The sequence below is a fragment of the Zootoca vivipara genome, chromosome Z, assembly GCF_963506605.1.
Source record: "Zootoca vivipara chromosome Z, rZooViv1.1, whole genome shotgun sequence".
In the NCBI taxonomy this organism is placed as follows: domain Eukaryota; kingdom Metazoa; phylum Chordata; class Lepidosauria; order Squamata; family Lacertidae; genus Zootoca; species Zootoca vivipara.
In genome coordinates, this window is record NC_083294.1 from 1,168,445 (window position 1) to 1,290,340 (window position 121,896).

General features: G+C 46.5%; 3 protein-coding genes and 1 non-coding gene across 8 annotated transcripts; 1 reads left to right on the forward strand and 3 right to left on the reverse strand.

Moving 5' to 3' along the window:
- Window positions 1-11,594: 11,594 nt before the first annotated feature.
- On the forward strand, window positions 11,595-51,311 carry PTGS1 (prostaglandin-endoperoxide synthase 1). 2 transcript variants are annotated; one of them, XM_060270638.1, is made up of 11 exons: window positions 11,595-12,081; window positions 12,217-12,279; window positions 35,572-35,688; window positions 37,595-37,735; window positions 38,860-39,003; window positions 41,071-41,252; window positions 43,494-43,577; window positions 43,953-44,199; window positions 45,301-45,587; window positions 47,466-47,613; window positions 49,542-51,310. In XM_060270638.1, the coding sequence occupies exons 1-11, from the start codon at window positions 12,075-12,077 to the stop codon at window positions 49,901-49,903; spliced, it is 1,782 nt and encodes a 593-aa protein (XP_060126621.1). In that variant the 5' UTR covers window positions 11,595-12,074; the 3' UTR covers window positions 49,904-51,310. The 2 variants fall into 2 exon arrangements, with proteins under 2 accessions (XP_060126621.1, XP_060126622.1); XM_060270639.1 differs by lacking the exons at window positions 11,595-12,081; window positions 12,217-12,279 and adding an exon at window positions 12,305-12,416 and having other exon boundaries at window positions 49,542-51,311.
- A 1,919-nt stretch (window positions 51,312-53,230) lies between these two features.
- Window positions 53,231-62,194, reverse strand: PDCL (phosducin like). The gene is made up of 4 exons (XM_035102480.2): window positions 62,121-62,194; window positions 58,046-58,229; window positions 55,421-55,602; window positions 53,231-54,513 (listed from the first exon to the last, which is right to left on the reverse strand). The coding sequence occupies exons 2-4, from the start codon at window positions 58,218-58,220 to the stop codon at window positions 53,959-53,961; spliced, it is 912 nt and encodes a 303-aa protein (XP_034958371.1). The 5' UTR covers window positions 58,221-58,229; window positions 62,121-62,194; the 3' UTR covers window positions 53,231-53,958.
- A 5,256-nt stretch (window positions 62,195-67,450) lies between these two features.
- RC3H2 (ring finger and CCCH-type domains 2) lies at window positions 67,451-121,117 on the reverse strand. Of its 4 annotated transcripts, none has more exons than XM_035102466.2 (21): window positions 121,000-121,117; window positions 105,314-105,611; window positions 103,213-103,330; window positions 101,880-102,113; window positions 100,758-100,933; window positions 99,849-100,049; window positions 97,051-97,183; window positions 95,847-95,965; window positions 93,178-93,290; window positions 89,918-90,229; window positions 89,144-89,382; window positions 84,994-85,415; window positions 83,576-83,752; window positions 80,878-81,033; window positions 80,192-80,405; window positions 79,983-80,067; window positions 78,837-78,918; window positions 78,549-78,683; window positions 75,886-75,993; window positions 75,097-75,245; window positions 67,451-73,455 (listed from the first exon to the last, which is right to left on the reverse strand). In XM_035102466.2, exons 2-21 carry the CDS (start codon window positions 105,542-105,544, stop codon window positions 73,248-73,250), a joined length of 3,612 nt encoding a protein of 1,203 aa, XP_034958357.2. In that variant the 5' UTR covers window positions 105,545-105,611; window positions 121,000-121,117; the 3' UTR covers window positions 67,451-73,247. The 4 variants fall into 4 exon arrangements, with proteins under 4 accessions (XP_034958357.2, XP_034958354.2, XP_060126449.1 ...); XM_035102463.2 differs by lacking the exon at window positions 121,000-121,117 and adding an exon at window positions 113,268-120,948; XM_060270466.1 differs by lacking the exon at window positions 121,000-121,117 and having other exon boundaries at window positions 73,296-73,455; window positions 75,116-75,245; window positions 105,314-105,549.
- Window positions 99,694-99,809, reverse strand: LOC118078566 (small nucleolar RNA SNORD90). Its single transcript, XR_004691739.2, has one exon. It is a non-coding gene; the product is annotated as a small nucleolar RNA SNORD90 (small nucleolar RNA).
- Window positions 121,118-121,896: the final 779 nt, after the last annotated feature.

A 121,896-nucleotide genomic window follows, 5' to 3' on the forward strand; every position in this document is an offset into this window, starting at 1 on the left:
GACCATCATTCCAAATCTAATATGCAAAATTCTTTCCAGAGGTAAATATCTCAGCACTCCCACTTTGAGTTCATCGCTTGAGTACTTTCATCGCTTGAGTACTTTTTGTTGTTGTTTGTTTCCCCTTTCAACAGGATACTGATTGTGATTTTAGTCAAGGGCTTAGAAAAAACTCCAGACTATGCAAACCAAGGGTCTGCTCCCCCTTTCCAATGGGTATTCAGGAAGCACCTTCAGATACTTATCTCGCATTTGCATTTCACCCCAAGCATTAACTCCTGCATAACCTCCCCCCTTGCAAAGTTCCAACCTAACATGCAAAAATTATTCTCACAGCTTTCCCAGGAAGAACATTTCTAAAGGATATGTGAACCTTTAAGAAGACTAAACCCCAGTAACAAGTGTTTATTTTTTCCTTTCTCCCACAGCAAAAAAAAAAGGGGGGGGGGTAGTGAAGAGATACAAACAGTAATTTCTTTCCTTACAGTCTGCAAAACGAGCTTAAATCCCTGCTGTATTAGTTTACTTCCCGCTATAGTTTTATATATTTCCTTTACTTTGATGCTTCTCTTTAGGTTGCAAATAATCTGCTTTCATTTATTAAATCAGTTTTTCCATTATGTCTATGAAATTAATCTAACCATACTTGTACAACTTTAGATTGCTACTCTTTATTTTCATTTGAGATGCTCATTATTAGACTGATGTTTATTCAGGTACCATCTGTGTTTTTCCCCATAGAGTTCTCTTTTCTCAGATAGCACATGATGACTTTTAAGGTTTTTTTCCCATTATTTTACCATTCACCTTCAAATCTTTAGGTTACAGTCCAATATTAACCTGTATGGTCTTTATAATGTCTTCATATTATTTGATAATAATTCTTTTTTTTAATCTGAGATTTTTGTGTCAAGTCCATCTGAAAAAAATGTTGTTTGAGTGGTAATCTAAATATTATTTTGTTCTTATTTTTGCATTATTTTGCATTTCTACTTTTTATTTCTGTACATGTGAATGTAACATCTAAGTCATTCTAACAATAATAATAATAATAATAATAATAATAATAATAATAATAATAATAATAATAAACCCCTAGGTAAAGGAAAACAGACTTAGCAGCTAATAACAGTAGTAATTATATAGAAATGTGATGAATAAAATACTTAATGCATCAAGATTTTATTGTTTGCAGCTTCCCAAAAAAACTCCAGGAGATATTTCCACCCCCTTTTTCCCTCTTCTTCCCTTTGGCTTTTGCCCTTTCCTTCTTCTAACTGTGCCCTTAAGTACCCCAAACCCTGCCCCTTACAGCATACTCCTTCTACAGATGTTACTACAGACGCAATGATGGAAAAAACCTTGAACCCAAATCCTCCGGACCACAAGACTTTTACCTGCAACAACAGACACCAGAGTTTTCAAACTGGCCACAACTATCTCATTCCAAAAGGATATGGGCTGACAAAGGGGGGGAAGTGAATTGCAAGGACATATGCTCTCTTTTGACTTCAGGACTCTGTGCCCTGTTAAGAGTTGGCCTCAAGATATGCAACTGATATATAATTATGTTTTATGTTACGTGATATTATGCAGAAACGTTGACCTATGCCTGACAAGTATATGTTATTTCCACAAGGGGGGGCATTTTTGTGTGTAATTGTTTTCATGTTTAATGTATAGTAAGTTATTGTATGGTGGTATTATTCCTTATACGCCCAATGGAGGACTCATGTTTTCTAAAAGATCAGGCTATTGCATAGTCCATTATTGAGATTTAGATCAATTTATGACCACATTTCCTTATCTCACCTGGCACTTTGTAGTGTGCCAGCCTTCTTTTTACCAAGAAGCAGTTTCAGGATTCATGAAACCAGCAGATACAAGAAGGTGTATATGCCTTGATTTACCTGGAATGATTCCTTATAGAATTAAATTGACCAATTTGGACATGTGCCCTTTTCAGAATGGTTTTTATGGGGCTGTATAAATTATAATTGGGTCAGTTCTAATTGGGCAAGTGTATCCAAGGTGCAAGTAGCTTTCTCCCTTTAAGAGTAACTGAGCAACTCCCTACTACAGTGCAAGACCAGAGCCTATAATAAAAAAATCCCATAGAAAGCCCAAGGCAAAGGCATCTCTCTCATGACATGCCCAAACCTGTGGCAGCTATGGTGAGTGCCAGGTGACATGGTCGATATGAAAGCCCTAAGGGGATTCACCAGGGATTGTTGCTGCTGTGCCATGATGGAGGTGTGGGACCAGAAAGCTAACTTTTACACCTGAGAACACACAAAAGGCAAACTCCAAGGAAACTGCATTTTTCAGTCATTGGTGGACCTTCCGGTAAATGTAAGGCATATACCATTTCTTATAAAATGCTTCTCCCAAGCCCCCCTTTGAGCCGCCACCACATACCCCTAGGTTGTGCCAATGTACCACCTGGGAAATGGAGAATACGTCACTGTCGATTATGTGAGGCAATGATTGGTTGTTAAACAACAATATTGCCTCAGAGAGGGGGCTGTTATAAAATTGTTATAAAATCATATTGGGGAGGGGGGTTTGCAGGACACCATTATTAATGAACAGAGAGGGGTGACAGAATTTGACAGCTGCAATACCCAGAATCCTGTTCAATGCCATCTTCCCTGTCTCCCCACCCCTCCAGCTAGGACGCGACCCTGCCTGAAGGAAGGCTTAAGGATCTGCATATGCACAACAGTTAGCATAAACTCACACATTTCCCCTCTCCACCTCCCCTCCGCCCAGAACAAAACAATGTTTCCAGAAGAAGGGGGGGGGGGGAAACCGCCCAAATCCAAAGTTAAACTTTTCTACTCAAGTTAATAATACAGCCTATTATATGTTCTCTTACCATGAAATCTCTATCCGCTGCCTCTGTATTAGAATTGCTGTTTTATATCTTAGAACTGTATATGTCAGGACTGCTACCTTTTAATTAGAAATCCCTGCATTAGGTATGTTTTCCAGGTATATTTTCTGTATGAACCCTGTATGATCCCAACCCACCTGAACCTTGCCCTACTACCACCCTATACCCATTCAAGGACACACGGACAATAGAGGGATTAGCTGGAACAACTTTATTCAAATAAATTGCCATCCTCAACGTAGCCCACCCTTCCATGGCCTGGAGGAAAACACTGCCGGGCGGACTTCCACCCCATGGAAATCGCCAGGAACTGCCCCACCTCTGCACCCATCTCGACTGATTGCCCTTCCTGCCAAACAACAGGGAGCACCATCAACGACAGGAGAAGAGAGATTGACATCTCTCCATCTGAAAGGAGAAGTCATCTCCGCACCCAGCTAATCCGATCTCCCACCCGTCGCCCTTGTCTCCCCCTCCCTCCTAGTCCAGAGATTTCCATGCATGAACAGGAGGGTATATAGGGGGACTTCACCATTTCCCGGGGTTCCTTCCTTCTTTCCAGAGGCAGGGACCCTACAGCTGTAGCTTTGCATTCTGCAATAAAGGGATCAGTTTGTTTTTCCTGACAGCATCGTGTGGTCTCTGTCATTTTCCCGGCGGAGCTGAACTTAGTGCAAATTTTGGAGCTTCCGACCCGCGTCTGTCCTTCTTAAAAGGCAACGCATTTTGGGGTACATTTTTCATAACACAAGGTAAGGCCATCACTTCTATTCCCCTGCTTTTAGGATCTCCTGGGTCACCCAGCTGGTTGATATTTTACAATGTGAATGCTGGATTAGAGACAGACCCTTAGTCCCCAATAGGGGACCTGGGAATTCACAAGGGTTGCTAAATGATTAAAACCTTTGGAACAAAATTAAAAAAATCCTTCCAGTAGCACCTTAGAGACCAACTAAGTTTGTCATAGGTATGAGCTTTCATGTGCATGCACACGAAAAGTGTGTATCTGTATCTGAAGAAGTGTGCATGCACACGAAAGCTCATACCTATGACAAACTTAGTTGGTCTTTAAGGTGCTACTGGAAGGATTTTTTTATTTTGTTTTGACTGCGTCAGACCAACACGGCTACCTACCTGTAACTAAAACCTTTGGAGTTATGCTAATCTCTTCCTCAGGCGAGATACTCCATGAACTGAAAAAAAATGCAAACCCTAAAATAAAGACATTAAAGTCTAGCAAACCAACTCCCCTCCTTTGCTTTTAATGGGGGGGGGGTCGGCGTGTTTCCTCACTCCCAAACACATTTAAAAAATGCAGACTGTACACATTGCTCTTTGCTCCACCTCCAGCACATTTCCACCTCTGGTTGGGTTTGAAGCTGAGTACACATGACATTAGCCACAATCCATAAGCATCCTGTAGCTTCTTGGCTCATAAAGGTAAAGGTAAAGGGGCCCCTGACCATCAGGTCCAGTCATGTCCGACTCTGGGGTTGCGGCGCTCATCTCGCTCTATAGGCCGAGGGAGCCGGCATTGGTCCGCAGACAGTTTCCGGGTCATGTGGCCAGCAGGACAAAGCTGCTTCTGGCGAACCAGAGCAGTACACGGAAATGCCGTTTACCTTCATGCTGGAGCGATACCTATTTATCTATTACTTGCACTTTGACGTGCTTTCGAACTGCTAGGTTGGCAGGAACTGGGACCAAGCAACGGGAGCTCACCCTGTCGCAGGGATTCGAACCGCCGACCTTCTGATCAGCAAGCTCTAGACTGTGCTTTAACCCACAGCGCCACCTGTCTTGGCTCATAATCATCATTAATAATATTTATACAGTACACTGCTTTATATGCAAAATCCCTAAGCACTTTAACACAGTAAGATAATTTTTTTAAAGGGAAAAGGGAAATGTATATAATGTATATACAGCATTTTAAACAAAAAATTAAAAACGCCTCACATCGTGAAAAGCAAAGAAGCTGTCAATAATGATGGCTTTTTATTAGGTAGGTGAGGGAATATAATTAACTGTATCCCCCCCCCCCCGACCTACATGTGCGGATCAACAGTCAAAAGGATCAGCTTTTCAGCTTGTTTTTAAAAGTGTGGGGCTGAGCAGAGTTTAAAACCCCATCTTAAGCAGTTTAATTGAAAGCATAGGATTCAGCTCCTAGTCTGATCTCCCCACTCTTTGTAACCCCATTTATCAAGGAAACAAGCTGCAGACTCAAAAGTAAGTTTAAAACATATACAGTAGTTTACACACAGGCAAGCCTTTGTCTTTAGCAGCAACAGCATTAAAATAAATGCAGTAAAATACTTGCGCTTATAGTAGAAACAGCTTCAGGCATGTACCTGATGCTGGAGCACGTTTAAAAGATAAACCCAGCAACAATCTGGTTCCCATCCATTTGGAAAATGGAAGCCAGGCCCTCCAAGTGTCCCTATTTCCCAGGGAAGTCCCTGATTTAGAGAAGCCGTCCTGGTTTCTGATTTGATCCAGGAATGTCCCACTTTTCCTTAGGATGTCCCTATTTTCATTGGAGAAATGTTGGAGGGTATGGGAAGTTGCAGTCAGGCACAGGCGTGTCCATTTCAGGCAGCCATCACACAGGTTCAGATGACTGCAGGCACTGGGAATGGCTTCAGTGAATGGGAGTTCTGCGCGGGGAAATAAACTGGGAAGTGGGCACTGGGTGAAGAAGGTAACCCCCCCCAAAAAAAAAATCTGGAATGCACAGCATTATGCCAATGTGATTTGAAAATCAGAGTTGTTCAAATTTAACAGCAAATAACAGCAAATGCAGATGTGCACATCTGAGACACAAGTTCCTGCCAAAACGACTGTACCGGTATTTGCTTTGCTGCGAATTGCTGGCCTGATATGTAAGAAGTCAGGGGGGCAAAATAGCTTGGATTCCTAAGAAGCAAGAAGCAGGAATGAATAAACAGTTCAGTTCACCAAACAACATTGTCTCATTTCTGAGTGAGCAGAAGCTTAAGAGGAAGCCATATGCTTCAGACTACAGTATTTTGTCCAACTTGTGGAGGCCTCTCAGTGGCTCCTAGAATAATGGCTATGCTTCACCTCCTTGGTTGGAGGCTGTACACTTCTGAATACCAGAAACCACAGGAGGAGAGAGGGCTCTTGTGTTTGTATCCTGCTTGCAAATTTCCCCACAATGGGCATCTGGTTGGCCACTGTGAGAACAGGATGCTGGTCTAGATGGGCCATTGGTCGGAGTAATGGGGCTTGCAGTCTAAAAACAGCTAGAGGGCACTAGCTGTTCAGAATGACTGCTCTACTCTAACTGACAGGAGCTCGCCAGGGTCTCTAGCAGAGAAGGGTGTGGGTTACCTGATGTCTTCTAACAGGAGATGTTTGGGGTTTAACCTAAAACCTTCTGCATACAGAGCAGATGCTTTGCCCCTGGGATGTGGGCAGAAAGAGGGGGTGGGGTGACCAAAACAGAGAAAGAGAGAGAAATGAAAGAGAGGGCAGAAGGTCTCAGAGATGGAGGAAGGGGTGGCAAGGGAAGGTGGTAGAGGGAGAAAGGCGTGGCAGAATGGCAAAAGAGAAAGAGACCGAAGGCTTGCAGAAAAAGAGAGAGCATGAGGGTAGCATAGACAGCCAGGAAAGTAGTGGTAGAATGAGAACATTTATCCCTACAGGTGCCATGTATGTGGGCTGAACCCTTGGCAGCAAAAATTAAAAGCATAGGAATTAGGCCGCAAAGCAAGTCAAGCTTCACCCTTCCTAGCCCACTTAACAAAGAATCATGCAAGCAAGTTTAAAAGTAAGATTGACAAAGTTTATAATCATGCATTGGTTTGCAGCAACATTGGCAGCAAAAACTATGCAGGCAAAATACTTAAGTTCACAAGGTACTGTAACCTGCTTCACGCATGTGCCTAAAGCTGGAGTGAGCAGAGGCACGTCCGCCTCCAACACTGGTCAGACGAAGAGAGAAGAACAGGAAGTACAGTACTCAGTGTGTCTTCCTCTCCAGGAGAGGAGGGGAAATGACATCACACGGCGCCCTCTCTGCTAATTACCGTATATCTGCCTATCAGCAATACAGCTCTTCGGTATTAGCCCTTCATGCTAACTAGCAAGAATACACATTTGTTCAGTTGGGCTGCTAGGTAAAGGGTAAAGGTACCCCTGACCGTTAGGTCCAGTTGCGAACGACTCTAGGGTTGCACGCTCATCTTGCTTTTCTGGCCGAGGGAGCCGGCGTTTGTCCACAGACTGTTTTTCTGGGTCATGTGGCCAGCATGACTAAGCTGCTTCTGGCGAACCAGAGCAGCGCACGGAAACACCGTTTACCTCATGGGCTGCCCCCCCCCCCCAGAAGCAAAAAATTAATGTACTTTACAGACCATAACCAGCACTTTCCCCCTCCCAAAACTGAAGTGGAAAGGGCTTTGCTTTAGCAAGAGCAGCTCTGTCTCCGCTTGCTTGGGGGGGGGGGACACACAGCTGTAACAAAAACACATCAAATAAATAAAGCTAAGTGGCTACCGGTAGTTAAGCAGTTAAGACAATGGAGCAGATATCCCCAGGCAAGATGTGATAGCTCACCACTTCACCCTATTGTTCTTCAGTGGTTGTTAATGAGCATTCAGGGATCACATTAAGAGTTTTATTGGCGATTTAATGAGGGTGCAGAGGATTCAATTTGACTAAGGTGGTTCTGCAAGGCTAAAAGGGAGTGAGCCACGACACAACAAATAAGAAAAAGGGGTGGGTGGGCTGGACCTTTGATAGACACAGTGATGTTTATAAAAAGCAGTGGTGTTCCAGTCTGCCCCTCCTCCGGCATCTGTATACTGTAAATCAGGGGTGGCCACCTCCCAAGAGACTCTGATCTACTCACAGAGTTAAAAACTGGGAGTGATCTACCCCCTTTTGGGGGGTTCAGGTCAAAGCTCTTGAGTCTTTTTAAGGAAGGGGAGCCCTGTTTTTTAGGGTTTAGGTCAAACTTGTTGAGCTTCTTTTAGGAGGGAGGGAGGCCCATTTTTGTTTAGGGCTTCAGGTCATAGTACAGGTTTTATTAGGGAGGAGGAAAATTTTGGGTGAGCTTTTTTTAGGGGTGCCAGTGATCTAGCAGTGATCTACCACAGATATCCAGTGATCTACTGGTAGATCACAATCTACCTGTTGGACGTGCCTGCTGTAAATCAAGCAGAGAGAAAGCTGCTTACAAGGCTCCTGTACAGGCGTACGGGTATCTTTCTCTTGCTGCAGAGTTCCAGCATCACAGCGTCACCCAGAGGCACCCACAAATATTAGTTATCCCTCTCTCTATTTCTTCCTTCCTTCCCTCCCTCTTCCATCCTTAATAAAATATGGGGGGGGCAGATAAGCCCCACATAGAAAGCCCATCAACATGGGGGGATGACTCTTTCAAATACGGTATTTACCAGTAATGGGGGGAGGGGAGAGAGAGAGGCACCTAGGCCTCTAGGAGTTGGCTGGTATGCCTAGGAGTTGGACAATTCAAGAAAGCAGAATGGCCGCTGCCACGATGTCGTTGGGCCCGCTGGCCCTGTAGCCCCGCCCATGTTCCCATTTTGTGGCCCCTCCCCTCCCGTGCCTTGCCCCCGCCCCTGAATGACCATGGCTTGCCCCCCCCCCCAGTTTTGATCCTGGCTACGCCCCTGGTTTACCTTCCCGCCGGAGCGGTACCTATTGATCTACTTGCACTTTGACGTGCTTTCGAACTGCTAGGTGAGCAGGAGCTGGGACCGAGCAATGAGAGCTCACCCCGTCTCGGGGATTCGAACCTTCTGATCAGCAAGCCCTAGGCTCTGTGGTTTAAACCACAGTGCCTCCCGCGTCCCCCTAGGTTGGGCTGCTAACCTCCCACAAAAGGATGGTGGGAAAAGAGAGAGTCACAGAAATCAAGGGGGGAATCTGTGGCCATACTTACTTTGGGCAGTTGCCCCGGGCACTTATAGTTTAAGCCAGGCATCCCCAAACTGCGGCCCTCCAGATGTTTTGGCCTACAACTCCCATAATCCCTAGCTAACAGGACCAGTGGTCAGGGATGATGGGAATTGTAGTCCAAAACATCTGGAGGGCTGAAGTTTGGGGATGCCTGGTTTAAGCTCTGCCCAGTCCTGGCATGTTATCCTGCTTTTGCTTTCAGGGGACTCTCTCATTTTGGTGCAGCAAAGCAACCCTTCAGAAACCAGCTTGGCTAGGGCAGGGGGCAGAGGTGGAATCTACTGGTCAGGGGTGGGAACACAAGCTTATTGATAATCCCAGTAATTAGCAAAAGTAAGACAAGATGACCGGTAGGTAAAATAAGAAGAAAAGGGGCTTGATGTCAATGCATGCCAGCAACTGGTTTTGGCATGCAATTTTAAAAACTTAACTGCAGAACAAACAGTGGGAAGTAGTAAATTTATGCTGGGGCGGTTGAAAAACTGAAAACATTCCATTCTGTGCACATTTTATGCCTGGCTCTTGAAAATTGATGATGGCTCCCAGGGATTTTAAGTACATTTTGCCTAACCTTAGAATTCACTTTGAAGGGTTTTAAAAAATGTTTCCATTGTTCCATTGTTCTCCTCTGGGTAAGTGAGGAGAAGGAAGGAAGTGGAATGGCAGGAGGCTGTGTGTTTGTTGGGGTTGGATGAGAGAGGGGACCAGCCTTTGGCAAAGGAGATCTGCAGCTGAGTAGCTGTCAGGCTAGCAGAAACAGAGAAAGGTTTTTCGAAACACAAGAACTCAGGGACGTCCAATGAAGCTGATTGTTGGAAGAGAAAATGAATCCCTTCCCACGCAGCCATCGTCAGAGAATGGAACTCCATCTCGCATGAGGCAGGTGGCTTCAAAAGAGGATTGGACTAATTCATGGAGAAGTATAAGGCTGTCAATGGCTACTAGGCAGTGTGGTGTAGCGGTTAGAGTGTAGGATGCGGATCCAGGAGACTAGGGTTCAAATTCCTATTCAGCCATGAGGCTCACTGGCCAGCCCCTCACTCTCAGACTAACCTGCCTCACAGGGTTGTTGTGAGGATAATGTGGGCAGGGACCTTCCTACGTATGTTCTCTCTTGGGGGATAAGGATGACCAATATATGTTGGACTCCTAATTCCCATCAGATTCAGGCAGTGGCTCTGGGCTGGTGGGAGGTTAGTAGTATCTTCAAGGCCCCCACAGGACTCCCGTCCCTGGAATAAGCCTCACCATAAGGGAAAACAGGGGGGGGGGGCTTGGGAAATTTTGGACCTTGCCCAGGCGAGTTGCAAGACTGAGTCTGTCAAGGGAGGCTTTGTGAAGACCTGTTGCAAAACAGCTGCTGATTTGATGAAAGATGGGGGAGGGTGAGTGCTGCCTGCTTTTGCCCCAAGCTGTCTGTGGGGCCTAGGAAGCTGCATGTGATTTTCCTAGATAACACACCTCAGAACCCCCCAGGTTCAATCCCCTGCATCTCTAGGTAGGGCTGGGGAAGGCCCCGCTTGAAACTCTTGAGAGCTGCATTTGTAGCCCTGCACAGCAGCTGCCCCCACACACCCAGGCTTAATTTAGAACCCCTTTCAAAAAATAGCACTGGCTGTGCTGCGGAAACTTTCAGTTTCCTCTGTGCCCCTGGCTTGTGTGGCGTTGGTGTTCTGGCATACAGGAAAGAGCCTTGTGGGTGTCTAAAAAGGTTACCCACCCTACCCTAAGACTGCGGCCTCCGTGGCCAAGATGCCCATGTACACCTCGCTTCCTTGGATGGCCACGAATTATAGTGTTTCGAGAGAGGGAGGACAACTTTTCACTATCCGCTTTCTTCATGCTCTTAGGGCTATGTACACTTTTGTTTTGTCCCACTGCTTTCCCTTCGGAGGAGGGGACCACTCTTTAGGGCTCCATTGGAGCAAATGGCAATTGGGTTTTCCACAGATTCTCATTTGTTCCAATTAGACGCTAAAGAACGGGCGTTCCATGAGAAAGGAGTGGGGCAAGGGAAACACTGCTCAGACTCATGGTTTCTAGGGGAAGTGTGGAGAGCCCTTGTTTGCCTTTTACATCCCAGGTGTCCGAGGGTCAGGCCTTCCCAATAAAGGACAATCAGTACATTATATTTTGGGAATGATTCATGTATTTATGCAGCTGTTTTGCTTTATACTTTCTGGATGTCCCGTGATTGTGTTATAAAGTGGTCGTTTTCTGTGTTATAAATCAATTATGGCTGGCAGTAGTTTCTTTTTGTTTTCCATTGTATTTCTTATCAATAAAAAAAAAATGGTGTGGCGTGAGTAAGTTTTTATTCTGAAAGTGTGGCTCAGAGAAAAAAAGTTTGAGAACCACTGGTCTAACTGTTGCACCACTGTAACTGCTTTGAAATGTGACAGTTTATATATACAGTACTGTAATCCTAAGCAAGGGATGCAAGGGAAGGGGGCAGAAGTAACTGCTCACCCTCTACTCACTTTCATAGAGATGACAGCAAAGTTGTGAAAGTTGGCTTGCTTGCGGTATGTGTGTGTGTGTAAAAACTAGGTCACCAGCAGGAGTGCCCGCTTGGCCCCGCGACCGTGGATGCCCAGGGATGTGGGTGCCATGCAGTGTGCATGGCCCTGACACCAAAATTTGTGGGTGCCTGGCCCCTTCATGGGGAATTTTTTTGGGTATTTGAACACCCAGGGCCCCAGGGAGTTGGCACCTATGGCCACCACACAATATGAGAACACTCATCAGCTTGTCCCTTCCAGCTTCTGGGGAGTTCATTTGTCACACTCAAAGACTTGCACAAAGACCCCCATCATAGGAACACCAGAAGAGCCTGCAGGATGGGGCCGGTGACCCCTGTAGTCCAGCATCCGATGAGCAAAGATGCCTGTGCGGTAGGATCCAGGCACAAGAGCCACCCTGGCTAGTAGCCATTGATTGCCTTATCACCCATGAATTTGTCCAGTCCTCTTTTAAAGGTGGTGGCCATCACTGCCTCCTATGCGAGGAAGTTCCCCAGTTTAACTATGTGCTACGTCAAGAATTCTTTCCTTCTCCAAAGGACTCAAGAGCCCACCGACACAGCCTGTGCAAATGCAGGCAGAGGCAAGAAAGAGAAGGAGGAGCGTCCCAAGGGGCGGGGACTCTGCCGGGCTGCCTTTGGAGGAAAAGGCATAGCTAGGCTCCTTGCTGGATTTACCGTGCCTGGAGGCTCTCTGCTCTTGCAATGTACTGTAAGTCCTGGCCAAGTGCCTGGCCGCTCCCTGCTGCTGCTGCTGCTCCCTCTTTCCCCCTCAAACCCCCAAGGATTCTTCATCCTCACTCCCCCCCACACACTAACCAGCTTCCTTCTTTTTCTGACTTTGCAGGGCTATGCTACACGCTTCCTTTGGTGATGCTGCTGGGTGCCAGCCCGGGAAGACTCAGCACAGGTAGGGAATCTCTTCCACTGCCACCACCAAGAACACCTGCAAGCTTTTGCAGCAAGCCGCTTGTGCCAGTGAGGCGTGGGCAGTGTGTGTGGGTGAGAGACAGACTATGCACGGATGTGCGCCCTGAGGTCTCTGAGGTCAGTGGTGCTGATCATTTCTGGGTGGCGGTGAGAGAGCTGCAGTTGTTGGTCTGCAAAAAAGTGAAGCCTTTGGATCTGACTCCCAAGGACGACATCCACCCTCCCTCTGCTAGCCAGATTCCTAGGGTGAGCAGGAGGGAATGGACTTCGTATCCATAGGCTTCTCAGAGGTGTCTGGCTGACCATTGTCAGAAACAGGATACCGGGCTGGGGTGGGTGGGGAAGGGTTGGTCTGATCCAGCATTGCTTCTCCCTTGCATTTTTCGGGATGGGAATTTGATTGGAACCAGGCCTTTGCTACAGAAGAGCTCAGCTGCGGAATACGTGAAGGAGAGGTTGCAGCTTCACACATCCTGAATTAGGAAGCAAGTGTCTCCAGGGCATCTTGTAGCATGAATATCTGGCAAAGAGGCAGCCAGTAATATCTGGCAAAGAGGCTGGGGTTGCTTGTGAGAGGTGCTTGGGTTAGTTATGTGGACTCGAGACCGGGCTCAGAGGCGGTAGCACATCAATTTAGGTGAGCCCTCTTCCATCTGGTGCCCTCCAGAAGTTTCAGACTACAATTCCCATCAGATCCAGACCGCTGGCTGAGACAACTGGGAGTTGTAGTCCAAAACATCTGGAGGGCACGAGGTTCCAGAGCACAGACATGTGGGCGTGTTGTGGAAGTTACGGCATGTGCTTAAGTAATTTACAAAGCTTTTATAATTCACATTTTCCATTGTTGCTCTTTCTTATGAAAATCAAAACCAGTGGACGTGTGTGTGTGTGTGTGTGTGTGTGTGTGTGTGTGTGTGTGTGTTAAAGCTTTACCCGCAAGTTAAAAGAAAAGAAATGATATGAACATTAAAAAGATTAAATCAGATTTGACATTGATATATTAAGAATTTTTAAAATTTGCAACTCAATATATACTACAGGGTACCTACATATAATTATTTTCTGCCCTTAAATATTGCTCCTGTTTCTTTCTGTTATTTCCTTCTATAAGATACTAAGCATATTTAATTAAAAAAAAATTACAATAATTTACAAATAACTGTATGGCATTTACTAGCAATCCATAGATTGAATCCTGAAACCTTGCATTCCAACGGAAGAGAAACAAACCCCATTTTTCTACAGCCCTACCTGCCTTCCCTCACTTTAATAAGACTTTTTAATTTAATGCTATTGATCGTCACCTGAACTTCAGATAACTGCAAGTCAGTTGAGTGTGCCGTATGGTTTTTCCAGCCCAGACAAATTATCATTCTGGCAGCTTGATACAGATGGCTATGATATTTCTTAGCTATTTCTGAGAGCGAAATACTTTTAAGATGTCAGATGAACAAGCTGCGGTGGGAAACGGTACGTGAAACCCTTAGGAGGCAGAAGACTCTGCTTGTTTCTTTGGGTGCTCAGGGCCAGCTCTGGATCTAACCAGGCAAAGTGCCCCCGAGCAGGCTCTCTGCTGGTGGTGGTAGCATCTGCACTGGGTGTGTCCCGCACCCTGCACCCCCCCCATCATGACTCCTCAGGGTTCCCTGGAGTGGTACTGTATTGGGGCATTGTGGGTAATTAAAAGGTCTGAGCCTTGGGCGCCAAGCAGGTGCTTGAGGTGAGCGACCTGAGGCTTCCAGCTGTGGAATTCTATCCTGCAATTGGAAAGATTTTAAGGGCTCCGGCTGAGCCTGGTGTGAGGCCTCCAGGCCCTTGAGCCACACTGGGTGTGTGGATGGTCTTAGCCTGAATATCTAAGGTCCTCTGTCTTTCACTCCTCACCCCCCACCCCTCAAATACTTACTTTCTTTGCAACCCCTGGTGGGTTGAGAAACTGACCCCTGGGTAACCTCAGTAGGAAATGAAAACAACCAGAGGTAGAGCTCAAAATCCCCATCCTTTTCAGAGTCAGGGTGTCTCCAGGCTGCTACTGCTTTAAAAGAGGGGTTCAAGTCTGTGCTTTCAGTTTGCAAAGTGTGGTAAAAGTGCTCTGCCACCTTTAAAAAAAAGAAACAGGCTTTTTGCAGTTTAGAAAGCGATGGAGAGAGGCATTGGAAAGTGTAGGGTGAACAAAAGATGAGCAGGAATACAGTGGTGCCTCGCTAGACGAATTTAATTCGTTCCACGGGTCAATTCGTATAATGAAAAATTCGTCTAGCGAATCCCATAGGAATGCATTGAATTTTTATTTATTTATTTATTTGCCCATAGGAACGCATTAATTGAATTTCAATGCATTCCTATGGGAAACCGCGATTCGCTAGACGAATTTTTCGTAAAACGAATTCGTCTTGCAAGGCAACCTCCGCTCGAAAAATCTCTTCGTTAAGCGAATAATTCGTCTTACAGGGCATTCGTCTAGCGAGGCACCACTGTATGTGTAAGGACCACTTGAGCAAATCAAGATGTGTAGTAGAATTGTAAGTTGGAAGTTACCCCCAAGGGTCATCTAGCCCAACCCCAGGCAATGCAGGAATAGCAGCTACAGAATTCCTGACAGACGACACCCGACCTCTGCTTAAAAACCTCCAGTTTTTAACCCTCCATCTTCCAAGGGAGTCCACTGCACTGCCATGCAGCTCTTATTGTCAGAAAGCTATTCCCAATATATGTGATGAGTGTGGGATCAGTGCTCAGAAAAGAGCTAACTCTGCATATGCTATACACAAGCTATTGTGGATGAACGGATGGATTGCATTTGTACTGGGCTCTTCAGCTAAGAGAGGCTTCCAGAGCGATGTTTGATAACAACCAGTTAAAACAGGACAGTCCCTGCCTTTACCTGGAATAACATGACACAAGGGGGAAAGGGACATGGAGGGAAGAGGAAAAATCAAAACACAGCTTTCTAAACACTTTTTCCTATATTGACCCAATGCTGGCACAAGACGTGCCTGATGGAGCTGGCCTTTCACAACAGAGCCAGGATAGTTGCTCAGTAATTATGGGCCTTTTCAGTGGTGGCTCCCTGTTTGTGGAAAAGTCTTGCCAGGGTGGATCCAATGGCACTACCTTTATCTACTTTTAGGCGCCAGGCCAAAACTTGCATTTTTAACTCTGGCTTTTGGACCTTCATTAGAATCTTTTCTACGGTAGTACTTGTGGCATCTTTTAGTGATGAGGGGTCCATAAGGCCTGGCTGTGATCTGTACAGGTGTGGTTTCTAAGTTTTTTATTGGCCGCGTTCATTAACGTTGGTTTTTATCTGTTCACATTGTGTTTGTTACATCCCTTTGGGTCACTGGTAAGAAAGTGAGTAATATAAAAGCAAATATTATTTATTTATTGCATTTATATCCCACCTTTTCTCAAGGAGCTCAAGGTGGGGTACATAGTTCATCCCCCTCCCCATTTTATCCTCCCAACTAGCTTGGGAAGCAAGTTAGGCTGAGAGGCAGTGACTGGACCCCAAAGTCATCCAGTGAGCTTCATGGCTGAGTGGGAATTCGAACCCTGGTCTCTCCCACGTCCTAGTCCAACATTCTAACCACTACACAACATTGCCTAGAGGGGTCCTACAAAACTGGCCTTTCAGCTCTTCCAATCCAGGTCCCTCCTCCTCCTCCTCCTGCAAACCTCTCCCCACTGGAGCTGAATATAGGCCAGTGCTGGTCACCTTAACCGCTTTTTGGCACCAGTGATCACCTCTGTTCCATCACCATTGACACTCATTGAGCACCCACAACTTCAGTTGCTTGAGAGGAATTTGCCTCTGAGCATGTGAAGAATTCTTTCCCCTAACCCCTGGTTGCCAGCCACCCCTCAAGTATCCAAGGCTCAGTAGGTGATGGGGCAGAGAAAGAGTTTAGTTGCATCCCCTGCTCATTCTGCATACCAAACACCTTCCCTTCTCCTACTTTCAAGTTGTTTCCCTGTGGCTAAATTCTAAAACCTACAGACTGGAGACAAAGGAGAGTTATAGAGGTGGGAAGAAGAGGGGGGGGTCAAAGCTAACTAAACAGCTCACACAATGAATATTTTATTTTAAGTATTTATTACAATCTGTTCTGGCTTATGTTAGACCAGTGGTTCTCAATTCTTTTCTCTGGGCCACACTTTCAGAATAAAAATTTGCTTGTGCTACACTAAACTTTTTACCGTATTGATAAGTAATACATTGGAAAACAAAAAGAAACAACTCCTAGTAGTGTTTAATTTATAACGCTGAACACAACTACTTTATAATACGATAATGGGACATCCAGGAAGTATAAAACAATGCAGCTATATAATATATAATATTATGTATATAATATAATATGTATATAACTAAATATAATATAATATCTTTATAACATAATATAATAAAGTTTATAATATAAACAGCCTTGGCTCAGTATACCTGAAGGAGCGTCTCCACCCCCATCGTTCTGCCTGGACATTGAGATCCAGCGCCGATGGTCTTCTGGCGGTTCCCTCACTGCGAGAAGCCAAGTTACAGGGAACCAGGAAAAGGGCCTTCTTGGTAGTGGCTCCCACCCTGTGGAATGCCCTCCCGTCAGATGTCAAAGAAATAAACAACTATCTGACATTTAGAAGACATCTGAAGGCAGCCCTGTTTAGGGAAGTTTTTAATAACTGATGTTTCAATGTATTTTTAACCTTCTGTTGGAAGCCGTCCAGAGTGGCTGGGGAAACCCAGCCAAATGGGTGGAGTAGAAATAATAATAATAATAATAATAATAATAATAATAATAATAATATCATTATTATTATTATTATTATTATTATTATTATTATTATTATTATTATTTATAAATGAGTCTCTTACATATGTTAGGGCTGTCATACATCTGGATTTCCCTGGACATTACTGGGATTTCAAATGTAGACTATGTGTTTGGGGGGAATTTCTGAAAGGCAGCACTTTCTCCTGGTAAGTCAGTCGAAATATCGCGTACCTTAGGTATGTACCATATACAAACTCAAGGAGAGGTGTGTTTGCATTTGTACCACTTGATGCTTTTGCTCTCATTTTGAGAAGACATCTCTCAACATTCTGCAAATTAAAATAATATTTTGATGCTTTACTTACTATATTGCACTGAAATGTTTAAATGTTTCTTCGATTGTCCTTGAATCTTCCTGCCACAATTGCTGTCCGCTCCTGTTACATGAGTGTGGTGCAGCACATGCTTTGAGAACCACTGTGTTAGACCAACATGGTGCCTGCCTGGAGCCTTTGAAATCTAAAAGACATAACATAAAAGGACAAAGGGATGGGCAGGGCAGAGGAAAACAAGCCTGCTCAGGCACCCATTGGTTCTTAATTCATCAAGTTCTTGCAATTTCAGGATGGGGTCGAAACAGAGCAGAGGCAGAGCCAAGCAAAGCTGATCGCTGAGCATAGACAATGGAGGGACATTATACCCCATTCCCCCCTTCGCTGTATTTAGTTTCTTGACTGTCCAACTTAGGCATCTAGCAACCTTATCAGGGATACCTTAAATAGAAACTGAGCAGCTGGCATGTTGCAAAAAGGGGAAACTGCAAACCTAGCAACTTCTTTTTTAAAACAAAATAAGAAGTTCCCCAGAACTTCAGAGTTGCTTCATGTATCCTTGTATTTTCGTTTATCAATCTAGGTCAGCAGAAAAGGGGAAATGGGACTTCATGTCAACAGCTTCTTGATGACACCACCCTATAAATTCCTGGACAGCCTTACAGAATGTGCAGAATGAAATGGAGAGCTCGTCCACACTTCCCGTTGTCTTGTGGTTTCTTCATTTGTTCTGTGATTTCAGGCCATGGGTCCGGGAGGTTTTGCTTTTTCTCACCACCTTCCCTGGGAAAACTCACTGCTTATTGCTGAATCAGAACAAATGCCAATCTGCAGAAAAAGTGATTTACATCATTGACCATAAAGTGTGGGTTTTCCAGGGGAAAGCAGTGGGACAAAAGAAAAGCTCCTTGGACTTGTGCCTAGAAATGATGGGGCAATTGGAAACGTGGGTGAGCCCATTGTTCTGTGGGGCCCTGAGGCATTGTTGCCACAGAGTCAAGTAGGGATCCCCCAGCCCACTCTCTGATTGGCTGCCATAAGGCTGCAAGATAAATTCCTGAAGAATGGAGCTCCATTCATCAGACAGCAGTAAGAACATCATGCAGAAGGTGTGTTGCCGCATTGTAATATGTGGATTCCGCAAGTGGCAGGGCATCCTGGCGATAGCTAAGAGAGCAGAAGAGGTATTATTCCAGGATCTGACTTATCTATTCCATCTGTCAGTGTGCTATCCACAGGCACACTCATATTTTCAGAAGCTCCAGGAATGCCTTCTAAGAATGAGAAATGAACTGTGAACCTCCATCTGAGAGTACCGTACATTATCTGGAAGCCCACGAAGGTAGAGCTATTGATTGGTAAACATCTGGTTGATCCTGGTAGCATGTTGTTGTTGTTGTTTAGTTGTTGTTTAGTTGTTTAGTCGTGTCCGACTCTTCGTGACCCCATGGACCAGAGCACGCCAGGCACTCCTGTCTTGCACTGCCTCCCGCAGTTTGGTCAAACTCATGTTCGTAGCTTCGAGAACACTGTCCAACCATCTTGTCCTCTGTCGTCCCCTTCGCCTAGTGCCCTCCATCTTTCCCAACATCAAGGTCTTTTCCAAGGATTCTTCTCTTCTCATGAGGTGGCCAAAGTATTGGAGCCTCAGCTTCATGATCTGTCCTTCCAGTGAGCACTCAGGGCTGATTTCCTTCAGAATGGATAGGTTTGATCTTCTTGCAGACCATGGGACTCTCAAGAGTCTCCTCCAGCACCAGAATTCAAAAGCATCAATTCTTTGGCGATCAGCCTTCTTGATGGTCCAGCTCTCACTTCCATACATCACTACTGGGAAAACCATAGCTTGAACTAGACGGACCTTTTGTCGGCAAGGTGATGTCTCTGCTTTTTAAGCATATGGTAGCATATGGCTGAGTTTAAATGAGTTATCTTGGCCAGCAACACCCCAACTAAAATCACATTGTCAGCTTATGAAGATGGGAATTTGACAATGTAGTGAAATGAGATTTCAGCCCACATCCTCTAAGGGTCAGACAGTGGCTGGAGTAGGGCCTGGTATCTTGGTCATAGCACACACTCCACAGGCATGGATATAGCACTTGACCTCATTTTAGAGAGATGGCAGCAAGAAGGCATGAACAGGGTTTTTAGGAACCTCCAGCTCCCTATAGTAGAAGCAGCCTGGCCTGGCACCCTTGAATGTAGAGCCTCCAGTGGTGGAACAGGCAGTCAACCTTTGCATTGGTGATGGGGAGCTTGTAGCCTTGCCCATCAGCTCCAGTCAGCAGAGCCCGTGATGAGAGGCAGCAGAAGTCCCAACCACCATGGAGGATAAGGCTATCAATGCAAGGCTGGATTAAGACCTTGAGAGACCCTAAGTACAGTATATTCCTGCGTATAAGACTACTTTTTAACCCAGGAAAATCTTCTCAAAAGTCAGGGGTCGTCTTATACGCCGGGTCGTATTTCTTATACAGTGAGTATATCCCAAACTCTATATTTTAACTGGAAAAGTTGGGGGTCGTCTTATATGCCCAGTCGTCTTATACACCGGAATATACAGGTACTTAAAAGATTTTGGTGCCCCTGTATATCTCTAATTCAAAATATAAACAATAAAAAACCATAAAATAAAATTTTATTTATCAAAATGACACAAAACCTACAGTAAGATAGAAAAGTAAGATGAATTTTTATATACTTCCACTTTATTCATATTTGGAGGGGAAATCCTACTTTTTCTACCGTAATTGTAAAGTCTTTGATCAGATCCTCAGAACTAATCTTACATGACACATCTGCTTCCATACTTAGTAGAGATAAGGCACCCATCCTGCCTTGTTTGCATAGTTGTTCTTTTGGGATTTTTAATACACCAGTACCTCAACTGAGAAAATGAACGCTCAGCTGAGCAATTTGTGGCCATTGATGTTAAAAATGCAAACTATATAGGTGCTGCAGCTAGGAAGGCAGATGGCTGGATGAATACTTCCTAGAGTTTTGGTTTTTTTTAAAAAAAGAAAGAGGCATGTGTACTCTGTTTCCCTCCCTCTCACCAAAGGGTTGCCATATTTCAGAAAGTGAAAATCTGGGCAGAAAAGTCTGGCCCCTCAGCAATGGCCCCAGGTGCTGGCAACCCACACTATGCACTGATTGTATCCTTCTAGAGGTGTTGCCCAAGTCTAGGAAACTGTAGCCCTTTGAGGGGAATGAGGGGTCTCTCTCTGTGTGTGTGTCTCCTAACAAGCTAAGCAAACTACACTTCCCAGGATACTTTGAGGTGACCCACGGCTGTTTAAAGTGGTATGATACTGATTTACATTTACAGTGTGGATGAGGCCATGTTCTTGAAGCAATAGAATTAGTGGTGGATTGATTCTGCTTTATTAGTTGTTCCGCGATACTTCCTCAGTGCTGCCACTTATTGCTGTGTGGGAAAGGCTATAGTGCAACAAAATTGGTACCTCAAACATTTGGAGAACGAAACATCATGAGATTGCACCAGGAAGTTGCAGGATATGTACTGACTGGAAACAAAGTAGTGTGTCATCCCCAAAACTTTTGCAGGCATGAACCATATTGAAAGCAGGATCTCATACTAAAGTCTTGATAGCCTCATGAACAGGGCCGTTTTTAGTTCTGATGAGGCCCTAAGCTCCTGAAGGTAATGAGGCCCTTTATATGTCCAGCTGTCCTTTGTCAACAACAAATTGTCACTGTTTTTGTGTTGAATATATGGTATACAGTGGTACCTCTACTTACGAATAACTCTACTTATGAATGTTTCGACTTACGAACGGAGCTCCGTCCGCCATCTTGGATGCAGTTTAGATAGGATTTTTTCTACTTACAAATTTTTAGATAGGGTTGCTTCGACTTACGAATTTTTTCTCCCAATGCATCCCTATGGGATTCAACTTACAATTTTTTTTGACTTACGAATGTGCGTTCGGAACACATTCAGTTCATAAGTAGAGGTACCACTGTATGGTTATATATGGACCTAATAGTTCCTATTTGCACATAACAAATAGGAGCCTACACAACACAGAACACCATTGCTTTATGTAGGTTTTATTTTATTTGTCTTTTTATCTTATATTTTGGAAATGTACATCCAGTTTTTTCCCTTTAATTTTTTTGGGGGGCCCCAAGAGAGTGGGATCCTAAGCTTGAGCTTGTTTGGCTTATACGTAAATCTGGCACTGCTCATGAATTGTCACAAATACACAGTCAAAAGCATGCCTAAAGGTAAAGGTACCGCTGACAGTTAGATCCAGTCGTGGACAACTCTGGGGTTGGGTGCTCATCTCGCTTTATTGGCCAAGCGAGCCGGCATACCGCTTCCAGGTCATGTGGCCAGCATGACAAAGCCGCTTCTAGCGAACCAGAGCAGCACACAGAAACGCCGTTTACCTTACCGCTGGAGGGGTACCTATTTATCTACTTGCACTTTGACGTGCTTTCAAACTGCTAGGTGGGCAGGAGCTGGGACCGAGCAACGGGAGCTCACCCCGTCGCAGGGATTCGAACCACCGACCTTCTGATCAGCAAGCCCTAGGCTCAGTACAGCGCCACCTGCATCCCTGAAAAGGATGCCTGGAGGGACCCAAAAGGAGTCATAGAAATTGGGGTCATAAGTAGACAATGTGTTGGCTAATAATTGCACCTCCCCATCCTAGCCCTAGTGCTTCGTTAAACTTTAAATGTCTGCTTTTGTTTGTTTGTGTGTGTATGTTTTCTGGGTGGAGATGTTCCACTGGTTTTGAAGAATTGAAACTGGAATATTAGCTCATTTATTAACTGATTGCAGCATAGCCACAGCCAGGATTTATGTTAAAGGAGGCAGAACCTCAGTTAGTTAAGTATTTTTATTGATTTACTTGATTTAGGGGTGTAGCTGCCCCCCCCCGCTACACCCATGAACTGCGGTTTTAAAGTAAGTTTTATTGTTCCCTACCCTGAGATTTCATGATAAAAGCTAGGCTAGCAATGTCTTTAGTAAACATAATATAAACTTAAATGAAAGCCTCATGACCCAAAGTGAAGCTGCATTTCCTGGGTCGTAACATAGCATAGTTCCCTGGGGCTTTTGTAAAGTGATGTGTGTGGTGGAGTGTGATTTGAAAGTGCACACCACCCTTGTGAGGGTGGCCGAATGCCAACCCACACAGGGCTTCTGTGCCTTTCTTAGGTGTGCAGGCGAGAGAATTTCAGGAGGTGTACGTTGTCATGCAAGCGATACCTACTGAAAGGCACAAGATCTGTGGCTGCTATTAAAAGCACAAGGCCATCAGAACAGCCCTGCTGGATCAGGCCCATGGAACATGTAGCACAGCATCCTGTTCCCATCTTTTTCCCAGATGCCCGTGCGAAACCAGCAAGCAGGATTTGAGCACAAGAGCTACTCTCCCCTCCTGTGGCTCCCAGCATTACTGCCTCCAACAGAGCCATCATGCCTAGTAGATGCTGATAGCCTTATCCTCTGTGAATCAATCCTTTTTTAGAGTCCTCCATATGGGTGGCCATCATTGCAAATTCCACAGTTAACTCTGCGCTGCCTGAAGAAGTACTTTCTTTGCTGCTGCCCTGAATCTTTCAACATTCAGCTTTGCTGGAGGTCCACAAATCCTGGTGTTCTGAGAGAGGGAGGAAAGCGTTTTTCTGCCCACTTTCTTGATTCCAGGCATAATTTTATAACCTCCTCTCAGGTTGCTTCTTTCTTGCCTTTTCTCTAAGCTAAGAAGTCCCAAACGTTGCACCCTTTCCTCATAGGGGAGTCCTTCCATGTCCTTGATCATTTTGATTGCCCTTTCTTGAACCTTTTTGCATCTGGCCATCTAGCCACCTTGATACATTGAGTTCAAAGAGTTCTGCCCTCCATGCTCAGGTGGGGAAGGGGATCCGCCACCCCACCCAAGGACAGAGAATATGTGAAGCCAGTTGTGCCATAGTTCCCAGGCTGCTCCAGGCTTAACAACACCACCACCACCATCCACAAGGCTTTATTTTTAAAAGTTAAAGAAGGAAAGGGGGTGGACATGACCCTCAGCCACCTCAAAATGCCTTGTTCACACATTACACTGAACATAGGGTACACCTGCCTTTGTCTCTGCACATGCACAGGTGTGTTTGCATGAAAGAGGGTACACTTGTTGATTTGTACAGGTCAGCTCTTCCATACTCAGGTACATTTACTTCTGAGTAACTACAGGTGTACTGCTCAACACCCAGTCTGCCCACGCAGATGGTATGATTGTTGGATGGAATGTGCTAGTAAGGTGCAGACGTAGCTTAGCTTGGGCACTCAGCACCAGCCTGCATTATGAACAGGCAGGACCCCAACATTCTCCTGCAGGTACCTCTCCATGGCAAAAGCACAGGTAGGAGGGCAAGACAGTGTTCAGGTGGCCCGATTCAAAAGAGGACCTGCATTGCTCCTGCACCTTTAATAGTTGCAGGGCAGCTGAAATCCCCTCTTCTGCAATTCTTTTAAAGGTGCAAGAGTTCTCTCCTCATTTGTTCCTAGTCTTCTAGGCAAGCTGGTCCCTTGTGATGAAACTTCTCATTAAGGAGCTGCAGAGAAGCTTGCAAACAGCCCTCTCTGGATTCCCCCCCCCCACTCCCAGAAGGAAAAATAGCAGCTAGCTTCCGAAGAGGAAAACAGGCACAGCTCAGCCCCGCCTTTACTGGCCTGAGATAAAGAGTTGCTCCCACTTCTTCCAAACTGACTGTTGTATTAATATGTCAGCCCCTTGGCCTCATGCATCTCTCTTACACTGCCAGGAGGTTACCGTAACCACAAATGAACTCCCACAAATGAACAATCTTTAGGGAGTTACCAGGAAGAGCCACCTCCACACTGTTTTTCGAAGGGACAAGCGAGCTGCGTCCTTTCCTTCCAGCAGATTCAAATAGTTGGGCATTCCAGGAAGTAAAACATTCTGGAAATATGTGAGGAAATAGATATGCCTTTTAAAAGGGCTTGAGATATTTGCTTTAACTTAATTTGCAAGTAAGGCATGGGGGAAGAGAGGCCCAGATGGTTTATTTATATGTGCAAATGAAACATTTTATCCTCTGGACAAGAACCAGGAATTCTAGCTCAGAGGCTGCAGCCCAGCAGAGTGGACATGAGGGATGGGGTTGGGTAGGATTTGCTTCAGAGTTCCTCAAACATTTCTATGAGCACAGTTTGAATTTATACATCAAATGTAATAATTGAATCCCCTTTAAAAATATGGGTCTCCCACCTCTGAATGTTTCTCTTGCAACCTGGGGCTCTGTCCACAATGACACTCTCAACCAAAGGAGGTGCTGGAGGGGGCAGGGGGGCAAGGACCCCCCCAAAAGAGCTCACCCCTCATTCACCCCCCCAATTGCTGGACTCATTAACATATTGCTATGTGGCACCCCAGTCTCCAAGTGGTGAAAATTCCTGTGGTTCCAGGTGCTTACCCATCTTTGATTAATTTGGAAATGCTGCATTTAAAAACCGTTTAATCTCTTTATATTCTTTAAATCTGATATTTCCTTCATCTTTTTCTAATAACACTTTATATGTTGGCCAATTCCCCTCTAAATTTTTTCTCTTTACCGCTATTATTTCCATTGGCGATATCCACCACGGCATCCTTGGTTCCAATACACCTTTGTTTCTTCCAAATTTTATATAGATATTTTCTTATAATGTTGTTATTAAAATTACTACGCTCTTTCAATTTTTCCTCCACTAAGTATTTGCGCCATCCGAAGACCAGGCCCACCCCTTCCAACTCTAATACATCGGCATTCTTTAATTCAATCCATTCTTTCAGCCATACTAAACCGGCTGCATCGTGGTACAATTCCAAGGTGGGCAAATTGAAACCTCCTCTCTCCCTTCTATGTGTAAGAAATTTATATTTAATTCTAGGTTTTTCCCCATTCCAAACGAAGTTTGCCAGATCTTTCCTCCATTCTTTAAAGCACTTTGCGTTTCCTAATATGGGTAAATTTTGGAACAAAAAAAGCATTTTGGGGAGAACACTCATTTTGATTACTGATATCCTTCCTAATAGAGAAAGTTTTAATTTAGACCAAATTGTTAAAAAAAATTTGTATTTCTTTCCATGCTTTCTCATAATTTTCCTGGTATAAATCTATATTTTTTTGTTGACCCCTGTATTCCCAAATACTTCATCTTCTTCTTAATTTCAATACCTGTCATATCCTGTAATTGTTATTTTTCTTTGAATCTAATGCTCCCTGGGTACAGGACCCCAAGAATTGGAAGGGACTCGTGCCATCATCCAGACTGACCGCCACAAATCAAAACACCATTCAAGTGTGGTCATATATTATTTCTGTAGCTTTCCAACAGTGCAGCTCCAGCTCTTGAGCCAGAAAAGTCTGTGTCTTTTGCAGCTGCTGGTGACAGATCATTGACAATCCAGAAAGGGGTGGGGGGGTGGGGAAGCATCTAACTTACAGCATTGAGCAGCCAGGTTCCAACCTGGTCCCCACCTCCAGCATCCCAGACCCACCACGCAACCAGCATGGAAACAGATCTTTTAGTCCCTGAAGAGATGTCTCCTAACCTTTTGTGCTGATTGGAGCCAATCAGAGTGAAAGGAGTATTACTCATGAGGATGTGCTCCCAGAGCCACTTTGTGGAAGAGGTGTGGGAGGAATGTGGAGGGCTTGGAGAGGATAAGAGCAGACAAGCACAGTGCAAATTTAGCAGCAGCCTCTTACTCTAGTGGTGACCTTGGAAGTGAAGATATTTTCTGACTCCATTGTGGCCACAGTACTGCACTCTGGAGAGGCTTTCTTGCTGCTATTTGAGAGCCTAGCTGCTCTTGAGCTTCACCAGAAGGAGGACTTGTCTTGCACACAACTGAAGAAACCTCAATCACAGTTTGCTGTCCGTTTTGGTTGTCTAAAGCTGCATACATCAGCACGTGGGTCAAAGCAATCATTCTGAAACGAGATAGTCACTTCCTTTGGTTTTGAGATGCTGCACTGATTGTCACGGCAACATTTTAAAAGAGATTAAGAGAGTTTTGTGGCACCCTGAAGACTAGCAAATATATTATACAATAAGCATTATAACTTAGAACTCTAGTCTGTAACCCCCTCCCCCCTCCCCCTGGCTGCAATGGATGAAACCCTCCGATAGTCCCTTAGCGCCTCCCAGTTCCCCTTCACCCTCCCAGTTTTCCATTGTTAAAAATAATGGGGGGAGTTGGACTAGATGATGGTTTGGGCCCCTTCCAACTCTACAATTTGGTGCTTTGGTTGGGATTGTCTGTTTTTAGGGGGCATCATTTTTGGGTCGTTTTTTATTTGAGCGGGGGGCGGCGCAGATAAGTGTTTTCCTGTTTAGAGGTGAGTAGCACAGGAAAGACTCAATATGTGTCCTTAATGATGTCAAAAGGATGTCATGAGCATTAGACAATTGCATGAGGAATCCCAGGGAGCAGCGTCAGTACAAGTTCCAGTTAGCATTGTATCATTGATCAGAAAGGGTTGAGCCCCAGCGTCACTTGTATTTTTAAAGACATCAGCCTCTGTGGGTCTGTCTGTATGAGGGTGTGGCACACTCTGCTGTAGCTGCACTGCTTTTAATTTTTATGTTTTAGGGCCTTCTCAGTGGTGGCACCTGCCCTGTGGAACGCCCTCCCATCAGATGTCAAAGAGAAAAACAGCTACCAGATTTTTAGAAGACATCTTAAGGCAGCCCTGTTTAGGGAGGCTTTTAATGTTTAATAGATTATTAACCATTAAACACCGTGCTATGGTCCATGGGGTCACGAAGAGTCGGACACGACTAAACGACTAAACAACAACAACAACAGATTATTTTATTTCATTTTTCTGTTGTAAGCCGCCCAGAGTGGCTGGGGAAACCCAGCCAGATGGGCGGGGTATAAATTATTATTATTATTTATTATTATTATTATTATTATTATTATTATTATTATTATGTGGGGGGTCGGGTGTGTGTGACAGGACTGCTACAAGCATTGTGCCATTGTGGTGTGGTAAGAGAGTTGGACGAGGATGAGGGAGGTAAAGGTAAAGGGACCCCTGACCATTAGGTCCAGTCGTGACCGACTCTGGGGTTGCGCGCTCATCTCGCATTATTGGCCGAGGGAGCCGGCGTATAGTTTCCAGGTCATGTGGCCAGCATGACAAAGCCGCTTCTGGCAAACCAGAGCAGCACATGGAAACGCCGTTTACCTTCCCGCTGTAGTGGTTCCTATTTATCTACTTGCATTTTGATGTGCTTTCGAACTGCTAGGTTGGCAGGAGCTGGGACCGAGCAACAGGAGCTCACCCCACCACAGGGATTCGAACCGCTGACCTTCTGATCAGCAAGCCCTAGGCTGAGTGGTTTAACCCACAGAGGAGACCAGGGTTCAAATCCCCACTCAGTCATGAAACTCGCTGGGGGACCTCCATTGTGAAATGGAGGCATGGGGTAAGAGGTCCTTGGAGGAGCAGAGGCAGGATATAAATGTAATAATAATAAACATATTCATCTTGCACCAACTTGATTGATGGAATCTACTGCCATGAAAAGTGGCATAATTCATAGAGGAGAAGGAGCACCAGGAAGAGCTTTCTGAGGATAAAAGCTGTTTGAGACTGGGACAGATGCCCTTGTAAGGGGAAGGACTCTCCTTCACTGGAGGTTTTTAAGCAGAGGTTTGATGGCCACCTGTCAGGGGTCCTTAAGCTGAGATTCCTGCATTGCAGAGGGTTGGACTAGATGACTCTAGGGGTCCCTTCCAACTCTACAATTCTATGATCAGAGGAGGAGGGGGATCTATGAATTTCTACCAGTCGTGGTGGCTGCATGGCCTTCAGAGTGTGCCTCATTTGCTAGGGAACAGCAGCAGGAAAGGACTGTGCTTCCTGGATATGCCTGGCTGGCTACTGTAGGCCATGTGGATCTCTGGTCTGATCCTGCAGCTGTGGTGTTCTGGAAGTAACTCCTGCCTTCCTCCTCCTCCTCCTCCTCCTCCTCCTCCTCCTCCTCCTCCTCCTCCTCCTCCTCCTCCTCCTCCAGTGGTGGGTGCCTCTTCCAAAAGCAGGAGGCTGCATCATGGGAAGAGGATGGGCGCCACCAGGTCTGCACTTGCCAGGGGAGTGATTATTGTCCCATGACGCTTGTCCATGCACAGCCTCAGGTAGGAAGGGCATGTATTCTCATGCCCCTCCATCTCCACCTCACATTCCCTGGGGTTGCCAAGTGTAATTCATCACCAGAGCTGAACGAAGCCAGGAGTTCCAGAGGACATTACCATTAAGAGACTGAGGCAGGAGGGTGTGTGTGTAAGCATTCACAAAGCTTTGGGGGAAAGGATCCCAGCAAAAGTCCTTCTGGAAGGCAACCAATATGATAATGGATCTGGAAAGCAGGCCTTATGATGAACAGTAAAGGGAGCTGGGGATGTTTAGCCTGGAGAAGAGGAGGCTGAGAGGTGACAGGGTAGCCATCTTCATATACTGTATATCTGAAGGGCTGCCACATGGAAGATGGAACTAGCTTGTTTTCTAGCTGCTCCAGAGGGTAGGATACAAACCAATGAATTCAAAGGAGATTCTGACTGTGGTAGATTTATGCTCTGAGGCTGATGGACCCCTTTTCATTGAAGGTTTTAAAGCAGAGGTTGGATTGGCCTCCAGTCACAGACTCCTTAGCTGTGACTTCTGCATTGCAGGGGGTGGGACTAGATGACCCTTGAGGTCCCTTCCAACTCTGCAGTTCTGTGATTCTATGAAAGGCTCAACACCAGGCTCATTTGTTAGAGGAATGTAGGAAGGACCATTCCAGTTCAGTAGAATTATGAACAGAATTACGAACATTTATTAATTATCATAATCTTTATCTTTTTATATTTCACACATGCACTGGTAAGTTGCTTTTCAGCAAGTACCCATGAAGACATGCAAACCACAAAAGAACACCCACGTTTCTCACTGAGAAAAGAGATATTTGCTTGTAAAAAAGAAGAAGTATTTGTGTGCTTCCAAAAAAACACAAAACCCCTCGGAATTACTTTCTCCCTCTCTTTGCAATGCTCTCTGCTTGACCTCTCCAGGAGAGGCTGCTCTCCACCCAGTCAGGAAACTGGGACAGGAGCCAGTAAGGGCTTGGGATCCCACAGAGCAAGGACTGAATGTTAGGGAAGAGTCCGTGGCCTCCAGTGGTTCTGGAGCAGCATTTTTGAGACTCCCACTTTTCTTTCTCGCTGAAACTGTTTGCAATTGTGCCTTAAACATCTCACCCTTAAGAAACTCCCGTCCATCATGGACTTCCATATCTAATAATGGGATCTTGCCCAGAAGTTCCTTAAGCTTTTTGAAACCAGCTTTCTAAAAGTCCAGTGTGTGTGTTTAAGTGCACTCCGCTTTCCCTTGCCTCTGTGTAATCAGTCCCAAGAGGAAATGGTCATTGCATGAGGAAACCTTGCCATGGGTACAGGAAGCAGCAGGAGTCTTGATAACTTCCATTTATGAACAGCAGCTCAGCATAGCAGCTAGATCTTGCCTTAGGCAAGCCTAAGGCTCCGGCTGCAACTATCTCCCACTATGGAGGGACTCACAGACCAAAGAGAAGAGGGGGTTAGGACTAGATGACCCCTCAAGCCCCTTCAAATTCTACAATTCTATGATTCAATTATAGATCAAGTACGTCTCTCAAAGCAGAAGGAAACCTGAGACAAATCCGGAGTGGAGTCCCTAAGATAGTTGGCTGGCATCTGGTACGGCTCTGTCCGGCAGCTCTTGCAGCCAACCTATTGCTCTGTTTTCCTTTGGACCACATCAGCGAGGCCCAGAGGAGGGTCTCTTGTAATGTCTGGGCAGCCCAGGACCTCCCTATGCATGGCCCAGGCCTGTGCCCCAGGGGGGGGGGTCACTTCAGCACTTAGCAATAGCTCAGGTATCAGCTGTTGTTTATTACATTAGCCTCTCATTATCTCTGAAGATGCAAATATCTTCTCCAGCTCCGTTTACTGGGTTTGTTTAGTTCTTCCCCATCTCGTATAAACACAGCATTCTCCAGCGTCCTATTAATTTAAGCTTACAAACTACAGCTGCAACCGGCTTTGGCATGTCAATAAAAAGACAATCCACAACAGCTGCTGTGCAGCTGTGGGTGCTAATATCATTCCGTTGGCTCAGAGGTCCTGGCTCTTGATGCGGATGGCCTGGGTGGGACCATGATGAGGGACCAAGAAGAACTAGGGACAGACAAAGTTTATGGTTATGAGGACATGGTAATTTTAAAAAAACCAAACACCCCATGTTTAGGGGATGTATAAGTGGGGGTTCCAAACAGTAGCAGAGGGGCTGTTGCCTTTGTGGCCTGCCTGGGGGCTTTATAGAAATCTCTAGTTGGCCACAGTTAGGATCTGGGTGCTGGACTATATCATTTGATCTCACAGGTTGATTTGTATTTTTTTTTTGTCAACTATGCCAGGGAGTTCTTGAGATGTGCTTCTGCATTGGCTCAGCCTCAGAGCATAAATTGTTCAGAGATGCAACAGGCAGGCTCTTCCAGGAGCAGGTAGTTTTTTACCTGAGACTCCCCATGGGATTCATGCTGATGAATTCAGATTACTGGAAGCCCACTTCTTAATGACACAAAACTCTTCCTGGAGCCCCTTTTTGTGCCAAGTATCTAGGGCAGTAGCCAATGTCAGTCCTGCTCAGAGTAGGCCCATTGAAATTGAGGGTCTGCTCTGAGCAGACTGCAACTTCTAGTTCACTGGTTTGGTTCAACACAGAGGGGTGGTGGAAGGAACCAGCTGGGGAACCCCCAAGTAAATAAAGTTCAGAGCCTGGGGATTGGTGGTGGGGTGATGATGAGTGGTCACAGGGAGAAGACTGGGAGGAGGAGGTGTTGGAAGCTGAAGAGGTAACAGGGTTTAGTGAGCAGGGAGAGTCTGTGCCAGAGGGAAGTCCAGAAGCAGAGGCTGGAGAGGGATAGGAGGGAGGTCAAAAGACAGAGATGAGGCACACTTGTCTCCCAGAACCCGAAGATGCATAAAAAGGAGAGGACAGAAGAGAGGTTGGCTGCACACAACTTGGGGGAAAGCCCTGGAGAGGAGGAGGCATGGGCAACTGTGGAGAGCTGGTGACTTTCAGCCTCAACAACTGATTTCATGGAGGAAGAGCCATCAGGAATGAGCTGCTGTGCTCATTAGGCCTGAGTGAAGATCATGCTTTGCTCATAAAGAGTGAACTCCAACTTCAGACAGTGATTGCTGACCGGCACACTCTGGGACAACCGGTCTTCAACTGTTCGGTCAGGACTCAGTAATGGGTCACAGTCTGACCCAAGGTGAGTCACAATGGGAGCGCTACCACCATGCAAATATGTGGTAAAAGATTAAGAAATGGGTCCCCAAATGTAGGAAGTCAGGCCATTGGCCATCTAGCTCAATATTGTCTACACTCTCGAGGATTTTAGGCAGGAAGCATCTCTCAACTCTACCTGGAGATGCCAGGAATTGAACCTAGGACTTCTGCGTGTTTGGGTTAAAAGTGGGTCTGGGGTCTGAAGTGACTGAAGATACCTGTCCTAGTTTGTATCTAGTTCTCTGACCAGATTGAAAACAGGCAGAGACTCTTGGCTGTAACTGAGAGGTTATCATCTGTCCTGACCTGTAATGCAGATAGTTTGGGCTTCTTGGCTCAACTTGGCTGCATGGTTTTAAAATTATCCTGAGCAAAGAGTCTGTGTAGAAATGGTTCTTTCACCAAGTGCCTCGTTTTCTCTTCCCCTTCCTGCCACACCCTCTTGCAATGACCAATTTGCAATGAAAATCCAACACCAGGCCCCTTTCTTTTGTAAAGAGATCCCGTGTGCTTCTCAATTTCCTTTGCATGGTTAGGTGGCCCAGAGAAGCACAAGCCCTACATTGTGCCAGTGGCGGCCTCATTTGCTTAAAGTCTCCAAAGGTGTGGAAATCTGCTATCATCGGATCCCAGTATTCCCCTAATCTCTGATGACTGCAATAGCTTTACTCATCTGTGCCTATGCATGAGTTGCAACGCAGCAACTTGTTCAGAGACACAGTAAACAGCCTCTTCCCAGAAGCAAGTAGTTTTCCAGCATCTCTCCAAGGGGAATTATTCATTCATTCTATCACACATTGGAGTGGTCTACTGGCAGAGTTAAGGAGGTGAGCTTGGAACAGCTTCTGAGGCAGAGAAGCAGCAGGGAGAGTTTTCTATCATGTTGCGGGGTGTGTGTGGCCTTCAGGCTTAATTCATCTTAGCCCACGCCAAACCTGGTGCCTTGCAGCTACAATTCTCATCAGCCTCAGCCATGCTCTCCCAACCCACACTTCCATTGGCAGCAAAAGCACAAGCAAAATGGTCCAGCGGTTGGAGCAATTGCAGAGTTTGGGACATTTGGGTTTAGAAAAAAGGCATGTAAGAGGCAGCACGATAGAAGTTCAATAAATTTATACATGGCATGGAGAGTGGATAGAGAGAACTTTTTCGCCCTCTTGCATAATACTTGGAACTCATGGACATCCAATGAAGCTTACTGTAGGAAGATTCAGGACGGATTTTTTTTTTAATCCTTCCAGTAGCACCTTAGAGACCAACTAAGTTTGTCATTGGTATGAGCTTTCATGTGCATGCACACTTCTTCAGATACACTGAAACAGAAGTCACCAGACCCTTGTGTATAGTCAGAGGGTGGGGAGGGGTAATATTCAGAAGGGTGGTGGGAATGGGTGATTGGCTGATAGGAGTGGTAAACCTGTTAATGACTGCAATTGGTCTTGCAGGAAAAAGCAAGGGGTGAGATGGCTAAAAATAGCTTTATCGTGTATAATGAGATAAGAATCCGATGTCTTTATTCAGACCAGGTCTCTCCATGGTTTTAAGCTTGGTAATGAGTTCCAATTCAGCAACTTCTCTTTCCAGTCTGTTTCTGAAAATTTTCTGTAATAAGACAGCTACTTTGAGATCTTGTATAGAATGTCCTGGGAGATTGAAGTGTTCTCCTACTGGTTTCTCTGTCTTATGGTTCCTGATGTCAGATTTATGTCCATTGATCCTTTGGCGTAGGGTTTGGCCTGTTTGTCCAATATAGAGAGCTGAAGGGCATTTGTTGGCATTTGATGGCATACACAATGTTAGAAGATGAGCAATTAAATAGTCCTGAGATGGTATGTTGGATGTTGTTGGGGCCAATAATGGTGATTTTTAAAAAGTCCTTCTTCATGCACCGCAGAGTTAAAAACCAGGGAGCTCTTTCCCCCAGGAGGCAGTGATGGCCACCAACTTGGATGGCTCTAAGAGAGGATTGGACAAATTCATGGAGGAAGAGAGGGCTATCAATGGCTCCTAGCCACAAGGGCTATGCTCTGCCTCCACAGTTTGAGACAGCAATGCTCCTGAATCCCAGTTGCTGGAAATCGTGGGCAGGAGAGTGCTCTTGTGCTTGACTCCTGCTTGCTAGTCTCCCACTGGGACACCTGGTTAGTGAGTGTGATACCAGGATGCTGGACTAGATAAGCCTGATCCAGCAAGCTCTTTTAATGTTCTTTTGTTAGCAGCAACGTCAGTTGAAACGGCAGGTTCCTGCCCTAAGGAGATGACCATCTTAAGGTCTGGCAGTAGAGGCAGTAACAGAGGCAAGAAGAGCAAGGAGCCTGGCCATACTGAAAGCTGCTCCTCTTCAAACTTCTAGATGCATAGGTTCTGGGATAACCCAGAGGCTCGGAGCTGCTGGTTCCTCCCAGTTTATGCTCCTAGCCTCTGATCCATTTCCAGAGGATGTGGAGCAGAAGTTTGGCTCCAGCGGTGGGGTGGGGTCTGCCTGGAAGGTACTGTTTCATCATCCATGCTTTCTGCTCCTGTGCTCTGGGCCACGTCTACCCCATTGTTTGTTTAGCCCAGATTGCTTCCTTATCTCAGCACTCTGTTTAATGGGGCTATAAAAAAAGCTTGGGGCCTGGATCTCTTGCCAGGAGGGCTGATTTGTGATGGAAAACCCATTGCTTCTTCAGTTGCCTAACTTTGCTACAAGGCAAGGCAACCTTCTCCAAGCCCAGCCCAGCCAAGGACAGCCATGTATCACCTGGCCAAACAGCGGAAGCTGGGTGACTTCAGATATGACCCTGAGCTCAACTAAAATCCAGCACATATGTTTTCGCAAGCTGGCCAGAACTCTGAGCATCATAGTTGTCAACAAACACCAGGAAGATTCAGGAGAAATAAAAGGAAGTTAAAACTATGGCACTTGCTTCCACAGCGGATAGTAATGGCCACATACTTGGACACCTTTAAAAGAGGATTGAACAAATTCACAGAGAAGGAGAAGGCTGTTACTAGAAAATGCTCATTGCATACCCCACCCCCTTTTCCTTTCCCTATACTAGGGATCGCCAACCTGCGGCCCATGGGCCGGAAGCGGCCCACGGAGGCCGTTTAACCAGCCTACAAGCTGCCCCCGAACTGAGCCGCCCACTCGGCAAGTCCCCACGCACTGTGCTAAACTGGCACAGCACGGCGTGGGGACTCTCTTCTGCGGCTCCGGAAATTGCTTCTGCACACGCCCAGACACCAGAAATTTCGTCTGCACATGTCTGTGGTGCCCAAAATCACTTCTGCGCATGCCCAGATGCCAAAAATCGGTGTCTGGGCATGCACAAAAGCGATTTCTGGCATCGCACTGAGCCAGTCTGGCCCAAGGAGGATCTCTATGGGAGTGATCCAGCCCATGTCCAGTGAGCCTTGCCGACCCCTGCTCTATATAGTATATATGTTGTGTGCCACATGTCCCCAGGATATACATGAAAATAAGTGTATATTTATGCCAGATACTTTCAATCTAGCCCGTGGGTAGGCAAACTAAGGCCTGGGGGCCGGATCTGGCCCAATCACTTTCTAAATCCGGCCTACGGACGGTCCAGGAACCAGCGTGTTTTTACATGAGTAGAATATGTCCTTTTCTTTAAAATGCATCTCTGGATTGTTTGTGGGGCATAGGAATTCATTCATCCCCCCCCCCAATGTAGTTTTTGCTGCATGATTTTTGGGTGCAATTGTTTGCAAGCTGTTATGATCTTTTTATGAAGAGCATTTTTAATAAATAAAAAGTGACAATCATTTGTTTTCTCTTTTCCCCTCCCCTGCCCCCCACAGTGAATCCATGCTGCTTTTTCCCATGCCAACACAAGGGCGTGTGTGTCCGGGTTGGCACAGAGGGCTACGAATGTGATTGCACCCGGACCGGCTACTTTGGCACAAACTGTTCTCTGCGTGAGTATCCCCCTGGCCTTTCTACAACATGGGCAATGGTGTAAGGGTGGATAAATAAGCAGATTCCAGAGGGCGAGGGGTCCAGAAAAGGTGGGGAAAGCTGCTTATCATGGAGAACCTTCTTGTTGCCGCTCTTCTACCGTTACACGCCACCTGAGTCTCTGAGTGACGAGAGCCGCCAGGGTTTCCAGGAGCTCACCCAAGCTTTGGTTTCCTTGGAACTGAGGTCACTGGAGACTGTGGGGTCTTCAGGGTCTGTGATTTATTTACACCCATAGACAGCCTGAGCATAGGAAGGAGGGGCTTACAGAGGGGCTTATCCCAGCATATCTTGCTTAGATCCAGCACAAAGCAAGTGGGTCTCTGTGTCTCCAGCTCCCAGCCTTCTTTTTTAGTTCAGCTCTCTCTCTCTCTCTCTCTCTCTCTCTCTCTCTCTCTCTCTCTCTCTCTCTCTCTCTCACACACACACACACACACACTGGCTATTATGTGGTATCTGTAACAGTGCCACTTATGCTGACCGAAGCAATTGAGTGGGCACATATAGAGTAAGGCAATTTTGGAGTTGTCTGTTGATAGCTATTAGTTATTATGGATAGAGGGGGGGAACCTCCATGTTCAGAGGCAATCTACCTGCAAACACCAGTTGTCAGTGAGGCCCGTTGCTTCAGGGCTTCTGTTCATTAGGCTCCCCAGAGATAATTGGCTGTCAAGGAAAACTGGATGCTGGACTAGGTGGGCTGAGCTTTGGCATTTTCCAGCATGGCTCCTATAATAATAATAATAATAATAATAATAATAATAATAATAATAATAATAATAATATATTATTATTATTTATACCCCGCCCATCTGCCTGGGTTTCCCCAGCCACTCTGGGCGACTTCCAACAGCATATTAAAATGCAATAATTTATTAAACATTAAAAGCCTCCCTGAACAGGGCTGCCTTCGGATGTCTTCTAGAAGTCAGATAGTTGTTTATTTCCTTGACATCTGGTGGGAGGACGTTCCACAAGGCAGGCGCCATCACCAAGAAGGCCCTCTGCCTGGTTCCCTGTACCTTTGCTTCTTGCAGTGAGGGAACTGCCAGAAGGCCTTCGGTGCTGGACCTCAGTGTCCGGGCAGAATGATGGAGGTGGAGACGCTCCTTCAGGTATACTGGACCGAGGCCTTTTAGGGCTTTAAAGGTCAGCACCAACACTTTGAATTGTGCTCGGAAATGTACTGGGAGCCAATGCAGGTCTTTCAAGACCGGTGTTATGTGGTCTTGGTGGCTGCTCCCAGTCACCAGTCTAGCTGCCGCATTCTGGATTAATTGCAGTTTCCGGGTCACCTTCAAAGGTAGCCCCACGTAGAGCGCATTGCAGTAGTCCAAGCAGGAGATAACTAGAGCATGCACCACTCTGGCGAGACAGTCTGCAGGCAGGGAGGGTCTGAGCCTTAGTACCTGACGACATTCTGATAGAAACAAAGGGAGCAGCATTATACTGAGTCAGACCTCCGGTCCATCCAGCTTAGCTGGACACTGACAAGCTGTCCAGGGTTTCATAGGAGGAAATTCCCAGCCCTACCTGGAGAAGTCATTGGGGACTGAACTCAGGACACTATGCATGAAAAGCAGATACTTTCCCATTTGATACCTAAGAAGGAAGCCTCCAAGTCTAGTGGCAGTCTACCAGGTGCTGGGGCCAAGCAACAGAGGAGGAGGGGGTTGCCTGCCTGCTGTGTCTGCCTGCTTTCTGACCACATCTGGATGGAGGCTGTGGGAACAACAGGGTTCTGGATGAGCAGAGATATTTTTTTTTTAGCTGTGATTCCTGAATTGCAGACGGTTGGACTGAATGACCCTTTAGTTCCCTCCCAACTCTATGATTATACAATATTTGTGTTTTCTTCTTTCCCAGCGGAGTTCTGGACACGGTTGCGTGATGCCCTGAGGCCGAGCCCAGCCTTCTATCATTTCATCCTGACTCACTTCCAGTGGTTCTGGACCATTGTCAACAACACTTTCATCCGGGACACTTTGATGCGTTTGGTGCTGACAGGTAAGTCAAGAGCAGTACAGTGGAACCTCGGTTTACGAATTTTCGGTTTACGAACTATCCTAACCCGGAAGTTAGTAAACCGAGGTGCCCGAGGCCTACTGAGCGTCCGATGCCTTCAGGGAGGCCGGGCCTTCGCTCCGATGCCTCCCAGAGGCCGGGGAGCGCTTTCGCGGCTGCAGCCCAGTCGCGGAAACGCTCCCCGGCCTCCGCGAAGGCATTGGAGCGAAGGCGCTGCTGCTTTAGGGGGTGTTTTTCCTCGTCTAGAACAGATTAATCAACTTCCCATTACTTTCAATGGGAAAGTTCACTTCGGTTTATGAACACTTCGGTTTATGAACAGACTTCTGGAACCAATTGTGTTCGTAAACCGAGGTTCCACTGTAGATTGAAAGCGGGACTTAGGGTGATTGGAGGGGGGGCAGACTCTATGACCACCAAACAAAAAACAACAACAAAAAACAACAACTCTTACCCCCAAAAAGTGAGCTTTTGAGCATTAATGCACAAGGGGGCTAGGGAATTATCCCAGGAATCCCGAGATCTTGGTAAGAAGGATCCATATCCTGTTGATGCTTCCAGCAGGTCAGCTAGATTTTCCCACTAATTAGGGCAAAATCCATTGGACTGAATCATTCCCACAGGAGGCAGTGATGGCTCCACAATGGCTTTGCTCTGCCTCCACATTTGGAGGCAGCAATCATTCCGAATGTCATTTGCCGGAAACCGCAGGAAGGGAGAGGGCTCTTGTGAATAGATCCAGCTTGCCAGTTTACCGCGGGGATCTGGAGACTCTCATGCTCTACAGCACAGGCAGCGAATGGAAGATTCCCAATAGAAGGGGTCGGCCCATGGGGGCCGTTTAACTGGCCCCCGAGCCGCCCCCGAACTGAGCCGCCCGCTTGGCGAGTCCCCACACACTGCGCTAAGCTGGTGCAGTGCGGCACAGTAAATCGTGTCTGCGCAGATACTGAAAATCGCACACAACCCGGGTCACAGAGGGATCTCCGCTGGAGTGAACCGGCCCGGGCGAGGTAAAGCTTATCCAAGAGCAAGGTTTGTGGAGAAGGGTGTCAGTTGGCCAGTGTTCCGTTGAGGTTTATTTTGCTCTCTCTCTCTCTCTGCAGTCCGAGCCAATCTCATCCCGAGTCCACCCACGTACAATTCCGCCCACGGCTACATCAGCTGGGAGTCCTACGCCAATGTCAGCTATTTCACTAGAGTGCTCCCACCTGTGCCCATCGACTGCCCCACGCCAATGGGAACAAAAGGTAGGTGCAGCTCAGCAGGGCCTCCACCGCACCCCAGCTGAACTTCTCTCTTCAGACAGCGGCAGCACAATCTGCTCCGTATCAAGTCCATTCCTGCCTTCATAGCTGTATCACATGGCTTAACTTTTCTGAGAGATGAAAGTGGTGTCGGTGTGAGAGTTCCTGTTGATAGCATCTAGGTGTGGGCTGGCAGGGAGGGCTGAGTTATTAGGGAGGTGACACAGCTCAGGGCAAGGGCTTGTTTATTTATTTGTCTCATCAGTGATAGGTTCAATAACAGGCACAGAATTGTAGAGTTTGGAAGGGGCTCCTTCAAGTGTCGTGTCTAACCCAACGCACAGTGCAAGCAAGACCTACAAACCAAGCCTTATGAGGAATGGTTGAAGGAATTGGATATGTTTAGCCTGGAGAAGAGGAGACTGAAAGGAAATAGGATAAGAATCTTCAAATACCTTAAGGGCTGTCACATGGAAGAGGGAGCAAGCTTGTTTTCTGCCTCTCTCGAACCAACGGCTTCAAGTTACAATAAAGGAAATTCCGACTCAACATCAGGAAGGACTTTCTCACAGTAAGAGCCGCTCAACAGTGAAACAGACTCTCTTGGGAGATTGTGGACTTTTTGAACAGAGCTTGGCTGGTCATCTGTCAGGGGCACATTAATTGTGATTTCCGCATTGCAAGGGGTTGGACTAGATGACCCTTTGGGTCCCTTCCAACTCTACAATTCTATTAATCTGTCTGCAAGGCAGGATATTACAACTGCAGCATCCATGCTGCCTGAATATTTCCGTCGCAGGAGAGGTCACTGCCTGTTGTGGAGGAGGTTTTCTCACTCAAAAGTTCTGAGAGTGTCTGTTCTACTATCTGAGTAGAACAGTAGAACAGTAGTAGAACAGACACCCTCAGAACTTTTGAGTCGCCCTACCTCAAAAAAGGATGTTGCAGGGTTGGGTGAGATTCAGAAAAGGGCAGCCCAAATGATCAAGGGGGGCACTGTGACTCTTCTGCAATGAAAGGTTGCAGTGTTTGGGGTTTTTAGTTTAGACAAAAGGTGACTAAGAGGCAACATGATAGAATAAGTTTATAAAATGTATTTGTTGCATTTGTGTCTCACCTTTTGCTCCAAGGCACTCAAGCTGGCTTACATGGTTCTCCCTCTCCTAATTTAATCCCGACAACAGCCCTGTGAGGTAGGCCAGGTTGAGAGACTGTGACTAGCCCAAGGTCACACCCAGTGAACTTCATAGCTGAGTGGGGATTTGAATCCTGGTCTCCCAGTTTGTAGTCCAATACACTAACCCCTATACCATCCTGGCTCTCTTACAAAACTATGCAAGAAAATGGATAGAGAAAAGTTATTACCGTACCTCTCTTGCAGAGCTACAATTCCCAGAGTGGCTTAATAATCAATCCCTCTTCTTCAAAAGTTCTGGGAATAGTAGTACTTCTGTGAGGAAAACAGGGAATCTCCTAACAACCTTCACCACCCTTAACAAATTACAGTTCCCATAAGCCTTTGTGCGAAGCCGCAACTGTTTAAAGTGGTGTCATAGTGCTTTAAATGTACTGTGTGAACATGGCCTTCATATCATTCTGAGCGCCTTTTCTTTTGAGGATATTGAAGAAAGCTTGTGAGAATACTTATCAACCAAAGTGACCACCCGTTGTCAGAAGGAAAGGCCCTTGTGACTTTTTCCTTAAACATTTGTGATTGAAGTGGAACCAAGTGGCTTCAGAAAACAAAGGAAAGGGGCCTTTAACTCTGCACTCCAACAATTTGACAACTAGCTCGGCTAAAGTTGGTGGATCTCCCAAGTACCTACTTGTGGGTCTGATTTTATGGCCTGTTTCTTAAACGGGTGCTGTTTCCTATCAGGGCACACCTGAGCCCCCTGCCTTGGCTACAGGGGCTCTTGCAGCTTTAGCCGGATTAAATGGCCATTGGGGTCCATTCCAACTCAACTGTTCTATAATTCTATTAAAGAAATGAAGGGACAGGAGAGAGGAACTCATAGCCACACGCCAGAGGGGCAACCTTGGATTTGGTTTTTCGTTCCTCCCTTGCAGGGCCGTCGCAGCTCCCTGATGCACAACTGGTAGCTGAAGAGTTTCTCCTGCGCAAGAAATTCCATCCGGACCCCCAGGGGACAAACTTGATGTTTGCGTTCTTTGCCCAACACTTCACTCACCAGTTCTTCAAGACGTCTGGGAAGATGGGCCATGGCTTCACCAGGGCTCTGGGCCATGGGGTGAGGAGAGCCCTAGCATGCTAAATCCTGGGGGGCCTTCAAAGCCTCATCCCGGGTCCCCTGCTGCAGAAATAAGGGCATGGAGTGACCCTCAAAGGTTGTTCCCCCCCCCACAGTACAACATTGATATACACCGCTTGATTTCTTTCTTCTTTTTTAAAGAACCTCAAAATGGCTTGCAAAAAGATAAGACAAACAAACAAAATCAAGACAAAATTATAACAGTACTTTAAAACATATAAAACTTAAAACACTAAAACAGTTTGGAATTATCTCAACTGGGTAGGCTTGTCTAAACAAGGATACTTTTAGAAGGAACCGCGAAAAGTACAATGAAGGCTCCTCAAGAGGCAGGAAGTTGTTCCAAAGTGTAGTGGCTGCCACACTAAAGGATCAAGTTTTTACGAAAGTGGGACGGGTATTACGTCGCCCCTGTAACACTGCTAGCTCTGCCAATCAAAGTAGTTGAGTGGGCACATGTGAGGTAAGGGGATCACGTAGATAAGCTGGTCCCAGGTTGTTCAGGGCTTTGTATACCAACAGGAACACCAAGGAGTTGGGCCAGTAGCAAACGGGCAACCACTGCACGTCTCTGAGCACAGGTATTAGCAACCGTGCTGCAGCCATCTGCACTAACTGCAGCTTCTGGATCGGGCACAAATGAAGTCCCACACATTGCAGCCTTGATGAAGGGGTGGAAGAAAACATGGTGGAATGGAGAAAATACAGAGCTCTTTCTAGGGCCAACTGGAGTGCCCACTTCTGCAGCTGCCTCGAACCCTAGAAGCTCAAGGGTGGCTTCGCATTTAAAAGAGCTATGCAGAGTTCAGTGAGGGTTGCTTTAGCACGGGGCTTTTGTGGGCAATGCTTGGGCTCCATCCTAAAATGCATCACCCATGAGGACAAATAGGATTCCAGTGGATACAGAAAGGAGCATAAAACAGCAGGTGAAGCATTAGTTTCTCTTGGCATTGGGTGACAAAACAAACCATACGTCAAATGGAAGCATGTATACAGTACTTGTGGTTTGGTAAGCCACCTTGCAAGTGTGCACATCCTGAAAGGTAGGTTAAATGCCACCCTAATCTCCAAGTAGTGGGAGACCCCAGGGGTTCCAGGTGCTTAGCCAGGTTCAGTTTCCTAGGGATGAAGGACATCGGAGATTGCGGTGTCTTTAGGATATGTAGTTTTATTTACACATCTATACAACCTGAGCGTAAGATGGAGAGGCTCACAGCTTTAACTTCCCAATGGGTCTTTGGATCCAGCACAGAGCAAGCGTGTCTCTGGGTCTCCAGCTTCCAGCCTGCTTTTTTCAGCTCAGCTCACACACACCACCCTGTCTCTTGTTCTCCTACCTAGCATCCAGGTGAGGAGGGAGAGGAAAGGCCCACCCATCAGCCTGGAGGCCCTCATCCCATAGTTGTAGCTCTTGCAATGGAGCCCATCCTTTTGGGATGCGGATGAAGACACTTAAGTGGCCAGCCAAGGCCATCGTCCTACAGAGAAACTTGTCTGGCTAGTTCAACAGTAGGATCCTCTCTTTGAATCTAATGCTCCCTGGGTACAGGACCCCAAGAATTGGAAGGGACTCGTGGCAACATCCAGACTCACCTCCCAAACCCACATCACTCGCTTCCAAGAATATGAATACATTAGATAAATAATATTGAAGGTCTGGCAGTCCTTTTGGAAAAGCCAGCTGTTCCCTGTTCTCAAGAGCAGAGAAATACAAGGGAAGGGCAATTAATCCACTCCCCATCAGTACAAATTTGTTTTGGCCAGGGGGAGGAGCAGGACGGGCAGGGAAGAAATAAATTACACAGGTTAATTTTTATATTGTTTTATTGTACACCAATGCTTTACATTCTTTATTTTCTCTTACCTGAATTTGGGTACCAGGTAAGCAATAACGTCTCTAAGCAGTTTGTGCAGAATATAAAATATATGTTTAAAAAGTTTATAAATGTGAGCAGTTAGAAACAGGTTCTTCTATATCTGCAGTTGGAGACAGCGATGCTTTGAATACCAGTTGCTGGAAACCACGGGAGGAGAGAGGGCTCTTGTGCTTCCCACAAATTTCTGGTTGGCCACTGTGAGAAGAAGATGCTGGATTAGATGAGCCACTAGCCTGATCCGGCTTCAGGGCTCTTCTGATCTACTTACATGCTTCCAAAATGTCTAAATACAAAGCAACCTCTACAGTTTCATGAACTGTAACCACCTGGACCTTTTCTGCAGGTGGATCTCGGACATTTATATGGAGACAACTTGGAACGCCAACATGAACTGAGGCTCTTCCGAGATGGGAAGTTGAAATACCAGGTATAACAGTGGATAAACAGTCCTCCTGCCTTGGGGGAGCAAAACATGATGACCCTAGACAGCTGCTGCCAATCAAAATAGTCAATACTGGGCTAGATGGGCAAAGAGTCTGGCCTGCTCATCATCCCAGGTGGGGTACTCTGGCCGATGCCCTAGGAGGAAAAAACCTGTGTTTTATTTGTCTGGTTTTAGAATGTCTATAATCCCCTTCAGAATAAATATTTCCTGGGCAGATCATGAAGCATGTACATGAGGGTGGTGGGACCAAGAGAAGGGCAGGTTCGTATGGGAGGACATGGTATTTCAGATAGCTTGGGCCTGCGAGGTGTTTGAGATGCACCCCTGATGCGCACCCTTCCTCTCTCACCTCCCTAGGTGGTGAAAGGGGAAATTTATCCCCCGACGGTACTGGATGCCCCCGTGCACATGATCTACCCAAAGCACATCCCTGCGGAAAAGCAGCTGGCTGTGGGCCAGGAGGTGTTTGGGCTCCTCCCGGGACTCATGATGTACGCCACCATTTGGCTCCGCGAGCACAACCGCGTCTGTGACCTACTCAAGCAGAATCACCCCACCTGGGATGATGAGCAGCTGTTCCAGACCGCAAGGCTCATCCTTATTGGTGTGTGAGGGGGGAGGGCAGTGGGGTGTTCCAACCAACCAATGTTATTTTCTCCCCCCACACCCACACCCACTCATCCATTCTCCATCAATTAATGAGGAAACTATTTGCATTTGAAAATCATAGACTTGTAAAATGGTAGCATTGGAAAGATACCCCCCCCCACAGATCATATAGTCCAACCCCCTGCAATTCAGGAATCTCAGCTAAAGAATCCCTGAAAGAGGGGCCACCCAACCTCTGTTGAAAAATCTCCAGTGAAGGCGAGTCCACCTCCAAAGGAACAAGAGAGGTGAAATTTGTGAAGCTGGCTGTTTTACCACTAGTATTTTAAAAAGCACATAAGCATCACATTCCCTGGATTCTTGACCTGTTTGGAGCTCAGAAGTCCAGCGTGATAATACCACCTTGCAGATTGATGTTTGTATGTTGTGGAATGGACTGCCAAGCCCTTATAGGTAGGATTGGCAAGGTGAGATGTTTGGCGGCTTTTTAGTTTAGAGAGAGAAGGTGAGTGACATAATAGAAGTATTCAATGTTATGCCTAGCATGGAGAAAGTGGAGAGAGAAAAGTCTCTTCCCCCCTCCATAATAATAATAATAATAATATAGTTATTCATACCCAGCCTTTTGGCCAGATGGAATGCATAGCACTAGAACTCTGGGACATGTCGTGAAGGTGAGTGTTGGAAGATTCAGGACAGACAAAGTCCTCCTTCATGTACCATATAGTTAAACAATAGAACCACAGGAGGCAGCGATAGCCACAGACCTAGATCGCTTTTAAAGAGGGATAGACAAATTCATGGAGGAGAGGGCTATCCATCTCTTCTAGCTATGATGGTTTGTGCTGTGCCTCTGCTGTTAGGAGTAGCAATGCTCCTGAAAACCAGAAGCTGGAAACCACAGGAAGGAAGAGGGCTCCTGTGCTTGAATCCTGCTTGCTGGGTTCCCATTGGGCATCTGGTGGCCACTGGAAAGACAGGATGCTGGGCTAGATGGGGCCCCTTTGGCCTGATCCAATGGCCTCTCATGTTCTTAGATCACAAGGTCAGTTTCCTGCATCCCCACGCCATGACTCCCTCCCTCTGCTCTTCCCAGGTGAGACCATCAAGATTGTCATTGAGGACTATGTCCAGCACCTGAGTGGCTATTTCCTACAGCTGAAGTTTGACCCAGAACTCCTCTTTGGAGTCCAGTTCCAGTACCGGAACCGCATTGCAGTGGAATTCAACCAGCTCTACCATTGGCATCCACTGATGCCAGATACCTTCAAGATCCAGGATCAAGAGTACAGCTACAACCAGTTTGTCTACAACACCACTATGCTGATGGACTATGGAGTGGAGGCCCTTGTAGATGCCTTCTCCAGGCAGCAAGCTGGGCAGGTGGGTGCATTGGCCACGCCCATCCCAAAGGGCCAAGCCAATCTTCAGGAGCAGGATGGTTCTTGGTTCACCAGGATGGGCAAGCGAGCAAACCTAGGGAACTGACACACCTCAAGTAGCCATATCATGCCAGCTGGGAACTGTCAGTTTTTAGTTCTAATAGATCAGTGGTTCCCCAGCTTTTCTGGGCCACTGCCCCCTGGTTTTGCAAACTCACCCCAGTGTCCCCCTACCCTATAAAAAGCATTATTCAGAAGAGCGGTTTACATGACCCACTGTGGAAGATACCAGCACAATAAAATTCAAACAGTGATAATTATGCACACATTTGTGGAAAATTGAATTAAAACTGTTTAATGTAATTACCGTAAGTCAACAGACCTGATGAACTTGATCCGGTGATATCAGCTTAGCAAGAGTCTTAGATACCACCTTTAGTAACTATTTCACTGTTCAGTAAATTCTCAATGTGACAATGTGGGCTTGATGAAGTGATACCAGTTTCCCAATACCTGGTTTAAAGTCACTTAGCAGGAATCATTCACACACACACACACACACACTTCACCTACCGCAAATTCATGCTTACCAATTTATCAGAAAATAAATAGCTGTTGCCAGTAATTACACACATGAACAAAGGAAACAGATTTGACAATGAGAGGAGCAATAAAACTTTAAATATAAAGTGAGGAAGGCGTTTTGTTTTAGGAAGGTGTAACCTGGCCAATGGTAAGTAAACACCTCCAGTGCACCCTTGCCTCTTAGCATCCCACTAGGTAAGCCTTCCCCAGGGGGTGATAGCACCCAGTTGGGAACCACTGTTGCAGAGTGTCAGGATAACGGTTTGAACGGAGAATTTGCTGTTGTCTTTCTTTGTTGTTGTTTTTTGCAGTCATGATTTGTCACCTCTTTCTTTCGCTCCCTCCAAGGGTTACTGCACTGCTCATTCAGTTTTCCTGCTCACAGGCTATTTTATTGTTTCCTGTTCAGTGCAGCTGAGGGATTTGTGATCAGCTGCACCTTAAGAGAAGTAAAATTACAGCTCCATAAAGAAAGAAGAGGTGAAAAGTAAACAAACAATGGTAATTAAAGCCACTAATGGGGAACAGAAACTGACTAATCAAGGGGCAATTCACCACAAATCCCTCAGCCTTGTTGACTAGAAAGAAGGGACATGGCAGGGCCTGCAATGAAAGAACTTATTAACATTGCAGGGGACCCTTAACTGAAGGAGACTTACATACATCACAGAAGGGTCATGGTCCCAGGGAGAGACCTAATGGGTCTATATCAGGGGTCAGCAAACTTTTTCAGCAGGGGGCTGGTCCACTGTCCCTCAGACCTTGTGGGGGGCCAGACTATATTTTGGAAAAAAATATGAATGAATTCCTATGTCCCACAAATAACCCAGAGATGCATTTTAAATAACAGGACACACTCTATTCATGTAAAAACATGCTGATTCCCGGACTGTCCGCGGGCCAGATTTAGAAGGCGATTGGGCCGCATCCGGCCCCCGGGCCTTAGTTTGGGGACCCCTGGTCTATATTAAGAACTGCCCCAAACCACCATTTTAATTACAGTACCCTTCCTGCTGACTGTGGAAAAGCAGAGCCTCAGTCCTGCGGCTGTGGAAGCCACTTTGGTGGCAGAAGTGGGCTTTGGACTTTGACTCCTGCCCTCCCAATGGATGGTCTGCAGGCTAGATCTGACCCCCAACCAGCCCAACAAGTCTTCACCACTGTTACTTATGACTGCATGCTAGTGGGAACTTCTCAAGGGTGGGTGGGAAATCTGCAGACTCTGCTCCTTCCTAGGTGGTTTGGCCCCTCCCCTCCTGCTAACCAAGCCTCTCCATTGGCCTCTGCTTTCCAGATTGGCGGGGTACCGAACATCCACCAGCAGCTTCTTAAAGTGGCCATCGGAGTCATTGAGGAATCTCGGCTGCTGCGCCTCCAGCCCTTCAACGAGTACCGGAAGAGGTTTGGCATGAAGCCCTATGCCTCCTTCCAGGAGCTGACAGGTAGGGAGGAAACCTGCCAGAGGGGTCACCAAGGGGGGCACTTTAGGTGCCACCCCCCACCCTACATTGTGTTTGCCTGTGAGGAAAGGCTGAAAGTGTGTGTGTGTGTGTGTGTGTTTTAATTTCGGGGGAAGCGGTAGAGGGTGAAGGGAGATCTATAGAACAGAGCAGGCTCCCCAAACTACGGTCTGCGGGCCAGATGCGGCCCAATCGGCCTCCAAATCCAACCCGCGACGACCCCCGCCGCCTGCTGCCACCGCCCGCTCTTACGGCGCGCAGCACGGCGGCGCACTTCTAGATCGGAAAAAATCACCGAAAATCGTTTGTGTGCATGCCTATGGGCCTCTCCCGACCCAGAAGAGGTCATTTCCGGTGCACTTCCGGGTCAGGGGGGAGGCCCATATGCATGCGCACAAACGATTTCCGGCTATTTTTCCGACCTGGAAGCGCACCACCGCGCCAATAAGTGTGTGTGCGCATGCGCACGGGCGCGCACTCCCCTGCCCTCCGGCCCAAAGCCTGGTAAGTCTGGGGACCCCTGGAACAGAGCGATGTTGGTTTCTGAAAGAGTATGCGTGGAGTAGAGCCTGTTTTTCCTAGATTGCTTGAATTCAGTGTTGTTCACTGAAATGTACACATAGAAGATTCAGAACTGTTTATTAATTATTATATTTGAATATATCACTCACCTTTCACCCGGAGGTACTAGACATCCCCACCCCCCATACAGAACATCAGTGCCACAGGATGCATCACTGCCACAGGATGACCAATTAGCCAGAGAGGCTCAATCCAGTGAGGGGGAGGAGCCAGGATAGTTAAGCGGAAAGTCCATATTCAGAGACCGTCTACCCCTGAAGCTGAGGGGCAGGGATGGGGAGGGGGGGGATGAGGTGGAAAAGGGAAATTGTCTGTTGTAAAAACAGCATGGGGAGAAAGAGACCCTGTGTGTCTTCTTGAGCTCCTTGAAGGAAAATGAGATACAGTGGAACCTCGGTTTATGAACACCTCGGTTTATGAATTTTCGGTTTACGAACGCCGCGGACCCATCTGGAACGGATTAATTCATTTTCCATTACTTGCAATGGGAAAGTTCGCTTCAGTTATGAACGCTTCAGTTTATGAACAGACTTCCGGAACCAATTACACCCATGCTTCAGTTTATGAACGCTTCAGTTTAAGTACTCCGCGGACCCGTCTGGAATGGATTAATCCACTTTCCATTACTTTCAATGGGAAAGTTCGCTTCAGTTTATGAACGCTTCAGTTTATGAACAGACTTCCGGAACCAATTGTGTTCATAAACCGAGGTACCACTGTACAGTTTTTAAAATAAATGAAATACAGAATTGGTGCTCTGGATCACGGTTCACTTTTGAGCAGGAGGGGAACCCTGCTGGATGAGGCCCATGGCCCATCTAGCGCAGCATCCCGTTCTCACAGTGGCCAACCAGATTCTCCAATGGGAACCCCGTAAGCAAAACCCAAGCGCAAGAGCAACTCTTCCCTCCCATAGTTTCCATCCATTGGGATTCAGAAGCATTTCTGTCTCAAACTGTGAAGGACGAGCTGAGCCATCAAGGCTAGGAGCCATTGATTGGACAAATTCATGGAGGAGGCCAAGGCAATCTTCTTTCAACGCTACTGCCTCCTGCAGGAAGGAGTTCCGTAGTTTTACTGTGTGCTGTGTGAAGGACGACTTTTGTCTGCCCTAAATCATCATCATCATCATCTTCTTCTTCTTCTTCTTCTTCTTTTCTTCTTCTTCTTCTTCTTCTTCTTCTTCTTCTTCTTCTTCTTCTTCTTCTTCTTCTTCTTCTTCTTCTTCTTCTTCTTCTTCTTCTTCTTCTTCTTCTTTTCTCTCTCTCTCTCTCTCTCTCTCTCTCTCTCTCTCTCTCTCTCTCTCTCTCTCTCTCTCTCTCTCTCAGGTGAAGAAGAAACTGCTGCCAAACTGGAGGCTCTGTACATAGACATTGATGCCCTTGAGTTCTATCCAGGTCTGCTGGTGGAAAAGAGCCAGCACAACTCGATTTTCGGCGAGAGCATGGTGGAGATTGGGGCCCCCTTCTCCTTGAAGGGTCTCTTTGGGAACCCCATCTGCTCCCCAGAGTACTGGAAGCCCAGCACCTTTGGTGGTGATGCCGGCTTCCAGCTGGTGAACACGGCCTCGCTCCAGAAACTGGTTTGCCTCAATGTGAAGAGGTGTCCCTATGTGGCCTTCCGGGTTCCTGGCGGTGGAGAGGACGCCGTTGTGCTTGCAAGGGAGGAGGGACCCTCAGATGAGCTCTAGGGCTGTAGCGGGGGCAGAGGGCAGAGGCTGCTCCTTGGCTCAGCTGTGGTCCTGCCAGGGGCAGAGGGCAAGGAGTGGTTGCAGACTGTGGCTGGCTGGTGGGGAGGAAGGGAGAGAACGGAACAGCATCCCTCCTCATCACACACCTGGAAATGTATTTTGGAGGGTTAGGTTCAGAGAGGAGAATTAAAAGGAGTACAATTTACTGGGAGAAATGAAAAGCCTTTTGTGGTCTGCCTGTCCTCTGCCCAGTCAGCTTCCTCTTTCCTTCCTACCTTCTTCTTCCACATGCAGCAGAAAAAAACACGTATTACAGGGATGCTATTGGGTGCCAAGACCTTTCACCTTTCGCCACATAGCCCAAATCACCTGCTCCTTCTGCTTTCAACTTTGACTTTTATTCATTTTACTTTGCTTTCTTTGAGGGCTGGGCACTGCTGGGGAGCCTCCCCAGCCACCTCTCCTGTTAATGTCCCAGTTGGCTAGACATAAAAATCAGCACCACACATTATATGCAGATTTATGTCTGCTTCATCATATGCCATGGGTTCCAATTGTATCTTTCGTCCCCCGGAGCCAGTTCCCAAACATGACTCCCTAAAATCTCTAGAGGAAAATATAGAATCACAGAACCATGAAGTCGTCATGTAGTCCAACCCCCCTGCAATGCAGGAACATCAGTAAAGCATGCAAGACAGATGGCCACCCACCCAAAATCTCCAAGGAAGGAAAGTCCACAACCTTTCGTGGGAGACCGTTCCACTGTCAAACAGCTCTTACTCTCAGAAAGTTCTTCCTGATGTTTAGCTATAATTTCCTTTCTTGTAACTTGAAGCCATTAGTTCAGGTCCTACCCTCCAGAGCAGGAGAAAACAAGCTTACTCCCTCTTCCGTGTGACAGCCCTTAAGGTATTTGAAGATGGCTATCCTATCTCTTCTCAGTCTCCTCTTTTCCAGGCTAAACATATCTAGCTCCTTCAACCGTTCCTCATAAGGCTTGGCTTCCAGACCCTTGGTCATCATAGTTGCCGCCTTCTGCGCACATTCCAGCTTGTCAATAGAATTGCAGAGCCAGTTCAATCTCTTTCAAACCTGTGGTGTATACATGCCTTAGAATAAGAGGTTTGGGGGGGGCAGAAATTGGGGGAGAGGAATATAAAGTGTTTTCCTTTTGACCTGAACTCAGGTGAGTGTGTGTGTGTTTCTGCTATGGGGTGGAGAGGGTGTTGGGAGTGAAGGGAATGGTCAGAATAAATAGTGTTTTCATTTCCAAAAGTCACAAATGTGTTTCCTTTCTTTGGGGTGGGGGACCTTTTAGCCTACCATCAACTGGCAAATATGGTTGAGGCTGGGGCACAGGTGTGCTTGGTGGGCCATTGCCCCATGCTCCTGGGCTGCTTCCTGGGGGGGGGGGAGCCTCCACCGAGCTGTCAAAAGGAAGAGGAAAGGGAGGAAGGCTGCTGGCAAAGTGGCACAGCTCCCTCCCCCCCCCCCGGAAGCAGCCCGCCATGGGCAGCTCGTTCCACCCTGAGGGTGCAGCACAGGGGTCCCCATTGGCCTTCTGCATCATCACAATATCATCCTCAGATGTGAGTCTTGGGAGGTGGGCAGAGAGAAAGGCCTTTAAGTCCAAGAACTAAACTGAACTGCCTCCACCAGGGCCCAGAATCTAAAGAACTTGCGAGCCACTTGTAGGAATGGCAGTTAAGCTGGGGGTGGGTTGTTTGTGCTGGGTCCCAAATTCTTAAAAGGTACAGTAAGGCCGCAGTTCAATCAGATGGTTCATTGGCTCGTTATTTCCTCCAAGGTGGCCCATAACAAAACAGGTCTGCTCCTCCCCAGGGTTGTGGAAAGGGGTCTCCTCCTCCGGTGTCATCTTTTTGACAAAGCAGGTGGTGGATTAAGGGGCAGCAAGTTCTACATGGGCAACACTGAGACTAAGGAGGAAGACACTGGAAACGACTGCTGTTATCAATGACTTGGATGATGGACTTGAGGGCATCCTGAGCAAGTTTGCAGACGACACCAAATTAGGAGGGGTGGCTAATACCCCAGAGGACAGGATCACACTTCAAAATGACCTTAACAGATTAGACAACTGGGCCAAAGCAAACAAGATGAATTTTAACAAGGAGAAATGTAAGGTACTACACTTGGGCAAAAAAAAAAAAGAGGCACAAATACAGGATGGGTGACACCTGGCTTGAGAGCAGTACATGTGAAAAGGATCTAGGAGTCTTGGTAGACCACAAACTTGACATGAGTCAGCAGTGTGATGCAGCAGCTCAAAAAGCCAATGCAATTCTGGGCTGCATCAAGAGGAGTATAGCATCTATTCTAGATCAAGGGAAGTAATAGTACCACTGTATTCTGCTCTGGTCAGACCTCACCTGGAGTACTGTGTCCAGTTCTGGGCACCACAGTTCAAGAAGGAGACTGACAAGTTGGAACGTGTCCAGAGGAGGGCAACCAAAATGGTCAAAGGCCTGGAAACGATGCCTTATGAGGAACGGGTTAGGGAGCTGGGTATGTTTAGCCTGGAGAAGAGTAGGTTAAGGGGTGATATGATAGCCATGTTCAAATATATAAAAGGATGTCATATAGAGGAGGGAGAAAGGTTGTTTTCTGCTGCTCGAGAGAAGCGGACACGGAGCAATGGATTCAAACTACAGTCGTACCTCGGGTTACGACCACCTCGGTTTGCGAACAGTTCGGGTTATGAACTGCGCAAACCCGGAAGTGTTTTCGCCGCGTGTGTGTGCGCAGAAGCGGCTGCGCGCGCGATTGCGCAATCTGCGCATAGCGCGAAAATCGCGCTTTGCGCATGCGCAAAATGGCGGTGCCCATCGCGTTCGGTTTACGAACTATTCGGGTTACGAACTGCGATCCGGAACGGATCGCGTTCGTAACCCGAGGTATTACTGTACAAGAAAGAAGATTCCACCTAAACATTAGGAAGGACTTCCTGACAGTAAGAGCTGTTCGGCAGTGGAATTTGCTCCCAAGGAGTGGGGTGGAGTCTCCTTCTTTGGAGGTCTTTAAGCAGAGGCTTGACAGGCACATGTCAGGAATGCTTTGATGGTGTTTCCTGCTTGGCAGGAGGTTGGACTGGATGGCCCTTGTGTATGCCGCCGCCACCACTCTGGACTGGCTGCAAGAGGGGGTAGGCATGTTGCAGCTGACTGATCCCTCCTAACAGACCGGCCTCCGTGGGTGAGCATCTGTACCTGTGGCTCTGCTTTTCTCCCTCCTGATGACCAACAACCACCCTGGGAGAGGGGCTGCATAGCACCAGCAGCTGCTCAAGGAAACAACTGGACAGGAAGCTTAATAATATTCATGTTTTTATTGCATTAGTTTAAAAATGGTTAAGAGCTTAGCAAAAGAGAGTCCATTTCTGCTGGAGGAACAGGGCGGAAGGTCATGTCTTGTAGATTAACACAGGGGATGGACATCCACAAACAAGCATGGGGCAACCTGCTTTTGAGGGCAATGTTGTACAGAGCAGCACATCAAGGGTTGTTAAAGGAATGCTAGGAGTGCCCAGGACCCCCGGAGAGAATAGCCAGCCTTACCAAGCCAACTACTGGGACTGAGCTATGGTCTGTTTGCCAGCCTGGATCCCCTCCAGGTGCTTTGGACTACAACTCCCATCAGCACAACTCCCCCACCCCATTTGACATCCCGGGGTTCATGTGAGGCCCATGCAGGCCTACTCCTTTGGGAGGGTGGGTTGCTGGCATCCAACTCCTGGCTGAAATGCCTGCTTGCGGCTCTACGCAGGTGCAAGATCCATAAAAGCAAAGCAGCAACTAGGAACAGAGGCTTTGAGATCCATCAGGGGCAGTGGAAAAGGGCTCTGCGGTGGGCAGAGCAGAGGGGCTGCAGGCTGCTGGACAGGTTTCAGCAGGGGGCTTGAGGTGGCTCCTCCGTTTGGGAACAGGGTGTGTGTGTGGGGGGGTGGCAACTGGGTAACTGCCTTCTAGGGGCTAGTAAAGGGTGGGCTTTTCTACTCGCCCCTTCACAGGTGCCTCTCTGCTCACCCTAGCCTGCCCTCAGTCGATCTCCAGGTCACTGTCCTCGCTGAGACAGGATGAGGAGGCATTGAGGACAGAGGTGAGGAGCATCAGGTCCTTCTCAGGGAGCAGGCCGCACTCCTGCAGGAAGCCCTCCAGGTCCCCGGCGAAGAAGTCCTCACCCAGTTGGTCAGTGATACGGACAAAGTTGCCCACCAGTTCCCCACCCTTGTAGACCAGGAGGGCTGGCAGGGCGCTGGTAGTGAAGCGGGAGCTGGCGCCGATCAGGGAGCTCCGCACCCGGCAGAATTTGACCACGGGGTACTCCGTGGCCAGGCAGACCATGCATCCGTGGAGGGAGTCGGCCCCTGGGACATCATCCTCGTAAATGTGGACCATCACCAGGGTATTTCTGGGTCCCTTGTCAATGGTGTCCAGGAAGGCCTCCCCACTGTGGATCTCAAAGACCTGCTTGAAGTACTGCCCGCTGCGCAGCTGCCGCCGCATCTCCTCCATGCGCTGCTTGCGATACTGCTGCAGGAACTCCTCGTCATCTGGGGCCTCGCGCAGCGCACTGTACTCCTGCAGGGTTAGCTGGGGAAACAGGCTGCCTCCTCAGTCAGGGGTGGCCCAAGGCCCTGTGCCCCTCAAGGCAGAACGGAAATTTCCACCCTCCTGCCCTCCCATTGCCCCCTCCTCCTGGCATGCCCAGGCTGAGCTGCATAACCTCAGGGAAAAGACGCTGATTGCACAGTAACTGGAGCACTAAAGAAAAGCTGCTTAAATTGGCACTTGCTGGAGGGCAGCACAAGACATTTTGCCACTTTAGGCAAAAGAGTCAGAGGTGCCCACCTCCAACTGCCTTTGCCTGAGTCGACTCATGGCAGTTCCAGAGAACCGGAGGCCATGGGGGAGAAAAGAAGGATGACAGGGAGGCACAGGGGGCAGAAGTCCTGCTCTTCCCAGGCACCCACCCAAAGCAGCAAGTGCAGGAGGAGGTGAGCTGTGCACTTCTGGGGGCCCAGAGTCTGCTGCCCCTCTCAGCTGCCCCCCGCCTGCTGCCTGAGGTGACTGCTTCATCAAGGCCAATGGACAGGCCAGCCCTTGCTGAGTTCCCCCAAAAGTTAATCCACCTGGATCCCTCCCTGCCTGAAATCCCCTGCCCCCTGCCTACCTGTTCTTTACCTGATTTACACTAGAGGCGGCACAAGCACAAAGACCCCTGGTGCTGTTGGGGACTACAACTCCCCATCACCCCCGGCTGTGGGCCGCGTTGGTTGATGGGGTCTAGATTCCAAAAATACCCAGAGGGCTGCAGGTTCCCCTATGCTAGCTGCGCCCTGAACACTCGGCAGCTCCACCACCAGGTGCTGAGTGCCGCTCAGGGCAGGTGGTCCCCCACCAGCTGCAAAACAGCCCCTGCTCCAGGGATGCCTGCGGGGAGGGTTGGAATCCACATGGAAAAGGTTGCCGGAGAGGCCCCTCTTCCTGTGCCCATTACCTTGCCATTCAGCTTTTCCTGGAGCTCCTTCTGCTTCCGCTTGTCCTCCTCGTCGTCCAGGTGGGACCTGCATGTCATTGAGAGCTTCTGGATGAGGCGCTCCATCTCCCGGCACTGTTCCTCCCGCTGCTCTGTCTCCAGCTGCTTGAATCTCCTCCAGTCATTGATCACCCCTTTGGGGCCTGTGGAGGGAGGGAGGGAGGGAGGGAGGGGGGGGGGATGAAGCAGGCAGTGACGACAGCAGCAGGAGGAGTAGTCAGAGGAAGTCAACTTGCCACATCAATAACAAACGATGCCTGTGCCTCTGCCTCCACAATCGGAGGCAGTGGTGGTTCTGAACAGCAGTTGCTGAAAGGCACAGGACAGGGGGGGTGAGAGCGCTCCTGGACTCAGGCCCTGCTTGAGGGCTCCCCTTTGGGGAGCCAAATGGGGGAGGCTGGATTACCTCAGATATGAGGAGCAGGCTGGCCTTGTGCTCAAGTAAAATCCTGTATGGATTACAAACAAACAAACAATCCTGCCTGAGGACAGAGGACTCCGGACAAACCTCCGGACATCACAGTTGTGGATGAACTCTGGAGAGATTCAGAAGAGAGAAAAGAAACCACTTCTTCACGCAGTGCATGGTTGAACTGTTAAAACCACAGAACTCTCTCCCACAGGAGGCAGCTTGGGTGGCAAAGCTACTAGCCAGAAGGGCTAAGCTCTGCCCCCACCGTCAGAGGCAGTAAACAAACATATATTACAGCGGTTTATAGCAATAAAAACATATGATATTAACCATTAAAATGGTTAAAAACAGACGTCAATTATAACCATTGTAGAAAGATGTATTCTTAATTGCCTGCATAGGGCAGGCGATAATAGAAAAGTTGTCAGCAGTGATTAAAAGTTTGGCATGAATAGAAAGAGAACCTGTCCAAGTGGCACTGACAAAAAAGCGCCCCCCCCCATTTAAAACAATGCATTAACTGTTAACACCAGTTAGCAGAAGCCACAGGAGGGACAAGTGCTCTCGTGCTCAGGGCTTCCTGGGTGGTTTCCCGTTGGGGCACGTGAATGGCCACCGTAGGAATAGGAAGCTGGACTAGAAGGGGGCCCCCTTTTATGGGCAGGTCTCTGCTTAAGTCCCAGTCAAGAGTTAGCAGGGAACTCAAAATGTCCCATTAAAGCACAAGCCCCATAAGGGGTCTTTTATTTGTTTATAGAAAAATAACAAATAAATGTTTGTAAATATATATGCATATGAATACAATGCTATTCATAAAACAATACAATAAAAACACAATGCCATATAAAAACCATATACAAAAGATACCAGAAATCAGCTGGAGAGTAGGTTCTGGAAAAAGACACAAGTCCCTGGTGAGCCTTTGCCAGTCAGAATATAAAACCCTGGGCAGAAGGGACCAATAGCTGGATTTAGAGTAAGGCAGGCTCTTACCTTCCAGCGCAGGACAAATACCCCAGGAGCCAAGAGGTGGATCTCTTACGCAGCTTTGACAGCTGGACAATTATGGAGGGTTTCTAAAAACCTGGAAGAGTTACACCTTTCTGCATTTAACTTGGGGATTCCTGCCCTATTTTCAAAGAAGGAAACATCTCCAACATTACCTATGAGATCACCTTGCCCCACAAATGCCCATTCAACTGCTCCAATCAGCAGAACCAGCACTTAATACTTGTTCCACATTAGTAAGAACTCAATATTCTGGTGTGGCAGCACCAGAACTTTAGAACTCCCTGCCTACTTGTCAACAAAAATGCTGAAAAACATTTTTGCTTGGACAAATCTATGCATTAGAAAGCTGATGTGACCTTTTTAATAATAATTTTTATTTTCAATTATCATCCAATAATAGCCTCATTATAACAATACCAATTCATTATACAGTGATGCCTCGCAAGACGAAATTAATTCGTTCCGCAAGTCACTTCATCTTGCGATAACTTCATCTTGCAAATCGCGGTTTGTCGCGGCAAAAAAAACCCCAACCGCATAAAAAATTTGTCTTGCAAAGCACGGCCATAGAAAAGTTTGTCTTGCGAGGTTTTCGTTGCGCGAGGCATTCATCTTGCGAGGTACCACTGTACAATCAATAATATCAATCATTCAAATACCAAATAATATAATTTAGATAAGGTGGCTCCGCACGTGCTAGAATTGATAGAGTTGATGATTTTCTTTATTTCTGCATTCCAAAATCTTGTTGATTTCAATTACATTCCAGTCATAATAATAATGTCACACACAGGAAGAACAAGGATATAGTTTGAGATCCTCACCTGTAGTTTTAGAAATCATTTAATGTGTCAACACGAATAGAAAGCTGATGTGAGTTTTAATCTGTTTCAGTCTACTGTTATTTTAACTTTCTGAAAGTCTTAAATCATTGCTGCTAATCCTTCTTCCTGGTTTTATTTTTATTTTTGTAAAACATTTTCAGGTGTTGTCATTGTTGGTTTTTTGGTATATAAATTTCATGAAATAAAATAAAACTAAGTAAAACGTTCCCCAGCAGACTAGCCTTAAAGGATCATTTATGTGTATTAAATACAATGGACCGCCTCAGCCCTAAGGAAGTTGTAGGTGAATTCAGGGACCTGGAAGAAAGGGAGGCACACCTGTGTTTACCGCACTGCCATCGCTGCTCAGCACCACCTTGCTGGGTTCTGTGGCATCCTGGGGGGAGCCATGCTGCTCCTCCCCCTCGTCTTCCTTCTCACTATCCTCCTCCTCGCTGCTGCTGTAATAGTACTGGAGTTTTTCGCCCAGCAGCTTGTCGTCCAGGGTAGTCATTGTGGGGAGCTGCCAAGAGAATGCACAAAGGCTTAACAGAAGCTCAGCTGCAGCCCCTGGCTTTGCTTGGAAAGACCACTGGAAAATGGACCCTTGGAGAGATGTCTGAATTCTCCCTCAATCCAACTTGGGTGGGTTATAGTGAGCTTCAAGGAGAGGTGCAAGCTCAACCTCAGCCTCTAGAAGCAGAGAGAAGAAGCAGGCTGTGCCCCTATAAAGGTTACAGGGATGAGTGTGGATGAAATCTTGCTCAGGGGTGTGAGACCTGTCCCTCTTCATCGCTGGCTTTGAAGAGGTGGACAGGGTACAAGGCAGTCTTAAGGGAAAAGATACATTAAACTCTCAATGACCGCACTTCTGCTCCAAATACAGCCTTTACACCCCCTCTCTCCTACCTCTTCAGGCCCCAGGAGGACTTCATGTCCACCCCTACCCTTTGCTCATGGCTGCAAATGAACAAGCCAGCTGCATAGCAGACACTCATACATATGGGCACTGACACCAAGGATTCAGGTTTAGCACCACCCCTTTATAATCCTTCCCTTTATCCTGAGCCAGATCTGCTTCCTCCGCCACGGATTTGCATACAGTATGGGATGCAGTTGCCCAATGATTAAAAACAAAACAAGGAAGCATGATTCTCCCGTGAAACAGAGATGCGAGCAGCAGCTCAAGAGCCCAAAACGTAGAATAATAGCAGGGGGAAAACATCTCTAGTTCTGGTCTAGGAAATGTGGTGTGCAGGGAATATGGTAGGTTACCCAAAGAAAGATGGGAGTGATGGCCCAGGGTTCTTTAAAAACAGCTCAGGCAGTCCACAAAGGATGGGTTTCTTAAAGGTTATTAGCCATGAGAGACAGAGTGAGCCTCCAGATGCAGAGGAAGCCTACCTCGGAATACCAGGTAAAGCTGGGGGTGAACAACATCTGGCACGAGAGGATTTGTCATGAGGCACCAAGTGATGTGAGAATGAGGCCCATGTCACTGCAGGGGGAACTCTCTTGTCTCAAGCATGGGGTGACAGTGCACTGGCCTCCTCCCTCCAGGCCAGGAAGGATTATGGTCAGCAAAGGGGAAACATCAGCCTGGTCCAGCTCCTGGGGACTGTTGGCTGCTCAGTTCCCTCTGTAGTGAATTCACAATTGCCACAAAAATCAGCCAAATAAGAGCCCAGGTCCAATCACTAGCCAAAGGGCTACCAGTTGTGTGAGAACTTATGCCTCCCTCGAATGGGGTGTCTAGCCTATGGGTCAGTTGTGGCCCACAGGAACTTATCTGTCTGCATTAAGGTTGCCCTCCCTGGTATTTTTTTTATGGTTGTGAATTTTTCTCAGTTTTATTGTTTTACCTTTTTAAAAACCACTTTGAGGGTTCTTTTCTTTTTTACAGTCAAGCGGTATATAAATTTTATGGAATAAATATGTATTGATTGTAAAATGACAGTGGGTTCATTTTGATTCATTTAAGAAAATTTCATTTTATAATATATATAAAACAGAGAAACAAATACAATAGTCAAAAACTGAAAGATGAAAAGCTAAATAACATAAAATAAGCACATAGAATGAGCACAGTTGGGCTTAAAAATAACAAAGCCCAGGTAGAACCACAGAATTGTAGAGCTGGGAGGGATCTCAAGGGTCATCTAGCACAACACCATGCATAATAATAATAATAATGATAATAATAATTTATTCTTTATACCCCGCCCATCTGGCCGGGTTCCCCCAGCCACTCTGGGCGGCTTCCAACAAAATATTAAAATACAGAAATCCATCAAACATTAAAAGCTTCCCTAAACAGGGCTGCCTTGAGATGCCTTCTAAAGGTCTGGTAAATGTTATTCTCTTTGACCTCTGGTGGGAGGGCATTCCTCAGGGTGGGCGCCACCACCGAGAAGGCCCTCTGCCTGGTTACCTGTAACTGCAGGAACCCCAACAAGATCATACATGACAGATAGCTACCCACCCCCTCCCTCTTAATGTAGTTAATGTAAGAGATTGAGGGGGGGGGTTATGGAAGGTTAGCCACATGAGAACTCAGGCTAAAAAGGCTTCCCCATCCCATCTAGAGGATTATGCAGATTAACAAACCCATCAGATTAGCAAACACATCAGAGCCAAGGGGCCGACTCTGCTGGAAAACCCAGAGGAGCAGCTGTTGGAAAGAGGGGGGGGGGGCAAATCACTCTGCATGTTTGCAAATAAGGCCTCAGCCTCCTTGCCACGCCATTGCTCCCTTGCTTCATGCCTTTGTTTCCTTTAATATGTAACTTGATGGATGCTGTTTTTGGATAGAGAAAAGTATTTGTGAGAACAAGATGCTGGACTCAATGGCCTGATCCAACAAGAGACCTCTCATGTTTCTTTTTTAAAAAAATAATTTTTATTAAAGGTTTTCTTGGTTTACAAAAGTGCTTTTTTCCGGGTTGTCCTTTCTACAGGTCAATTACATTTGTTGTGAGCCATTAGTGTTGTATATAGTTATAGGGTTGGGGAAGAAAAGGGGGCCGGGGAGAGGGGGTGGTTGTTAAAACTTATGTTATTTAGTGTCTGTGTCAGATGTCGTGTCAGCGTCACTTGGGTAGTAGGTTCTCTTCCTAGTCGCTTATTGCATTTCCTTTCTAGTGAGGGGGGTGGGGAGCGCAGGGTGTGGCTGGCTGCCTTCCGCTGGCAGCAGTGAGATTTGTTTGCGGGGAGGTTAAGTCAGACAACAAGAATCCACCGAAAGCATACAAATCAATTATGGTTTTTATGTTTCTCAACTTGACCTAGCCCGTTCCTGCCTCCCCTGCGATCTATCCAAATAACAGGACCCCACCACCCAAGAGAACACGAGCAGCAGCTCAGCCTAAATAAGGAAGCCTGGGTTTAGCCTTCCTCAACCCCTGCAGATGCTCCGGGCTAAAACTCCCAGCAGCCCCAGCCAACCTTCGCCCTGCACCAAGTGAGCTTGCCCGTCCCCTTGGAGCCCTCGCAGGTGAGCCCAGCCGCCTGCCCTCCGTGGCCCCAGCCGCTCTCCGCCCCCGCCCCCACGAGGAAGGATTATGCTGAGATGGAGCAGAAGCGGAATCCTCTTCCCCCACCCCACCGTTTCCCTGCCTCCCGCCGGCGCCAGGCATCTCTCTTCGCTGCAGCGCCGCCCGATGCTGCTGCTGCCCCTCCCTTTCCCCCAAGCCAGAGGTGGTGCAGGGGCTCAGGGGGTCGGGCTAAGACCTGCTGGGAGACCAGAGTTCGAGCCCCCCCCCCGTCGGCTCTGAAGCCACCCCCCCTGGGCCGCGGCCGCTCACGCTCAGCCTGCACCTGTCTCGCAGGGCTGGTGGTGGCGGTGGAGGAGGAGTTAAGGGGGACGCCCAGGTGTGCCGCTTTGAGCTCCCCGGAATAAAAGGTGGGGTGCAAGGGCCACCCATGAAGACAGGGAAAGCAGACTGCACGCGGGGGCCCCGGGGCTTCTCGCCCCTCTGCAAATCCCCTCTGCAGATCCAGCCCCTCACACGAGCCCGCCACCCACGCACCCCAGGAGACCCCAGCCCTCCTCACCCACATCCGCTGCCCGGAGACCCCAGCCTCAAATCCCCACTGTGAGCCAGACACCCCCCCTCCCGCACGCCGCCTTCCCACATAGGAGCCCCCCACCCTCCGTCCCACGGATAGCCGGGGCTCTTCCGTCGCCCTCCTCGGGCAACCCTTGCTATGGGGTAGATCCCCCTATAATAAAACAGCCCCCCTTCTTAACCCTTTCTTCCTCCCACGCGCGAACAGCACTCTTTCGCGATCCCCAGACCCAAGCGGTGGGGCAGAGGCTCCTTCCTCCCTCCCCCAGGGCTCCCCCTTTATCATCGCACTGCGGATCGCTACCCGCCCCCACCCCCAGAAAGGCGGGCCCCTTCCCCCTCCTCACCGGGATCTGCTCTCTCTCTCTCTCTCTCTCTCGTGTCTCTCTCTCTGTCTCCTAGTGACAGAAGGCGGGGGGGAGGGGGAGGGAGGGGGAGGCACAGGGCGCAAAGGCTGCCGGGACAAATAGGCAGGGAAACGAGGAGCTTCCCCAGCACAAAGAGGTAAGGTGGAAAAGCAGCATGCAGCAGCCCTTGCTGCCGGCTCCCTTTCGGCCCAGGCCGCCCGTGCGCCGCACCATGGGGATGGAGAAGGCGAGGGGGGGGGGGGAGAGATCAGCCCTCCTGATCCCTGTTGTTGTTTAAAATATTTCATAGCTCCCTTCATAGGAGGATCGCAGGGCAGTTTATTGTATGCAAACACAAAAAAATACATAGCAACAAAAACAGTCCCCTCCCCCCAATTTTTAAAGGCCTGGGAGAAGAGAGATGTTTTGGCCTGGCGCCTAAAGATATGTAATGAAGGTGCCAGGAGAGCCTCCCTGGGGAGAGCCTCCCACAAGCGGGGAGCCCCTGCAGAAGAGAGCGAAGCTCTACACTGCCACTTCCTCTTTCCCTGTCTATCTGCAACCAAACATCTCTTACAAGAAAGCCCTTCTTTGGACAGTGCATACTGTAGTTAAACTATGGAACTTCCTCCTGCAGGAGGCAACTAAGGGTCACCCACCTGGATGGCCTTAAAAGAGGGACTAGGATAAATCCAGTGGAGGAGAACAAGGCTGTCAATGGCTACTAGGCCATGATGGCTATGCTTCGCCTCTGCTTGGAGTGCAGTGACTGAGGAGGGAGCAAAATAAAAAAATTCCTTCAGTAGCACCTTAAAGACCAACTAAGTTTATATTTTGGTATGAGCTTTCGTGTGCATGCACACTTCTTCAGATACACTAGAAACAGAAGTGTCAGACCCTATATATATACAGAGGGTGGTGGGGGTGGGTGGGAATTAACACCCATCTACAGGTTTACCACTCCCATCAGCCCATCTCCCATTCCCACCCACCCCCACCACCCTCTGTATATATATAGGGTCTGACACTTCTGTTTCTAGTGTATCTGAAGAAGTGTGCATGCACACGAAAGCTCATACCAAAATATAAACTTAGTTGGTCTTTAAGGTGCTACTGAAGGAATTTTTTTATTTTGCTTCGACTCAGACCAACACAGCTACTTACCTGTAACTGAGGAGGGAGCAGAAGGTGAGCTGAGCTTGGGAGACACTGTAGGTTTTGTGGCTTTGTCTTTTTGGGGCTGTGTGTGAGAAAGTTTGTGTGCTTATTTGTTTTCTTACTTGTTTGTGTTGGTTTTCTGGTTTGTTTCTGGCTGTGACCTTTGACCTTAGAAGTGTGAGTCAGGAGGGTCAGATGATTAGCTGTGGGTGGAGCTAGTCAGTGCTTGGAGTGCAGCAGCACGCACTTATCAGTTTGACCCATCTTTTTGATTTAGGGCAGCAAGTCTCACACATTTATTGGGGGTGACCTAGGCCTCTTCTTCTTTCCCCCTTGACTTCAAGCTTTTCAAGATGGACGGAGAGGGAACAACCGTAGTCACCTGCAATTCCTGTGCAATGTTTGTTTTCTTGCCAAAGGATGTTGGCAGCTACACCTGCAACAATTGCAAGTTGGTTGCCCTACTAGAAGACAAGGTGCAGCAGCTTCAGGGGCGTGTATCTACGCTCCAGATAATTAAAGAGCTGGAGCCTTCCTTGGATGCAGCAGAACACACTGTCTGCACCAAGGAGGAGACAGGGGACATCCCTGAGGAGGAGGTCAGTTCCCCAACACAGGACCCAGATGTATGGAGGAACGTGACTCATAGAAGTAGAAGGCCCAGGGATCGCTCTGAGTGCTTAGAACTACACAACAGTTTTGAAGTGCTCTCCCTTAACGTGGAAGACGAGGAACAGACTCCATTTGAGGATCTCTCCCTCATCACAGTTGATCAGGAATATGAAGACGAGCAGCAAAGTCAGTCCTCTGGGAATATGCAGGTAACCTTGGAAGAGACAGCACATGGAAGAATCCCGACCAAGCCTATGAAGAGGCGTATAGTGGTGATAGGGGATTCCCTACTGAGGGGTACAGAAGCAGTGATCTGTGGGCCTGACAAGATGTCTCGAGAGGTGTGCTGTCTACCCGGGGCCAAGATCAAAGATGTAAAAGAACGGCTGCAAGGAATCATAAAACCCACCGACAAATACCCCTTCCTTTTGGTGCATGTGGGAACCAATGACACTGCAAGCCATAGCCTCCAGAAGATCAAAAGTGATTATGAGGCTCTGGGCAGGAAGTTGAAGCAATTAAATGCACAAATTGTCATCTCATCTGTCCTCCCAGTTGAACGACATGGCCCAGGGAGAGAGGGAAAAATAGGAGAAGTGAACAACTGGCTTCGCAAATGTTGCAAACAGGAACGGTGTGGATTCTTAGATCACGGTCTGCAGTTTATTGAAGATGGACTTCTGGCAAGTGATGGGCTGCACCTCACAAAAGTTGGGATGAATGTTTTTCCATGAAACATGCTACCATTCAGTGGATTTGTAGCTGGCTTACTGACCAAACCCAAAGGGTGCTCATCAATGGCTCCTCCTCATCCTGGAGAGTAGTGACTAGTGGGGTGCCACAGGGTTCTGTCTTGGGCCCAGTCTTGTTCAACATCTTTATCAATGACTTGGATGACGGGCTTGAGGGCATCCTGAGCAAGTTTGCAGATGACACCAAATTGGGAGGGGTGGCTAACACCCCAGAGGACAGGATCACACTTCAGAATGACCTTAACAGATTAGACAACTGGGCCAAAGCAAACAAGATGAATTTTAACAAGGAGAAATGTAAAGTACTACACTTGGGCAAAAAAAATGAAAGGCACAAATACAGGATAGGAGACACCTGGCTTGAGAGCAGTACATGTGAAAAGGATCTAGGAGTCTTGGTAGACCACAAACTTGACATGAGTCAGCAGTGTGATGCAGCAGCTAAAAAAGCCAATGCAATTCTGGGCTGCATCAATAGGAGTATAGCATCTAGATCTAGGGAAGTAATAGTACCACTGTATTCTGCTCTGGTCAGACCTCACCTGGAGTACTGTGTCCAGTTCTGGGCACCACAGTTCAAGAAGGATACTGATAAGCTGGAACGTGTCCAGAAGAGGGCAACCAAAATGGTCAAAGGCCTGGAAACGATGCCTTATGAGGAACGGCTTAGGGAGCTGGGTATGTTTAGCCTGGAGAAGAGAAGGTTAAGGGGTGATATGATAGCCATGTTCAAATATATGAAAGTGTCACAGGCGCGTTGGTGGCTACTCTAGAGTAACGACTCCTCCAGACGTTGTCTTTTCATGCTTTTATTTAGTGCTGATTATTTACAGTGCAGAGCAGTACTATGTACATGTTGTCCGTTAAGGGTCAGAACCTCCGAATGGAGATTCGCGCGTTTTCCTCCAGCAAAGTAGTCTCGGCATACTGAATCTCCGCCCCCTTCTCCTCCTCCTCAGTTCCGGGGTCGGTGGGACTGGTCTCCTTCCTTTGTTTCCCACTTCCCTTCCCACACTTGCCTGAGCCTCGGACACCACTTCCTGAATCTCCGCTGGAGATCTCTTCCTCCCCACTAGCGCTCCCATTGGGTGATGAGCTGCTCCTTAAGATGGGAGGGACCTGCCTGTACGTTCTGTCCCTCACAGAAAGGATGTCATATGGAGGAGGGAGAAAGATTGTTTTCTGCTGCTCCAGAGAAGCGGACACGGAGCAATGGATTCAAACTTCAAGAAAGAAGATTCCACCTAAACATTAGGAAGAACTTCCTGACAGTAAGAGCTGTTCGGCAGTGGAATTTGCTACCAAGGAGTGTGGTGGAGTCTCCTTCTTTGGGAGGTCTTTAAGCAGAGGCTTGACAGGCATATGTCAAGAATGCTTTGATGGTGTTTCATGCTTGGCAGGGGGTTGGACTGGATGGCCCTTGCGGTCTCTTCCAACTCTATGAATCTATGATGGAGGCAGCAGCGCTTCTGAAAGCCAGTTGCTGGAAACCACAGGAGGGGAGAGCACTGTTCTTGCGCTTGGGTCTTGCTTTGGGGTGTTCCATTGGAGCATCTGGTTGGCCACTGTGAGAACAGGATGCTGGACTGGATCGGCCCCCTTTGACTGTTCTTACAGTCCTAAACAAACAGGATTTAGGTTCCTTCCTTCTTTCTTTTTCTTGCATTCCCCATGAAGAGGGATTGGTTGTTAAAGCACTTTGGGAACCATAGCACTGAGAGGGGGTCTCCTCACAACTCTCAGCACCCTTAATGGATTCTTTTTTGGGGGTGGTGGAACCGTGTCTGTTTTAAACTGGCTTCGTAGTACTTTAAACATATACCCTGCTTCTCCGAAAATAAGCCATAGCCATAAAATAAGCCGTAGCAGGATTTTTAAGCATTCAAGGAATATAAGCCATACCCCGAAAATAAGCCATAGTGATAGAAGCAGCAGCAATGCCGGCCGCGGCAGGAGGAGGAGGAGGAAAAAAATAAGACATCCCCTGAAAATAAGCCATAGTGTGAATAAGCCAGAGATTTCATACATATTGTTACATGCAACCCATTCTCCAAGTAATGAGAAACCCCAGAGGTTCCAGGAGCTTACCCAGGTTTGGTTTCCTTGGAATGAAGGTCATCAGGGACTGTGGTGTCTTTAGGATACATGGTTTATTTACACATCTGTACAACCTGAGCATGAGATGGGAGGGGCTCACAGCACCAGCACCCCAACAGCTCTTGCTTCTCCATCAGTCACATCTTTGGATCCAGCATAGAGCAAGTGTGTCTCTGGGTCTCCAGCTTCCAGCAAGTGTATACCTGGGTCTACAGCCTCCGGTCTGTTTCCAGCTCAAACACAATTCTGGCTACTTTCCTACCCTAAGAAAGTGGGGTGGATGAAAGGCCCACCCATTAGCTTAGAGGGCACCATCTCTTAGCTGCAGCACTTGCAACAAAGCTCATTCAAAGTTTATAAATAAACATTTCTGGACAGTTCAGCAAACTCCGTATTAGATTCTGTCGCTGACCCCAAGAATTGGAAGTGCCTCAAGGCATCACCCAGACTGACCCCATGTTCATGTTCCAGCAGAGATTACCTATCCCAGGGCCTGTCGACTCTGCTTCAGAAAGGACTTTCCCATCTCCTGTTGCCCAATACTTTTTAAACAAGACACCAAAGCATGTGATCTAACCGTGAGTTATAACACATTTGAGAAGAGCAAGCCATCAATGTAAATGCCTAGCTAACAGTGTCCACCTCCAACCTCAATGTGCAAAAAATGAGACACCCCCCCCCCCCCGTGTTTAGAGAAGAAAGCAATACAAGTTAAGGTGGACAAAATGTTTTATTTTACGGCATGCAAATACATGTCAAGTACTGCAAACTTTTTTCTATTAATTCTCTCTCAAACACTGAAAAAAACCCACAATTCGCTAAAGTGCGTGTCCAGCCCAAAAGCTAATTATCTTTTCACTTCAGTGCAACAGAAAAGACACGCACACAGACTTCACTCTGCTATTCAGGCTAAATCACAAAGCCCACACCCATCACTCAAACTTCCCTCCCCAAAAATACAGACCGTACGGTCTAAGCTTTCCCATGTAAATCCTATTCCTATAACACAAAAGGGAAAAACAACAGAATTTGGAAATTGAAAACAGAACTAAATGGAATAGAATTCATCCCCCGCCCCAAATAGATCCCTTTTTATTTTACAGATTTTTTTAAGTTCATTTTTTTTAAATAGAAGCTGAGTATGCATCATTAAAAATGAGGCATTAAATCCACCGTAGCGATGGTGTTTGCTTTATTATACATGATGGGTGTACACCATCTTTTATTTCATTTACATTTCAATCGAACAATAGATTTGCAAAGAAAATGTCTAATACAGACGTAGAAATATTCACACTTCAGCTTCACAACCGGTTGTAGAATTGACAAACAGCCCTCTTTTCCCAAACTTTCTGGGCCAAGCAGGTTTATAAAATGTTAAACAACGCAACAATAAAAGAAAAAGTGGTGTTTTTCTTTTCCTTTTAACTTCCAGGGAAAAGAATATGTAGTATACAGTATAAATGCAGACAGCAGATACTGCAAGCTAAACCACAATACTTTGGAGTGGCTGTACAGGGTGTGTGTGCAGTACAAAGAAAAGCCACGCATGTTGTATCACAACTACAGTATAATCTATTTGTCTGCACAGATAAGGAAAATGCATGCATCCCCATGCCTTGGACTAAATAACCGAGGACTCTCTCTGGGTAAGCAGGTGGGATCTGTGCAAAAGTGTACTTCGCCCTGTTTTCTGGCACTCAGAAACACAGCCAGAATTGTTTTTATTTTTAAATCAAACTCTGTCAAGTATATAAAGTGTCCATTAAAAAGCTTCACAAAAGCCTGTGGGTGTGGTGGACAGGTATTTGCTCTCTCAGTTTTGGGGCAGGTGGGATGCTCACAGTTTTGGCTCACTCCACTCCAGCCACCCCACTCCACCCTTAAGCCTGGCAATATCGCTTTGCCAGCAAAGCACCGTGCTGCTGCCCTTGCTCAGAGCCAAGGAAGTGGCTGAGAGTTCAGGCAGGGGAAGAACACACTCCAGCAAAACACTGTGTCGTGCCATGTTATTTGCAAATTCAGTCTCTAAATATAGAACTCCTAAATACAAGGGACTTAAAAATAAGCATCTCCCACAGGTAGTGAATGGCTGGCTATTGCCCCCTCCCCAAATAATATTGGGGTGCAGATGCAAGCACTTAGATTGAACCCTTTGCAAAGCAGGCCAGGCTTAATAAAATACTGAGAAATGCCAGCTGCTTACAAAATTAGACATGAAAATTGCTCACCACAAGAAATCCCACAGCCAAGCCACATGGAGTTTTTGTTTTTAAATAAAGCATATTTCACAACAGACCTGGCTTTCAAATTATTAAAAAAGAAAGGAAAAAATGGATACCACCAGGACTTCTGTTCTGGCATTTGCCGCACACACTTTAGGCAAGCACTGTGTTCTACACTCAAACTGTCACCAGGTATTATATTTGAACACCACATCCAGCAAAGGGAAAACACCAGCAGGGACCAATAGTCAAACCAGGCCTATCACAGACCTGCCACTCTTCCTTAACACAGGCCAGCAGCTACTCTATGCCAGCTCAAAGCCTCATCTACCATCACACTCAGCATTTGTTTCACACCTGAAGCTTGGCTACCCAAAGCACTGAGTCAAAACGAAGGGGGAGAGGAAGTGCACATTATGAGGAAGCACAGCTGAAGCTTTTCTTGCTACCGCAATTAACCCCCCCCCCCAGTGTGTGTGCCCCCAATCCCCCCTGCATCTGCCTAAAAAAATGCCACCTGCTGCCAGAGGGCAGGAGCCACCCTCCTCTGCTCTCTCCTCCTGCCGGCCGCTCCTCCCGTTGGCCTAATTTTCTAAAGACACAGCTGCAAAGCAGGCCATGGTGCTGATTCGTCTCAGCACCCACCCCTCTGGCTGTACCTAAGGCAAGCGGTGCAGAGCTTCTTTGCCTTCCACCGCCACCAGGTGCTGCTGCAATACAACTCCCATCACCTATGACTATTCTTGGCCATGTTGCCTGGGGATGGTGGGGGCTGGGAGCCCAAGGGCGTCCAAAGGACTACCATAAGTTGATTGCTCCACACCCAGACAGGCTGGTTTGTACAAACCACTTCGGAGGTGGACAACGCCCAGCCAGAATGATGCCATTTCCATGGCGAGAAAGTCCCAGCTGTTTCCTTGAGCCTGCAATTCTCTGCGTTGAAGATTTAAAGTACAACCTAGGAGTAGATGCTTCCTGTCAAGTGTGTGGCCCTTTCTACAAAACTACTATAGTGCAGGAGCTCTCGCTGCCTCTGCCAAAGAAGCACAAAGGCAGCTGGCTCCCAGTCAAGGTGGTAAAAGGACAGCAGAAATATGGTGGCTTTTTTAAAAATTATGTGATGCCACTGGACAAGTGAACAAAGAACTGTAAACAATTTATGCCACGCCCCCTTCCTCCAGCAGCACAACCAAGGTCTTACTATATATTCACCCTTGGATTGTATTGAGGCCTGGGGGTGCTCCGGTTCACAGAGGGGCTATTTCCCTGAGGGCAAAAATGAGGATCTCTCAGACTTCTAATATTTGTCTATTTTTGCAATAAAATAGCAATTTATTTTCTTCCTCCTTAAAAAAAAACACGTCACCTGCAACACAGAAGATCTTATTGTTTAAATATCCATGTAAAAGAGAGAGAGGCTGTTTTGCATATATCTCTATATATCTGAAGTTACATATAGCGCAAAAAAAACCACCTTTTTGGAAGCATTTCAAATGTAATGTTTATATATACAAGATTTCCCAGCTGGATCAGAGAACACAATAACAAGCCAAATGGCATTCCACACCAAAATCAGTTAATCTTAACAGTCACAAGTTTAAAGAGAACGGGTACTTTAGTCTCAAATCCCCTGTTTCCCTGTTTCTCTTGTTGCAGGAGTGAGAAGCCTGAGGAATTGTCCCATGAAATTAAGAGAAGCGATTTGGCTGCTGTATTATAAATAGCTCTTTGTGCCTTAGTATTAAATAAGTGGCCAGGGTCTTTCACAACATCACTGGGATTATATATATTATATAAATATATATAAACTAATGCTTGGATTTTTTCAGATAATAATATTTACAACATAATTTTTTATGAACTTTCAAGTCAGCAGATATAAAATTAAAAAAAAATGATGCAAGTCAGTATTGTAACCCTCAGAGAAATGCCTGTTTTTGCCCCACCCCTAATCCAGAAGTCTGCACGTTATAGTTTCTTAAAAAAGAAAGTGGAAAGAAGCGGCCTGATCCTGCACACAGAGTGGCATCCTAAACAGTCACCAGCTCTGTTTTGCCAGTATTAACACGATCGTCTCTTTTACAAGCCATTTGCTAGTGGGGCGAGCCCTTGAGTACAGTAGACCTGTGAAAATGTCACTTGGCTAAAATATCCCAGTACCATTCTCCAAGTAAACAACTTCACAGAAGTTAATTATCAAACACTGCAAAAAAGAAGAAGAGGAGAAATGCAAAAATCAGAAATAGAAAGCCATAGAAGACAAATGAGGAAGGTGTTATCTTGCCAGCAAGCATTCTTTTGCTCTACCACCTTCTGGGTGCCTTGAGTGTCTAAAGCAAGAAAGTGAAAGACAATACGGCTCAGGGCCCAAGAGGTGTGTGTTCTTATTTCAGGTGATGGCTCCTGACTTACGTTTCCTTATAATCACATTTTTAAAAAGACACATTTATTCGTTGTTCTGTACAAGCCGAGCTAAAGCTATACCATTAAGTGTTCAAGGCCTTGTCAAGGGTCAGTAATAAAACCTAAACAAATAAAATAATCAAATAAAACAATAAAATAATCTAAACAAATAAAATAATCAAAACAACACAATGAGTGTCAAAAGAACTGCTAATCACTTCTTATTTGACAAGTACATCAATAGCAATACTGTGTTGTCAAGTCAGTGCAAATGTGACAGAAAATGTTTTGTTTGCCTGGAACGACTGATTGCTGAGGCTCTGGGGACTGATCTAGCCGAAGGAGCTGCCCAGGGAACAAGTGCAGTGTGTTTTTGACCTTATCCACACTTAGGTTTTACCCTGCTCTTTCTAGGCAGAGGTCTACACTTTAACAAACTGCATCCCAGTGGCTTTTTGTGGGGGTTTTGCCCTAAGCTTTCCCTGTGAAAACCTGCTCTTCAAATATGAATTGGAGCAAAGCAGATAGCTGTTTGCAGTTGCTGACCTTTAAAGAGTGGGCTTTTGCGGAGAAAACTCCAGAGCAAGAAAGGGGGGGTGGTCCTCAGATTGTGCCTGGAAAGAGCAGAGGAAGGTACCGTACTTTTCCATATATTAGACGAGGGTTTTTTATTCCAAAATAAAGTAAAAATGGGGGAGAGGGGGTCGTCTTATACATGGGTAGTGCAGAGGGGGGTGGGCAATTGGTTGCATCCGCGAGTAGGATCTAGCAATTGGGTGGGTGAATGGTGTCTCCTGCAAGGGCTGCTTTGGCAATTAGGATTGCATCCCTTGCGATTGTTAGCGTTTGCCAGTTGGGTGAGTGATATTCAGTTCGTCACCCCTCCCCCCCCAAAAAAATTGCTCAGCAACTGTGGGCATTACCCCCCCCCCAAAAAAGCTAAACAACTCTGGCCAAATCTCCACAAAAAAGCTCAACAACTCTGTGCCATTTACCCCCATTTCCTTAAATTTGAGCCCCACAAAATAGAGGGCATCTTATACATGGGGGCACCTCATAGACGGAAAAGTACGGTAAGTGTGGACAAGCCTGTTGTCGATGTAACAATTCTGCTTACAACTCAAGAGCAGGTAAAGAGACAGAAGATGTAAGCTCTAGGATGTAGGCACTTCGATTTTGCACTCTATCATTTGTACACAGGCAAGTTGCTTGATATGTGGAAATACCAAGCTCTAAAGCAGAGGAGGGGTGGGGGGGTAGGGGAAATGAAGGGGGAGGGCCAGACAGTGCTGCACTACTGCATATAATGCAGTTGTGCAAAGATAAAAGAAAAAGAAGTGTATCAACCCTGAATTAAGTCTTATGTTAAGAGGATCTGCAACCCCTCTCTCTTTCTCTTTCTCTCTCTCACATGCTTATTTCATGCAAAGTTCCACAGCTGAAGAAACCAGCAACTGCAACCAGGTGCAAGTTCCTCTCTCATGAAACAAAAGCAAGGCAAAACAAGTGAGTTCTACTCCCATGAGTCACTTCACCCCGAGGATCTGCTGGCTTCAATGAGCTAACTTGCACATTTATCTAGAGAAGCTATCTCTCAACAAGAACGGCTCAGAAGGCGCCCTGGAATTTCCACAAACAAATTTAAAAGCTTCTCTTAAGCTTCTTACAAACCACTTGCGGAACATGAACACCTGAGCCTAGCAAAGTGGTTTGTTTTCTCTTTCATTTTCCAGAATGCTAAGTTGAGAGGGGCCTGATGTATCAAAGAGTCCACAGGAAACAAATCACCCCAATAGTATTTTTTTAAAAAATATATACATTATATAATATAGTGTAAATGCTGCCTTAGCATGATCACAAGCTTGAAAACATAACACCTCTCAGCTGTTAACCATCTTGCCATTTGCCACTGGCCTTAAAAAGTCACTTTTCCCTTCTGCCATGATGTGAGCTGCTTTGAGGCTGTGGGCTGTCTTGAGAACGAGGCTGCCCACTCCCGAGGAGGAAGCTGTGATGGGCAGGGACGTCACAGAGGATGCCGTTGGCTGGCTGAAGCAGGTCATTGGCAGGGCTGCTTTCTGCTTCTCCCTGGTGATTTATTTGGGGTGGGGGGAGGGAGGAGAGGGGAGAAGGGGGAAATAAACCCTGATCATTATTTAAAATAGAACACAGGAATTTCAACATTTTCACAGCAATCCAAGGATGTAAAAAATAAGGGACGGTGAAAGATTCTCTTTGATAGTTTTGATACCCTACTTGAATTGTGATCGCATGACAGATAATGAACAGATGGGTTCTGACAGAGTGGGGGGGGGGAGAAGCTGTGTTCATTAACCCTGAGCTCTCACACTGCTAATAACCCAGTTTGAAAGACGGCCCATGTCGCATCAGTAAATTTATCTCTCTTCTCTGTGGAGCCCCTGGTATAACTCTGGAACCTCTTGAGAGAAGCAAGCAGCACAGCAGTGACCAGAAACACTGTCGCGCCATCAGTGCTCAGAGCCATTTCCTTCCTTCACTCATCACAGTGGCTGAAGGGCCGCTGCAAATGAATGGGAGAGACTGGATTCTCAGCCTTGGAGGAGAGAAGGGGCAGAAGAGAGAAAGAGCCTTCCCTCTGTTGGTGCCCTCCATACATTTTGAACTACAACTTCTATCAGTTGCAAGATTGCATGGGGCTGATGGGAGCCACAGCCCCCAAAAGATGAAGGGCTTGGAGTGGGGGGAAATCTAAGGAGTAAGAAAGAAGAGACCAGGCAAGAGAAGGCCAGCATTCAGCAAGGAAGCGTGGTGGATTTCTTCCATAAAAACACCACTGCGGTGCTTGAGACAGCTTTACTTGGTCAGTGGCTGCTGGGGAACCCACAAAAGTGGAGTCCATGGGCCTACAAACAGGCCCAGCTCTAGGTAGACCCCCGGTGGCACAGGGCACCATGGCGCCGGCCCGCCAGAAAGGCGCCGCGAGCTGCGCCCGCCCGCTGGCTGGCCGATCCGCCGGTCCGCCATGCAGCTGCGCCCACCCGCCCACCGCGCTGGGAAACGGGGTGGGAGGGCGCCAGAGAGATCGCGCTGTGCCTGCCCGCCCGCCGCTGCGCCCACCCGCCCACCACGCTGGGAAACGGGGCGGGAGGGCGCCGGAGAGATCCGGCGCACCACAGCGGCAGGGGCGTTTAAGACGGCACTGTCTACAAATCACACAGGCTTATATAGCCATCCCTTTGCCTTAGCTCTACACCAGCGTAGAAATTAAGTCATGTTCTCAGAAGAAAAGCATGCCTGGATTATTGGAGTCGGGTGCCTAATTCAGCAAGGAGAGCAGGGAGCAGATTTTCCAGCAGGCTAGCTCAAGGTTGAGTTTTTCCTGCGCAGAAATGATCAACACATTCTTGATACAATGCGAGAAAGCAGATTATAGAATTATAGAGTTGATGCAGCCCAGAATTGCATTGGCTTTTTGAGCTGCTGCATCACACTGTTCACTCATGTCAAGTTTGTGGTCTACCAAGACTCCTAGATCCTTTTCACATGTACTGCTCTCAAGCCATTATTTCCTCCACTTCTGTGAGTTTCCCAGCAGCCACTATTGTCCCAATCCGGTGAAGCTGCCTTAAACATCGCAATGGTGCACCTATTGAATTAATGTGCCACAGACATCACAGGGGACATGGGGAGAGACAACAGTGGCTCTGTACTGGGGCACAGAAAGCTTCAGATGGAGGGGACACTCACAGAATAGCAAGGTCTTCACCTAAGATGGGCCTCGCCTGCTGCCTGGGCTCTTTTGGAGGCTGTTCCAGAGGGTGGCCGTTCTCCAGAGCTGACCCGTTGAACGGATGATCGTCCTGGTCGCCAATGCCAAGCTGCCGGCTCAGAATCTCCTGGAAGTGAAAGGACAGCATTAGCCGTGTGGGATTGGGGGTTGCTTCCAACCAATCAAAACTCCCACACAAATGATGGAGAAAGGGGAAGTGAAAATGGCATTGCTGAGAAGGAGCTGAGAGACTTAGAGGGTAGACCCTAAAGCCCCCTAACATAGCCAACAGGTATTCTTTGTGGCCAGTCCAAAATAAAGGGGAGGGAGGGCCCAGGGCCCAGTGTTAGGGGTATGTGCTCTGCACATAGAAGGTCCTGGGTCCAATCCTCCACCTCTACATTTAAAAGTGACTTAGGGAAGTGGGTCTGAGAAGACTCTGATCTGAACTGATGGAAAGCTGCTGCCAGCCAGGGTAAACAGACTGCACCAGCAGTTTGACTCAAAAGTTCATGCAAGACACAATTCTATGGAGTGGGAAATCAATACTCAGAATTTTATGAACATCTCAGTAACACTGCTGTGTCTGAACTGAGAGTCTGGCAAGGCTGGGATTCAACCAGAGTTTTGGTCTGCGATTATTTCATACTTTACATGAAAACGTAATAGGAGGGCCACAGCTCCGGATTTCTGGGATAGTACAGGATGCAAAGACACAGACACATAGGCATGTTCAGTGAATCAAGGAAACGACAGTGTTCATGTACCTCAATTTGCTCTCCCTGCCCACCAAGCTCATCGGCATCAAGGGCTGACAGTTCCAGTTCAATGTCTCGGTCTGGCTTTGCGTCTGCACCGTCCTCCAGATAGTCAGACTGAGAAGCAGGATAGGAATGGGGGGAAACAGAGAAAGCGCAACTGATTTAAAGAAAGGGAAAGAAAGGTTTCTCTATGAGATCGCATTACGGCCACTCAACCACTTCAATCAGCAGAACCAGCACTGTTGTAGGTGCCACAGGCCACCTGCTCAGCATTCTAAAGCAGTGGTCCACAACCTTGGGCCTCCAGATGTTTTTGGCCTACAACTCCCATGATCCCTAGCTAGCAGGACCAGTGGTCAGGGATGATGGGAATTGTAGTCTCAAAACATCTGGAGGCCCAAGGTTGAGGACCACTGTTCTAAAGAACTCAATATTTTAATGTGGCAGCACACACACCCTGAAACTCCCTCTAGGTGTTTTCACTGTACTCTCTCTCTGTTTTTAGGTAAGCCTGTCCAGATGTTTAGAAAACTGGTGTGAGTTTTGATCTGTTTTTAGTTTATTATTTCAGCATTTCAAAAATATTAAAATTATTGTTAATTCTTCTTACTGATAATTTTAATTCCCCTCCCTTTTCCTTAGGCTGCTTTGATGTGTGTGTGTGTGTGTGTGTGTGTTTACAATCAGGCGGCATGCAAATTTTACAAAATAAATACTAAAATAAAGGGGAAAGTTAGGGACCTGGCTCTTCCTAAATACCTAATGGTTACGGGCTAAACTAAAAACAAACAAACCCATTTTGACAAGGTCTGGGTCTCCCTGTATCAGCTATGTAAACAGAAGTACATTCATGCATACTTATGGAGAAGATATGTCGCAGATAGCTGAAGCCTTGACGATGAGTTCAGTGATTCAGTTACAGTAATACCTCATGTTGCGTCTGCTGCGGGTTGCGTCTTTTCAAGATAAGAATGCAGCAAACCTGGAAGTGTTTACTTCCAGGTTTTGCCGTGCACGGATGCGCAAAAGTGTTCTGCGCGCTTCGTGCATGCACAAAAGCACCTCTCTAGTTACGGACTTTCCGGGGTGCAAACAGCACCCCGGAACAGATTGAGTCCGTAACTAGAGGTACCACTATATATGGCAGTGCCCCTCCTCAATTTCCCTTCTTACGTATGACTGACATATGCAACGTGTAGCCACTCAACAGGTTTGGCTGAAGCTGTTAAATGTCATTTTTTTATGCAACCAGAAAAACATTACTCAGAAAAAAGAAAGGGAGGGAAGGTAATATTCCAGGAGAAGGGCATGGTGTGAATGGTAAATAAAGGAGAAGTAGCTGCTGTTCCTGTTTCCACGGAAAATGGGGCATCAGGCATTCAAGAAACTGGAAGCTCATAGTGTGCCCCTCAGCTGCAGGCAGAAAGCGCTTCTGGATTACCTGTTTATTGGTCATTCGCCCTGATTTGTTTGGAAGGAGATTAGACAATGTTGGCTATTGTGTGAGCATTCTCTCCTATTTGTTTGCGGGGAGGTTAGATGCCATTGCATCAGGGCAAGTGTCACCCTACACTTTCCCAGTACATTTTTGCATTCACTTTCTTTACTGAAAAAAGGATTGACATTTTGGGGAAGCCTGTCTGTTGCACAAGACCTTGCAGCCAACTATAACTGCGTGACCTGGATTTGCCAGTAAGTGGCAGGTCCTACCTTACTTTGTGCCTGAAGTGACAAATATATATGCTGCTGAATCAAACCCCAACTCAGGCATTGCTTTCCCCACTTGCTCTTGGAGGAGACCTGCCCCTTGAGAACAGACGGTGCCCTTCTAGGACCTGCGCAGACTCCCCAAGGAGAAGAGGGCGCACATTTCACACAATGCCATTTCCTTCTTACTGAAGTTGGCCCTTCCTTTTAAGCTTAGAGTAGCCAGGCTCACTTCTGGGCATTACATGGGAAGACAGAGAGTGACCAACTGGGATGTGTCCAGAGGAGAACGTGACAAAGATGGTGAGTCAGCTGGAGACCAAGGAAAGATGGAAGGCGCTGTGTATATGGAGGCTGGAGAACAGACAATGAAGTAACAATGGGACAGCTATCTTCCAACAGCAGGAAAGGAGGAGCAGCCAGAATAAAACACTGACCCTCTTTAGAGACACTGGACCATCCCTGGAGGACCCTGAACCCATCCACCACTGATTCACAGCAGCAGGCCTTGATGCTGGACTTCTGGGTGGGGTGGCAAGATTAAGCAGAGAACAAAACAAAAACAAAAACAGGATTGGTGCTTTTGGACTAGGGAGGGGTGTGAGTCAGTTTTGAGTATTTATGTTTATCTGCTAGTTTTGGAGGTGGGAGTGTTTATATTATTTATTTATTATGTTTATATCCCACCTTTTTCTCCAAGGAGCTCAAGGAGGCTCTCCCCTCCTCATTTTAGGTAAGATTGGGCTGAGAGGCAGTGACTAGCTCACTGAAACCAAGTGAGTTGCCGCGCCGCCGCCGCGCAATTTCTGTTCCCATCCTGGGGCAAAGTTCGCAACCCGAGGTACAACCTCCAGGTTAGTGGAGTTTGTAACCCGAAGCGTTTGTAACCCAAGGTACCACTGTATTCTAAAAGGGGTCCCTCCCTTCAGTATCTTCTCCACCCAGCTCAGCTACTTTTTTACCTCGCCGTTTCTCAGATTGATTTCATTGCTTAGGAGGGTCAAAGAGAGAGGGCTTCCTTCTGCCAAGGAGCTCCATTTCTGCTGCGTGGCAAGTGCGTTGGCCTCTCTCTGAAGCAGCAACGAGTTACTTTTGGCCTACATGGAAGAATAACAGAGGAAATGGCAGGGTGGAAGCAACACTCATTCTATTCCTCTTGGACCATGCTCAACAGACTGGCTGGCCCTCTGTAAATTCTCCATCCCCCCAAAATCCCAGAGCAGGAGGCAAAGTTGCCAGATCAGCCATACCTGCTGCAGTTCAATGCTCAGTAGATCTCCAGCGCTAGAATGCTTTCTTGGGGCAGACACATCTGTAAGGACGAACCGGTCCCTTTAAAGAGAAGGAAGGTTTAAATGTTGCTCCCTGACATTGCTTGGAAGCGAGACATTGGACCTCTGATGAAGAAGGAAATAGAGGGGGGTCTTCAGATGGGCCTGCCAGCCAGGGGTTTCCTTTCATCTCCAGACCTTCTGAAGGTGTATAGAAAGGTCCAAGGATGAAAGGAAATTCTCAGCTGACTGGCCTGTCCCAGGATTCCCTCCTCTCTGCAGGGAAATGATGCCCAGCAAAGAGACAATTGAACCTCTCTCCCCCACCCTCAAACTGAACAGACTGGTATGAATTGGTCTGCACAGGGGTCACTGCAGAATGCCAGGGAAATGACTACAATGGGATTTCAACACATCGTATTTCATGCAGAGCAAATGTTGTCAGAAAGCACCCTCATTCCAAGTCCAAGCCCAGTCCCCATGCACTGGCTCTGGCATGCAAGGTGGTGCTCACTCCATTCTAACGTCCTTTTATTTATTATTACATTTGCATCCCGGCTTTCCTGGAATGAGCTCCAGGTGCAATCCCTGGTTCTCTCCCTCCCCACGTAATCCTTTTAAGAATGTAGCAAGAGCTCTGTTGGGTTACAACGGGGCAGGGGGCACCTAACCCAGTATCCTGTTCTCACAGTGGCCAACCAGATGCCCCAATGGGAAGCCTGCAAGCAGGACCTGAGTGCAACAGCCACTCTCCCCACTTGTGATCTTCAGCAACTGGCATTCAGAGGCAGACTGCTTCCCACAGTGGAGGCAGAACACAAGACATCCTGGCTAGCCACCAGGTAAAGCTGTATCCTCCATCCTCGCAACAACCTAGTGGGGTAGGTTAGGTTTAGAGAAGGTGGTTGGTGCAGCGAATGGTTGAATAGGGATTTGAACCCAGATCTCTCAAGCCCCAGTCCAACCACTGAGGAGCTGTGAAGTTAGTGCTGACTGCCATGGCCTGAAAACTCCTACTGCTTCCATGGGATCTGGCAAGGGACCTGGACATGCTGAGCTGAGGCGAGGTGCTGTGACCAGGATGGGCCCCCAGATGCCACCTTCAAGGAGCGCTCCCTCACCTACCGTTCTCTGAAAGGCGCTGATGAAGTAGAATCGGAATTGTAGGAGCTCCATCTTGAATCAACGGTGCTGACGTAAGGGGTGTAATCTGCAACAGGCAAAAGGTGCAAACTCAGCTCAGGCCAGAGAGGACCCTGCCCTCCACCCACACCTGACACCCTGGCATCCTCTTCTATGTCGTTTCCAAGGCTCCAGGCCAACCCAGCCCGTACCTGACATGCTGACTGGCTTTGTAGCACTTCCTTGGGAAGCAGTAGCTTGAATTGGGTCTGTCGTGTGATAACCCGTGCGCGATGACCTGGAGATGGCGCCCCATTTGGAGATGATGGGCCCATCGCCGAAAGGAATGATTGGGTCTTCCTCCTTCACCCTTCTCTGGGTGTCGAAGAGGTGCACCCGCCTCTTCATGTCCCCACTGTCCAGGTCCTGTAAAGACCCACAAGAAAAGGAAAGGCCAGAGATAGAACCGCAGAATAGTAGAGTTGGGAGAGGCCCAAAGGGTCACCCAGTTCAGCTTCCTGCAATGCAGGATCTGGCCCTGCGCATAGCTTGGTGTGGCAGGGAGGCTCATTCTTAGGCCCAGTGTAACATTTGCACTCATAGGGACCCTTTGAGATGCAGTTCCCTTCGGAATGTCGTCTGGCAGGGCACCCAAATCACTTCTCGCAATCCTTACAACAACCCTGTAAGGTGCTCAGGACAATATATTTTCCCTTATGCGGTAGACGGGGGGTGGGGGTGGGGGGAAACGCACTCGTGCATGTGGACATAAGATGAGGTTAAGGGAATCATGCTTTGGAAACTGGTTCCAAGAAAACCCACCACTGGCAGAGGGAGCAGCACTGGCACTCAGCCTGGCTACCAAGCTGAATGGGGTCTAGAGGGGCAGCTGCCTTACCAGGAGCACCGCACCAGAATTGGCAATGACGTCCTTGGGCTCTGACTCAATGGCACTTATGCAGGAGCTGATGGTGCCACAGGACCAGGGAGAGTAGTGGGAGAGGCGGTCATCCTCGTACTTGGAGCTGTGCTGGCTACTGGCACTCTCGCAGAACTGCAGGGAAAGAAAGACACCAGGTAAGGTCTGTGGGGTGGGTTTTAATGGGTAGGAGAGGCTATATTAATTGCAAAACATCCCTCCAGGTGCCCTTGTGTGTGGTTTGAATAGAGTTTCAAAACCCCACCCTTGGCAGCACAATAAAAAACATAGGAAATAGGCTACCTTTGGGGGGGGCTTACCCCTTCCTAACCCACTTAACAAAGAATCAGACAGCAGCTTGTCAAGTAGGTTTAACAAAAGATTCACTTACAGTCATACCTCAGTTTAAGTACACTTCAGTTTGAGTGCTTTCAGTTTAAGTACTCCGCGGACCCGTCTGGAACGGATTAATCCACTTTCCACTACTTTCAATGGGAAATAAAAAAATTCCTTCAGTAGCACCTTAAAGACCAACTAAGTTTATATTTTGGTATGAGCTTTCGTGTGCATGCACACTTCTTCAGATACGAAGAAGGTATCTGAAGAAGTGTGCATGCACACGAAAGCTCATACCAAAATATAAACTTAGTTGGTCTTTAAGGTGCTACTGAAGGAATTTTTTTATTTTGCTTCGACTCAGACCAACACGGCTACCTACCTGTAACTTCAATGGGAAAGTTCACTTCAGGTTAAGTACAGACCTCCAGAACTAATTGTGTACTTAAACCGAGGTACCACTGTACTTTATAATCATGCACTGGTTCACAGCAATGGCAGCAGTAAAAAATTATACAGCCAAAATACTTGTTATTTACAGTATAACCAGCTTCAGGCTTGTGCCTGGCGTTGGAGCAAGTGAGGCCTGCCAGCCTCCCAACACTGGTCAAAAGGAAGAGAGAGGAACAGGAAATACTATATGTTCCTTCCTTTCCAGCAGAGGAGGGGAAATGACACCACACGGAGCCCTCTCTACCCATTTTATTTCTATGGTCTGGGTATCTGCCTATCAGCAATACAGTTCTGAGGATTTAGCCCCCTCTCATGCTAACTAGCAAGAACATGCATTTGTTAGGTTTGGAGGCCAATCTCCCACAAGATCTGGACCAAGCATCCCAAAGGCCTTTTGTGTATTTCCCATCTCAGCAGCAGAAACACGTGCACATTTGGGGAGCCTGTGCTGTACAGAGCAACAGAAGAAAAAAAGGAAAGCAATTTCCCTGTGATGAGGAGGTTGCAGAGAAACACGTGGCAGAAAGGGAAGAGAAGGAGAAAAAGGAGGTGGGAACCAAGGATAAGTAAGAGCAACCACGGGGTGCCTGCTTAAGTTTTGTATCCACTAGGAGGGTGGCCGGTGGGCCTGATGTGGGAGGTTTAGTTTTTGATCAGGCAGCCATCATAACCAGCAACATAGGACTGCAACTTAATGAAACAAAGCCAATGGATTCAAAGTGCAATAAAAAAAGATGCTACTAACCAAACCTTAGGAAGAACTTTCTGGAGGTTAAGAGCTATTTGACAGGGGAACAGACTCCCTCGGAAGGTGATGTATTGAGGTTTGAAATCAATGATTGCACAGCCCTCTGCATTGCAGGAGGCTGAACTAGGTGACCCTTTGGGTCCCTTCCAACCCTCCAATTCTGTTATTATGAAAAATCTCCCCAAAACAGATAAATGGTCCTAAATGAGTTGTTTAATCTCAAGATCATTTCCCAATCTAAACACAGAACTGCTCCTGGTACAAACTGCTATTAGCTTGTGTTGGGGAGGGGGGTGAGTAGAAGAGAAAGAAAGAGGTTGTAGCTGCCTTGTTCCCCTCCATGAAGTTACAGGTGAAACTCGGAAAAATAGAATATTGCCGAAAAGTGCATTTATTTCAGTAATGCAACTTAAAAGATTAAACCAATCTATGAGATAGATGCACGACATGCAAAGCAAGATATGTCAAGCCTTGATTTGTTGTCATTGTCATTATTGGTCGTTAGGCGGGTCAATTATAAATGGAATGTCATTAATGATATGTCATAGCGATGTTTATTTTTGTGTTATTGTAACTATTTGTTTGATTCCTGTGGAATTTCCAAAAGAAAGCATTTGTCAAAATTAAAAGGAAAATAAAAAACAATAAGTTGCATTATTGAAATCAATGCACTTTTCGACGATATTCTAATTTTCACCTGTACTAGCAAGTGTGTGTGTATGGTGGGGGGGGGGGGGAAAGAGATTTGGAAAAGGAAAAGTGTCTAGGATTACCGGTAAATCACAACTCAGCTCTTCAAAGCAACAATGCAGAACTACAAATCATCAAAACAAAATTGTAGGAGATCCCAAGCCTCAGGACCTTCATTGGCCCTCCAAATGTTCCTGGAATCAAACTACTGTACCATCACTCCTGGCTGCTGGGGAGGGGAGAGCCGGGAGCCAAGTCTTATTTGGAGGGCCACAAGTTCCCCACAATGCCCTAGGAAGTTAAATCCCAAGCCATCGTGGGAAGCACCCACTTTCAGGCAGGACATGAGGGAGCATGTGCTGAACCCCAGGAGAAAGGAGTGCCGAAGCATCTGGTGGAGCAGTTGTGCTCTTCCCCCACCCATACCCCTGTAGCTCTCTGGTGCCTTACTTCTCGGCTGAAGTCCACATTGAAGAGAGGGGAAGGAGGAGGAGGAGGAGACTGTGTGGCTGCAGGCAGAGTGGAGGAGGACATGAGAGGCGTTTTTGGTACGTGGCACGGAGCCCACTGCTCCAGCTTCCTCCGCAGTGGGTCATCATAAGTGGGTTTCAAGTGGCCACAAGGATCCTAGGAGAAAGGTGCCAGATCAGGACCAATTAACATTACAGGAAACTCACATGGAACACAAAAGTTAGCTGCTCAAAGGCTTGTGTTACAAAAATGCAGGAAGTTGCCTTGTATGGAGTCACACCCTTGGGCCACTCAGCTCAGCATTGTCTCCGCTGACTTGTGGTGCCTCTCCAGGGCAGGGGACATTCCGAGTCCTGCCGGAACCTGGGGAACCAAACCTGGGACCCTTTGCACGCAGGGAGGGTGCTCTGCCACATCAGCGGCAATGCAGAATTTTGTATTGTTTGATGCTAGTTCTTGGTCTGTTGTAACTATACTGTTGTGGGCCGCCTTCATTTTTTACATGAGTGGGTGGCAGCACATAAACCTTTTAAATAAATAAATGTTCAGTTGGCAATGCAAGGAAGGCGTTAAAGCTGGATCTCCCCCCACAATGCCCAAATTCCTCCTGATCTGAACCATGTGACAGCAGTTAAAATCAGAAATACACAATATAAGCAGTCTTATACTGACCCAGACCACGGATCCATCTAGCTCAGTACTGTCTACACTGACTGGTAGCAGGTTTCAGACATAGAGATGCCATTGGGCAGTGAACCTGGGACCTTCTGCATGCAAAGCAGATGCTCTACCACTCAGCTGCAGCCTTTCCCCTACACCCACCCACACCCACACCCTTCTCTTTGATACTTCCCCCAATGGAAGTCACCAGCTGGCCAGGATCTTCCTCTGATTAAACAAAAGAAAGGCAATAGCAACTTCTCCAAAGGGGAAGCAAGCCTACACCCTAGAAGTGTGCAAGGATTCAAGTGTGCTACTGGGGTAAGGGATGTGAGGAGGTGGGTCACATCAGCAAGGAGTCCTAACTGGCCCCTGCCCCAAGCGTAGGGTGCCCTTGCCCTTGTTCCATATGTTTGCTTTGTTTCACCTCTGCCTTGTTTTACACAGTATGGGAGTGCTCTTCAGCTCAGAGCCATAAACCATTTAAATAGGAAAAAACCAGGTTGCAAAAATGCCCCAAAGTTCTAATACATAATCTCAGTCAGCCTAGGGAGCTTCCAGAAAAAGGAAGCCACACAGGAGAGTAATTCATGCAGCAAGTTGAGTCCCAGGCAAACAAAATGTGTCTCTGCCCTCAGGCAAAACAGCACCAGAGGCCCCTGAGGAGCTGGTTTGGGGTATCTGAGAGGCCTCAGAGCAGTAAGGAACGAAGCTCTAGCGGCTAGTGGGGAACTTACTCTCAAGGAAGGCACCGTCCTCTGGTCAGCCGGCAACTGACAGGCCATGGAATAGTAGCTGTCCAAAGAGTTGTATCTCTCCCGCAGGAAGGACTGGTAGACAGTGGGGTTTACGACGTCCATGGGAGGCAAGGAGTTGCTCCGGATTATGTCATCCCTTGGGTACATCTGCGGCCGCCAGATCCGCCGGCTGTCGTAGAGCGGGGCATACATCCCAGACGGGACTGGCCCATAGGGCTGTGGTGGCGGTGGTGGCTGGTAAGGAGAGCTCAATCTGTCCCGAGGGGGAAATGCACTGTAATGGTCGCCGTATGGCACAGAAGCAGATGGGAGGGGGGGTTCAGGGACACTGCTGGGCCTCACAAAGCGGGGGAGGCAGGGGGCCACACCAGCTGGGACTGTCGGTGGTGCTGGGTAGTATCCTATGGAACAAGAGACACTTGCTGAGCTTAGCATATCATCTAGGACTTCACATTGTTCTAGGGCCAGTCTGCACATGCAGCAGAATTAGCAAGTAGGGTGGACTGCACCATGTTCAAGTCCATTTTGAATGCTTCCCCATGCAAAAATGAATAATAATAATAATAATGATATCCCCACAAGGAGAAAACTGGCACAGCAGGGAGCAGACTAGACTACAACTTTGCTAGTGTTCTACTTGCAGGGAGACGTTTTCTTTTAAAATTAGCTTCCATCCACCCACCTGAAGCCTGCAATGGTACAGATAATTCTATCACCCTGCTTCTGCTGCTGACCAGGACTTCTTAGCTGCCAGAACTTAGCTGAACAGAACTTACTTGTCTGCATAAAAACAATTCCTCTCCTCAGAATATGAGCCCGATAATAATTTCTCCCCTCTATACACATTAAAATGGGCCAGAAACAATCTCTTCTTTATATGCCACAATGTAGACTGACATAAGGCAGCTGCTGTCAGTGGAGTAAGGCTATTGGTAGAAATAACTAAGAGAAATAAAAAATCAATGAGCTACAGTATATGAATTTTACAACATACAGCTGCTAAAGTTGGGGGAGAGAGGGTCATTTCTCATCATGGTCCCCACTCACCCACAGAGCCTTCATCAGCCTTCACTGCCATTAACTACAGAACAATTATGGTTGCTACTGTTAACTACACTTACTATCACCTGTCTTGGAGACCTGTGGTTATGCACAGGTAAGCTATAAATGTTAAAAATAAATCACAAACAGCTTTGTGGCACCTACAGATTAACAAAATGGCATAATGTTTTCTATGCTACAAGTGTGTATAAAAGTAGTTTGGAGGCGGGGTGGGTGAAGGTGAGATCTGAGCAGTACAAATGCTGCTTGTATTACCAATGCAACTTTTTTGTGAATGACCACTGTTAATAATTATCACTGTCTACTTTTCTGAATTTCATTTACCTCTGACCTCATTGATGAAAAAACCCCACCTCCCCAATGTGCAATCAGAATAACATTTTATTCTTCTCATCTACAAAGCCTGAACAAAGCCTGAGACCCTTTGTTGATTTTGCTGTGATATAGCAACATGGCTACCTCTCTGGTAATTACAGGTAGGTAGCCGTGTTGGTCTGAGTTGACCAACACAGCCATGGGCACCCGCATGGCCCCACAGTACGCCAACATCTTCATGGCAGATTTAGAACAACGTTTCCTAGACTCCTACCCACTCAAACCTCTCTTGTACCTACGGTACATGGATGATATTTTTATTATCTGGACACATGGACAACAGACCCTGGAAACCTTCCACCAGACATTCAATGACTTTCACCCCACCATCAACCTAACAATGAACCAATCTATGCAAGAAATACATTTTTTGGACACTACTATAAAAATACAGGATGGACGTATAGACACCACCTTATACAGAAAACCAACTGACCGACAAACATATCTACATGCTTCTAGCTACCATCCCAAACATACCAAACAATCCATCGTATACAGCCAGGCCTTACGTTACAACCGCATCTGTTCCAACTCTACAGACAGAGAATCTCACCTAAGAGATCTACAGCAAACCTTTTTAGAACTAAAATATCCACCTGATGAAGTTAAACAACAGATCAACAGAGCCAGACTGATACCTAGAGAGAACCTGCTGCAAGACAGACCCAAAAAAGAAAATAACAGAACACCACTAGTTATCACATACAGCTCCCAAGTTAAAACAGCACAGCACATCATCAGAAATCTACAGCCTCTCCTGGACAATGACAGCTCCCTTTCTCAAGCTCTGGGAGGAAGACGTTTCATTGCCTACAGACAGCCACCCAATCTTGACCAACTCCTCACCCACAATAATACAACCACCAGACCTAACATGGACACTGGTACCAGAGCCTGCAATAAACCCAGATGCCAACTTTGCTGCCACATCCACCCGGACAACATCATTACTGGCCCAAACAACATCCAACATACCATCTCAGGACTATTTAATTGCTCATCTTCTAACATTGTGTATGCCAGCGTTTCTCAACCGCTGTTCCGTGGCACACTAGTGTGCCGCGAGACGCTGGCTGGTGTGCCGCGACATGCGGCGACGAGAAGGGCGATTTGCATTGTCACGTGCCTGGCGGCCGCCAATAAACAACGCTGACCCGCCGGAAAGCAATATTTGGCAAGTGTTTCTTACAGTCATAATTATAATATAGGGCGGCACAGAGTTAAATTTTTTAACTTTTTTAATGGTGGTGTGCCTCGTGATTTTTTTCACGGAACAAGTGTGCCTTGGCCCAAAAAAGGTTGAGAAACACTGGTGTATGCCATCAAATGCCAACGGTGCCCTTCAGCTCTCTATATTGGACAAACAGGCCAAACCCTTCGCCAAAGGATAAATGGACATAAATCTGACATCGGGAACCATAAGACAGAGAAACCAGTAGGAGAACACTTCAATCTCCCAGGACATTCTATACAAGATCTCAAAGCAGCTGTTTTATTACAGAGAAATTTCAGGAAGAGACTGGAAAGAGAAGTTGCTGAATTGGAACTCATTACCAAGCTTAAAACCATGGAGCCACCTGGGATGAATAAAGACATTGGATTTTTATCTCATTATGCATGATCAAGCTTTCTTTAGCACCTCAGCCCTTACTCCCCCCCCCCCAGGACCAACTGCAGTCATCAGCAGTCGTTAACAGCCATCTACAGGTTTACGACTCCCATCCACCCATCACCCATTCCCACCCCCACCCTCCCACCCTCTGAATATACATAAGGGTCTGGTGGATTCTGTTTCAGCGTATCTGACGAAGTGTGCATGCACACAAAAGCTCATACCAAAATAAAAACTTAGTTGGTCTTTAAGGTGCTACTGAAGGAATTTTTTTATTCTCTGGTAATTGTTTAATAAATACCTGATTAATCAATTTACAGCACAATTCTGTGCATGTTTACTCAGAAGTAAATTCTACTATGTTCAGTGGGGTTTAGTCCCAGGTAAGTGTCCTAAGAATTGCAGCCTGAATCTGCCTATGGGTATATAAAATATTCCCAAAAGGAGAGTGGGGGAAGAAGAGGAGATATTTTTGTTTGCAGGTAGCATATTAAATGTGTTTCATGTGTTGCATCTTCTTTCTCCCATGCAAGTAGAGGGAATGCCTTTTTAAAGGTGCTTGCACCTCTTCGTAATATACAGTTGTATCAAAGAATAAATGTTAATATGTATTAGGAAGCACATTTCCAGTTGATGTTTTGAAACCAATCCATCTAGGCCAACTTTCCCCAGGTGCCCACCAGGTGCTTTGGACTACAACTCCCATCAGCCCCAGCCGGCACCTTCAGGCTGGAATAGACAGTACAGTCATGTACTGGGGCATCGGACTAAGGAAGCCTGAGCTACGCACTGTGTGAAAAAGTCCTTTCTGTGCTGAATCTTCCACCCTTCTGCTTCACTGGATGACTCCACTAGGTTCTCTCTAGACACACCACACATAATTTTATACATTCAGTGATAAGAGTTCTACTCCACCAGTGTGAGCCACCACTGAAAGCATGAAGGAAGAGGACTGTCCCTACTTGGGGCCTAAAGGACAGCAGGTCCGATGGCCAGTTCCCTCTGAATGTAGGTCCATGATCCAGGGGTGGCCACAAAAAAGGCCAGGTCTGCTTGAGTGCCCGGTCAGTGCCTCACCTGCTTGCGGGTACTGCTGGGGCTCATAGGAGAGGTGGGTTCTGGGATCTTGAAAATACTGGAGGCTGTCGGAGTGCGGCGGGTAGACAGGCATTCGGGCAGCAAATGGGCCAGCTTGGGGGGTGATGGAGTTCATCTCTGTGCCCACAGGAGGAGGAGGAGGCGGGGGAGGCGGAGGAGGACCTGCTGAGGTAGCTGCCACCTGACTGACGGGAGTCTTTGAAAGGGAACCAATTTTACTGGAAGAAATTCAGAAAGAGAGAGATTAAATTTAGGCTGTCTCTTGAATTATAGAAATCTTGGGATATCTTTAAATTTAGGCATGTAGACAAAACCTCTAATGTTGATTTTAAAAAGCATTCCCTCTTTGCTTTCAGTCATAGCAGGGATGGGGAGCCTGGGGCCTTCCAGGTGTTGCTGGACCCCCAATTCCCACCATTCCTGGCTGCTGACTAGGCTGGCTGCACACATCACAGCAGGGGCCTTCTTGAGAAGAGGAATTGCCCCCTGAACATGGAAAAACCATGTGTTCATGGGGGAGTAATGGGAACAGAGGGAACATAGGAAACTGCATTATACTGAGTCAGACACAGGTCCATCTTGATCAGTACTGTCTACTCTGACTGGCAGCACCGGCTCTCCAGGGTTTCAGGCAGGGAGCCTCTCCCTGCCCTACCTGGAGATGCCACTGGGGATTGAACCTGGGGCCCTCTGCTTGCAAGAAAAAAGGCCCTGCCACTGAGCTATGGCCCTTCTTTCGAGCATGGCACATACTTTTCAGAGAGAGGGTCTGCCAAGGAGCCCGGGGTGTTCTGTCCATTGGCTCCAGCTTTCCCCGCTTTCTTCACGTTCTCCAACACCATCATGGACGAGGGGTCAGCGCAACGTGGGATCAGCTGGGGGCTGCCACTCTCCAGGCTCACAATGCCGTTAGTGCTCTGTGCCATCTTCCCAGAGTTCTCCGCACTTCCCAGGATGGAAATGATGCTTCCTGTCGTGGTGGAGACTGCGCTCGTGACACTGGCTTTGCCTAGCAAGGGGAAGGTTCTCACTGTGGCACTGATCTTCTTGTTCCTTAGCCGATACCTGTGGTTACAACAAAGCAGCGGGCATGTGAGTTTAGGTGGCATTTTCCTTCAAAATTATAGGAAGGGCTTCTGCAATCAAATCAGAAACCAGGACGGCTTCTGAAATTCTGGGGCTGTCCCTGGAAAATTGGGATACTTGGAAGGTATCCCATATGGAAAACAGCTTCCACATTTGTATGGGCCTCAGCTTGCTCAGAAAAGCCCATTTATTATTTCTTAAATTGGAACTGTGTGGTAGAAAGGCTGGCATCTTCATTATACATCTTTAGACACCAGGTGAAAATGGTCTTCGACCAGGCCTTTGGCTGACAGACATCCAATGCCCTTTTAAATGTGTTGTGGGAGTAGGGGTTATTACCGGTATTGGCTTGTTATTATTGTTATTATGTATTTTGTGGGGGTTTTCTTGTATTTTTATGATGATGATGATGATAATGATAATAAATTGGATAGGGCTTGCCACAGCATCTGAAAATGTTCCAGGAGCAGTCAAACCATAGGGAGACTGGACATCAGGGAGCCATCCCCAAAGCTAGCTCCTTTTGATTTGTCTTAACGGAAGCTTCACTGCCGAGACTACCACCCCCTCCAGTCTGCCCCACAGTTCTCTGGCTCCAGCTGCATCCCCCCTCCAAATCAGAGCATGGGGAGCTCCTATTCAAATGAGAGGCAGATGACTGCTTCTGAAGGAACCAAAAGTAATTTGAGAAAGGCTTCAGCATTACATCTCCTCTGGTCAAATGGGTTTTTTTGTTTTTTGTTTAACTGGTATTTTATTTACATTTCAAAAATAATAATCCATAAGTAGTTACTATAATTCAATTTTTGAAATGATAGAAAATTGTAAAATTGCATATTTAAAGCCTTTTCACTCTTAATTATTCATGTTGTGGCATCTTTTGTATTCCCAAACCTTGTAAGACTCTTGCTGTGTAATAAGCTTGTTTGATAATCCTTATCATTATTGCTTGACTGTCTCTCACAGTATGTTAAAGTATCTTGAATAGAATTTATTCAGCCTCATGATTTTTTAAAAAAAATCTATGCCACTTTTCAGTTTGTTTTTAGCTAAGCAATCTTTGTCAGTGCCAAAACTTTTTGTCCAAATGCACTTATGGTACATTCTTCAATGCAGGAAAATAACATACTGTGCAGATAAGGAATTCGAAGGAAACCCAGCTGATTAGACAGCAAAGGAAGTAATGTTAATATAGCGGTACCTCTAGTTGCGGACACGATCTGTTCTGGGGTGCCATTTGCACCCCGAAAAGTCTGCAACTAGAGCGGTGCTTCTGTGCAAGTGCGGAGTGCGATAGAGTGCTTCTGCGCATGTGTGAACTTGAAGCACAAAGAATGCTTCTGCGCAAGTGGCAAAACCTGGAAGTATACACTTCCAGGTTGACTGCGTTTGCAAGCCGAAAGGACGCAACATGAACCTAACACAACAAGAGGTATGACTGTATCTTAAACTTATGACATAAATGAAGATGAGATTGAATATTTTTGAAAGCTTGCTAACATTTCAAGAAGTTCATGATTTAGCTAGGCCAAATACTTTTTTTTGCAGGGGGAGACATTGTCAAAGGAAGGGACATCAACATATTTACATGAAATATGAGGATAGTATCCAGCTAAATCAGGGATCAGCAAACTTTTTCAGCAGGGGGCCAGTCCACTGTCCCTCAGACCTTGGGGGGCGGGGCGGACTATTTTGGGGGGGGGAGGGGATGAACAAATTCCTACAAATAACCCACCCAGATATGCATTTTAAATAAAAGGACAAATTCTACTCATGTAAAAACATGCTGATTTCCGGTCCGCCAGCAAGCCAGATTTAGAAGACAATTGGGCCATATCTGGGCCATGGGCCTTAGTTTGCCTACCCATGAGCTAAACAGACCTACTAGCACAGGTGTAGAAAACCTTTGGCCCTCCAGATGTTGCTGAACCACAACTCCCATCAGCCCCCCAACTGATGGTCAGTAACCAGAGATGATGCGAGTTGTAGTTGAGCAACTTCTGGAGGGCCAAATGTTCCTTCCTCCAAGCGTATCTTCCACCTTAAAGGCAAAAGAGATCAGGAATTACTCTCACACTGAGATGTTGGTATGGCTTCAGAACAAAAGGAGGCCTCTCAGATGGAACAATAGGCCAGAGAGAGAGGCAGGGATGGGGGAACTACAACAGCTGTTGGATGAAAACCCACTCCCATCTTCCCTGGCCTGGGGTCAAAGGGAATGGAGTCCAACAACACCTGAATGACCGCAGGCTGCCCATCCCTGCATTAAGGGAAAGCTATGCGTAGGAAAATAAAATTATAAAAGGAATTTAAAAACTAAAGAAAATTGAAATGCATGTGAAAAGGGCTAAGTGAAGTGAAGGTTTTGTCTGCAAGGAAAGTGTGTTAGAAGGATGGGAGAACATGTATGTAGAAGCTACTGCTACAACGGTTAAGGACAAAGAAAGGAGCGGAAAATAAGAAAGTTGCTGGGCCTTGAGATTAAGCCAGTAGAAGCCAGTGCAGCCATATATGGACACAGCCAGCCCTTTGCTTGTAAACCTATAAATGCTTGTGGGTTGGTTTTTTGTTTTCGTTTTTTCCATATTTGGGTGCTACCTCTCAACTACCTGCTGGTTGAGGTTGTGTCACACTGGCCTTGCAACGCCTACATAAATGTCCTGTTTGCCTGGCAATTGGAGTCTGGATCTTATCGGCCATCCAGGCTGAATCCACAGGGTATTAGGTATTGAACTGCAATATTTCCCCAACCACCCACTACCACCTTCCTTGGTCTGGGGCAATGGGAACTGGAATCCAATGACACCTGGAGGGCAGCAGGCTTCCCATCCCTACATTCAGGGAAAGCTGTGCGTCAAGCCTCTGTTGCAGCGCATCCACCAGCTGAGGGAGAGTTCCTGGCTCCTCCCCCACTTCCCAGTACTTACTTCTCCAGCTCTTCTTGAGAGTGAGCGAAAGTGCAGTTGGTCCCTCGTGGACACCCGCCTTGCTGTCGCAGGTCACGGCACATGCTTGTTTTGTATTTGCTATTTGGTTGCAGCTTTCAAAACGACAGAGGGAGGGAGGGAAAACATTGCATTGCATCAACCAAGCCTGAAATAAATCCCCACCAGAGTTGTTGAACCCACTAGAATGATGAGAGAACTGCAGTTGCAAGCCTTTTGCCTTACTGGCAGCTGTACTCACCATAAAATCAAAGAATTGTAGATTTGGAAGGGACCTTGAGGGTCATCTAGTCCAACCCTATGCAATGCAGGAATCACAGCTAAAGAATCCCTAAGGTGTGACCACCCAACCGCTGCTTAAAAGCCTCCAAGGAAGGAGAGCCCACCACCTTCCAAGGGAGACCGTTCCACTGTCAAACAGCTCCTATGATCAGAAAGCTCTTCCTGCTTTTTATTTGGAATCTGCTAGTCAGTTAAGCATAAGAACGTTCATAGTTCTGTTAGTTCAACATGCAACCATGCTGAGAGAACATACAAAGAGCCATGAGGCCAGTGGCCCATCTAAGTACAGCATCCTGTTCTCACAGCGGCCAACCAGGAGCTTGTGGGAAACTCGCAAGCAGAACAGGCGCACTCCCTCTCCCGCCCTGTGGCTTCAAGCCACTGGTATTTGGAAGCCTTACTGCCTCCAACCAGGAGGTGTTAACAATATGCCAGGCAGCATCAGAAAGGAGAACCAACCAGGCGAGTCACTTCCTGCCTCTGGCTCCTACCCTAGAAAAGCCCACAAGTGCCAACCCCCAGGAACCAAAGAAACAAGCAGCAGGCTACTTCCAAGGAGTTTTTTTAAAAAACAAACAAACCAGCAACTATCCCTATGGACAGCCCCAAAGCCCTATCTGGCCCACGGATCATTGGTTCCTTTCTTTTCTTTCGTGTGTGTGTGTGTGTATGTGTGTGTGTGTGTGTGTGTGTATGTATATATATGTATGTGTATATATATATATATATATATATATATATATATATATATATATATATATATATATATATATACCGTGTTTCTCATATTATAAGACATGTCTTATATTGGTATATATATATTCTACATTTATTTTTATACCAAAAAAGTTAGCTGGAATAGATAAACACTATTACATGATTCTCTTTTGTTGTTGTTGTTCTAATTCCTGTGGGCCAAAGAGGATCCTAGAGTGTTGCAGATTTATGCTGATAGTAAAAATGGAATGGCACATAGTCCATGCTTAATACTTTGCTTCCTAAGAGCAGTTAACCAGATGCCTCTAGCCACCCGCAAGGAAGGCACAAACACCACCACTTCACTGCCAACCACCAGGAATTCAGAAAAGTCATGGCAGCAGGTGGGCATTCCTAGATTAGATAAATCCTATCTCTGTATCTACGAATGACTGCTTCCTCCATGTATCTAATACTTAGATACTGATGTACCTTATTGAATCATTTTAAAAGATACTTTTCTTTAGTCCCTTGGACCCAGCTGCCTGTGGCAGAGAAGAGGTGCAATCTCCCTTCTCTCCCCAGGGGAGAAGCCCAAAGTGGCAAACACAGTAATAATAAGTTATTAAAAGCTCACTAAAAACAGATTCCAAACATTCAAAAACATCTAAAAAATAATAAACACAACGAACCACCTAAAACAAATGTAGGAACAGATGTAACCAAATTATGTGTTCAGATAGGCCTGCCAAAACAGGGGGGGGGGACATCACCAGGAGTCTAAAAGTGCAGAGCAATGATTCCCACCTAATGTCAAGGTGGCAGGGAGTTCCAAAGCACAGGTGCCACCACAACAAAGGAATGACTTCTTAAAAACAAAGAGCAGACATTTTGTGCCACTTTTAGAAGCGCAGGTTCTGCGGATCAAAATGACTTATTTGACCAAAAGGGGGGTAAGGCGATTGCTTACGAAACTAGTCCATGTTGTTCTGGGCTTTAAATACCAACAACAACACCTTGAACTCAGTCTGGTAATGAACTGGTGAAGATCCTGAGAGACTCAGGAATTATACAGCACCCTTCTGCACTAAATGCATTTTCCGGGCTAAGCACAAGGGAAGCCCCACATAAATTGTTTTGCTGTAGTCCAGTCCTGAAGCACTAAGGTCTGAACAACTGTGTCCACATCATCAAGCTGCATAAACTGAAATCGATTCCATAATACATCATGGGCTGAGGCACTGGTCAGGACTACAGCAGCTGTGGGACCAAGGTCTCTCTGAAGCTGAATGATTTTACCCTCAAAATGTGCAGCCAGAGGTCTTCCCCCCTCAGTGGGGGTCAGAAAACTCTGGACCACCATATGTCTTACAATTTTATTCACATCCCAACTCTACAGGTCAAATCTTAACTGCCCAGAGTACCTGGGGCAACCCAGTCAGAGGGCCAGAATACAAATAATAAAATTATTCTTCCCAGTTCAGGAAGCTGCCTACACCTTCTCTGGGATTTCAAACAGATGCCTTTTCCCCAGCCAGCCCTGTCTGGAGGGACCAGGGACTGAACCTGGGAACTTCAGCATGCGGAGAAGGTGCTCTGCCCCTCAGCCAAGGCCCCTTTGTTGACCGAAACGCAAGCTAAAAACAACCAGCTAAATAATATCAGTTAGTCACCTGTGGAGTTTCATGACCTTTCCTACTGTAATTCTGAATGAAGTCCACCAGGCCGTGGACAACTGTCTTCACAGCCACCATGGCATTTTCCAGTTGTTCCCATGTCGGAGATGTTGCATCTGTGGGAGCAGCAAAAGAGAAGGAAGGGGAAAGTGAGCTATCCGTAGCAAGCAGGAATGCACCACATTTTTGGTCTTTTCTCTTGAGCTAAGCAAAAACATCTTTGAAGTGCAGGGCTAAACTAACCAGGAGCTCTGCTGGAGCTAAAATTCCCACCAGGCTACACTGATGCTCAACTGACATAGCATCATTTTCTCGCAGTATTTTTCTGGTAGAGCCAAACTGGAGTCCTAAAGTTTTGTTTTCCCAGATTTGTGATTGGGCTTCTCTACCGCTTCTACTATCTCACAGTTGGCAACTGCATAAACTGCCTCTCCCCATATGAACCAACCCAGACCCTTATCTCATGATCTGGGAGCCCTTCTTTGTGTGCCCCCTCCATGAGAGGTCCAGAGGCGAAAACATGAGTACTGTACAGGTCTTTTCTGTGGTGGCTCCCCACTTGTGGAATGCTCTCCCCAGAGAGGGCCACCTAGCATCTTCTCTACATACATTTAGGCACCAAGCAAAAACATTCCTCTTCTCCCAGACCTTTCACTAATTAAATAATTGATGGCCTTTGAAACCATGCATGTTTGAATGGAGGAGTGTTATTGTTTTATTTGTTATTATGTTATGTATTTTCGTGTTCTTATACCATAAACCATCCTGTGATACTCGGATGAAGGGCGGCATATAACTTCAACAAACAAACAAACCAAGCAACCAGGCTTCCATTACCAGATGTCCTCTATATGTTTTGGACCACAACTCTCATCAACCCCAGACAGCAGGCAAGGGGTCAGGGTTGATGGGATTTGTAGTGTAACGACATCTAGCAGGTACCAGGTTACTACAAAGAATGCGCTCCTGGGGAGGAAACTGCACAGAACAAGATAAAGATTCTCCCATGGGACGAAAGCATATCTAGGTTTCCCATGGCATGCACAAATCTTGCTGTGAGTAAAACAACTAAGAAAGAAATCCCCCAGTATATAGTGAAAAGGGAAATAAAACTACAGTACTCCTCTCCTTTTGTAAGGAAGGAATGTAAAACAAAACGTGAGAGTGCATGCTCAAGTACACATGCAGACCATTCACATACCTGGATTAGGATCTATGTTGGCCAATAGCTCCAAATGGGGCCGAAGCCTGTTTAAATTTGCAGGGTCACCTGTACGTTGCAGAACAATGGTCAACTCCTGCACACTTTTTGCAAAGGATTCTGGGGACTGAAGCTAAATAAAAGAAACAAACAAGAGCTTATATAATACTACTACTAATAATAATACCCCACCCATCTGGCTGTGTTTCCCCAGCCACTCTGGGCGGCTTCCAATAAAATATTAAAAATACAATAAAACATCAGATATTAAAAGCTTCCCTAAACAGGGCTGCCCTCTGTCTTCTAGAAGTCAGATAGTTGTTTATTTCCTTGACACCTGATGGGAGGGCATTCCACAAGGCGGGCGCCATCACCAAGAAGGCCCTCTGCCTGGTTCCCTGTACCTTTGCTTCTTGCAGTGAGGGAACCGCCAGAAGGCCCTCGGTGCTGGACCTCAGTGTGCGGGCAGAACGACAGGGGTGGAAACGCTCCTTCAGGTATACTGGGCCAAGGCCGTTTAGGGCTTTAAAGATCAGCACCAACCTATTTGAATTGTGCTCAGAAACGTACTGGGAGCCAATGTAGGTATTTCAGGACCGGTGTTATATGGTCTCAGTGGCCACTCCCAGTCACCAATCTAGCTGCCACATTCTGGATTAATTGTAGTTTCTGGGTCACCTTCAAAGGTAGCTCCACATAGAGTGCATTGCAGTAGTCCAAGCGAGAGATAACTAGAGCATGCACCACTCTGGCGAGACAGTCTGCAGGCAGGTAGGGTCTCAGCCTGCGTACCAGATGGAGCTGGTAGAAAGCTGCACTGGATACAGAACTGACCTGCGCCTCCATGGACAGCTATGAATCCAAAATGACTCCCAGGCTGCGTACCTGGTCCTTCAGGGGCACAGTTACCCCATTCAGGACCAGGGAGTCCTCCACACCAGCCCACCCCCTGTCCCCCAAGAACAGTACTTCTGTCTTGTCAGGATTCAACCTCAATCCATTAGCTGCCATCCATCCTCCAACCGCCTCCAGACACTCACACAGGGCCTTCACCGCCTTCACTGGTTCCGATTTAAAAGAGAGGTAGAGCTGGGTATCATCCGCATATTGATGGAAACCCAGCCAAAAACCCCTTATGATCTCTCCCAGCGGCTTCATGTAGATTTTAAAAAGCATGGGGGAGAGGACAGAACCCAGAGGCACCCCACAAGTGAGGGCCCAGGGGTCTGAACACTCATCCCCCCACCACCACTTTCTGGACACGGCCCAGGAGGAAGGAGCGGAACCACTGTATAAGTGTGCCCCCAGCTCCCAGCTATTCTAGACAGTCCAGAAGGATGTTATGGTCAATGGTGTCAAAGGCCGCTGAGAGATCCAGCAGAAATTTTGGGAAATGATTTATAATGAACTGAATTTTTTTTTAGGTGTTGTTGTTTAGTCATTCAGTCGCGTCCGACTCTTCGTGCCCCCATGGACCCAGCGCACGCCAGGCACTCCTTTCTTCCACTGCCTCCCGCAGTTGTGTCAAACTCATGTTCGTAGCTTCGAGAACACTGTCCAACCATCTCGTCCTCTGTCGTCCCCTTCTCCTAGTGCCCTCCATCTTTCCCAACATCAGGGTCTTTTCCAGGGAGTCTTCTCTTCTCATGAGGTGGCCAAAGTATTGGAGCCTCAGCTTCACGATCTGTCCTTCCAGTGAGCACTCAGGGCTGATTTCCTTCAGAATGGATAGGTTTGATCTTCTTGCAGTCCATGGGACTCTCAAGAGTCTCCTCCGGCACCATAATTCAAAAGCATCAATTATTCGGCGATCAGCCTTCTTTATGGTCCAGCATGCTCCCCCATGCTTTTAGGTATACCTTTCCCAAAAAACCTGAATCTTTTCTATTGAGACTGATGGGAGATGAAAAAGCAAAAAGAGACCAGAGACTATTTATGTATGCAACAACCGCGGCTAGGACTTTATTAGCCCCAAAATGGAAATCACAAGAGATACCGATGATTGAGGAGTGGCAGATGAAAATGATATAGACTATGCAGAGTTAGCAAAGTTGACCTGCGGGATCCGTGATCAGGGGGACACAAAGTACCAAAGAGAATGGAGATAATTCGTTGATTATATAGAGAAGAACTGTAGAAGTTTAAAGACACTTGCAGGATTAAAATAAATCCTACGAATTGGTTCATAATGTGGGTAAAAAGGAACTGCGAGATAAGATGGAACAACAAGGCCGAATGGTGGGAGTGAAGTCACAGCTCGGCAGAGCGAATTGTGAGAAGAGGAGATAAGATCTTTTGTATTTGTTTTGTTTGTGTGTTGTTTGTTTATTTGGAAAAAGGAATAATTTTTTAATTTTATTTTTAAAGAGAGATCCAGCAGGACTAGGAAACAGCTTTCACCTTCGTCCCTAGCCCGCTGGAGATCATGAACCAGCGTGACCAAGGCAGTTTCAGTCCCATGATGAGGCCTGAATCCCGATTGGAAGGGATCCAAATGGCCTGCATCCTCCAGAAGACATCAAATATATTCCCTGCTCCCCGTTCCCAAATCTTATCTGTTATGCATTTTAGTTTTTGTTCTATAAAATGGTTGCTATTTGATGGACCTGAGTCTAAGGTGTAGGCAGGAGAGAAATATTTCATAATTAACAGCACGTCTTCAGGTTGCATGAACTGAGGATCAGTGCTGAGAGGCTGTGTCTCTCAGCTCAGAATCTGCCCTATGCAGCTTCATCACCAGACGTACTGTATTCCAGAAAAACAAAACAAAAAGCAACTATTCTGTAGCAGCTACACACCTTGTCAATAATGGACTGCATGTGGGATTTGTGCGCCAGGTCTCCATAGAGTAGGGAAGACCACTGCTCTGGTGATATCCGAAGCCCGGCTTCCATGGCAATGTGGACAATCTGAGCATCATGTTCCCTACGCAATGCCTCATAGCTGCGAAATTCCTCTTTCAGCTGCATCAGGGAAGAATCTTCATCTCTTTTGGTGACCTACACAAATCAGTCAATAAACAAACATACCTAGTGCACTCAAATATCAATTTAAAGGACTGTGGGGATGCATCCATGTGCAGACGTACTCCATCTGAACCACACTGCCTTTCAGCAGAATGCATGCTGATACCCCTCCATGTGTATCCAAGAGTGCATTTGATGGAAAAGAATGCACCCTATGATTATTGTGTTATCACCAATTACTGCTGTCATAAACAATACTATGCTCACATTGCATAGATTTAAATTTTTATAAAATTGACACAGACTTGTCATTAGGGTAGGGAACCACTGCCTCTAATCAAACCCAGATGGTGGTATTATTATAAAATAAATAATAATAATAATAATAATAATAGTTATAAAAAATGATAGAACCAAACTTTTTGAAAAATATACTAGTTTTGCACTGGTCTTCCTTTGAAGTTTCAAAAGAAGTGGTCAGAAAGATAGTACTACAAAGATTTCTCATGAGTTAATTCTTATTACTAAACTACCCTAACATTTTCTGAGGTATCGTAACCAATATTTCATTAAAAACAACTTTGCTAACTATGAGTTGGCTAGCTGCAGAAAACCTAGAATGATTTTTTTACTATGAAATTTACTTTACCAGCAAGGTCCAGGGTGAGCTACAACAATGTAAATTTCAGAATTAAAAACAGTTAAAACAGATCAGAAATGAGAAACTCGAAGGCACCGCACCTTGAAGCATGAGGCTCGATATAGAAGCTGCACCACGTGGCCAATGCTGGTTTTGGATGCCTGGGGGAATCTTGGCTCCAGCCTCTGGACAACAAAGAGCACCAAGACTTTCCTGGAGAGGGCTGAGCCGTCTTCCAAGGCCAGCAGCACCAGCTTCAAGGCTTCTTCCTGCATAGCTAGAAAGCCACAGGTTGTTGTTATTTAAAGGTAAAGGTACCCCTGACTGTTAGGTCCAGTCGCGAATGACTCTGGGGTTGTGGCACTCATCTCACTTTACTGGCCGAGGGAGCTGGCGTTTGTCCGCAGACAGCTTCTGGGTCATGTGGCCAGCATAACTAAGCTGCTTCTGGCGAACCAGAGCAGCACACGGAAATGCCGTTTACCTTCCTGCTGGAGTGGTACCTACCCTGTTTCTCCGAAAATAAGACGTAGCCATAAAATAAGCCGTAGCAGGATTTTTAAGCATTCAAGGAATATAAGCCATACCCAGAAAATAAGACATGGTGATATGTGCAGCAGCAATGCTGGCCGTGGCAGGAGGAGGAGGGGGAAAAAAAGACATCCCCTGAAAATAAGCCATAGTGTGTTTTTTTGAGGAAAAATAAATGGTATTTATCTACTTGTACTTGACGTGCTTTCGAACTGCTCGGTTGGCAGGAGAAGGGACCAAACAATGGGAGCTCACCCCGTCGCAGGGATTCTAACTGCCAACCTTCTGATTGGCAAGCCCTAGGCTCTGTGGTTTAGACCACAGCGCCACCTGCGTCCCGTTGACATTATTTAGGGTCTAGGAAAAGCAAGGGCAAACCATAGCAGGTTAAAGGATGTAGGCCCAAACTATTCTTTGCCCGAACCTTTGCAACAGTGAAGGCTGGAAACTTAAATTATTTGTTCCAAAAATAAACAGAGCCCAGCAGCTTCTACCCCAAGGTGGGGACCTGGCAGGAAGTTTTCTCAAATAGTGTCTGAGTGATGAACAGCCCAATCTTAGATGTGTCCATTCAGAAGTACGAGTCTTAGTTCCAAGGGGACTTGCTCCCAGGTAAGCATGTACAGGATTGTGGCTTCAGTGTTTCACTCTGACAAGTCCCTCTCTCTCTATTTACTCCAGCTAGGGGTTACCTGGACCGAGGAACTGGCACCCTCGTGCCCGGACAGCGGCCCAGAGATTGGCAGACAGCTGCTGAGGGTTCTGGTGCTGCAATATCAGCTCAGTGACAGTTCTCTCCCCGAGGGAGCGGGCTGCCCGCATGGCCCTGACCCGGCCTTCCTCTTCCACCAGCTGACAGTTCACTAGTGTCACCAGTTTCCGTTGCATGGGCCGGCTCAGTGCGCTCTGGTTCAGGCTGGCAATGCCTTCAGAAGGAGGAACAGAAGGAGAAAGGTTAGTAGGGAGGCCTGCTAATCATTGTGAAGGGCAAGGGTTTCCTCAATGAGTAGGTGGCGCACAATGGCATGTGAAGTGCACAGTGGTTGGGGTGGGGTGGTATGGTGCAGAATTCATTCAGTTTGCATTTCTATATGAACCTACTATATATGCACTTCCTGAACTAATACAATACAATACAATAATACAATACAATACAATACAATACAATACAATACAATACAATACAATACAATACAATACACACAACTATCCTTTGATATCTCTGAAGATTGTCTGTTTCTGAATTTTACAGTGCAGTGCATATAATGGTGACTATGTTAGGGAAAAGTACACTTATAATGGATATATTTAGAAAAAAATATGAACAAAAATGCAATTAGGAGAAAATAGAAAATACTAGGCAAAATTGTGTACAAAAATGTATATACTGTATTAGGAGAAACAAGCAGGCAGATGCACACAGATTCTCACTGAAGACGCTGCCCCCCCCCTTTTTTACTGCAAACAATCACAAATAAATGGATTGAATCAAACAAAAGTTAGGAAAATGAGAGAAACCGAAACTGGCAGAATTACCTATTTCTACCTGGGCATCAGGGAAAGGCAGTTGACAAATTAATTAATCTCCTTCTGTGTGGCTATATACCGTATTTTTCCGTGTATAAGACACACCCTTCTTTTGGGGACCCCAAATTTAGAAAATGGGCATATGCACCATCTGTGTACAAGATGCCCCCAGATTTTTAACCTTATTTTAAAGGGAAAAAGCCTAGTCTTATACACAGAAAAGTACAGTACTACTAAGAGGATCAAAGAAACTCCCATGCCTCTGAATACCATTTGCAGGAGAACAATAGAGGAGCAGGGCTACTGCACTCATGCCTCGCTTGTGGGTCTTTACTGTGATCCAAAAGGGCCCTCCTGATGTCCTGCAGTCTGATGTGGCCGAAGGCAGCTTCCCACCATGTGCGATTCATATTTAAAACCTTTAATTTGAAAAGGACGCTGGCTTGACTTCAGATAAACTGGGGCTTCTTTCATTATTACATCATTGGGGGAACTTACCCTTGCCTCCACTTAGTGGCTTTAAATAAAGCGCCAGATCTTCAACACATTTCTTTGCCACTTCATAGTGTTTGTTCTCTCCTAAGTTGCTTAGCTTGATGGTCTGGTGATCAGGTGCCTGTAAAGGTCAAATGCAGGAAGGAAGAAGCAGTGACCAGTTTGTAATTTGTTATCAAAGAAGGGAGAGATATACACACCATTAATGCAATGTAGCAGGAAATTCTGCACCATTTCTCAACAAGCACCCTAATTCTAGAATTATGCAAGATCAAAGAGCTGCCACTAAAAATCTGACTCGTCAATAAGAAGCAATGCTTGCTTATTTGATTAGACCCAGACCTAGACATGAAAGTTTATGCTTTCATGTCTTTTAAGATACCACTAGGCTGTGTGTGTGTGTGTGTGTTAATACTTTTTATTAAATGCTTTCTTGGTTTACAAAAGTACATGCAGACAATGCATGCAGTTTGTGAGGAAACAAAATGTTGATGTATCAAAGTGTGATTTGAATACTTTTGTGATTTGAGGAAGCCTGCCTTGGGGCTTATCCACACTTACCTTTCCTCTGCTCTTTCCAGGCATGGTCTGTGCTTTAAAGCTCCATGTCAGAGTGCCCCCACTCCCTCCCCCCACTGGAGCTTTCCCTGTGAAAAGCTGCTCTTTAAAGCTCAATCAGACCAAACAGCAATCTGCAGAAAACCTGAATTGATGTTTGCTCTGCTTGAGCATTAAAGAGTGGGTTTTCGGAGGAAAGCTCCAGGGCAAAAAAATCCTCATGCTCAGACATGGAGCTTTTAAGTGCAGACTTGCACTTGGAAAAAGTGGGGCAAAAGGTAAGTGCAGATAAGTGCCCTTAGCCTGAACCTAAAGGCAAAAAAGGCAACAAAACAGTAGACCAATGAAACAGAATGAATAAAACCAATGCAATATCAGAACTATAAAATGGAAACATACTGGCACAGTTCCCATATAATGCTAATATTTTTCCAGGTAAGCTAAGCCACAAGCCCAGGTTCAGACAACATGCTAAACCAAACCATGGCTTTCTTTAATGCAGCAACAAAATTACTGGAGGTGCAAACTAGCCACCATTCCCTCTCTGAAAGGCTGCACCTCTGCAGAAAGCCATGGTTTGGCTTAGTGGTACATGCAAACAGGGTTGCTGTGAAATTAACAAGTATATGGTGCCTCCTCTCTCTTTTCTCCTTCAGACCCCCCTTTTCTGCCTGGCATTTGGCTTGTCAACTTTAATCCCCATCTCCAACTATAACCAAACTTTAAGTATGTGGCACAGGGCTTGCCCACATAATAATAATATAATATAATATAATATAATATAATATAATATACGGTAATAATAATTTATTATTTATACCCCGCCCATCTGACTGGGTTTCCCCAGCCACTCTAGGCAGCTCCCAACAGAATATTAAAAACACGATAAAACATCAAACATTAAAAACTTCCCTAAACAGGGCTTCCTTCAGATGTCTTCAAAAAGTCAGACAGCTGTTTATTTCCTTGACATCTGAAGGGAGGACGTTTCATAGGGCTGGCGCTACTACCGAGAAGGCCCTCTGCCTGGTTCCCTGTAACCTCACTTCTTGCAGGGAGGGAACCGTCAGAAGACCCTCGGAGCTGGACCTTAGTGTCCGGGCTGAACAATGGGAATGGAGACACTCCTTCAAGTATACTGAGAGGCAGAGCTGGGTATCATCTGCATACTGATGAACACCTATCCCAAACCCATTCTCCCCTTCCTCCCCTGTGGCAACAAGCTGGCTCAGGAGGGCCAGTATATGCCATGCAGCATGTACAGTGCTGCCCTTCAACAAAGGGGAATGGCCAGAAAATGGGGGTCAGGAGCACCAGCCAGGAGGCTGCCTCCACTGTTCCCAGCATCTGCTTGCCTTATGCAAAGAACAGCTGGAAAAAAAGAGAGTCCCTTCTCCATCTATTTCCAGTTAAGTTATTTGAACTCCCAGTGTGTTTTTCCAGCTCCTGTACACAAGTAAAAATTAACAGGAGGATCAGATCAGATGATGAGGATGATGATTTTGAGGGGTATAAATTCTAATCAAAACAAGCTCCTTTCCTTTACCTGGGCTCCAACTAATTGGAGAAGTGCAAAGTTTACAGGAAGCACATCAATGTCAGTGTTGATGGCCGTCTGGTCAAAAGGGCAGGCCTTGCGGTGAAGCTTATTCAAGCAGGTCTTGCAGACCGTGTGTGAGCAGCCTAAGCTGATGGGCTTGTGCACATTCTCGTCGAATTCGTTGTAGCAGATTGGGCAGGACAGGAACTCTGTCCACTGGGCCGCCTGCACAGGCATGGTGGAAGCCAGGCACTCAATCAGACAGTTAGCAAACCATGCTGCCTCTTGTCCAGGGGTCTGGCAGCTGTGAAGCAAAAAATAAATGGATAAATATTTTCCTCCAGCTATATCCCAAGCTGATCCCCAGCCACCACTAACACAAGGACCTTACCCACCCACCCCAAATGGTTTTGTAAATATATAGTTCCATGTAAGTGTCTACAGTTCATCTACAGTGAATGAGCTTCCAATCGATAACTAAGAGGCCACAGCTAACCCATTTTTCTTTTGTTCTGGAGTAGGGTTCCATGTGATTAGAAAGTAGTATGGCAACAATATGGGTTACCGTACGGTACTATGACTTTACTGAATTGTATTAATTGCCTTGATGATCTTGCTGTTTGGTTTATTTATGCACTATTTTGTTTGATATTATAATGATTGCAGTGTTTGGTTTTTTTATGCTGTTGTTAATATTGTGAGCTGCTTTGAATTCAACATTAGTTGTTGGAAAAGTGGAATACAAATATTATTTCAAATCAAATACATATACAAATGCATTTTTGAATACAGACATATGTACATTCCTTTCCTTTTTCAAGCTGCAAAAAAGGTTGGGAGGTGTTTGTTTTCATTTAAAAACAAAAAGCAAAACCCACAGCTGTCCACTACCTAGGATGCTACACTGGCATGGGGGTGCGGGTTGACATTCTTGCTCAGTGGCAAACAGCAGAAAGGTTAAGATGGCATACATATATCTTAGATCAGCTACAAAGCTCATGAATGCTTCATTGTTGAGAAGGAAGAATGCAAATACAGTCATACCTTGGTTTTTGAACAGCTTAGAGCTCGAACGTTTTGGCTCCCAAACGCTGCAAACCCGGAAGTAACTGTTCCAGTTTGCGAAATATTTTTTGAAGCCAAACATCCGACGGGGCTTCCACTGCTTCCAACTGGCTGTAGGACATTTCTGCAGCCGATCAGAAGCCGCGCTTTGGTTTACGAACGTTTTGGAAGTCAGACTTCCAGAATGGATTCCATTCAACTTCCAAGGTATGACTGTATAGCATTGTTTCTGCTCCAGTGGCTTACCCTGAGCTGCAAACAAACTACTTGGCAATTATCAAATCAAATCAAACTTTATTTGCGTAGCCGACAGGCCATAGCATCAAAAGGACAAACACTAACAAAAATACATTACATATATGGTTACCAATAAAACCTATTAAACCTATTAAAACTTGGGGGAGTAGCTGTTTCATTTGGAGAGAGTTTTTGATAGCTGAGCCAGGTGCTCGGGGATGTCACAGTCTTGTTTAATTCTGCCTTACCATACACCAATGGGGGCTGCGGTTGGTATTCCGAATCTACACATTTAAAGGAGCCTCCCACTGTCCTCTTGCCCACTAGGCACTTGGGGGATATAGGCCATTTGTGTGAGCCTTCCCTAGTCTCAACATGGGCCTCCTTTTTAACCAGTCTGCTTCTCAGAGTGTCCAGTCTATCTAGGATCTCCTTTTGTCCCTCTGCAAGGACCCAGTGGTTTTGGATAGTTCGCAAATACAATCTTTTCCGGGCTTAGGACCAGGGTCCATTTTTTCTTTATACAAGGGGCTTTGAATTCCAGCAAGTTCCCGTCTATGTTAGAAATTCCCGACTTGCTTCTGTTTACAGTTACGACAGGGGCCCTAAGTGGATTCAAGACGGGAGCATCCAGGTGTGGTTTGGTTGCTTTTGTCAGGCCGGGCGAGCACAAGGGAAGAACAGCCATGGAGGGGTTTATTTCTTTGAGCGTACTTGGAGAATTATTTTCACATATGGGAGGGGGTTTTGTCTTTGGTGAGTCTTTCTTGTCGATCTCTTTGGTGCCTTGCGCTTTGGGTTTTTTTTGTGGATATAAGAGGTGGTGATAATAAGTTGAAGAGTTTCTGCCACTGTTTTTTACTGATATGTTGAGTTCTTCTCGACGGCTTAAATTTTTTGATGCTTTTAGTTTTCTTCGTCTTGGGTTCCGGTTTTCTTTTGCGTGAGTTCTTTTTACGTGGTATGTGGATTCTAGCGTCTGATCTGTGGCTCTTTTTGCCTGTTTGAAATTCTCCACAAGTGTCAGGAGTAGGCCATTTGTTACTGCTAGGAAATTTTTTATATTGTGGAGGTCTGTGCGTATCTGATTTATTTGGTCATGTAGCTGGTCACCTCTCTCTTCTAAACTGTTGGCATTCGCTGTAGGCTGAGGGCCTTGCTGGTTTTTCCTGAGATTCTGAGTTGATTTTTGAAGATTGAGGTCATTGGAGATAGGGGAATTACTCGTCATGTCGTTCTCAGCTAGGGCAAGTTCCTGCGCCCAGCTCATGGAGTAATTTGGGGTTTCATGATCAGTTTGTAACTCTTTGCGTTGTATTGACCAATCCAGCACAGTAGGGACGGCTTCTTTTAGGGTGCTCTCGCACTGTGGATTCTTATTCCCTTCTTTATGAGGGAAATAATTGGTGATTTTACTTTGCCTCCTTCGGGGCTCCAACTCCCCCTGCGGTGATATTGGCGCAATTCCCAGGTCCATATAGTTCTTTCTTGTAAAGACCATATTGAGTATGGGGAAAAAAGGTAATTGGGAGCAGTTTCCTGGAGTCTCTTAGACCCGGGGTTTTTAACTTTTTCCTCCCCCTTCACTTAGGTCGATCACGAGCAGACGTGACAGATTATGCTTGTCTTCCAGTTTCCCGCCATCAAATCTCAGGCTACGGCTTGTTTTACATGCAAGGTTTCATGCTTGTCCCTCAGCTTGTTAGAGCCTCCAGGGTTATTGCTCCCAACTTTCCACCTTAAGTTCTCAGTTTAAGGCTTCTAATGCTTGCTGTCCTATGGAGCCTTCCCCCTTATATATACAAGCAGAAAATGCTGAGACTGTCTCCAATACCCTCATAGACCCTCAGAGGTCTTGTAAATGGCTATTAAATCAGGAGGGTTTGTTGCAGCAGAGTAAAAGGGCTTGTGCCGGGGGATAATTGTGAAGCAGAACTTGCCTTTAGTTTCTTGGATATTCGGCCGCTCCTTCTTTCTCCTTCTTTCTTGGCGTCCTCCCAGGAAGGAGTATCTTCTGATAAGCGGCTTTGTAGATTTAATAGCTAGTTGTAAGTTACCAAACCAAATTCAGATTGAAAATAATAAGGTTTGTAAGCCTTAAGAGACTGATAGAAAGTTAATGAGAATTGATAAAAACTGATAAAACAACATTACTTACACGGAGCAACAGAACGGGGCTGCTCCTACCAACGCCATCTTGACTCACTCCCCAGACAGCGGTCTTGCCAATTAGGCAACTATCTGGCTGCACCTGCCCATCTGAACTCACTATTTGCTACACAAGCCTTGTCTTTTGAGCCTAGATGGTCCTGCAAATGGAATAACTCCCACCACAACCTGCAAACACTACCCCACACTCTCCAAGTGTCCCTATTTTCCAGGGACAGTCCCAGATTCACAGAAGCTGATTTAATCCTGGAATGTCCCACTTTTCCTTAATATGTCCCTACTTTCATCAGAGAAGTGTTGTAGGGTACAGAGTTATGCAACCCCTGAGCCAAGGAGATAAGTAGCTATACAACCTTTAGAAGACATCTGAAGACAGTTCTGTATAGGGAAGTTTTAAAATGTTTATTGTTTTATTATGTTTGTATATATGTTGGAATTTGCCCAGAGTAGTTGGGGCAACTCTGTCAGATGGGCAGGATATAAATAATAAAATAATGATGATGGTGGTGGTGGTGGTGATGATGATGGAATAGGATGTCCCTATTTCCATTGGAGAAATGTTGAAGGGTATGCTAACCTCAAAAGACTGACTGCCACAACAGTCAGTGAATGGGCTAAACAAAACACTTTTTGCCTACCGGCAAAAGCAAAGAATATAGGAGGACAGCCTAGCCTCCTTTGGAAACAAGTTCCACAATCTGGTTACAGCCACTGAGAAAGTCATCTCTCTCCACCAGGGAGGAGGTAGGCAGTTAAAATAAAGATAACGTACCTCCAAGCTCAGATGGAATGAAGGGGGGCACTTTTGCAGGTGATTTTACATGACACAGCTAGGTTAGCCAACTGGTGTTTGGCATCTAATGCCTTGCGTGTCTCTAATCCTGCCAAACTCCCAGCTTCCAAGGCAGTAACATCCACATACACAGCCGTTGGGATCAGGACAACAACACTTAGATAATGCAATTATAACACACAGGCACAGTCCAACTCTTTGGGAACTGTGGCCAAGCACATTGAACCAACCTGTCCTTTGTAACACCTCATGTTTGGGAGATGCAGAACCAATCCCTGTTTGTTTGTTTGTCTGTCTTTCTGTCTGTCTGTTTACAAAGCTTTTCTATTTGGCAGAGTCAGAGCTGTGGGCACGTTGAAATTACATGGAAGCATGGGAGTGGGGAGAAAGAGCACAGAATGTGATACTGTATTAGGAGTGGCTTCCTGAGCATCTGCCTTTGCTACCCAACTCCTAAGTTAAGTTTCTAGCCTTTAAATTCATGAAGAAATGCTTGAAAGTGTGGGCAATGCCTGTTGCTGAATCATAGAAGGCTAATGAACAGCAGTGGGGCATTGGTGCCCATTCCTATGGTCAGTAGAACTAGAATGAATTATGCAAAATAAGGGAATTTGCATGATTTACACAGCCTGGGGAAGTTCAACTCCAGCATTTTAATTTTGTTAGGATGGGAATGCACAAAGAATGGATACCAAGAAGGCCCTGAAACCTGGACTGGAGCTATTTCAACATTCTCACATGCCACATCCTGGCTCCCAAATTGAGAGCTGCACATCAAAACTGAAATGGGAAGCAGCCCCACCCACAGTGGGAAGGCCTTGGCTTTCAGGTACCACATGCTTGTGATAGGCATCAGCAATCTCACAGCAATCTGCCTCTCAGTAACATGCAATGGTTGTCTGGATGCGATGGTGGGCAGGGTGAGGGCTAGCAAGCAGAGGCTGAATCCCAACAGGACAGAGGCACTATAGATGAGCAGTTGCTGGGTCTAGGAATTACACATATTGTCTGTTCTGGATGGGGTTGCAATCCCTCTAAAGGGTGCCAGCTGATGGGCGGGTGAGCATTTTTGGGGGGAAAGGTCCTTGTGGGCCAAACTGGACCCTCTGGAGGGCTAAAATTGGCCTACAGGCTGGTGGTTCCCCACCCGTTATAAGGAATTATTGGACCTTGTTATGCAGGGCTTGGACCTTGTTATGCAGCTGAAAAACTGGAATGAAAATATGCAGCCGCATTAGATTCTCGTGAAGGTGAACAAGGAAGACAGTAAATCACTTCTGCATAGTGGGCAAATCTGAGTTGCACCTGAATTCCTCAGTTTCTGATTTCATATCTCACTTGGGCTTTGGCTGTGCAACAATCTAATTAGTAGCAACACATTAAAGTGCTTACTAGAATGCTGCTGATTAAGACTTGCTTTTTTGCATACACTTTAATTACAACCATCTGTTAAAAATTCTGTTTGGAACCTCAGCTATCTAATGCCCTTAAGCAACAGGATATGCTTGATACACAGTGTTCTCATCTGCACTCAGAGTATTAACATTTGGAAGGCTTATTATTTCTGATTCTTCCAACTTCTGATTTCTGTGCTGCTTTTGGTGTTGTAACATGTACAGGCATTACCCCCATGCGTGATCAACTCACAAGTAACCATGCACATATATGCACAGCGGCGGGAAATAATTAAATAATTCAGTTCTGTAAGGCTCTTTTTAAAAAACAAAGTCCCCCATGATATTCTTGCAAGGAAGCTGGCAAAATGTGGGTTGAACGAGGTAACTGTTAGGTGGATTTGTAGCTGGTTGACTGACTGAACCCAAAGAGTTCTCATTAATGGTTCCTTGTCATCCTGGGGAAAAGTGACAAGTGGGGTGCTGCACGGTTGTCCTGGGCCCATTGTTGTTTGACATCTTTATAAATGACTTGGATGGAGGAATTAAGGGAACCCTCATCCAATTTGCAGATGGCACCAAACTGGAAGGGGTAGTTAATGACGCAGAAGACAGAATCAGAATTCAAAATGACCTCAACATATTGGAGAACAGGGCCCAGGCTAACAAAATGAATTTCAATAGGGACAAATGTCAGGGCCTGCACTTAGGCAGAAAGAACCAGATGCACAAATATAGGATGGGGGACACCTGACTAACTAGCAATACATGTGAAAATAACTTAGGGGTCTTAGTAACCCACAAGCTTAACATGAGTCAACTGTGTGATGCAGCAGCGAAACAGCTAATGCTATTCTCTGCTGCATCAATAGAAGTATAGTGTCCAGATCAAGGGAAGTAATAGTACCACTCTATTCTGCCTTGGCCAGATCATACTTGGAATACTGTGTCTAGTTCTGGGCACCACAATTTAAGAAGGATGTTGACAAGCTGGAACATGTACAGAGGAGGGCAACCAAGATGATCAAGAGTCTGGAAACTAAGCCTGATGAGGAACAGTTGAAGGAGCTGGGTATGCTTCGCTGGAAAAGAGGAGACTGAGAAGAGATATGATAGCCATCTTCAAATATCTTAAGGGCTGTCACATGGAGGAGGGAACAAGCTTGTTTTCTCCTGCCATGGAGGGTAGGACTCGAACCAATAGCTTCAAGTGACAAGATAATAAATTCCGACTAAACATACAGAAAATCTTTATGACAGTTAAGAGCTGTTCCACAGTGGAGCAGTCTCCCTTAGGAAGTGGTGGACTTTCCTTCCTTTGAGGTTTTTAAACAAAGGTTTTTGGATGGCCATCTGTCATGGTTGCTTTAGCTGAGATTCCTTCATTGCCAGGGGTTGGACTAGATAACCCCTAGAGTCCCTCCCAACTTTACAATTCTATAATTGTAGAATCCATACAATTCTCTATAATTCTGAGATTCTATGATCTGGCATCACAAAGAGCAGCGCAGGTTTCTCCTTTGTAACTGTGCTCAGTAGCAACTGTTAAAATACATCTGCTGTGAATTTGTCCTGAAGGAGGATACCAGCAACTATTAGCCATTAAAAATTAAACAAAACCTCCATAGTCTGAGCCTGTATACCTTTGTTTATTAGATGTACGGGACAAAATAACAGAAGACGCTGGGAGCAACATGGGTTGAAAGAGTCTTGCATGGCTTTTGAGCTTCAAGCAAAATTGGTTTATTTATTGCCCCTAACCCACCCACCCCCCATCTTCAGGATGGGCAGGGTTAGCCTTTTAAATAAAATAATAAATAAATAACACAGCTTCCTTAGACCAAGTGCCTCACAGCTCAATCCTAACTATGGATAAATTATTTTTAAATTAGCAACACTTGCTTCTAAGTGAACATTGCTAGAGAGATGCTTGTTTATGTGCAATTTTAAGCAGATTTCTCTGAAACTAAACTTGACTGAAACCAACTTGACATACTTTCAAATAGTTGCTGTTGTTGTTGTTGCTGTTATGTTGTTGCTGTTGTTTAAAGTGCATTACAATGTTACTAAAAACAAAGCCATGCTTTCAGTGGCACCAACCTCCAAGCTTTGGCTGGTTACAACTACTGTACATAGTGAGAATTACAGAGTGTCTTCAGGGAGGGTCACTAATTTCCATCCGAACCAAACATGAATTTGTCTAGTCTATAGAATGGGAAAGATTCAAAAATTATATTGAGCTGGAGCACCTCAGTCAGTTCACTACTTGCACTAAACAAGGTATTCGCATGGAATTACTTACAGAGAGGACTTCCGTCTTTTACACACCAGTTTTCTTCTGTAGCAGCCAGATAGAGACCTGAGTCATAGTCAAAGCCCAGGGAAGAACAGCGGTCACAATAATAGCACCCTGCATCGTTTAGACGTGATGACTTGAAGCTTAAATAAACCTTCTCTAGATAGAACAGACTCACTTATTTCTGCACATTGCATGATGTCTGCCACAAGCCAGGGCTCAGTCCTGGAATATGTGAAGAAATAAAGAAGACACACCCCTGAGCATGTGCAGAATGCCATTCCTTCATGTCTCATTAGCCCCTGCCTACTCCCACATTGCTGGGGCCAGCAGACAAAACTTCCAGATCGCACAATCTGTCTTTAGAAATGAAGCACCAGCCACAACTAGGCCTCCCTATTAGAAGAGTTTCATATAGTGGATAGCTGCATTCGGGTGTCATGCTAAACCATGACTTAAAGTGATTAGAACAAACCAAGGTTTTCCTTGGGGCTAGTGTGCCCCACTCCCCCGTGGTGCTGCTATGCTGGTCAAAGAGATCAAAAGCTTCTGCTTCCATTTTTCTTCCTTAATCACAGACTGGTGCTACGTCCAGATGCCTAAACTGTGGTTAATTTCAACTATGGTTTGTTGAAGCAACCCTGCTTCATGCCCATAGACTGAAATTTAAACCATAGTTCACATCAAATATAGATTGGTCCAGGTCATGGTATATCACAGTTGATGGCTTACTGTGGACATGGAGATCATTCCTGCTGTGCTCCCTGCATGAATGGGAGCAACAAACTATAGTGCTACATCTGATTAGGGTTAGGGTTAGGGTTGTGGTTTGTTCATGAATACAAACTTTGGCTTGAGTAAAGTGGGAGCCGTGTACACCTTCACAGCAAGCCATTAACTATGGTTTACCACAACCTGTGAATGCAACCTTTGTCAGCCTTGCATGAAATAACAAGCTGTGGTTAATAAAGAATGAAAGTGAAAGCTTTGGATCACTTCCTTATAACAGCACTGCAGGAAAAGAATGGGGTGGGGGTGGGGGTTGGGTGAGCTTGTGGTTTGCCTAGGCTTATTCTCTTAATGATAAACAGTTGTTTAATGTAGCCTTCCCCAGCCTAGTAGCCTGAAGCATGTGGAAGGCACAACTCTCACCGTCCCTAGCCATGCTGCCCTGTGGGAGGTGCAGTAGAGAGGTCTGGAGGAAGTATGGTGGGGTGGAGGGAAGCAAATACTGCTCAGCACATTATTGGCTGTGCTGCATGCTGGAACCTCCCCTAACTGAGGGTACAGTGAGTGCTCTGTCACCCAGTCCTTGAACCTGCAGGTGCTGTTGGTTTGTTTTAAAACAAAATCTCCTCCATCCACAATGATTATGGATGAGGAGACTGATCTGACTTGTGTAAGTGAAACCTGGGCAGGTGAGCAACAAGGAGTTGGATTTCCCCCAACTGGATATATATATTTTTTGCCAACCTGTGTATTCAGGGCAGCATGAGGTTGCTTTTGGGGAGGGGGGTCCTGAAATAATCTATTTCTAGGCTTACAACATGACCACATTCAAGTCCTGTGTGTAGAGGACATGTTAGGAGGCTGCTGGTATACTGCCCAGTTGTCTTCCTGCTTGAGCTGACATAGGCAGTCTCTATAATGAGGACCCCTGAGCTGTTGGTCATGGGGATTTCAATATTCATGCTGAGATTACTGGATCTGGGGCAGCTGAGTACTTCATGCCTATCATGACAAAGATGGGGCCTTCTGAACATGTCATTGGTCCAATGCTTAGAGCTGGACATGCTCTAGCCAGGACAGAAAGAGGGTGAACTGAGAGTGGAGGATATTATCAACATTCCCTTTTCATGATCAAGTCACCCCCTGGTGAGATTCATTTTGCCACTGTCCTTTTCTCTGTGTGGAGGAAGGGTATCAGGATGCCCCACTCTGACAGAAAGATGCCAACAACAACTACTACTACTTCCAGAGGCTGAGTCCAATGGATTCCCAAACAGTTTGGGCTCCTACCTCCCCAGCTGACAGGACTGATGCTCCTGTCTAAGTCCCGTGGAGTGGAGAGGTGTACTTGATAAAGCCCAGGTAGCTCTGTGGTACACCAGGGAGTAGAGGGTGCTCCAGCAGGTTGGGAGGTGGCTTGAACGTGTGGAGTAAAACTCCAGACAAATGCAACTGAACTAGTATTCATTTATTATTGAGTCTGCTTAGTAGCCATGAAGGAGGCAAAGAGTGTTTATTTGCTTCTTCCATTGCATCCTTTATATGCTCTCAAGTGGAGCTATTTTGTTGCATTTAACCAATTGGCCTAAATGAGTTTTTGGAACCCACAACATCCTGCTATGTCTTGTTTGCAAGGTATTTTAAGGATAAAATTATATCTGCCAGGACTTGGACTCCACTATTGTAGCAGGTCAGTCTCAAGGGGTACTCAGAGTAGAGTCCTGGCCAGTTTTGTTGGATGAATTCCAGCTGACATGCCTTGGGGTTGTGAACAATGTGTTAGTGGATCACTTGACTTCTTGCTCTTGCCCCTCATGGCTGGTAAAAGCTATGGGGGTAGTGCTTGTTGGGCAGGGGGGGGGGAATTAATGCCTCCTTGCAAGATGGAGCAGTCCCAGGCAACCTGAGATAGGTGGTGTTAAGGTCATCCTGATAAATATTCCCTGGACCCAAAAGATATGGAGCAAATAGAAGTCACTCCCATCCCTTTCTTGTGCAAAGTTCTCAAGGGTGTGGTGACTGACCAGCACAAGACAATCTTGGAGGGGACTGTTTTTCTGGATCATTTCTATTGGAGTTTGTTCCTGCTCTCGGACGAAAAACTGCCAATAGGATGACCTACGTTGGGAGACATGGGAGTGTGACCCTGTTGACTGCCCTTGATCTCTCAGTGGCTTTTGAAACCATCCATCTTGTTACCCTTAGAGTTAAAAATGGGTGGTGCTGCCTAGGGGTGGTACCAGTTGTAGCTGTATGGTTAGCTCCAGAAGGTAGTGCCTGGGGGTTATTGTTTGGTCCCATGGAATCTCCATTGCAGGTTTCTGCAGCATTCAGTTTTTATCCCCCATGCTATTCTACACCGTGCTGCTGAATGGAGACATTCGGAGTTTGGGAGTGTGTCATCAGTACTCCAATCCAGTTAAGGCAGAGACACTGTTAGTGGGCAGTTCCTCAGTCTGTACAGGGTGTGGGTGGGTGGGTGTAACCTATTGGGATGGGATCACACCTCTCCTGACGCAGCAGGTACTCAGCTTGGGGGTACTATTGGATCCATCAATGTCACTGAAGACACACGTGGCTTGCATGGTGCAGAGCGCCATCTCTCTGCCCTGTTAGGTGGCCCCACTGCAACACCACCTGGATTAGGAGAGTCTGGCTTTGGTGGTCTATGCTCTAGTAACCTCTAGTTAGATTACTGCATTATATGTTGAGCGGCCTTTGAAGATAGTTTAGAAACTGAAGCTACTGCAAAATTACTGACTAGGACCAGCTAGCCCAATGGGGAAGGGTGCTAACAAGCCAAGAGAGGAGGTTGGAAGAACCAGAAGATGACTCCTGACCTGTCACAGAGAACTTGGCACTGCCTCTGCCATTGGCAGCAGACCCACACCCCTGGAAGAAACATGTTCCTTGAAGTGCACCAGTCTCTTAGAGAGTATTATGAGTGTGCTGTGTCTAGCTTAAAAAAAGGGGGGGAGCAGGACAAGTTGTAATGTCTTGTTAAAAGCTACTGCCTGGTCTTGGACCCCTGCTGTCATTCTTTAACTCTTTAGGAATACAATCTGTTAATGTAGCCTGACTTGTACCATTGCAAGCCTTGAATGAAGCTTAATTTCACACATAAGCATTTGAGTGGGAGCCTGGACCATCTTTCCACCTATGAGCCAACCTAGACCCTATGACAAAAATCTCAGGTCCTTCTTAGGGTACCACCTCCAAAAGAGGTTTGCAGTGAGAGATCAGGCCTTTTCAGTGGTAGCTGGCCCCCAACCCTGCAATCTGCAGAATGCTTTCCTGTCACCAACACTGTTATTTTTATGGCACTAGGGGAAGACGTTCTTATTCTCCCATGTATTTAAGCATTGATACTGTGTTGGGTCTTTTGTTGTTTTTCTAGTAGCAATCGATGCTTACCCTGCTGCTGAGTGGGGAAGAGTGGTTTTGTATTCTGACTTATTTTTGTGGGTGAATGCTTCAGTGTAATTTTTAAATACAGTATTTTCTATGGGTTTCTTCATAACTTCTTTGCAGGAAGCAAAAGGCAAATAAGTAAGTAAGTAAGTAAGTACAGTAAGTAAATGATTTAAAAAATCTGCTTGGCCAGGGCTGGGAAAGACTCGTTTATCATGACATACAAATGCAGCCGGCAAGGAGTATAGGACAGGACACAGAATGAATGCAACCTTTTTGTCCTAGAAACCAAAAAATTGCCACTTCTGAGAGCAGATACTTCAATTTATTTCACAAAAAGAGCAGCAGCTCAAGGCACACCACCAATGCACCACCCTGCTACTTCCATTTACAACTTTGCTTGAACCACACAAATTTTAAATGAAAATAGTCACATTAGCATTAACATAAAAACATCAGTAACACTTTTTATATGGCTGTGAGATTTTGTGTGTTAGGGTTAAATTGGGGGAGGAAAGTTGGGGATTTTAATGGTAGTTTAGTCTGAAATTTTTGTTTAACTCCTTCATTTTTAAATTCTTATTAAATGAATTTTTATTTTTTATTAAAATGGTGCCAACTTTATTTTAGAAACATACAAATACATGTCAAAAAAGTAGGGGGAATAAAAAAAGAAACAATAAAACTACCCAGGAAAATTGTTGTAACTTGGGAAACTGCCAAACTATCTGTCTACACAACCCAGTATTGTCTACTCAGACTGACTGGAGCTCTCTGGGGTTTCAGTCAGAGAAGGATCTTTCTCCATCACTTCCTATCTGATCCTTTTAACTGAATATCCTGGGGATTGAACCTGGGACCTTCTGCATGCAAAGGTATGTGCTCTACAAGTAAGCTATGGCCACTCCCTTGAGGACTGTTTCTTCCGAGCTGAAATCTAAATAAATACTTATAGTTATATATTTCACTTCTCCAACTCTGCTCCCATCTACATGGGAAGAGTCACCTGTGATGGAACTGATATGGCTCAGAAAGTCAAAGGTTATTGGGCACCCCACTGCTGGTGCAAATAACAGAATTCTGAATTACGCAGAGCTCTTCCAAAATGTAGTGATTAAAAGCTCTTGCTTGCTGAAGAATTTTGTGCAGCTCAGAAGCCTGCTTCCCTCAAAGCCACATAATAATAATAAACATTGCCATAACTATTTTATCTCTCTAGAAATAGTAATGATTGTATCCGGAACCCTTGATTTTAATCAGCTATGCCCCCTCGATGGTTCAAGACACAGACCATCTCTAAGCAGCTGCAGCAAGCTGAGCTAAATAGCTGGCATCTCTTGAGCTATTCTAGCATACATGCTGTATTTTTCTGTGCTGTAAAGTCTAAGCAGTGGAAAGACAAACTGAGCCTTGTTCAGACTACCACGTAGCTGAGCTTCAATACATTTCCATCAGCATTTTGTCTTCAAATTTCCCACAGGATATGAGGATGAAAAGCACTTCTATCATCTTTGAACAGGAGCACAATCAAATTTTAATTCACAAGCTAACTAACCCCACCACATTTAGGCTTATAAAAAATATTTCTACGCTCAGTAGGAGGAGAGTGTGGTGGCAGGAAACTATAATAAAAATAATGGCATTAGGGTGACAAGTTTTGCAATTATCTAATTTTAAAGCAACCACCTCTGCATACAGAGTACATTGTTGGAAATAATAATTTTGAGAGTTTGAACAGGTTGCTTGAAATCAGGGGTGGGGAACCTGTGGGGCTCCAAGGTGTTCCACTATAACTCACATCATCCCTGAGCACTGCTCACATTGGCTGGGACCAATGCAAGTTGGAGCCCAATGACACCAGGAGGGCTGCAGATTCTCCATCCCTGATTTACTCACGAGGGCAAGCAGACAAGGAGGGAAATGGTGGTGCCTTTTGCCTAGAATTAAAGGGCTGCTCTGAACACACCAGAATTCCCACATGGAAAACACTTCCATGTGTGAAACAGCATACAATGCACACATAGATCATCACATGTGACATAAACACAATACAAACATCGCCTGGGCAGCAGCGACATGTGTTGTGTACTGTTTCTTTGATAAATATTTCCCATGTACAGAAGTTATCATGTCTAAAGTAGTCTTTGGGGCATTTAGCAACCTGGCTTAACTGTCTGCTTGTGTGAATATACTTGACCCGAACATATTAACATGCTGGGCATGCAACCTCACACTTTTAAAAATTCTGAGCTCTGACTGCAGAATTCTGCAGATACATTTTGCGCAACATGAAAGCTCATACCCAACAATTTAATCATCTGGGGGCAGGGAGTGCTCACATAGTTCTTCTCAAACTTTCCAATAACCAGGGAAAGTTGAAAGTGGAGGCAAAAGATGATGACAGAACAGGGATAGGGGATAGGAACATAGGGCCTGTCCTACCATTAGGCAGAGTAAGGCAGCCAACTCAGGCAACTGCTTCTGGGTATCAGGAAAGGGCAACAAATTGCTATTTATTTTGTTTATTGCATTTTCACTGTTAGAAAGAGGGAGAAACAATTTTGGGAATTTCTTCCGCGAGTGCTAAGGCAGCTACATCAGTCTTGAGTACTATGCATCAAGATCCAGTGTGTATTAGGGAGAAGGGACATCCTCTGCTGCTCTGCCTTGGGCAGCAGAATATCTTAGGCTAGCCCTGGGGGGGGGGGGGAATGAAACAAAGTGGTGTGTTTCAAAGGTGTACACATACCCTACCCCTCTTCTTTTGAGGGAGAAAGCCCCCCTTTCCCTTATGCAAACTCTCGCCCCAAGGGAGGAGGGGGGAATTAGTGTGTGTGAGGCACCCACCCCAGGGTACCCCACCCCTGTGCAGCCCAGCTATCAATACTGGGGAGAAAATCGTAAGGGCCCCGTAAAAAGGGCCCCTGCCAAAGGCCCAAATAGTGCAGCTGCCTGTTTCTCGCAGCAGCTAACCAGAAGGGCTCCCCCACCCCATCCGCAAGCAGGACACATGAGCACAACAGCCCTCGCCCAGCTCACCACCAGCAACCATCAGCCCTCTGACACCTGACCCAGTGACCACGACCCGTAGCCGCGGGCAGCCTTGCTCCGGAGAGGGACTGCTAGTGGGGAGCCCAGCCTGTGCCCCAACGTGTGTGCATTGGGGGAGGGGGGCTTCTCTCTTTCTTCCAACCCCACTGACTACCAATACTTTTTTGAAGCGGGGGGGAGGGAGAAGCAGGGAGAGGAAAATGACATCAAAAACAACACCTGCCTGCGCTCCCCCTCAAATAATCGCCATTCTCTTTTCTTCCCTTTGGGCTCTGAGTGGGGGGGGGATGATGACCTACACTGAAAGGGAAGCCCCCTCCCCGCACAGCAGCCGGGGGGGGCACGCACACTATAGGGGAGAGGGAAGTGGAGGGTCTCCCTTCTCCGCCGCTGTCGCCCCCCTCCCGCTGGGAACGAACCACGCCCCCTCCCCTCCCCCATTCCACCCCCTCGGCCCACGGGGTGAGAGGGCAGAAGGGGGGCGGGGCCGCCTTCCGCCTCGCAGCCGCCGATCAGGCCCCTGCCCCCGCCCTCCCGGGCCCCCTACCTGCAGGAGGGCCCGGGATCTCCTCACACCCCCTCAGGGGCGCACCCCGGAGCAGCCCAGCGGCGGCGGCGGCGGCGCCTCCTCATCGCGGTGACAGCCGGGAGCTCCGCCCAGATTGGGCCCGGCCCACCTCTCGCGAGGGTTCGCCTCGGAGGCGCGGCCCCGCCCACCTTCACCAAAGTCACGTGGACGGAGGCGCGCTGGTTGGGAAGGGAGAACAGGAAGAAGCGTCAGAAGGGCCGGACCACAGAGATGAAGCGCCCAGAGGGGACGCCCCCGGGGGGGGGGCGGCGATAAGATGCCGCAGCGCCGACCGCTCCCCATTCTGCGTTGCAGTTTGCCAGCTGCTTTGCAAGGCGCGTGCGCCCTGCGCAGAGTGAGGCCAACGGGCGCTCCGAGGTGCGGGCGGGTGAGGCGACCTCCGCCGCGGCAACGCTTCCTGTAATTCGCGCATGTTCGTACAATCCCAGAATGATAGAGCGGGAAGGGGACGCCAAGGGTCATCTAGCCACCCCTGGGTCGTGGCTGGTTTTAATTTTCTTCGTTGAACGCTTTCGTTGTGTTTGCTACTCGTTTTTTAATTATACAATCCTCGTAAGATTTTTGTGGGGATTAAGTGAGGAAGAGGAGAACCATGTCTTATTCCACCTTGAGCTTCTCGGAGAAAAAGGTGGGATATAAATAAATGAATAAATTCAGTAATGTTTATCATTTCTGTCATAAAAATACAGCTTTGCTTTTCATCCGTTGTTATAATTGTTCTCTCTGTTTTACATACACTAAAAAATGAAACGGGGACTTTATGAAGAAAATAAATATCATACTGTATTCCTTCGCCACCCTGCTGTTTTTAAAAGATAAAAGCATTTACAGGTACCTCCTCATCCTTCAGTGTTT

What these genes read in the sequence shown, in the direction of transcription:
- PTGS1 (XM_060270638.1), top strand. An exon ending in CCAGGGCTCTGGGCCATGGG is followed by an intron (nt 41,253 to 43,493) that starts GTGAGGAGAGCC and finishes CCTTTTCTGCAG; the next exon opens with GTGGATCTCGGACATTTATA. An exon ending in CCAGGCAGCAAGCTGGGCAG is followed by an intron (nt 45,588 to 47,465) that starts GTGGGTGCATTG and finishes TCTGCTTTCCAG; the next exon opens with ATTGGCGGGGTACCGAACAT.
- PDCL (XM_035102480.2), bottom strand. Translation starts at nt 58,220, where the DNA reads ATGACTACCCTGGACGACAAGCTGCTGGGCGAAAAACTCCAGTACTAT. An exon ending in TGGCAGTGCGGTAAACACAG is followed by an intron (nt 55,603 to 58,045) that starts GTGTGCCTCCCT and finishes CTCCCTCCACAG; the next exon opens with GCCCCAAAGGGGTGATCAAT. An exon ending in AGGAAAAGCTGAATGGCAAG is followed by an intron (nt 54,514 to 55,420) that starts GTAATGGGCACA and finishes CTGTTTCCCCAG; the next exon opens with CTAACCCTGCAGGAGTACAG.
- RC3H2 (XM_035102466.2), bottom strand. Translation starts at nt 105,544, where the DNA reads ATGCCTGTGCAGGCGGCCCAGTGGACAGAGTTCCTGTCCTGCCCAATC. An exon ending in AAGGTCATGAAACTCCACAG is followed by an intron (nt 93,291 to 95,846) that starts GTGACTAACTGA and finishes TCGTTTTGAAAG; the next exon opens with CTGCAACCAAATAGCAAATA. An exon ending in GGACGGTGCCTTCCTTGAGA is followed by an intron (nt 83,753 to 84,993) that starts GTAAGTTCCCCA and finishes CCTTTCTCCTAG; the next exon opens with GATCCTTGTGGCCACTTGAA.